At 59.3% G+C, this 121,896-nt stretch overlaps 3 protein-coding genes and 2 long non-coding RNA genes across 9 annotated transcripts; 1 reads left to right on the forward strand and 4 right to left on the reverse strand.

Moving 5' to 3' along the window:
* Positions 1-9,739: 9,739 nt before the first annotated feature.
* Positions 9,740-11,169, reverse strand: LOC132660276 (uncharacterized). Its single transcript, XR_009601697.1, has 2 exons — positions 10,371-11,169; positions 9,740-9,981 (listed from the first exon to the last, which is right to left on the reverse strand). It is a non-coding gene; the product is annotated as an uncharacterized LOC132660276 (long non-coding RNA).
* Positions 11,170-11,240: 71 nt separating this feature from the next.
* On the reverse strand, positions 11,241-16,946 carry C9H8orf90 (chromosome 9 C8orf90 homolog). The gene is given in 3 exon segments (XM_060419956.1): positions 11,241-11,781; positions 11,783-12,138; positions 16,853-16,946. Coding segments are annotated over 3 exon segments (597 nt in total). The 5' UTR covers positions 16,920-16,946; the 3' UTR covers positions 11,241-11,607.
* A 12,963-nt stretch (positions 16,947-29,909) lies between these two features.
* LOC101118112 (maestro heat-like repeat family member 5) lies at positions 29,910-87,082 on the forward strand. Its single transcript, XM_060419957.1, is given in 29 exon segments — positions 29,910-30,081; positions 31,232-31,377; positions 32,252-32,380; positions 34,678-34,837; positions 36,301-36,353; positions 43,664-43,771; positions 44,036-44,152; positions 44,824-44,943; positions 45,927-46,073; positions 47,261-47,383; positions 48,188-48,267; positions 48,455-48,601; positions 50,067-50,238; positions 51,673-51,777; positions 53,289-53,424; positions 53,730-53,896; positions 60,598-60,747; positions 61,650-61,804; positions 72,317-72,473; positions 73,679-73,860; positions 79,658-79,798; positions 80,260-80,374; positions 81,065-81,208; positions 82,154-82,330; positions 84,168-84,323; positions 84,863-84,985; positions 85,073-85,175; positions 85,489-85,563; positions 85,797-87,082. Coding segments are annotated over 29 exon segments (3,825 nt in total). The 5' UTR covers positions 29,910-29,942; the 3' UTR covers positions 85,895-87,082.
* LOC132660277 (uncharacterized) lies at positions 52,792-55,591 on the reverse strand. The gene is made up of 2 exons (XR_009601698.1): positions 54,035-55,591; positions 52,792-53,121 (listed from the first exon to the last, which is right to left on the reverse strand). It is a non-coding gene; the product is annotated as an uncharacterized LOC132660277 (long non-coding RNA).
* Positions 87,083-88,282: 1,200 nt separating the features above from the next.
* PTP4A3 (protein tyrosine phosphatase 4A3) lies at positions 88,283-120,204 on the reverse strand. 5 transcript variants are annotated; one of them, XM_042254021.2, is made up of 6 exons: positions 120,129-120,204; positions 94,781-95,716; positions 92,529-92,621; positions 91,237-91,367; positions 90,627-90,701; positions 88,283-88,927 (listed from the first exon to the last, which is right to left on the reverse strand). In XM_042254021.2, the coding sequence occupies exons 2-6, from the start codon at positions 94,883-94,885 to the stop codon at positions 88,810-88,812; spliced, it is 522 nt and encodes a 173-aa protein (XP_042109955.1). In that variant the 5' UTR covers positions 94,886-95,716; positions 120,129-120,204; the 3' UTR covers positions 88,283-88,809. The 5 variants fall into 5 exon arrangements, with proteins under 5 accessions (XP_042109955.1, XP_042109958.1, XP_042109957.1 ...); XM_042254024.2 differs by lacking the exon at positions 120,129-120,204 and adding an exon at positions 110,483-110,555; XM_042254023.1 differs by lacking the exon at positions 120,129-120,204 and adding an exon at positions 104,146-104,177.
* Between the last annotated feature and the right edge of the window lie 1,692 nt (positions 120,205-121,896).

Raw genomic sequence — 121,896 nt, forward strand, 5'->3', positions numbered from 1 at the left:
TGGCAGCCCCCATCACCACCCAGGAGCATCTGCCCCTGTGCCCCAGGGACCTAGGCTCCTGGAAGGTAGGTCAGCCTCTCGTCCACAGTGTGTCACCAGGACCCGAACCATCAGCTCTTAGCAGGTCTCAATGAATGTCCACAGAAGGCCCAAGCCCACCACCCTGCACTAGGTTAGACTGCGGCCTGCCTGGACAGGACCCTCAGTTTGACCCCAGGCCGGCCTCTCCAGTGCTCCTGGGTTCAGGTCTTCATGGGCCTGGCTGACCTGAGCAGGGACCCAGCCTTGAGACTCTAGACCAGCTTACTCATGCATTCAGAAGACTTGTGATAAAAGTCTCCTGCCTTCCAGGCTCAGAGCCCAGATCCAGGACTACAAATGGACAAGAGGCATCGTCCCTTCTTCAGGGGTCCAGGGATCCATGAGGACAGAGCGAAGCAAGCAGTGTGCCCTGGATTCCCAGCCCGGTCAACCTGCAGGGCCAGGAGGAGAGCGGGTTTGGAGAAGGCAGAGGTGAGCCGGTGATGAGCTCAGTGTGGGACTCACTGACCGAGAAGGGGAGGTTTTGAGGTGGGAACAGGGCCCCCTGCCTGGCAGCACTGAGGATGAATCAGGGAGGGAGAAGGGGGAGGAGGGGACTTCCTGGAGCCTTAAGCCTTCCAGCGGAGACACCAGCAAAGGCAGCGAGGGCGTCGGGGTCTAAGGGCCCAGTCTGTGAACATGCTCTGTGTTCTGCGCATGTCTGGGATCAGGGCTCAGACCACGATCAAGGTTAAAGCTCAGTTAGTGCCCAGGATGTGGACTCAGCCGGAGATCACGGTGGGCGTTCAATGTGTGGCTAGGATCAGGGCTAAGCCTATGGTTGGGGAGTAGGGCTCAGTGAGTGGCCAGGATTCAGCTCAGTGTTCAGCCAGGGATCAGCGCTCATTCTCTGCCCGGGTCAGGGCTCGGAAGTGAAGGTCAGCAAGGGCGGCGCAGTACCAAATCCCTGCCAAACTCTGGCGTGTGTGAGCCGTCACAGCCGTGTCTGCGAAGGGGGATCCACAGAGTCTGGCTGTCACTTCTCATGGAAAACCACACTTGTTTTGCCTGATTTTTCTTTTTTCTCCCTTCCCCTACCCTCAGCCCAGCCAGGCAGCAGAGGAAGGTGTAATTAAAAATCAGGTTTGTTAACACGAACACGACGTACATAATATTTAAAACATCCAAGAGCCTTTAACTCGCTACCGACATGCATTTGCTCATTAAGCAGGAATTTTTTTTTATGGCGACAACACTGCAAATAGCTCTTATTAAAATGCTCAAAACACCATCTGGTCCTTCGCTGAGACTCCAAAGCGTTGCGGAGGTGGCCCCACACGCCTGGAGACCTGGAGATTCCCAGCAGGGATGGGGGCAGGACCAGTTCCAGGTCCCAGAGTTCTCTGGGGTCCCAGTCGGCAGTCTCAGATCCCTGCCTCTCTTGGTCCCACACCACTCTCGTCTCACAGAGGCTCGGCAGCCGGGAGACCTCGCCCAGATGGCGCAGCTAGTAAGGGACACAGCTGGGTGTGAGCCTGAGTCTCTCTGAGGCCGGGGCTCTGCGCGGGAGGCAGGAGGTGAGGAAGGAGCTGGGCCACCCCAGCAGCACGTGGACCAGGGGCAGGGGAGGATGGAGGCGGAAAAGCTGGGCCGTCATCATCAGGCTGCAAGGGATTTAAGAAGGGACACGACCGCCTGGGGCCTGAGGCCACTTGACCATGGGCTGATTGTCCACACCGGGTGCCCCAGCACGGAGAGGGCTGCCGGGCCTCTGGAGTGGCCCTGGGGCTCTGGGATCTGGGCCATGCCTGGCGGGCTCTGCTGGGTGCCCGGGCAGGAGGTTTTGCATTTTCATCCTACCTGGCGGCTGTCTGGCTCCAGAATGGCTGGGGCCGGGGCACCGTTGCCAGGAGAGCCGAGCATTGCAGGTCCCGCTAGGGGGCCACCCGCGTCCCAGCACGCCAGCTGGAGGAGGAGCAGAGAGCCAGGTGAAACCAGCCCAGGCGGGAGCGGGGCTGGCTGCCCGCCCTCTCACCCTTGGGGCCAGCCCCTGCGGCCCTCCTTGGCCTGCTCCCTCCTCCCTCTGCCCTGCCCAGCCCACCCCTCCAGCCTCTGTCAGCCACTAGGCCAGCTCCCGGCTCCAGGCCCCATGCCAGACTTACAGACGTGAGAGCCACTCCCGAGCTTACCCCCAGGACTCAGCCTTCAGGTGGTGTCCGGGGGGTGCAGGCCACCGCCTCCCCGCCCACACCCACAGCAGACATTGCCAAGCCACCAGGGCACACGTCTGGCTGCACTGAGCACTTGCTTCAGGATCTCAACACGTCAGCAGAGCAGGCCTGCACCCATGGGCAGCATCAGCCACAGTGAGGAACCTGCCTGCAATCCCCCCAGGGACGGGACATGGGTCAACGTTGAGGGCAGAGGGGCTCCGACCTGGGCCTGAGGTTCTAGTCCAATGTAGGAAACCTCAGAGCATTTGTTTCGGCCTCACGCACGCGGACACGCAGCACCCAGCCTTGCCAGGAGCAGACAGCCATGGCGGAGCAGATCACTCAGAGTGACAACAGTCCCAGGGATCCCAACCTGGACTTCAGGAGGATCCACGGAGGCTTCCTGGAGGAGGTGTGCAAAGTGAGCAAGTGCAACGGGGAGACCACCTGTGCCCGAGAGGTGGACAGGACAGAGGTGCTGGGTGCCCAGTGGGGGTGTGGGGGTGAGAGACGAGTCACCGACCCCCCAGGGCCCTCAGTAGACGGGGCCCAGGAGGACAACAGCTGCCCTTCGCCTTTGAGCCTTGGTGGGCTCCGAGTTGCTCACCCAGGAGCACAGGCTCAGAGTGGGGAAGATAGACCTGGGTGGGGCTGGTGAGAGGTTCTGGGACCAGCCAGGAGGGAAGGGGGAGACAGGGGAGGGGAGGATGCAGGAAGGGCCACAGAGCCTGTGTCCTGGCCCCCAGCCCCCAGCCCCTCCAAGCAGCAACTTGCGTACCTTCAAGGGGGTCTTATGGACACAGTCCCAGCTGGGCTCGTTCTCAGCTCAGGAACCTCAGGAGAGCCCTTTAAGCCCTCACAGTCTCAGTGTCCTCATCAATAAAATGGGCCTAAAATCACAGAGCTCAGAGAGTTTGGGGGGTGGGTAGAGGGAGTAGGGGGGCTTCAGGAACTTTGAAGATCTCTGTGTTATTTGTGTACAACGACCACAGACACTCAGACAAAAGCCTGCATACACACGGATGCATCTGCACACACACACACACAAGCACGCACACGGGCCCACATCTGCACACACACACACGGGCACAGACACGCGGGTACGTGCGCATTCAGCCTGTGCCCACCTGTTCTCACGCCCCAGTCTTCACAGGTGTGGCCTCAGGCAGGATTAACAAACATCAGACACTGTACTCTAAGAAAATACCGATCAAATATTTCAGTTAATAAGCTGATTTCAGGCCCAATAAGAATGAAAACACACAAACAACGTTCGACACGTGAGACGTGCAGAAAGCCCTCGGTGCATCCTCTGGGTCCGGGGAGGTGAGCCCCTGGAGCCCACAGCTGAGGCCCACCCCTCTCCTCCCAGATACACCGCCCAGCCCAACCTCCCCAGTAGTGAACCTGGAACAGGCCGGTCCTGGTGGGCAAGCTCCGAGCTGGGCCTGGGGGGTCAGCGACCAGGGATCTCCCTCCTCTGCTCCCTCCCCAAGCAAGAAGTGGCAGTTTTTAGAAAGTGTCAACTTATTCCCAGCTGTTGTTGCCAAAAAGGGAAAAAAAAAAAAATCTCTCTTTGGTTTCAAGGAAACTCACAACAACTTCAGAAAACCGCGTGAACATGATGGATGCGTTCATTCCCCTGAATATTCAGCAGAGGCCAGAGGCCCGCGTTTGTCACACGCGGTTTGGAGCCACTGGAAGTGGGCCGGGCGGGCCAGGGCCCTCGTTGGGGCCTGGCGTTGTTCCCCCGGGGCCAACGCCAGGCTTCCTGGAAGGCAGCGTCTATTCTCCCTCTCCATTCCCAGGAATAATGGCTCTTGACATAAACGACTCCCGCTAGCAATTAGCGGTGATTAATGTGGAACTCGCTGCAGATGTGGAGGAAGTTTGCCTGGAGGGGGTGGGCGAAGATGGCATATTCATGGGTTTGTGACAAACGCGTGTGGAATGGGAGGCGGGGGCTCCTGAAGGCTTCTTCCAGTGCTCTCGGGCCTGGGAACCAACGGAGGCCAGTGTGTCCAGGGACTGATGACCGGGCTGGGGTCAGAGGATGCAGGCCCCTTCCAGGAACGCTCGCCCACCACAGACCCAGGTGCCTAGGGCTCCAGGCAGGAGCCCTCAGTGGCCAGGAGAGGCCAGCCGTCCTGCAGCCAGAGCCCAGCTAAGCTCGGACGCACGTCCACCCTTTCCTCCAGTTACAAGCTGACCCCACACAGTGCACCATCCCTCTGTCCCACAGACGAGGAGACCAGGGACCAGAGAGGTCAGCGAGCTTGGCTGGCCTCGGCTCAGGGCCATCAGGGGAAGCACAGACACTGAACCAGGAGCCTGCTGGTTGCTCTGCCCGCCATGGTGGCAGACCTGAGTCTCCCCAGCTGGGAGACTGGGGGACGATGGGTCTGGCCTGGTCTGGGGCTGGAATGCTCTGGTCTGGGGCGGGCCCTGCCCTCTCTCCTTGGGCCACAGGAGCCGGCAGAATGACCTGAACCTAAATGTCAGAACACCCTGCAAACTTCTGGCCCCCCTGCCCTCATTAACACCACCCCTCCGCCCCGGCCTGTCCCCAGGATCCCCATTAACTCCATCACGGCGGGAGAGAAGGGATGCTGGCGGTCAGCTCCTCTTCTTAATTTAATTTCAGGGCTCGTTAGCATTCAGTAATTAAAGGCCATGAGAACACTCAACACCCCGGCAACAGCCCAGCACTGGGGCCTCAAACAGGCCTCAGCATCTCCTGCTGGAGACAGTCCCTGCCCCACAGAGATAAACCAGCCTCAGGCCAAGTGACAGAGTGCCCATTTCACAGATGAGAAGCCTGAGGGCATACCAAGCCAAGGGACTCCAAGTGCTCCAAGTGCACACTTCCTCGGGCATTCAAACATCTCAGCCAGCACCAGGCAGGTCCTCCTCCTGTGCTGAGCCTGGGTCCCCAACACAGCCATCTGTCTGAGTCCTCCACCAAGCTGAGGCTGCTGCCACCATTGGGGTCCCCCAGGCTCCCCAGACGGCCTCCTCTCCAGCCTCCCTATCCCAGAGGATAGAAGCTCCAGCTTTCCCTCTGTCCCCGCCCAAACTTTGGGCCTCCCTGACACCTCTCCTTCTCTAACCTTCAGGAAATTGTGCTGGAGCCGCACCCCTCTCCCAGGCTCCTCTCGGATTTCCAGCGCGGCTCATCTGAATTACTGCAACTTCCTCCAGCTCTCATGGGCTTCCCTGGTGCCTCAGATGATAAAGAACCCACCTGAAATGCGGGAGACCTGGGTTCAGTATCTGAGTCGGGAAGATCCCCTGGAGGAGGGGATGGCATGGCAACCCACTCCAGTGTTCTTGCCTGGAGAATCCCATGGAGAGAGGGGCCTGGCGAGTCGGACACACTGGGCGATTAACGCTTCCACTTTTCAGTGCCTCTGTGGGACCCGCCCCCAAAGCTATTTTCAACCCATTGCAGCAAAGTGATCCTTCTAGACCAGTACTTCTCAACCTTTCTTTCACTTTCTGCCCCTCAGCACCTAAGGAGTCTTTCGAGACATGTTTTCCTAGTTTGCCCCCCCATGAAATTTTAAGACCACAGATGAACTGCGCAGCTCTGTGTGCGTACTTTATGCGTCGCTGTGCTTCAAACCTAACAAGTAAGATTTCTTCACTGAAATCTTAAGGACCAGATTAAGAACCACCCCCCAAGAACCAGATTTTCCCCTTGGGGGTGAAATCAACACCACCCCTATGAATGCATGCTTTAAAGAATTAATGAGATGCTGCCATTGCTCAGCCAAAGTTCTGTTAATTCTGTCCTGACCCCACACAAGAAGCCGGTGTCCTTCACCTCCTGGGCTCCCCTCCTCAGAGTCTGCCCCCCACCCCCCTTCCCTGGGGGCTCTGATCTAGTGCCTTCCTCCCCCACCTGCCTGACACCCCTCAAGCCTCTCGGCAGCCCTGGATGGCAGCACTCCCAGCCCCATACGCCCAGGGCAGGTGGCAGAGCAGACAGCCCATCTGAGAAGGAGCAACAACAGCTCAGGACCTCCACGGAAAGCAGCAGAGGCGACTGAGGAAGGGCTGGGAGGACAGCAGTCCCTGAAGGAGCGCAGCGGACCGCGAGGGTGGCCCACGCCCTTCCCCTGCCACGGGCCCCACAGAACCTGCCTCCACGAGGCCTGCTCACAGCTCCCTCGTCTCGTTCTACAGGGTCTGGGGCCAGTGACCTAGGCAGTCACACTCCAGGCCTGGTTTAACGCTCCGCTGTCATCATCTTGCCATTTTCCTGATTTTGAACAAGGGCCCCGGGTCTCATTGGCTCTGGGCCTGCACAGTCTCGCCTGCAGAGGCTGCATCGGTCAGGAGGCGCTAGACCGTGCTGCGGAGGTGGGGCAACGATGGGCGATTTCTCACGCTTGCTGCAGGTGCCTCCAGGATGTAGGACGGTGGAGGAGGCACTGTCTCCGGAGCCGCGGGTCACGGGGCAGTGGAAGGAAGGACTCTATGAGGGTCTTGTCCCGGCAGGAAGGCTTCTGGTCCTAAGAGACGCATGTCACGATGACCAGGACTCGCTGGCCGGCACTAGTCACAGCCCCCACCTAAACACAGGGGGCTGAGGGAGCAGCCCCCACACAGGGAAATTCCAGAGGCAAGAGCAGAACACACTGGGTGAAGTGCATACACCAGGGACCGCAGGGAGCCGCTCGGCCAGCCCACGGCCCCGCTCCTGAGCCAGGGCCAAGGCGGCCCTGACCTGGGCTGGGAGCTCTTCATCCCGCTGGCTCCCGCCAGCCTCCACCCGGCCCCCTTCATTGTCATTCCAGGCTGAGCACAGGCCGCATCTAAGGGGGAGGGACGCAAAGTGGTCCTCGCAGCAACTCAGTTAATCCTCCATCGGAAAATTCTAACACGATCAATTTGGGGAGCCCGCCGACATCGCAACACAGTAATTAGGAACAAGTTTCAACTCCCAGCTTCCTTTGAAGATTGTAATTGCAATTAATTAAACATTCTCACTGTTCCTCAGAGTCTGTTCCCGAGGAAACTGGAGCAGACGCAGGGGGTGGAAGGACCCTGACCCCTGTTCCCAGCAGTGCAGGGATCAAACGGAAGCCCTCTCCTTGGAATATGGAAGGACATGGCGTCTCCAGTCTCCCTGGGAATGCTGTGTTGGCTAAGTTAGAGGGAACCTGCCTCGGGTTCTGAGCTGACACCCTGACTCCTGTCCTCCCCCAGGGACCCCCAGGATGCCCAGCCTCCCTGCTCAGCAAGTTGAGAGCCCCTGGCCACAATCATAACATTCAGAGCAGCCCCCACAAGCAGGTTCTAGGGACAGAGGTCCCTCGTGACCACTGACAGGTCACACCCTGCCCCGCGTGGTGCTGCGCCAGCGGTGATGTGAATGAGCTGGCGAGGCTGCCGGTGCCCCGAGGGAGGGATGTGAAGAGGTGTGCGCCGGGCTCCAGGGTGGAGAGGCAGGACAGAGGAGGAGCAGCCACCCGGGGTTAAGACAAGGGGACAAGGCTAGCTGAAAGAGAGTGCACAGTCCCAGTGGAAACAGCTGGCCTCTGTGGGGTGTCACTGCATGCCAGGCCGAGCCAGGGGCCTGAACAGTGAGCTGTCCCACCTCACCCCCAGCGGCCTGCCTCGAAGCACCGTGACCGTTGCCCCCACCTACCACTGAGGACCTGAGACCCTGAAGAAGAGGACCCAGCTTTCTAGCAGAGGTACGTTGTCTCCCGGAGCCTGGAAGGCAGCCACTGCTCACCCCAGCAAGCACCAGGGCCCAATGTCACAGCAGTCAGCCCCTGACACAGCACCCACAATATTCAGTGCAGACCACCAGGCTTGGTTCTTAGAATACAGCGGAATCTTCTGGCAATTCAGAGGGGGTGAAAGGGTCTGCAACATTCAAAAGAAGGTGTTTCTCTCCAATTTTCAAAAATAATTGGAAGCATCATTTTTAAGATTTTATCCCCTCAGCCTAAGACTCGAAAGCCAGTCCAGGATAAAACAGTGAGGCCAGAAGGCACAGGCACAGCACCTGGGAGATCACGCCCAGGGAAAGCTAGGGCAGAGGGGCACCAGTGGGCTTTGGGCACCCTAGCAGCCAGAGCAAAAAGGCCCAGGGAGGGCTCCATAGTGCTGTCTGTGAGAAAGGCAGCAGGAGGCCCTGCGTCTGGGAGGGGCTGCCCAGACACTCATCCAAGGGGCAATGAGCAGAGGTCCTGGGTCTCCCAAGGCCCCACCCACGGGTTTCTTGATGCAGGAAGTCTTCCCACACTGAGTGGGTGGTCAGGAGACAAATCAGATGATCACCCTTGCTTCACATGAAAGAGTAGAGGTCCCGCTGTGGCCATTTCTGACCCAAGCTTCTCTCCAGTAGCAGCATACTTAATTGGAAGAGAAAATTCGTGATTTAGCAAAAAAAACGTCCGCCCAAGGACCACACCCCAGGGCTCACACCTCCTGGCTGTGATGGACATGGGAGCCATCTCCCCAACATCCCTTCCATTCCCCTCAAGCTGATCCACCATGCTGTTCCTGGCCTTATTCTTAGAATCCAGTGAGGGTAACCCCACCCCTGGTCATAGGGATTGGTTCAGGAAACATATGCCTAGGTCAGTCAGTACAGGATACTGTCTGATTTAGGACTAGACACGTGACCGTACTGGACCAGTAGGCCATTCAGGGAAGCTTCCTGGGGCTTGAGATGGATCCTTTCTCCCATGAGAGCTCTGGGAAGTCAGTGGCCTCTCTCCTTGTCAGTGGCCAGGCAGACTGAAAAGTCAGGAGGTGCATCAGGCATGGTGCCAGCATTAAGGAAGCTAGTCTGAGGGCTAGACCAACCTTGAGCTCCTGGATCAAACTACCTGAATCTCAGTTTATTTCTGGATCTTCCGGTTACATGAACCATTCTTTTTAACTTTCTGCCATTTAAGCCCGTTGAAGCCAGGCCTTGTGTGGCCATAATGTGGAGTTCTAGTAACATGCCGGCTTATGCTCTTGTTCCTTCCCCTCTCTAGGCCCCAGGGCCCTCTTCCACCCACTGACCTCATGGAACCACAGGGAGAATGAAAAGACGCAGCATCCATGAAAGGGCTTTGGGACCCTAGAGTCTTGTGGGGAAGATTCTAGAGCCTGCCCCATAAGGGGAAGGCTATTCATCAATGAGAGCCTCTTCTTGCTCATTGTGCTATGGCCTTGCGCCCCCTGCTTCCAGTCCTGTGACCTTTGAAGCTTTTATTTTTAATTGCTCAGCCTTTGCACAGTCTGTCCCCTCTGCCTGGAGCCCCCTCCCCAAATGTTCAAGTGACGGGTCCTCCTCACTCCTTTCAATCTCAAATGTCACCTCCTCCGAGAGGCCCTCATGACCACTGTGTTTGAAATGGGATCTGTCCTTACTCATTTTCTTCATAGTACTTGCTGCTGTTTGTAATTTTTTTAATCATGTTTGTTTCTTTAGTAGTTTACTTATTTGGTTATTATCTTTCTCCCCTAGGTCAGTACTTCTCAAACTAGTGGTGGTAAACAGCCACGTTTTTATTTCCAACATGCCATAGACAAATACTTCCGTGTGTGCGTGCTCAATCACCCAGTAGTGTCTGACTGTAGCCCACCAGGCTCCTCCGTCCATGGGATTCTTCGGGCAAGAACACTGGAGTGGGTTGCCATGCCCTCCTCCAGGGGAACTTCTGGACCCAGGGATTGAACCCGCATCTCTGATGTCTCCTGCATTGGCAGGCGGGTTCTTCACCTCTAGTGCCACCTGGGAAGCCCCGATACTTCCATAAACTACATTAAAAATACATTTCTAGAAAATTTTCTATTTAAGGAATATACTAAATATAAAGTCCAAATTCTTATCACACTTTACACTTATAAAGCTACTCTGGCACCTTATAAAAGTTTCTAAACAGCTCCTCCCCACGTATGCTGTTTTGGGGTGAAGTGCAGGCTCGGTCCCCTCACCACAAGGGAGGCAGAGCTTAAACACTGGCTTCCCCATCCCAGAGGCAGGATGGCGGTGCGGCGGTCCCCACGCTGCCTCCCAGGGCTCTCAGAGGGACTTCCATCCACCTGCAGGCCTACCTAGCTACACAGCACACCCCTCACTGGCTTCCTTCCCTTCTCTGTCTCACCTCCTCACTCCCCTACCTGTTTCCAAGGGTCACCTCCTGCATCGGTCACCTGCACCCAAATCCATGTTTAGGGCCTGCTTCTGGGGAAACCCGAACAATTAGTATTCAACATAGGGATATTGATAGAATCCCTACCCCATCAGGATTCACACACATGAGGATTGCGGTATAACCACCATACATCTCTATAAAATTGGAGAGATGGTCCACAAGTATAAAGGAATCTGGAACAGGGTCAGAGGTCTTGAAGGGGGAAGCTGAGGACCCCTCTTGCAGAGCCTGAGCCCCTGTCCTCCAGAGCTGAGCATTTCTTGTCACTGGTTCTCCTGCACACCAAGCAAGACTTTGGAAAAACCATCTCTGCCCACCACCAGGAAGCTATAAATAACTCCTGGATTAGAAGAAAGGGGGGAAAAAATGCTCCGATTCCATCTGTACTTGAGTAAGAAGGTGCCCTCAGCCCCCTGCCTCGTGCTCGCCTGGGATCCAAGCCCCCAAAAAGAGGAAGGCTGGGCCTTGGCTGCAGGTGGGAGGAGAAGGTCACCCGGGTCCTGCGTCCAGCAGCTCTGCCCGGCACCAGGAGCCCACGATAGACTGGCCTCTGCCAGAGCTTCTCACCTGCAGAGGGAGACACCCAGGATGAGGCCAGGTCACCAACGGCCTCAGCCGATCCCTCGACACATAAGAGGGGTGGGGGTGGGTGTGGGGGCAGGAGGACCCTCTTCTCTGCAGAGCCGGCACAGAGGGCGGGTAGGAAAGCAGCGGCCTGGGGACTGGGCTCCCGGTGTGATGCTTGTGTCCTGCACCTGTTTCCCCATCACATCCTCCCCGCCCCTCCCCCGCCCTGCGCTCCGACTCCTGTGTCCCTTCCCTCCCATCTCTCCATCCAGGCCCCATCCCCGACCCTGATGCCCCTCTGCCCCAGAAGACAGGACCCCTGCTGAACTTGCAGCGACACGGGAAACAAATCGCAGCTGCTCCCGGGAGCGCTGGGACCCAGGGTCCTCACCTGCAGCATGGGGGTGCTAATGCCCACCAAGAGGCTGGGTCCCAGAGGGCCATCCACCCCCACTATCCCAGGTCCTCTCCCCCGCGCAGCCGCTCCCGGGCTGGCCAGCCCATCCTGGCTGTCCGACTTCCCGCCTTGATTCGTTATCCACGTGGGACAAAGTGGACATCCACACCACCGCGGACCCGACCCCGGGGATCTGCCTGGCACCAGATGTCCGCCCAGGTGTGTCTGGCAAACAGCCTCAGGGCGGGAGAAACAGAAGCTCTGCACACTTTATTGACAAGCTCGGGGCCGCGCTAGCCCAGCCGAGGGGCGCCCCCGCCGGGGGAGGCGGCCTCGGGCCCCGGGAAGGCGCTTCCCGCGGCGGCGGGCACGGGCGCCAGCAGCACCAGGCCGGGCCGGGGGCCGGCGCCCGCGTGTGCGTAGCTCAGCGCCAGCTGCTCCAGGCGCCGCTTGCGCAGCGCCGCCTGCGCCGTGCTGTGCAGGGGCCGCAGCAGCGCGGGGGGCAGCGCGCCAGGGCCCCGCAGCAGGAAGTCGAAGCCCGTGCGGTCGTGCGGGTCGTAGAAGAGCGGCCCACGGGCCGGGTCGGGCCCCGGCGGCCAGGCGAACGGGAAGGGCAGCGTGAAGTCCTCGGTGAGCACGCGGATGGCAAAGTCGTCCTCCTTGCCCAGCGCGCGATAGGCGCGCCCGATGCCGCGGAAGTGCGCCTCCCACAGCTGCGCGTCCCCGCCGTAGATGTCCGGGAACGGGGGCTCCTGGGGCGCGGCGGGGCCTGCAGGCAGGGATCGCGTAGCGGTGGGGGATAAGCGACTCCCACAGCCACCCGCGCTGAGCCAGAGAGGCCAAGGCGGGCCACGTGGAGACAGAGAGGGAAGGGGTACCGGAGAGGGAGGCTAATTTCCAAGGACAGCGCTAAGGAGCTGTGAGAGGCAGAAAGGCCCGGAGGGGTGTGTTAGAATATAGGCACTACATACTGCTACTGCTGCTGCTAAGTCGCTCCAGTCATGTCCGACTCTGTGTGACCCCATAGATGGCAGCCCACCAGGCTCCCCCGTCCCTGGGATTCTCCAGGCAAGAACACTGGAGTGGGTTGCGGTTTCCTTGGGCGGAAAGTTCCAGAAGGGGAGGAGTCTGGATAGCTTGACGGGGACCACGCAGAGCCTGCTGTGGACCTGGAGTCATCCCCAGAGAGCAAGGGCGACCTGATGACTCTTAGTGGAAAGTGGATCCTGGGCCTGGGCAGAGGATGAACCGCCGGGGAGGCGGAGTGGGGACAGAGCCAGGTGAGGGTGAATTCGAAAGAGGACTCAGCAAGGCAAGCACGGAGGGGCCAGAGCTGGCCTTGTGTCAGCAGGTGGAGGGAGGGGGGAGCCCTGCCTGGGCAACAGGGATCTGGGACCCAGGGCGCCGACCAGCTTGACCATCTTCACTGGGGAGAAGGATCCGGCTGGAAGCTGGGCTGGTGCTGTGTCCATGGGACACCGTCCTCCCCCTTCACTCCAGGACCACATTTCAGGAGAAATGGGGACATGTCTGATGACTGACTCACACATGGATTCCCAGGAGACGGGGGTCTGGTGAAATCCAGGGACCCGCTCTCAGATATCACCTGTGTTGCACCCGTGAGGCCCATCCATCCATGGCCCCAGGCAGCAGCCCAAGCCGCCACTCCAAGCCCACACCTTCTGTGAGCTGCTAGGAGAGACCCTTCCCCCCCTGCCCCTTTGCTGCACTTCAGCAAAGTGCTTAGCTCTGGGGGTCCTGAACTCAACAATGCAACCATGGGCCCTCCCTGGGTATAGATAAGCCTCTGGGGACACAGGACCAACTGGGCAGCCTCCTTGGAGACAAGGCAAGACTCGGGGGGGAGGGCCTGGGAGGAGGCATTGGATGAACCCATACAAGGCTCTGACCGTGAGTTCTCAGGTCCTCCCCCACACCCTTGTGAGGGGCAACAGCACTCAGAATGTTTTCCTGGTGAGAAGGCAGACACAGAGAGACCCGCCCTGAACTGACGGCCGTAGATGCGCTCCACCGTGCCACACCCTCCTGCTAGGAGCCCCTGGACGATGACTCTCCTCCCCTTGTAAGTACCCTGAGGCATCTACTGTGTGCCAGGCTCCGCCACAGCTGTGTACAACACACACTCGGCTTCTCCCAGGCCAGGGACGGGAGCCAGCAGACCTGGGTCAGAGGTCCTTCCTTCACCTGGGAGAGCCTGGTCTGCGTTCTGGATTCCCTGAGCCTCAGTTTCCCCATCTGAAGAATGGAAACAGTCGAGCCTGTTCTGCCATCCTTGTGGATGAGAAGGTCATGAACCTTTGTGAACCTCTTTGTCAGTGGGAAGTGCCTTCCTAGCTCAGCACCAAAGCGGTTGCTTCCAGAGCCACAGCCCCAGGTAGGAGAGGCCGTGGACCAGCTCTGAGCAGGGTGTGAGGCCAGAGGGGCCGGCTCAGGGCCCACTGCACTCAGCACCTTGGACAGGTCCGAGGCAGCCCTGCAGGAGCCTCAGGTTCCGATGGGCAGCATGGTGGTGCCCCCTCCCCGGCAGCCTGTCCTGTCCACCGGGACACCTCCTCCCTGGAGGCCTCCAGGGTGAGAGCCCGGAGGCACGGCACTGCAGTGGTGCCCACACCACTGGCCCGGCCTCACACTTAGTACCAACAGGCGGGTGGGCTGTGGGCAGAAGCTTTGGGGTTTGCTATGCACCCGGGGTGAGGAGAGTTGTGGAGAAGAGGGGAGGGCCCCGGGAGGGCAGGAGAGGATGACCACCCCGACTGGCATTTAGCCAGGTGGATCTGGTGGTTGCGGAGCAGACAGGTGAGGGGTAAGGGCCGCCACGCAGACCACAAGGCAGCCAGGGCGGCAATCCAGGCAGAGGGGCTGGGGCTCAGCAGAGAGAAGTGCTCGTCTACAGGTGTCTTGAGGGTGGAGCCCACAGGCTCTGCCGACGGAGGGGCTGGTGGGGGAAGGGAAGGGAAGCAAAGGGAAGACACGCGGTTTCTGGCCTGAGCCGCTGGAGGAAAGGAAGCCCCACGTACTGAGAGGAGCAACTTGGGGCTAGGGGCTCGAGAGTCTAATTCTGGACCGGCGATGCCTTCAGACAGACCGGGGAAGAGGTGCAGAGCTTGGGCTTGAGTCTGGGCTTGAGGTAGAGTGGCGCCAGGCTGAAGACAGACAGACCAACTCCTGGGAGATGATGGCATTTAAAGCCTGGTGGTCCGGTAGTTAGGACCCATGCTCTCACTGCCGCAGAACTGGATGTGATCATGCAAATAGAGAGGGAAGAAGCCTGAGAAGCCGGCCTGGGCAGGTCAGGGAGAGGAGGTGGAGCGGCAGTGATGCGAGAGGAGAAGGGGAGCCTGGGGCTCTGGGAGTGAGCGGGGAGGGGGTCCTGAGCCCCGAGCTGCCCCTTCGAATACACTGCATGTAAGTCTCTTAGTCGTGTCCAACTCGGTGCCACCCCAATGGACCGTTGCCCACCAGGCTCCTCTGTCCATGGGATTCTCCAGGCAAGAATACTGGAGTGGGTTGCCATGCCCTCCTCCAGGGGATCTTCACAATCCAGAGATCAAACCCACGTTTCCTATGTCTCCTGCATTGGCAGGTGCGTTCTTTACCACTGGCACCACTTGGGAAGCCCCTGAGCTGCCGATGGGTCATGTCAAAGGGCGCCTGAGAACTGACCTCAGGTTCAGCAGCATGGAGGTCACCCCCAACCCTGACCAGAGCTGCTGTGGCCAAGCCCAGGAAGGAGGGACTGGGTCCGTTGCATTCCAGAGCAAACGGGAGGGAAAGACCGGGAGGCAGCACGTATAAATAACCTTTTCCAGGATTTTTGCTAAAAATGGGGAGCAGAGAAATAGGGCGGTAGCTACAAGGGAAGTGGGGTCAGGAGACAGGATGTGTAGCTGCGTGCTTTTATGTCAGTGAGAAAGATCTCGTAAAGAGAAAATGTCAGGCTGCAGGAGAGGAGGCTGGAGAGGTGCTGGAGTGACGGCCGCGGGCAGGAGGCCAGGCTGGGCCTCGGCTGGGAGGGGGTGCTTCATGCAGGGGGCAGGCGGGGGAGCACGGGGCCCGCGGGCCCAGGTGCAGGTGGGCGCCCGCCGTGCCCAGAGCCTGTGGGGGTCCTCTTTCTCCGTGAGAGCAGGAGCAAGGCCAGCAGCTGAGTGTGCAGAGGGAAGGGGGGTGGGCGCTGGGAGTGGGGGTGCGAGGCGGTCGCTGGGAGAGAGGTGGGGCTGGACGGGAGGAGGGATGCCGTGGAACCCTGGTGCGGAGCCCCCCCTGCAGCCAGGAATGTAATGGGAGCGTCAGCCTGGTTGCGTTGATCCCCAGCTCCGCTCAAGCTCAGCTGTGCGGGTGCCCGCAAGGAGCAGGCAGAGAGCTGGGGCGGGGGGGTGCCATCAGATGAGAGGGCCCAGGGCAGGAGGGTGTGGTGCAGGTGTGATGCTCACTGCGGAGCTGGATGGGGGCGTGAGCGGGGACAGGGCGGGGAGGAGGCAGGACCGGCTGCAAACAGTGGACTACGGTTCTGCCCGCAGAGTGCTGGAGTCCTGGTCCCCAGATCGCGGTCAGCACCGGGCTACAGTTTGGATGCTGGCAAGGCACGACCACCACATGGGTGGCTGAGGGACACGTTTCTCAGAGAGGCATCTGGGGGGCTGAGGGGCCAGGAGAAGGGAGAGATCGCCCCTGCCATGGCAGCAGAGGTGGAGAGAGGGTCAGCGTCCAGGCCCCAAATCCACGGGGTGGGGGGAGGCTAAGAGCCCTCCCCATGTGGGCAGTGGGTGGGTACCTCCTTTAGTTACTGCCGACCACGTGGCATGTGGGGTCTAGTTCCCTGACCAGGGATAGAACGCACGCCCCCTGCATTGGGAGCACAGACTCTTAGCCCCTGGTCCACCAGGGAAGTCCAAGAGTTTGTACTTCTGAGGACCTGGGACTCGCCCTGGGCTTTTAGGGAGGTGGGGGAGGGGCCGGAGAATGAACTGCAAGGGCTTCGAGGAGTAAGGAGGACCCTGGCCCACGTCCCAGCTCAGGGTCCATGGGCTGCAGGACAACAGGAAGGAGAACTGTCAGGGGATGAGGTGCTCGCCTGCCCTGCCCTGCCCTGCCCTGCCCTGCTCTGCTGTGTGACCCTGGGGAAAGCCCCCAGGAAGAGGTGGGGTGCCCTGCCCTGCCCTGCTGTGTGACCCTGGGGAAACCACCCCCCCAGGAAGAGGTGGGGTGCCCTGCCCTGCTCTGCTGTGTGACCCTGGGGAAACCACCCCCCCCAGGAAGAGGTGGGGTGCCCTGCCCTGCTGTGTGACCCTGGGGAAACCACCCCCCCCAGGAAGAGGTGGGGTGCCCTGCCCTGCTGTGTGACCCCGGGGAAACCGCCCCCTCCAGGAAGAGGTGGGGGTGCTGCCTTCTCTCCCACATTCTCAGAGCCCGGCTGCCATGAGCACCCCCTTCTCCTCTATTCCGACCCCCTCCGCGTGTCTCACCTGGAGTGGCTACAGGACACGGGGGCAGACCTGCCGGGCTGGGGTCCCCAGAACAGGGGGAAGCCATGTCAGCAGTCTGGGGTCAGGCTTGTTTACCTGGCTGCCCAGGAGACTGGGGGAGGGGCCTTCTGGGGAGGAGAGAACCTTGCATTTAAAGTGACCCCACCCGGAAGTGCCCTGGGGCTCAGGGGAGGGTCAGCAGGCACGGGGGCCTCTCCCCTGACCCCCCACGCCTCACCTGGCCCTTCTCAGGAGCCATGGGGAACCCCACCCTGGTGCTTGGAGACCTCCATCCTCACCCCAGTGACCCGCCCGGGCTAATCCCTCCCTACTGACTCTGAACCTTGGAGCCCGGCAAGGGGCTGGACAGCCTCCAGCTCTCCTCTGGAAGCCCTGGGGAGTGTGTTTTAGATCCACTAACAAAACGACGGGGGCCGCACAGGACACAGAGAATACCCCTGTGTTCCTCAAGTTGGCGAGAGAGGAGTGCACGGCTCCCTCCTGTTTACTCCCGTGTGAGCCCACAGCCCAGCTCCTGACCCACGACGGCCAGGTGCTCTGGGCACAGGCACCTGGGGACCGTTTCCTCCATCAGGGAGCCCTGGGTCCCGAGTGCCGGTGGCGGCCCTGAGAAGCGGGGCCCAGATGGCACTAGTGGTAAAGAGTGGCAAAGGGTCCTCCTGCCAGTGCAGGGGACGCAAGAGACGTGGGCTGGAGCCCTGGGTGCGGAAGAGCCCCTGGAGTAGGAACTGGCAACCTGCTCTGGCGTTCTTGCCTGGGAAATCCCATGGACAGGGGAGCCTGGTGGGCTACAGTCCATGAGGTCACAAGGAGTCTGGCACAGCTGAGCACACACACAGAGCCCCGCCTCCCACCCACCGGTGCTTCTGGAGCCCCTGGCCAGGAAGGCGCGGCCTGGGACGTGGGGGTGGCCCGGTGGGCGGGAGCACGGCCAGCCCTTGGGCCTCAAAGGCAGCCGAGGGATGCCTGTGTCTCACAGACCGGCCGGCTTCCCAAGGTCCCGTGCTGCAGCCACACGGGCCACCGGACGCCAGCTGTCAGGGCAGACGTCGTACCAGCTCAGCCCTGCCCGGTGACCCTGGGCGGCCGCTTGCTATCCGCACAGTGGGGACAACACAGGAGAAAAACCAGACGCTGACATTCTACAAATGATCACTGAACACTGCGGACGAGACAGGCCTGTTAATAGCCACTCAAGCCCTGCGTAATAGGGTAACTGCCAAACCGTGGTAACAGAGAGCAACTTCAATAAGGTGGTGCAGTCCAACCGTCCAGGCCCACCTGCAGCCATCCAGCCCGTCCAGGGCCCCAGGGCAGGCCAGGCTCCTTCCAGCTGTGACTCCGCCCCTGGAGGCGAGGTCTCATCCACCGTCATTCCCATCTCCTCAACCAGGAAGAGGGTGGAGGACCCTCTCCGGCCAGCAGTTTCCCTGGTAGCTCAGCTGGTAAAGATTCCTCCTTCAACGCGAGACCCTGGTTTGATTCCTGGGTCGGGAAGATCCCCTGGAGAAAGGATAGGCTACTACCCACTCCCACTCCAGTAGCCTCGGGCTTTCCCTGGTGGCTCAGATGGTAAAGAATCTGCCTGCAGTGCAGGGGACCTGGGTTGGGAAGATCCCATGGAGGAGGGCATGGCAACCCACTCCAGTATTCTTGCCTGGAGAAGCCCATAGACAGAGGAACCTGGGGTTCTGCAGGCAGAACCTGGCGACCATGGGGTCGCAAACAGTCGGATACGACTAAGCGACTAAGCACAGAAACTGTACACTTCACTTCTCAAGTGCCCGGGAGAGAATGAAGTCACCTGGTTGCTCCTGGCTGCAACGGAGGCTGGGGAATGTAGTCGCAGCTGGGCAGCCGGGCGCTCAGCGTTCAAAGGGATAGCTGCTGGCCGGCCTGCCTCCCTGTTTAGGACAGACCCAGCGCGCAGTAGTCCCCCTGAAGCACGTTGTACTGTTTGCTAGTGCTGCTGTGAAAATCACCACAACGTCAGTGGTTTAAGATAGCATCACAGGGATGCTACCCCCACGGCTCCCGGGGGGAACCGGCCCCTCCCTCTCCCTGCTCCTGGGGGCTGCCAGCATCCCTTGGCACCCACCCCCCCAACACCCACCCCCGCCCCTGTGGGCACATGGCCTCCTCCTGTTCTGTCTGTGATAAAACTCCCCCTACCCCTCTCCATAACTATGCATGTGGTTGCTTTAAGGGACCACCCAGATAATCCGGATAATCTCCTCATCGGAGGATTCTTAACTTAATCACAGCCACAAAGCCCTTTTTCTTTGCCATATAAGGTAACAATTACAGGTTCCAAGGACTGGAACATAGCTCTCTTTGGAAGGCCATTATTCAGCCTAGCTCCAGGCCCTAAGGAACAGGGCCTGTTCCTGAGCCCCAGAGGCTCCCGGAGATGACCACTTAACCTGAATCACCCTGAATCACCCTGAATCACCCAGGGCTGGGAACTGAGGGGGTTGGCATGGAGAGGGGAAGAAAGAAGCGGCCTGCGTAGCAGGACAGGAGCTGGGCTGCTGGGCCCTGGGTCAGGCTCCCGGGACAGGAAGAGCCCAGCGCTTGGGAGTGGGGCAAACCCATAGTTCCCCAGCCCCCACCTCGGGGAGCTCACAGCCTAACTGCGCAGAGGGTAAAGGTCAAGTCCATGAAACAGACACCGGTCGGGATGAGGATGAGAGAGGAAACTGTCAGGGACCCGTGGGGTGGCAGCGGCAGGGGTAACCCCCGGAGACCATCCCGTGGTCAAGGTCAGCCTCTTGGAGAAATGACAGTGACGCTGAGTCAAGACGGATGTCACGTGGAGGGAGGGAAGGAGGGTCTGAGGACGGGCCCCTGCAGACACCCTAGGGCAGCAACGAGCACAGTACCCCGGAGCTGAGAAGCTGCCCGGAGGGGCCAGGCAGCTGCTGAACGGTGAGTCAAGGGAGGGACGCCGAGGGATACCGGGGGCCTTCTGCAGCCTGGGGTCCCCACCCAAGCGTTTCTGCCTCCTCCATCTCCACGGTCACCTCCCTTCTCAGCAGCTTGGCGCCACCCCCCCCCCACCCCCCTCCTCGCCGGTTCCTCCACTGCACAGAGGGAAGGGCAGAGTTAGGGGGCCAGGCTGAGCGTGGCGTGGGCACAGGCTGCTGGCTGTGGGCAAGGGCACCCGTCGAGGAGGAGGGGCGGGCAGGCCCCCGCAGCCCAGGCTCCCCACATAATCCCCTCCTGGCGCTGCACCGCCTCTTGGTTATTTTTAAAATCTCATTTTCAAAAAGTGGAGAAGAAAACCTCTTTCTTTGGCCTTTTTCCCCCCTTTTTTTTTTCTGTGAAAGATTAGGAGAGAGGTGTGGAGGGAGGAGGGAGCCTGGAAGAGCGGGAGGCACCTCTGGCAGCACGCCCACTTGGGCGCCAGGGCCTCTGCTGACTGCCCCCCAACCCTGGCAGCCCTGGAGACATGAGGCGGGACCCCTCCTTGGGCAGCCAGATCTCAGCTGCTGCCTTCGCCCAGTGGGCACGTTGTCGGAGCTGACTTTACACTGGAGCACAGCAGGGTGGGGGCTCCGGGTGTCCACGCTCATGGGGTGCAGGGCCTGTGGGGAGAGAGGGCAACAGAGATCCGCCCCTGGGCTGGGAGGCTGGGGAGGGGCAGGAACTGCCTGGAGCAGGGCCGGGTGGAGGGCAGGGAGGGTTCTAGAGGCAAGGACTGCACACATGGGCAGAGCCCAGTGAGCCTGGGTGGCTGGCAGGACATGGGCTGACCTCAGGGACCAGGGAGCCCGAGGGCCCGTCAGGCCCAGGACTGGACTCCCAGCTCTGCTCCTGAGGCTGGGCCAGCTGTCTGCCAGCCTGCTAAGTCGCTCCCAGTTCTAATCCTATGGACTGAAACCCACCAGGCTCCTCTGTCCATGGGATTCTCCAGGCAAGGAGACCGGAGCGGGTTGCCATTTCCTCCTCCAGGGGATCTTCCCGACCCAGGGATCAAACCCGCATCTCCTACACTGCAGGTGGATTCTTTGCCCCTGAGTCGCCTGGGGAGCCCTGAGCCTGCTATGTGGTGGCTTAAACACCTCGGGAGGGTGTCAGGCGGTCTGATGGAGCCACTGTGCTCCTGGGAACCCATCCTCAGGGGCGAGAATTTGTCTGCTGGTCACCTCCCATCAGAACCTCAGCCGGCACCACTCCACCTCCCAGAACTCGAGTTCCTGTTGAACCAACCCCTTCAGGGAGAATAAATGCTCTGGGAGCCCAGAGAAGTCAGGAGTGGTGTCTCAGAGGAGGTGACTTGGGCTGGGGTCCCCAAGGGCGAATAGGAAAGTGCGGGATTTTCTTTAGGAAAGCAGGGGTGTGGAGGGGAGGAAGTGACACCAGGTGAAGACCAGATTCTTGTGCGTGCGGTTATGGCTGCAGGTGCAGGGATGGGCCGTGTAGGGGGAGAGACCGGGCTCAGCTCTTGATGCAGTGGGGATTTATAGCCAAGGAGCAGGACGGAGTGGGTGGGGGCAGTCAGTGGATGGAAAATAACTAGCAGGAGGTATCAGGAGTAGGGAGAGTCTAGCTAGATCCACCTACCAGGGTTCTCAGTGGAGGCAGGCCAGGTGCTCACACCTCACCTGGGAGAGAGCAGAGGATGAGGACCCTGAACAGAGGCAGGGGGCGCAGGGCAGGGGACAAGGAAGGGGGGGGGGTTGTTCTTGCTAGAACTGCACTTTATGAGGAAGAGTAAGGATGGGCCCAGGAGAAGTTTCCGGAGCCTGGCTAAAGTTTGGTCTAGCAAAGACTCTTTGTCAAGGGCATTCCAGGAGGAAGGCATTGCAGAGCCTCAGAGGGCTGGCCTGGCTGTGGCTGGGACCTGAGGGGGTTGGCATGGAGGGGGGCAGAAAGAAGCAGTCTGGGAAGCAGGGTAGGGGCTGGGCTGCCGGGCCCTGGGTCAGGCCGGTCCTCTCTGGGGCAGTAGCAGCAGCCTCCTCCCCTAAGGGTCCAGGCTGGAGCCCGCGAGCCGGAGTATGCCAGGGGCCTGGGCGGTGGGATGCTGAGGCCCTCTCCCCCTGACTTGCCATCTGCGCTCAGAAGGGCTGTGGCCTCAGGCGAGCCCATCTCTGCGGGAACACCCCACCGGCCCGCCCCTCGGGTCCCCCGCCTGGAGTCCTGCCTGGGCCCGCAGCGCCATCTGCCGGCGGGACGGAAAGGCTCGGGCGAAACTGGCCCAAGGCCCCTGGGGACGGACGGGTATAACCCTAACCCTAACCCTAACCCTGCTGAGTCGCTAAGAGTCGGACACAACTGAGCGACTTCACTTTCACTAACCTTGCGGAGGTGGGTGCGTGATGGTCCACAGGCCTCGTGCTCACCCTGGCGTGAGCTGGGAGGGCCTGGTTTTGAAGCTGGCTTCAGCATTGGCTGCTGGGTGACCTCCAGCCAGGTCCTGACCCTCTCTGAGCATCATCCCGATCGCAGGGAGGTGAGCACACCCAGCCTCCAGATCACTGTGAAAAGTGGCCCTGAGGCTGGGAGCACACACGCGGCAGAGGTGGTCCCCCCGGCGCTGAAGGTGCTCCCCAGTTCCTGAGAGGTTCATGGGGAAAGCAGGCGGGCGGCATGACCCAGCCGCAGACCTGCAGCCCTGACATCTCACCATTTTCAAACGTGGTGAAGGGTAGCACGAGATGGACAAGGATCAGACCCCAGGTCACAGTGTCCCCTGGGGCTGGCACCTGTCCCCACAGGAGGCTCATCCACTCCCACCCTAACATCCAGCCCCCCTTGGACCCTGCAGGAACAGGAGTGTCCCCCCCCACCACAAGCAGTTCATCCATTGTCCATCTGGGGCTTGCTGGAAAGTTCTTCTGTGGAAAACCTGCCTCCCTGTAATCCAGGTACATTCCAAGAGCCCAGAAAGTCCATGGAGAAGTTCTGGGGCCAGGACCCAGGAACCGACCCCCCACCCCGGCTCATCCCCTGGGGGCCAGCCTCTCTCTGTACCCTGCTTTCTCCTCCCTTCTGCCTGGAGCCCTAAGGAGGGGTGGGCAGCTATAGAGAACCCCAACCCGATGCTTCCCTCTTGGCCCCAATTCCAAATTCCTAAGGGGAGGAACTGGTTGGCCCACCTTGCCCGGTCAGCCTGGTCAGTGTCCAACAATGGTTCACCAAAAAAGAAAGAAACCAAAGGCCCTGATTGCAGCATTGCCCACGACCGTGGTGTAAAGCCTCCCACCATGGCTGGTCCGCTGCTGCCCCTGTGATGGACGGCACACAGAGTCTGGCAGAGGCGCGCGATACCGCCCCATATACAGACAGAGACACATAGATAACCTCTAGGACACAGGTCAGAGTAAAATGTATGCAACAAGCAAGAAGTGACGAGCTTGGGGCACGTGTTACCTCTGTTTTCATTAGCGTCCCTTCCACTGTAGGCTGCTATGGTGGTATTCAACAGGTAACCTCAACATTGCTGCGCATTTAAGCACTAATCACACAAGTCTGTAGGCCACCAGACAGAGTGGCTATAGGAGGCCACCCTGGAGGCGTGGGGGCCCAGCCCTGAGAAGGGTCACTGTCAACAGCTGTTCTGGGAGCTTTGTGGGATCCAGTCTCCCAGGGACCCTCCGTCATGATTCATGGACCCAGTTTTCAACAGTCCCTTTCACAGTGCTGGAGGATGGGAGAGGGCGAACCGGGCTACGAACAAGACTGACCCACATGCCCCCATCAGAGTGAGCTGAGCCAAAGGCTTGGGGGAAACCCCATCCCCCAGCTACCTGGATGAGCAGGACCCTGCCCGCCCCTCACTCTCAGCCTCAGGCTCCTCCCCACACAGGGTGCATTTCCAGGAGCCCCATCTCATGGGACATCCTGAAATTAAGCTGCAGTTAGCCCTGGTGCAGCTGCCCACCGAGTCAGACAGCCATGCTGTGTTGGGCACCCATCTCCTACCAAGTCCCTTTCAGGGAAAAGTGATTTAAGTCTCAGAACCAGCTGGGGAGGGGGCATCATCAGCCCCTGTTTCTAGAGGTCACAGCCTCGGAAAGGTCATCTGCCTGGCAGAGCCAGAGTGGTGGGGCTGACCCCTGGAGCAGCTGCAACGCCCTGAAGGCCTCGGCGGTAGGCGGTTGCTGTCTGTTGACTCTGGTTTCCTGTACGTGGCCAGGGTCCCATACGTGTGTGTCTCCAGGACACAGGGGCTGCGGGCACAGCACAGCTGCGAGGACGCCTTGAGATCAGGGCCGGCTGGGCTGGGGGTGGGCACCCACCAGCAGGTCCAGACACCAACCGTCCGCTGCCTGGGGCCTCCTCGCCCCTCCACACAGGAGGACCCTGGGGCCTCCGGCAGCAGACTCTGCTGACAAGGGTCCCTGTTGGGAGCCCTGGTCTGTCTTCAGGACCCAGCTCCCCTGTAGCCATGCAATTGGACCAGGGGACCACAAGCAGGCAGCCAGCCGCGGACCCTCCCAGAGGGCTTCCCCTGGGAGGCCATTCAGTCCCAGCTCTGCCTGCTTCCGGCACGGAGCACACAGTAAGTTATCCGTCACTGTGGAACAGCAGGCTCGGGGACTTAAGACTCCACGCGTTTACTGCCTTGCAGCCTCTTGGGTCGGGAATCCAGGCGGGCTTTAGCTGGGCCTCCTGCCTCGGGGGGTCTCCAGGGTGCAGCATGGTGTCAGCTGGATCCACAGGTGTCCGGAAGGAGACAACTAAGAACCAGAGGTGGAGGGGCACGCCGAGGACATGGGTGTACACACACGTGCACACACACACACGGGCTGTGCCCAGGACACAGTGCTCGATTCCACAGCCCTGTCTTTGGCAAGGTGCCGTGGGTGCTGCAAGCATTGTGACCTCAGGGGTGAGGTCAGGGCTGGCTGGGGCGGGGGAGGGAGAGCCCAGAGATAGAGCTGCTCAGCCAGGCATGAGGAGGGAGTGGGCAGCACCTCCAGACTGCACCCCAACATGGACTCGCAGCATCCAGAAAAGCCACACAGCCATGCGAGCACAGACAGGACCTCCTCAGCCAGGTCCCAGAACCCCAGGTCAGCCCAGCGCCGGGCAGGGGCCCCCCGCCAGGCAGGGCAGCAAGGGGCGGGCCCCAGGGCCTGGGCCCAGGAAGGAGGGGTCCTGCAGCGTGCTGGCAGCCTCCTGGAGTGGGAGTTGGGGGTGGACTCCCACCTGGCAGCCCTCAACGTGCTGGAGAGAAGGCTGGGGGCGGCAGGGCAGGGCAGGGCAATGGGGTGCAGGGAGAGGGGGGGCTCGAGTCCCAGCACGGCCTTTGCCATTACACTGCCTGTGGCTGCCGATACTTGTGGGGACCAGCGGTGTGAGATGGAGTGGACGGATGGACAGACAGTGGGCACACTGTCCCTCTGCTGCCCGGAAACTCAACCTCGTCGAGAGGGCGCAGCAGCCTGTTTCCTAACAGATTTGAGGGATATGCACAAAGGGAAGGTCCTCTGTGGCCTTTGGCCGGGGGTCCCCCACGCCCCAGGTGGGCGCAAGGGCAGCTCCGTCTCCTGAGTCCAGCGGCAGGTCGGAAGCTGGCGGGCAGCCTCCCTCTCTGGGTCCCCAGCCCCCCAGACCCACGGTGTGCTGCATGGGGACTGGGGCACGTCAGCTCTCCAGACTGTCCCTGGGGGGGGTTCCCAGGTGAGGTTCTGGCCTGTGCTTCCGTGGTCGTGTCTGTCCCCGAGGGAGCTGCCTGACCCACCTCAGAACGCAGCTCTTCTGTTCCACACCGTCGCTTCTGCCCACGTGCTCAGGCCGGTCTCCCCTCTGCCGCATCTCGTTTCCCGTCCAGGGCAAGAAAGCACTCCCCCTGCAGCTGTCTGCTAACTGCGTTCCTATTCTCCTGTCTTTTAAATACACTCAGTCCTGGTCGCCGTGGGACTGGGAGGCAGGTTTGGAGTGAGACACAGATCTTGCTTGTGGCTGTGGTCAACCCTGACCGACCAAGCCCCCTCCAGGGTGCAGGAGGGGCCAGGCTCAGTGTGAAAGGCTGAGCCCTCCAGGAGCAGCATGGGGGTGGCTGGTTTTCTGAAAGGCCGTAGGAAGGAGGGGGCTTCCCAGGCGGCCCTGGTGGGTAAAGAACCCACCTGCCGATGGAGGAGACTTAAGAGATTCAGGCTCGATCCCTGGGTCAGGAAGATCTCCTGGAGGAGGGCATGGCAACCCACTCCAGTGTTCTTGCCTGGAGAATCCCATGGACAGAGGAGCCTGGAGGGCTGCAATCAAGAGGGTCACAGGGAGTCAGACACAACTGAGAGATCGAGTACGCACGTAGGAAGGGGGGCCTTCCAGGAGGGGCCGTGTGTGTACTGAGCCCCAGTGCACACCCCTGGGATGCAAACTGTGGAGTCAGAGCCGGTCTGAACAGACACTGTCCTGCAGAGGCTGGGTCCTGGGATGGGTCGCTGAGCCTCTGTGTCTCAGCACCTCGTGGGGTTGCTGCGAGGACACGGCAGACAGGATCAAGCTCCTGACACAAGTCCGTCCTCGTTGGCAGTGGCGGGGGCTCTGGTGAGGTAGGTGGTGGGGTGAAGTACAGCCCGGGAGAACCCCCTGCTGACCACACAGTCACTGGTCCCCAGAGAGGCAGAGGTGGGGAGGGGCAGAGGGAACTCAGGCTGGACATGGCCAGGGAAGGGACAGGCCCCCACGCTCCAGGCGGGAAGGCCAACTGGGAGGGGAGCTGAAGGTAGCAGCTCCAGGTAGACGGGAGGACGGTCCCGCTGTCCAAGACTGACCTTGGCTCCTCCCAGGAGCACACCCCCAGCAGCATCCACTCAGTCAGTCAGTCACTGGGCCTTTGCCCAGGGCCTTCCCTGGGACGTGCGGGGGACCCAGAGACAGGCAGCACACCTCCAGGGGGACTGGGAAGGAAAAGGCCCAGGGGTTGGTCAGTGGAGCCGCCAGGGTTCCTGTGAGTTCAGGGGGAGCCAGGGAGGGCCATCAGTCATCAGGGAGCCGGAGGACACACCCCCTACTCTAGGACGCGCTGACCACGGCGAGCAGGCTGAAGGCGACTTCACGTGGCCCCCACACGGGGTCAAGGAGGACGGGGAGGGGGAGGACACATGCCCTGGGCAGACAGGAGAGCGGAGGCCCAAGGTCAGCCGGAAGGGCTCGGGCAGCTGGGCCGGTGCAGAGGCTGCAGAGGACAGACCGCCAGGATCCCAGTGAGCTGGAAGGGCTGGACCCAGAAGAGCCCGGCGGGGCTGATGGCTGCTCTGGACACGTCACTCCACCGTTCTTTCCACAAACATTTGCTGAGTCCCTGCGAGGAGTGCCAGGCCCGGTTCCAGGTGTTGGGGACACAGCTGGAAATGAGACATGAAGAGCCCTGTCTCCTGGCTTGCATTCCGGTGGGGGAGACAGCAATAAACACTGGACAGGGCCCAGAGGATTATACAGGGCTACAAGATGGAAAGGGCCGTGGGAGGAAATCGGCGGGTTAGGGAGTGGAGAGTGCGGGGCGAGGGCCAGATTTTAAAGAAGCTCATCGAGAAAAACGCAACTGAGCAAAGAAGTGAAGGGGGGCAAGGGGCTGAGCCAAGCAGCACTCTGGAGGGAGGGTTTCGCCAAAAAGGAATAGCTAGTGAAAGGTCCTGAGGTAGAAGTGTGCCCGGCGGGTTCAGAAGTAGCAGGAGCCCTCTGCACCTGAGGTGGGTGGAGTGGGCAAGAAAAAGCCAGAAAAAGGGACTTCCCTGGTGCTCCAGAAGTTAAGACTCCGAGCTTCCACTGCACAGGGCATGGGCTCAGTCCCTGGTTGAGGAAATAAGATCCTGAATGTCCCCGAAGATCCTGCATCCCACAGGGCATGGCCAAAAAGTAAACAAATATTTATGAAAAAAGGAATAGAAGGAAATGAGATGAGGGATCATTTTTGTTATTTCTTTTGTTCTTGTTTTTTTTTTTTTTAGCTATGTTGTTGTTCAGTAGCTAAAATATTTCTTTCTTATTTAAATGCAGTAAAATTCACCCTTGTTAGTGTCCAGTTCTACAAATTTTTTCTTTTCAATTAATTTAATTTTCTGGGGGCCATGCTGCACGGCATGTGGGATCTTAGTTCCCTGACCAGGGATCAAACCTGCGCCCCCTGCAGTGGAAGCTGCAAGTCCCAACTGCTGGACAGCCAGGGAAGCCCCAGTTCTAGATTGGGACTCATCCAGTGGTGTATCCACTACCACACAAAAGCTATGAAACAGTTCCATCTCCCCCTGCAAATTCCCCGTGCCCCTTTTCATAATCAATCCTCCAGGAACCCCGCTATCCCCAGAAGCCACTGGTCTGTTTTCTGTCTGTATAGCTTCACCTTTTCAGAATGTCACAAAAATGGGACAAGGCAGCGTTGCTTTGGGGGTCTGGTTTTTTGCACACAGCGTAACGCGTGTAAACCTCCTCCACGTGGCCTCCTTCGTCAGTCATCCCTCTCGTTACTGCTGAGTAGAATTTCTGTGGGTACTGAAATAAAGTGCAGTTTTTTTGTGCATTCACCAGTCGAAGGACATTCAGATTTTTTCTGTTTGGGGTTATTATAAAGCCACGGTAAACGTCTGTGTACAGATTTTTGTGTGACATTGTCATTTCAGTTCGGTAAATGCCTAGGAGTAGAACAGCTGAGTTGGATGGTAAATGTAGGTTTCACCTTCTCAGGAAGTACCAAACTACCCTCCGCGCTGGCTGTGCCATTCTGCATTTCCGCGGGCAACGATGGAAGCTCTAGTTACTCTGCCTTCCCACCAGCACTTGGTATTTTCCAGTTTTTCTTTGCTCCATTCCAGTAGGTGTGTATTGAGATCCCACTGTGGTTTTAATTTGTTTCCCCCGTGGGGAATGGTGTGGAGCAGTTTTTATGGGCTTATTTGCCATCTGCTTTTCTCCTTTAGTGGAATGTCATTTGAATCTTTTCACCTGTATTTTCTTAGGTTGTTTGTGTTTTGTTCATAAGGAATTTATATATTTCAGGCCTAGTCTTTTATCACGTATGTGATTTGAACATTATTCCTCCAGGCCCAAAGCTTATCTTTTCATGTGTTGTAGCTGTCTTTCAAAAGGCAGAAATTCTTCATTTTGGTGAGCTCATTTACCAGTTTTTTATTTTATGGATGGTACCTTTGGTGTCGCACACGGGACTGCTTGGTGCAACTCAGGATCACAGAGATTTGCTCCTACATGTTCTTCTAGAAGTTTTAGAATCGTAGGTTTCACTTTAAGTCTGTGATCAATTTTGAGTTAATTAATGTTTGTAGTGAGATATAAATTGGGGTTTATTTTTCACATGCGCTTATCCAGGTATTGCAGCAGCATTTATTGAATAGACCATCCTTTCTTAATTGAATTGCTTTTGCACCTTTACCATATTACACGTGGGTCTTTTTCTAGACTCTGTAGTTTGCTCCATTTGGTTATATTTCTGTGCTTTCGTCAATACCGCACTGCGTTGATTACTATAACTTTATAATAAACCTCCAAATCAGCAGTATCAGTGCCCCAATTCTTCTCTCGAAATTGTTTGGCTATCTTCATTCTTTCACTTTTCCTTATAAATTTTAGAAACAATTTGTTGGCTACTACCAAAAAAAAAAGTGCTTCTGGGATTTTGATGAAAATTGCATTGACTATTTAGATAAATTTAGAGAAAATAGACAATAATATTGAGCCTTCAATCTGTGAGCATGGCATGTCGCTCCATTATTAAAGTCTTTGTTTCTTTCAACAGTATTTTATATTTTACAGTATATAGATCTTACAATTATTTGATAATTTATACCTAAATATCTCGTGATTTTTAGTGCTATTGTTTATAGTATGTTTTGATTTTAATTCCCAGTTCATTGCTAGTACACAGAGACATGACTGATTTTTGTATGCTGACTTTATATTTGCCAATTTGCCGAATTCACTTTTTAGTTCTGGTAGGGTGTCTTTTAGATTCTTTGGAATTTTCTATTTAGATAATACCATCTTCTCGGCCTCTACAGCACCTCCCTCCGTAACAGGGCCATTCAGATGCATACACCCAAGGCCTCTTTTCCCTTTCAGAATCTCCTCCCACATCTCTGAATTCACAAAGAACCAGTCCTACATGACGGGACCTCAGAATTCTGCCCATGGGGACAGACAGAGGCACCCCACCACCATCCTGCTCTGCAGGTCACAGAGCAGCCAGGCCGCCCTGATGCCCAAGGAGCACAGGACGTTCATCGAGGAAGCCTACAACGCAGGTGACCCCCGGCCCCGGGACTCGGTTCCAGCAGACCCCATCAGTCCCTCCACCTGAGGAAGTCCTGAGGATGAGGGCCAGAGCAAGCCCGCCCTCTAGGACCTTGGGGTGTCTACAGGCGTGGATCTGGTGCAGCTTTCAGCAGGGCCTCCCGCGCATCCTCTCTGGCCTCTTCGCACCTCCTGAGACACCATCGGAAGCCCAAAATGCCCTCTCTCAGCCCTTCCCTCCACCCTCCTCCAACACCTTTCACACCCTGGAGCCTCAGCTCACACCTGGCCCTCTCACTGGAATGCTTCTCCCCTCCTTCAAAGGATGGCCTGCCTTCATCCTTATAGGCAACGCTGAAATGCCACCCTCTCTGGGAAGCCAGTCCTGACTGCCTCTCTGTCTTAGGATTTATCACCCCTCCACTCACTGTGTGCCCAGGGCCTTTCAGACAACTTCCCCACAGAACTCAAGTCCGCTGATACTGGGTAGGGCTCTCCTGGGCCGGAGGCTCCTTCAGAACAGAGCCAGGCCCTGACTCCCCTTGAGCCGCACACAGTCTTACAATAAATGAACACCACTGAAGGTTGGGTGACTGGATGGAGGATGAAGGGGTGAGGAAAGAACAGATGGAGGGATGGAGGGATGAATGCTTAATTTATCAACAGATAAACTAAGGGTGGGTGGATGGGTAGATGAATTTTTAAATGGGTGAATAGTGAGTAGATGGATGGATAGATGGATTTAGGAATGGAAGGTCGGATGGACCAAAGGTGGATAGATGGATAAATTTATTAATGGATGGACTGATGAGTGAGCATAAGGGTGAGCAGGCAGGTGCGTGGACCGGTGGATTGATGGATAGAAAGACATGGATAAATGTATGGGTGGATGGACAGATCGACAGACACATGGATGATAGATGAATGGGTAAATGGATGGGTGAAAAGAAGAATCGAGTACCGCACGAGCGAGCGAGGATGCATTCCCTGCTTGCCTTCTTGCTTCCGATCTTCCCGTGAACCTCAGAAGGACGGGCAGAGCGGTTAGGAGCCCCAGCCCTCCCCGCCCGCCCCAGCCCCAGCCCCAGCCCCAGCCCCGCCCTCCCCTGCGGGTGCACCGTGGCCCCCACTGCGCACCCACCCACACGCCTTCTTCCTCAGCCATCTGCTTCAAGCTGCTCCGGGACCTCAGCGGTTCAGACTCCCTCCACCTGAGGTACATCATCAAGAAAATCAAGAGCATGGCGTACGGGGCCCCCAACCTGGTGCTAGAAACCATCCACGACTACTTTGTAAACAACCAGCAGGTGAGGGCTGTTCGGGCCCTTCAGGCCAGGCATGGAGAGGGGAGGGCAGGGCTAGACCCAAAGCAGATTCAGACCTTGGTTCCTCCAGACAGCAGAGCCATGAATTGAGGCCAGTCAGTCTCCCCATTGGAGAAGGCAATGGCACCCCACTCCAGTACTCTTGCCTGGAAAATCCCATGGAAGGAGCAGCCTGGTGGGCTGCAGTCCATGGGGTTGCGAAGAGTCGGACACGACTGAGCGGCTTCACTTTCACTTTTCACTTTCATGCATTGGAGAAGGAAATGGCAACCCACTCCAGTGTTCTTGCCTGGAGAATCTCAGGGACAGGGGAGCCTGGTGGGCTGCCGTCTATGGGGTCACACAGAGTTGGACACGGCTGAAGTAACTTAGCAGCAGCAGTCTCCCCATGTGTCCAGCGAGCCAGCAGCGGGTGGGTGGAAAGTAGACCAACATGTGTGGACCATCCTCTGAACAGGCTCTCGATAAACTATCATGATTCTCAGAGATGAGAACGCTGAAACTTAGAGGAGGGAAGTGATTTGCCTAAAGTCACAGAGGAGGGATGGTTGGGTGGATGACTAGGGGAAAGCTCTATCTGGATTTTTTAATGAATGGACGAACTGGTAGAATGCTCTTCAGACCCCCTGGCAGTTCCCTGAGGATGGGGACAAGTGTTTACTCATCTGTCTCTGCAGAACCTAGCTCAGGGCTGTTCACAAAGGTGTTGCTGCATGGATGGCCAAGTGCATCCACTATGCTATCTCCTCGCTGGCCTCTTTAGGCGCGCCTCCCCCCCCCCACTGTTCCCATGGCGACTCCCCACTTAATCAGACCCAACTCGTCCCTGAGCCTGTGTCCACCCTGCCGCCCGCAGATCTCCACCCGGCACAAGTTCCGGCTCTTCCACGTCCTAGGGGCAGTCATTGGAGCCAGTGAGTCCCTGGAGGAGGCCTGGGAGAAGTCCTTCATGCAGCTGGCCCTGGAGAACATGACCAAGTCCACGGTGAGTCTCCCCCCACCACCCAGCAAATAGGCCATTCCACAAAGGCTTCTGGGGTGCAGGCAGCTGCTCCAGGGACCCAAAGAATGCTGGGAATGCCCAGCCTTGTGGCTGACCAAGCGATTCTGCCCATTTTCTCATTTTCTTACCACCAGCCCCTTCAGAGGGACAGCCTCATGCACCCACTTTACAGCAGAGAAAGGTGAGTCTCAGAGAGTTCTTGGCAGTCTGTGCATCCCACCCATTCCCCAGGCAGTGCCTCAGCCCTTGGCTGCCTGCCTCTGGGTCCCCGCCTATTGAAGACCACAGGTTTGGACCTGGGCTGCACATCCCCCAGCAGGTGGGGACAGGCGCTTCTCCGGGTGCACAAGCTGGTCCAGGACTCACAGGGAGAGCAAGTGCCTCCTGGCGCCTCCATCCTGCACGATGCCTAGCACGTGCCTGGCTCTGGGTCCAATTTAGCCTCTGTGCTGGGCTGTCCTGCATCCTTTCAGTCCAGCTGCTTGGGTCCTTTGCTTCTGGAAGACGCTTCCCTGATTCCCCAGGACATCGTCCCCTGTGTTGCTCTGTACTAGGCTTCAGGAACGCCTGACTCTCAGACCCACCCAGAGCTCTCCATAGTTCCTCATACTCTCACCCCACCTCTTTTTCCATCTCTCTGTCCTTCATTCTCCTCTCTGAGGAGCCATCATCTTCCAGATCTTTGACTGCATTTTCTATGTATATCCATGAGCCTTTAACTTTCGAGAGATCTTGGTCTTTGTCCTCAGAAAGTTCCCATTTCATCCTGTTAATAGCTTCACAGATGCAGTGTCTTCTCTTATCTCTCAGGATATTAAAGGGACTGTTTTGCTTCAAGTTTTCTCTCTCTGTTTGGCCTCTGTTTCCTCTGAGTAGCTTTTCTCTGGGTTTCATCAGGTTTGTGGTTTTGGCTATGGTTTTGGTCCCTCCTGCATCCGTGGCCTTCTCTATGTGGCCATCTGCCTGTGCTTAAGAGCTGTTGAGGTGCTCTGGGCACACAGGTGGGTGGTGAGGTTGGGGGTCCACTGCAGAGTTATGAGGTGAGCCCTCTACTGTCCTCTGCGTTTCCCCTGTCCCCATATCAGCACCTCAGTGACATTCCTCTCGGGCCATCCAGATCTCCCAGGGAAGCCCTGATATGGGGCGCAGCCCCGTGCAGCAGAGTGGAGAACCTGACCCAGGAAGCGTCTGTCCTCTGCACTTGCAGGCCTGGCCTCCCCGCCCAGAGACCCTCAGCCTGGCCTCCAGAGACCCTGCGGGTGTGCAGGGTTGGGGGAGGGATCTGGGCACTTGACTACTTCGCACACACTCCGCCCTCTCCCGGCCTCCCTGGCTGTAAGCATCTGGGAGACACACCCCCCAGGATTTCTACCAGATCACGTGTGGTGTCAGTGGAGGCCGGTTCTCAGCTTGCCCTACCGCCAGCTTAGCACTCAGCCCAGTTACCTCAACCAGAGGGGTGGGCTATCGCCCTCAGTAAAAATCTCCTAAATGTAGAGTACTTGAGGTCCTTTCCTGAAAGAGCAAAATCAGATTCAACCCACCATCTTAACAAGAAGCCCTCATAGTCACCCTTTCAACAAATCATAAATGATGTAACGATTTCATATGATGACTCAGACAGCCCTGAGAAAAGCCCTGGGTGTGCAATACAGTGCCAGACGGTCTGAGGCTGCCCCCCGAGTAGAGCGTGGTAGGCCTGGCTGGGGTGCAGGGAGGGAGAGGCGGCTGGCCAGCTGGGCCTCTGCCCCCAAGACACCGACACTGACTCTTCAGGCCGGAGATCTCGGGACAGAAGCAGAGACTCTGTTTCTGAATCCCTGGCTGTGGGATTCTAAGACTCCAAGGCTGTGATGTTGTCCTGAGCTCCCAGGAGTTCCGGAAAGAGGTGACATCGAGTAGAGCCTTCAGGATGCGTGTCCAGAGTGTAGGCATTGGAGCGAGCTTTCAAAATGGACTAGCGTTTGGATAGACAGGGCGAGTGGGCAGTGTTCCAGGCGGGAGACACAGCATATGTGCAAAGGCTCAGCAGCAGGGACAATGACAATGGGTTTCTGGACCAGGAAGAGGCCCAGGGATGTGGACATTCACATGTGATCCTGAGTCCAGGGGATAAGCCTCACCTTCACCCGCCCACTCTGCGTGTCGGGCTTCCTCAGCCGGTTTTCCATCCAAAACCTGGGTTGACAGTAGCTGTCTTGCCCACCAAACCAGACCCCGTGTGTGAGATGTCAAGGCTCCATCTGACCACCCACTCTTCCTTTCCGCCCCCCACCCAGGAGCTGGAGGAGGCCTACCAGGACGCGGCCAGCAACGTGCTGGTGGCCATCTGCAGGCACTCGTGGCAGGTGGTGGCCCAGCACCTGGAGACCGAGGTCCTGTCGGGCGTCTTCCCGCACCGCAGTCTCTTCTACGTGATGGGCATCATGACCTCTGACGGTATGTCCTGCCCTCGGGGCCTGGACCCGGCCACTGTCTGTCCGCAGGCCAGCAGGGGGCAGGGCAGGCCATGCAGAGAGCAGGAGGGGGCCGCCAGGGCTGCTGACCGCAGGACACACTCGGGACCGAGCATCAGCTGCACAAGCCAGATGGCCACAGGCTGTGGCCGGACACCCCCACGGCCCATCTGTGCTGCCCGTCCCGATGAGGCCACGCTCCTGCCCTCGGCATTTCAGCCGCCCGCCTGGACACAACCAGGGCGGAGTGAGGAGGCCCCAGGAGGAAGGCCTGCACTGCCGCGTGGTCCGTGGTCCTCTCCGTTGGTTCCCGGCAGACAGCCAGGCCGAGCTCACAGACTGTGCGACAGGCCTGGGCGCCCAGCTGCACGTCGCAGGCCCGGGAGGTCCATATCTCTGTGCCTCCCCTGTGGCTGCTGCCTCTGAGCCACAGGAAGGGCCACTTGGATAGTGGGGGGTCTCTGAGGACCCCTGGGGAGGACTCACGGGGGGAGGTCTTACCAGGATGAGGCTCAGCTAACACTCTGAGTTCCTGTCGTGCGCCCAGCTCTGCCATCAGGAGCTCACAGCCTCACCAGGGAGGCAAACTCCACCTCTCATCAGTCCCTCACTCATTCATTCACAAGCATGAGCTGAACTCACTGCTGCCCAGCTGGGGAGGTACTTCTGCCTGGTGGCCATCAGGGAGGACTTCCCAGAGGAGGCAGCCAACTCTGAGCCATGCCTTGCACGCCATGAGTAGGGGTTTGAGGAGGAACTGGTGTGAGTACACCTCCGGACCTTGGGGAGGAGCTAGTCAACAGCCTCAGTGAGGGTGGGGGCAGGGGGTTGGGGTCGGGGGGAGAAATGGGTTGGCGGGTCTGCTGTCTCCAGGGCGACCCTTGCTTGGGAAGAAGGCTGGGAGGAGACAGGCCCCAGCTTGGCGCGGCTTGCCAAGCCACCTCCCCTGGAGCTGACAGGCTGGGCGGAGGTCCCTCTGTGCCTCGGGTCAACTCTGAGACTCCCCCAGAGCAATCCCCGGTGTGGCCCCTCTTTCCGAGGTTGGGTTTCCAAAGCTCCCTAAAGGCTTTCCAGCCCCACAGTGTGCCCCTCTCTGGGCCTTGTTTTCCCACCGTTGAGGAGATCCAAGGACATCCCAAGGGGCTATGCCCAGCAGGAACCCTCTATACCACTGTCAGTGAGCCTGAGGCCCAGAGAGGGAAGTTGACCCACCTGAGGTCACACAGCATGGATGGCAGGACCACGACTCCAGCCCAGCGCTCTGGACCCCCAGGTCCAGCTCACCATCCTCGGAGCTCACCCCTCAGGGAGCCAGACAAACACAGGACAATGTAGTCCTGACTCAATCATGACCAAGGGATGGGGGACATGGAGCCCAAGACCCAGCCCTGGCCGTGGACCCAGGACCTGGCCTCCAGTGACCACCACCTCCACTCTCTCCCCCAGAGAATCTCTTCAAGGAGAAAGAGAAGGCTGGCTGGGAAGAGCAGTTGGCCAAGGTAGGGAGGGAGCCCAGCCACGGGGGCCTTCTGCGGGGATGATGGGGGGCGAGGGTGGGCACCCGCTCAGCCCTGGGAGGGCGGAGGAGGCTCAGGACGGGAGGCGGAGGGCGGGCAAGGCTGGCACCGAGGAGCAGCAGGGTCCCTGGGAGGCAGGATGTGAACCTGTCTCTAGACTCCTGGCATAGAGCCAGTGCCCAACGCACATAAGGCCCTTCCCGCCCGTCCTGGGGTCTGGGTCCATGGCTGAGGGGCCCAGGGAGGATGCGGAGGTCAGACGGGAGAGCAGAGGGGCAAGGAGGAGGGCGGTGGGGCTGAAGTTGTCACAGTGCGGACGGGTGTCACGCTCCAACCACGCACCACATGGCCAGGAGAGGGGACTCCGGGCCCTGGCAGGCCTGGATTCAAGTCCAGATTCAGCCAACCACAGCTGTGCGTCCTGGGTGACCTACTTTGCCTCTCTGTACCTTATTTCCTCCTCTATCAAATGGGGGTGAAAGTACCACCTCCAATGCTTGCTGTGAAATGACAGGCAATAATCTACACCATGTCTGGCTCTGTGCATGGCAGACAGGAAGCCCTCACTCACTGCATTAGTTATTATTATCATATAGTAGCAGCAGAATGGTTGTAATTAAATAGCATTTAGTGGAAATAACACCACCAGCAGCAGCAATACAGGTAATTAATAGAAAAATAAGACAGAAAATCACTAAGTACATAGAAGACTTCAACAACATAATTAACCAAATTGATCTAATTGACGTTCTTTTCAAATATAAATGGAACATTCACCAAGACAGATCGTTTACTGGGCCATACATCAGGTTTCAATAAATTTAAAAGGACTGAAATCAAACAGAGTACATTCTCTGCCCAGAACGTCAATTAGAGATCAATACCAAAAATATATCTGGAGAAATTCCAAATATTTGGATATTAGACAACACTCTTCTAAATAACCCACAAGCCATAGAAGAGATCACAAGGAAAATTAGAAAATATTTTGAAATGAATGGTAAAGAAAGCACAATATGAAAATTTGAAAATTTGTGGGGCTCAACAAAAAACAATGCTTAGAAGAAAATCATATTTGTAATGCCCATATTAGGAAAGAAAAAAGATAAAATCTACTATCTAAACTCTATTTTAAGGAGCCATCCCCCAAAGTGCAAATTAAGCCCAAAATAGAAGAAAGAAAATAATAAAAAGTAGAGGAAAAATCAAAAATTTTTAAATGGACAATAGAGAGTGAATAAAATCAAAAGTGGGTTTTTCAAAAATATTAATAAAATGATAAGCTCTTTGATAAGCTGATCAAGAAAATAAGTATTCATTATCAGTAAAGATGGAATATCACTGAACAACCTTTAAACATGGAAGAGTAATAAAATATGATTCCAATAAATTAGGCAATTTAGGGTGAATAAATTCCCTAGAAAACACAAACCACAAAATTGACAAGAGAAGAAACAGAGGATCCGAGTAGCCCTGGATAAAAGAAACTGGAGTCATATTTTATAAACCTTCCCACAGGCTTCGCTGGTTAATTCTATCACAAGTTAAAGTGTCAGTCGCTCAGTCATGTCTGACTCTTTGGGACCCCACGGACAGTAGCCTGCCAGGCTCCTCTGTCCACGGGATTCTCCAGGCAAGAATACTGGAGTGGGTTGCCATTCCCTTCTCCAAAGCATCTTCCCAACCCAGGGATTCAACCTGGGTCTCCTGCTTTGCTGACAGATTCTCTACCATCCGAGTCACCAGGGAAGCTCATCACAAGTTAATGCAGAAATAATACCAATTCTGTCCAAATTCTCTCAGAAAACAGAGGAGAAGGAGCACTCTGGAAACCATCCGATGAGGCCAGCACAACTCCAACACCAAACCCGGAAGAAGACATTACAAGAAAGCTGCAGACCAATATCTTTTATGAGGATGAACTCAAAAATATTTAGCAAAAGACTAGCAAGAAAAACCTGCCCTTTTGTCCACCCGCCTGGAATCTCTCACATCCCAGAGACCTTGTCAATAGGTGTGATTCTCGAAACCGCTGACGCCTGATAATGAAAGTCCACCTGTCACCCTCTCTGAAGGTTCAGAGGTGGGTCAGAGTTCCAACCGTCGATCCAGCATTGGTTCTCCGGGCAACTCGCCCTCATCCTGGGTGGAGAGCCAGGGGCTCTAGAGAAGTGGAACCAGGCTTCTTGTGAACAACAAAAGACACCGTTACTGCTCTCCTCACTTAGGAAAGGGTCTCAGAAGCTCTGTGCCAGAAGAAGATGGAGACCACGTGTATATTTTTATTGTAAGTCCCAGGATCACATTGAGGAAGGCTCTTCACAGAGCAGGAGGAGGAGGAAACAAGCGTCTGTGGAAGTCCTGCCACTCGCGCACCTAATGATGAGTGAGTGACACCTTCCCACTAAGATCAGAATGAGGCAAAGAGGCCCACAGTCTCCACTCCTGGTCAACAATGCACTGAAGTCCTAACCGGGGCAGTAAGGTAAGAGACAGGCAAAAACAGACAGATGGATTACAATAGAAAATGAGAAACTGTCTTTCTTTGCAGACAACATAATTGCATACACAGAAAATCTCACAGATTTTTAAATTCTGGAACTATTAATTACTAATAATTGAATTCAGCAAGATCTCAGGATATAGAATCAATATGCAAATGTCAGCTGAATTTCTGTGTACTAACAATAAACAATCGGAAAATAAACTTCTAAAAACCTATGATGCGGTCACATTAAAAACATGAAAGACTCAGACAAATTTAACAAACATATGGGCAAGATCTTTACAAAACACTGCGAAAAGAAATTAAATAAAACCTAAATAAATGCAGATAAATGATCATGGATAACAAGAGTCAATAATGTTAAGATGTCAATTCTAAAAATTGATTTGTGTATTGCCAGTATGATGCCAACCAACTTCATTATAGAATTAAAATCCATCATTTAAAATTTTATATGGAAATTACAAAAGACCTGGAATAGCCAGAACAATCTTGAAAAAGAGCATAATTATAAGAATTACACTAGCTGACTTCAAGATTTCCTATATAGCTACAATCAACAAGATAGAATTGACAGAGATAGAATAGAAACGCCAACATAAAATCACACTTACGTGATCGATTAATTTTTTTTTTAATGGTACCAAAGCAATTCAATTGGGAAAGTCTTTTGAACAGATGGTTCTGCAACAATCACCTATCTGAGGGGTTAAAAGGAACTTTAATGCCTGCCTCGAACCATTCACAAAAGTTAATTTGAGATGGGCCCAAGGCCTAAATATTAAAAAACAAAAAAACTTCTTGAGGGAAACACAGGAGACAATCTTACGTTTATCTTGGGGCAGGTAAATATTTCTTGGAGCCCAGAAATCACTCAGCATAAAAATATTTTTAAATGGATAAATTGGATTCCATCTGAATTAAAGCTTCTGCTCATCCCACAATACTATGAGGAAAGTGGAAAAAGGGAAATCAGAGACAAGAAGAAAATATTCACGAGGCATATCTCTGACAAGGGATTGTATCCAGAATAAGTGAAGAACTCCTCCAAAACTCTGGGAGAAAAGACAAACAGCCCAACTGCAAAAGTGAACAGAAGATTTAAGTAGGCATGTCACAGAGGAAAGCAGATGAATGACCAAAAGCCAAAGACACAACGGTCAGCATCTTGAATCCTCAGGGAAATGTCAGTTACCATCCGGGAGCAGCTTCCACCCACCCACGGACAGACTTCAAAGGAGAAAGAAAGGCTCGGCCAAATGCTGGTAGGGAAGTGCCCACTGCAGATGGGACAGGGAAACCTGCTTGGAAAACTGACATTTTCTTATACAGTTAGGACTCGGGAGTTCCACTTTTAGGTACTAACCCCAGAAGCAGGAAACACTCGTATACAAAATTACACGCAGAAGCATGTTCCCAGCAGCCTTATTCCTAAGAGCCTCAGACTAGGAACAACCTGTACCGGGCAGACTCATCCCCTCCCAAAGACCTGAAATCAATTACTTACTCACCCACCTGAGGAAACTGGAGAAAGTTTTAGAGCGAGTTACACTGAAGCTGAGCGGCAGAAATGAAATAACAAACGTCAGAGCAGAAACAGAGGGGTCACCTTGAACAAGCGTGCAGCAACACGGCGAATCTCAAACACACGCTGAGGGAAAAAAAAACACCAGACACGGGGCTTCCCCGGTGGGTCCGGTGGTTAAGAATTGCCTTGCAGTGCAAGGGACATTGGTTTGATCCCTGGTCTGGGCAGATTCCACATGCCCAGGAGCAACTAATCCCAAGTGCCACAATTACTGAGACTCCTCTCTGGAGCCGGCGGGCCGTAGCTATGGAATGAAGCCCACGCTTCTAGAGCCCAAGCCCCACAAGCAGAGAAGCCTCTGCGGTGATAAGCCCACACGCCGCAATGAAGAGGAGCCCTCAGCTAGAGAGAGCCCGCGCGCAGCAGTGACGAAACGTGAATCGACACGTCTCTGTAAGAAATATCAGACACAGGAAAAGCACACACCGCACGATTCCAGCCGTGCGAAATTCTAGAAGAGGCAAAATTAACCTTATGGCGGGCGAACTAAATCAAGCCGGTCTTGTGGGGATGGAGATTAAGTGGGAGTGAGCATGAGAGAGCTTTCTGGGGCAGTCAGAAGTGGTCCAGATATTGACGGGGTGAGACATTACTTTGCCGACAAAGGTCCGTCTAGTCAAAGCTATGGTTTTTCCAGTAGTCATGTATGGATGTGAGAGTTGGACCATAAACAAAGCTGAGCGCCAAAGAATTGATGCTTATGAACTGTGGTGTTGAAGAAGACTCCTGAGAGTCCTTTGGACTGCAAGGAGAGCCAACAAGTCCATCCTAAAGGAGATCAGTCCTGGATATTCATGGGAAGGACTGATGCTGAAGCTGAAGCTTCAGTACTTTGGCCACCTGATGCAAAGAACTGACTCATTGGAAAAGACCCTGATGCTGGGCAAGATTGAATGCAGGAGGAGAAGGGTGTGACAGAGGATGAGATGGTTGGATGGCATCACCTACTCGATGGACATAACTTTGAATAAGCTCCAGGAGTTGGTGATGGACAGGGAGGCTTGGCGTGCTGCAGTCCACAGGGTCACAAAGAGTTGGACACAACTGAGCGACTGAACTGAACTGAGACAGACATACGTTTGTCAAAATTCATTGCACTGATGATACATGTGTCTCACTGTAAGTTAAATAGACCTCAATATTAAAATATTTAAAGCTTTAAAGAAAATTTTGGAAACATTCAAATTTCAAAATATTTCAAAATATAAAAAGAAATATGGGGCCCACCTTATATATTCTGTAAACATTCTTAGCAGAGTCTAGGACTGATGCAGAATCAGATAGATGACTGTCTCTACTATGGAAACGTGCAGAATTCACACTAATTCCCATAAATAGTGTTGTAGCAGTTTGGGCTCTGCTTTGGCCACCAATTGCCGGTACATCCCACCATGAAAAAAAGAGACACTGAAGGTTTGGAGGAGGGGACAGAAGACCCTGGTGCTTCCAGGAGGCTGGGGTTCCCTGGACATTCAGCAGACACCTGTCCAGTGGGCGTATGGGAGAGCCACCCAGGTCCTGCTGCACCCCAACAAATGGACCAGGTGTGGTGCATGACTGGGGCAGACAGGCTCCTCTGGATTCTGCCCTGGTGTGCGTGCATGCTAAATTGCTTCAGTCATGTACCTGACTCTCTGCGACCCTATGGACTGTAGCCCACCAACCTCCTCTGTCCATGGGATTCTCCAGGCAAGAAAGAGTAGGTTCCCATGCCCTTCTCCAGGGGATCTTCCCAACCCAGGGATCAAGTCCGCATCTCATCCTTCCTGCATTGGCGGGCTGGTTCTTTACCACCAGCACCATCTGGAAAGCCTTGGAGGAGTGGCCCATGTGCAGTGAACGCATTAGCCACTCAGTTGCGTCCCACTCTTTGCGACCCCATGGACTGTAGCCCGCCAGGCTCCTCTGTCCATAGGAATTTCCAGGCAAGAGTACTGGAGTGGGTAGTCATTCCCTTCTCTAGATCTTCCCCACCCAGGGATAGAGCTCAGGTCTCCTGCATTGTAGGCAGATTCTTTACCATCTGAGCCACAAGGGAAGCCCTAGGCTAGAGCAGTTTCCATTTCCAGGTCCAAGGGTGCATCACCAGACGGGGTGCCGACAGTCCTGCCTGCAGAGGGTGCCCTTGTCTCCAAGTTGGCCCTGCTAGTGCTCCTTTAGGGTAGATCCCCAGAAACAGAATTAATTGGGGAAATGGATGCATTTCCATAAATATAAACTATAAATTTTAGTTAACATTGCCCAAACCTTCACTTTAATGTGATCCAATCACCTCCAAAATGTGGTGCTTTTACTATTTCTCAATCTTGGCCAAAATGATACATCATCCTAATTTCCATTTCTTAAATATTAGTAAGGTTGAGTTTATATATCTCCATTTTTAAGTGGATTGTCATCTTTTTCTTATTGGTTTTAAAAAGTGCTCTTTATCAATGATATTAACTCTTGGCAACAGATCATAGAAAGAAAAAAAAAACTACTGTGTCTTTCAACTTAATTTATGGTGATTTGGCTAAACAAACTTCTTGAAATGTTTATCTTCACATTTACCAATCCTTTTTTCTTTTAAGGTATTTGGGTTGGGAGCATAATTAAAAGGAGTCTCTCCATCAGAAAAAAATCTTAGTATCAAAATCTTAGACAACTTATACTGTGGAAACCAGGAACACTGAAAACAGAGGGGCTGTGTATTTATCATCATAACTGATGCATTGTTAGGGCTTTTAGGACTTGTTGTTTAAGAGAGACTTCTCATTCATTTGATCATTGGTTCATTCATTCCTTCATTCAAAAATACTAACAGAGCGTCAACTACTTGTCGGGCACTGTAAGGGGCTGGCGAGACAGCCATGGGCAAACAAGACCAACCTTGCCCCCCAGGCACCCACTCGCCGGTGCAGCCACCTTGAGGGGACACGCCACTGGGCCTCTATGACAGCCGAGCCCCGGCCCAGCCCTGGGGACATGGTTTCCAGCCCCTCCTTGAGAAACTCCAGGGAGGAGCATCTTGAAGAATAGGTTTCTCGTCCCCAAGGGCAAGCAAACAAGTCAGAGAGTGGGCCCTGGAGCCTCAGGAGAGGGAAGCACGGAGGAGGATGGCGGAGTCGGGACCCTGAGCAGGTGGGGGCGGGCCAGGCTGGGGAGACTCATAGGGTAGGGACAGAGACCCTCTGTCCGCCCACCCCCGTCTGCTCACAGATGGCCATCAAGTCGGTGCCGTTTCTGAACACGGAAGGGTGGTCCAAGGAGCTTCTGGGGGCACTCACCAGGCCCGACCGGACACAGCAGGAGCAGCCCCCGGAGAAGGTGGGCCACTCCCACCCCTGGTGCCCACTGCACAGGCCCCCCCACGCCCAGAGCAAGCCCCAGGCCCCCGAAAGAAACAGAGGGCGGGGGCCAGGCGGTAGGACTTGCAGCCACACCCTTGACGCTTCACCACCAGGCCAGGGATTGCTGGTCACAAAGCAGAGTGGGGAGGGGGCCTGCACCAAGGAAGTGGCAGGCTGCCCAGTGGACAGGGGTCCAGAGAGGGGGTTCAGGCTCAAGACAGGGAGCTGAACGCTTCCCCAGGCCTTCCTGTTCATCTACTATGGGCTGATGCTTCAAGCCGAAGAGAACGGCACCAACGTCAGGACACACCTGAAAACCCTGCTGGAAACGTCCCATCAGTGGCCCAAGCAGAGGGAGGTAAGGCTGTGGCGGCCACTCAGCCAACTGCCTGGCCCTGACCACAGGGTTAGCCTGAGCCTGGCCACACTCCAAGCCCTGACCTGAGCCCTGACCCTGGTCCCACTCTGAGCCCTGACCCTGGCCCCCTGAGCCCTGACCCTGGTCCCACTCTGAGCCCTGACCCTGGCCCCCTGAGCCCTGACCCTGGCCCCACTCTGAGCCCTGACCCTGGTCACTCTGAGCCCTGACCTGGTCCCACAAGGAGCCCTGACCCCGGTCCCACTCTGAGCCCTGACCCTGGTCCCACACGGAGCCCTGACCCCAGGCCCACTCCAAGCCCTGACCCCGGTCCCACTCCGAGCCCATCACAGCTGTGCCCTCTTCTTGTCACCTGGACCCCCATTCCCCGCTCTGGCGCAGGGCTTGAGACCTGGGGGTGGGGAGGCAGCGGTAGCAGGGCTCCACAGTCACCTTTCCCCCACCCTACCCTCACCTCCAGCCCTCATAAAGAGACACCCCACAAGGCTTGGCTCAGATGTGTGTGTCCTCCCAGGCTGGTGGGAGGCAGGTGCCCTGTGCCCTCGGACAAATTCCCTCCCTCCCTGGGCCTCAGTTTCCACACACCCAGGTGAGAAGTAGGCCAGATCCTACCAGCCCACATCAGTGACCCCTGCCACCCGCCCCCACAGGGCATCGCGCTCACTGTGGGGCTGGCCGCCGCCCGCCACCTGGACCACGTCTGGGCTGTCCTGGAGCAGTTTGGCCGGAGCACGCCCATCAAGTGGAGCCTGAACAGCTTCTCCCCCAAGGTGCTGGCTCTCTGGTGGCCGGAGTCCTGGACTGCTGACAGGGATGCTGAGCCTCCGTGGGGTGGGGGTTCCTGGGGCCGATTAGGGGAAAAAGCTGTGGGCCGCGGCCCCCGGCCTCCAGCCCACCTCTGCAGCAGCGGCATGGCCCCCGCACCACAATTTTCCCCTCCTCGATGGTGCTCCCTCTTTCCCACTGGGCTGCAGGGAGCTCAGCTGTGAAGCCAACACGGCAGGGGCTCCGGGACAGCTCCCACGTGGCTGCCTGCCCGCCGCATGGCGGTCAGTGGCTCTTTGACCCTGGGCCTTGTGCAAAGCAGGAGACAAGGGCCCGAGGCCAGCCCTGGGGAGCTCCCAAGGCGCAAGCAGTGGCAGCGACCGCAGGAGGCGAGCCAGGATAGGACAGAGGGGGGACGAGTGAGAACCAGGACCACGGCCGAGGTCCTGCCTCCTCCTCGCAGTGCCGCACCTGGCGGGTGGTAGAGCAGCGGCTGGGACCCGAGGCTCAGACCCTCAGAGAGGGTCTAGTCACTGGTGGGCTGCAGGATCATAGTGTCCTCAGGGGACATCGAGGGGCCCCACTCTCTGGGTCTCACCTGGAGCCAACACGCCAGGTGCCCCATCACTGTCTCTCTAGGTCCAGACAGGCCCCCTGCAGCCTGAGGGGGGACAGAAGAGGGCCAGGTCCTGGGCCCCCGGGGAGGGGCCACCCCAAGTCCAGAAGGGTGAGGGGCTTAGACTCCAGCCCATTCTGACAGAGACAAGCAACCCCGGGTACACATCTGAGTGACCCCACGAGACCCAGCCCACCGCCCCTAGGGAGACAACCCCATCTCCCCTATTTCCTTGTGATATAAACTGCGGTCCGCCCTGCCTCCAGGACCCTGCTAGTGCCTGGGGTACCTCCCATCACCACACCCCCAGGGGAAGGCTCAGCAGGGCCCCCATGTGCCTGACCTGCCCCTCCTCCACCCCACTGTGCCCAGAACTCGGGGGACCTGCAGTGGAAGTGGGCGAGCAGCACCATCCTCCTCGCCTACGGCCAGATGGCGGACAAGGCCAAGGCCCAGATCCTTCCATGGGTGGACAACATCCTGTCCCGGATGGTCTTCTTCTTCCACTACAGCTCCTGGGTACGACCCCCAGCCCACCCCAGAGCCCACCAGAGCAGGGTCAGGATTAGACCTCCCAGGGCCCGGGAGCCCACCAGAGCGGGGTCAGGATTAGACCTCCCAGGACCCCAGAGCCCACCAGAGCGGGGTCAGGATTAGACCTCCCAGGGCCCAGGAGAGCCCACCAGAGCGGGGTCAGGATTAGACCTCCCAGGGCCCCAGAGCCCACCAGAGCAGGGTCAGGATTAGACCTCCCAGGACCCCAGAGCCCACCAGAGTGGGGTCAGGATTAGACCTCCCAGGACCCCAGAGCCCACCAGAGCGGGGTCAGGATTAGACCTCCCAGGGCCCCGGAGCCCACCAGAGCGGGGTCAGGATTAGACTCCCAGGACCCCGGAGCCCACCAGAGCGGGGTCAGGATTAGACTCCCAGGACCCCGGAGCCCACCAGAGCGGGGTCAGGATTAGACCTCCCAGGACCCCAGAGCCCACCAGAGCGGGGTCAGGATTAGACCTCCCAGGGCCCCAGAGCCCACCAGAGCGGGGTCAGGATTAGACCTCCCAGGGCCCGGGAGCCCACCAGAGCGGGGTCAGGATTAGACCTCCCAGGGCCCGGGAGCCCACCAGAGCAGGGTCAGGATTAGACCTCCCAGGGCCCCAGAGCCCACCAGAGCGGGGTCAGGATTAGACTCCCAGGGCCCTGGAGCCCACCTCCCCACCCCACCCCAACGTGGGCCTGGCCTCGTCCTCATGCTTCCCACCTAATGCTTCATGGGTTTTCGTGAGGATCCCAGCCCTCTGCCTCCCCCCGAAAGCAAGCCCTGGGTTCTCACTTGGGGGAACTGGATGCCCCATGATGACAGTCCCCTGACCCTGCACCCTGGGAACAATGAGGGGCCAGGGAGCCCTGTGAGGCCACTGCACACTTGATCCTTTGGGCCTGGGGTAGCCACATATCATGAGAAGCTGGACACTGGGCTTCTTATGGGCACCTCCTGATGCTTAAGCATCATCAATTATTCACATCATTAAACAAAATCACATGGGTCCCCCCCATTCCGGGGCTTATGCAGCCCCAGCCGGAGGTCCCTGCTGTCCCCCCATCAGCAGAGGCCCTGCTGCCACATGTGACGGTGGCCCTCCTGCTCTCCCACCCCTCTGGTACTCCCACTCCCCGACCTGGCCCCTTGCTCCACTGTCTGACCCCAGGACGAGACCCTGAAGCAGAGCTTCCTCACGGCCATACTCATGCTGGTGGGGGCCATCAGCCGCAACGAGGGTGCCCAAAGCTACGAGTTCTTGCAGGTGTCCGAGCTCCTCGAGTGTCTGATGGTGAGTGCAAGGTCCTTGGGCAGGGGAAGGGCTTCCCGGGGATGGACCAGGCACCCCCCTCAAACAGCAGCACTCACAAGAGACACCAGTGGAAGAGATGGGCCAGCTGGACTTCTAGAGCATGGGCAAGCCCCTCACAGGTTTTCACACCTAGAAGCACATCCACGGCCCTCACGTGACTCACTCCCTACAGTGACCCTGAGCTGGCCGAGGACAGCCACCACACAGCTGATGTGGCTGAGACCCGGGAAGGCCAGCACCATCCATTCTGCCAATACTGACCTAGCTTGCACCACTAGTTACTATGGGTTTGGGCCTCGCAGAACCTGTGGGATAGTGGAGGAAACTCACAAGTGATAAATAATGATGCAGTAGCAATAACAAAAATAACAGTCTCACTTTCTGAGCCCCTCCTGTGACCCAGACACACTGCTTTGCACGCCTTGCTTCCCACCTAACACAAGGGCAACGGCATCATGTTACTTGTGAATACACGAAGCTCAGAGCAGTTTGGAGGTGTGTCCAGGGTCATGCGAGCTCGCGTGTGGGTAGCTAGGATTCAGGTATAATCCATCTGATTCTAAAGTCTATGCTCTAATTGTCTAAGGTGGCCAGGGGGATGTGTTTGGGGGGGGGGGGGTCAGATCACAGAGGCCCTCCTGTGAGGATCCAGAGCAGAAGCAGAATCCTGCAGGTTAGAGGGGTGCTGGGCACCCAGACTTTTAGATGGGAAGGAGACTTGGTGTCAGAAGTGGGACAGGCCAAGGTATGTGGAAAGATTCAGCCTTCACCTGGGATTTGCAGCTTCTGATGGAGAAGGAGCCCCAGGACACGCTGTGCACCCCGACTCGCCAGCAGACCATTCACATCATCTCCAGTCTCTGGTAGGCTCCCCAGCCCCACACAGTGCTTTGCTCAGCATTCACCATCAGCCTCACAGCTCAGGCTTGGCACCCCTCAGGACAACGAGGTGGGAGACATCAGGCGTCAAGGCCCTCCTGGGCAGGGCTAGGGACCTGAGCCAGCGCAGGCCTTATGGAGGCCCCCGCCCTCCCCGCCTTGTCCCCACAGTAAGCTGAGGCCACCGCTGGACTTGGAGAAGAAATCTCGGCTTCTGTCCATCAGCCTCCGCAGCGTGATGTCCCTGCCGCTGCTGGAGGTCCTGGAGAAACACACCTGCCTCTTTCTGGAGCCGCCCAACATACAGGTGCAAGCCTGGCACCTCCACCCCTTCTGGAGGGGGGCCCCCGGGGAAGAATGTCCAGTCCTGCATACTGCCCTAGGGTTAGGAGGGGGAGGCTGAGGCACCCGCCTCCCACCGTAGGCCAGGGCTGGGGTTTTTTTTAACTGTTCTGAGCCCACCTGTAAAAAGGGGATGATGATCCAAGAGCTAGTGGTCCTTAGTACTGAGGCTGAAAGGAAACCCTGGGTGTCCCACGTGAGGGGCAAAGCAGCGCTCTGTACATAGAATGGGTGGCCTCCCTGCCTCTTGCCGGCACTGAGAGCGTGCAGCTCAGTGTCACCCACGCCGCTACTGCAGCTGGTCTGGTCCTACCCGCGCTAGTGGCTGCAAGAAGGAGCTCTGATGTGAGCTCCACGCCCCTGGCCGGCCGCCCACCCTCTCAAGTTCTGTGCAAGGGAAGCCGCACTGCGGGGAGATGCCGGCCATTGCGGGCAGCCGCCACCGGGGGGCGCGTGCAGCCTCACGCGGCCCCGCCCCCGCCAGGCGTCCCGCCCACTGCAAAGGGCAGGCAGCCCGTGCTGAGCACCCGCCGGGCGCCAGGCCCACCCAGCATCTGTGTTAGCTCAGCTTCCCAGCAGCGACCAGAGAGCAGGGAACTAGCTCAGAGAAGTGGAGGTGTCGGGAGGGAGAGGCAGGGCTAATCTCCACCCCTTGCCCTGGACCGGGCTCTTCAGGCCAGCTCACCAGGCGGAGTCCAGGATGCAGCCAGCAGACAGGCAGCTTGGGTGTGAGTGACAGTGAGGGGCCTCCTAGACCCAGGGTGACACCACTGCAGCGGCTCTCCAGAAGGGGGACGTCTGCCTAGACTCCAACCCTGTGGGAGTCCAGGGTGCCTGGGTTACCACGTGATGACCCCACGGCCGGACCCTGAGGGAGTGCAGCCCGGAGCCAGGCGCGGGGCTGGTGCTTCCTGTTCGTTCTCACCCTGTGTCCACGTCCAACCTGACAGGGGTCTGGCTCCAGCACAGCTCTCAGGTGACAAAGGTAGGCTCAGCGAGCTGAAGTGGCCCCCAGGGAGCTGACGGCCCGCGCCCCAGGGCTCTCCTCCAGCGGATACTCCCTGTGGCCCTTCCCTCCCTGGGCAAGCCTGACTCGCCAAGCAGCCAAGATTGAGGGTCTCCTGTGTTTGCAGGACCAATGCAAAAGGAAAACAAGGGGCCTTTGTTTAAACCGTTTTTGAGAATTTCAAGAGGGCAAAGGCAAAGCATTCAAGTAGACACGAGAGCCTTCCGAGCCAGGTCTTGAGTGGGTTACACGCTCGTGAATCTTCTCAGCCACCGAGAGTCCTTTGCCCTGGGGCAGGCCCCAGACCACCCATGCTCCACGGCTGCCCATTGGGGGTCCTAGGGGCCCCTTCCTGGGCATGATGTGAGCTCGCTAGTGTGCAGCCCATCCTGGGGAGTGTGCAGGAAGCAGGCAATGGGAGGCTGATGCACATAGGCCCCCCAGGAGGCCTCAACTGTCCCTCTGGCCCTGGGGCTCAGCTGCCCCCTGACCTGCTCCCCGCCCCGCACAGACACTCTACAAGGAGACCGTGGGGGCCCTGGAGCAGATGCTGCAGACCTTCATCATGCAGAACCCCACAGCCGAGGAGCTGCACTTCCTGCTGTCGGTGAGGGCACGGGGCAGTGCGGGGAGGGGACAGGGGGCAGAGGACGCAGGGCCTGAGCCAGGCATGGGACTGGTCTAGACGAGGGCTGTCCATCTCTGGGGATCACTGCAGTTTAGGACAAGTGGGGCGGGCAGGTGCAGTGAGCACAGCCTGGTGGCAAGTGGGCCAGGTAGGCCACAGCAAAGCGAGTCGGTGAGGGAAGAGGCCGTGGCCCTGCCCCAGAGGGACCTACCCTCCTTCCCACTGAGAGAACTGCCCCTGCAGCAGGTTCCCAGCTTTGAGGGCGTCTCCCAAGCCTATCACCCCCACTCTGCCACTGCCCAACAGAGTCCTTCCCTGATGGGAGGGAAAGAAGCCAACAGAGTCAGGGGAGGCCCAGACAGGGGAGGCTGCCTCTGCTGGGAGGGTGGAGGTCAGGGCCAGCAGGCCTCTGCAGAGGAGGGGCGGAGAGGGCCACGGGGCAGACGGCACACAGGAGCAAAGCTGAGCAACCCCGGAAAGCATACTGGGCCAGAATGGAGGGAGGTTCTGCATGGCTGGAGCCTGGGGTGGGCGCAGAGGTGGGGGCAGTGGGTCAGAGTGCGGTTAGGTCAGCAGGGGCCAGGCCATCTCAGGCTGGGGGCCCAGTGGAGCTGAGGGGAGCCGCTGCAGCAGGGACTGCCTATCTGGGGTGCACAGATGGAAGTCGGGGTGGAGTGTGTGAGCCCTGCCAGGAGAAAACGTTGTCACAGGACACAACTGAGTCACAGAATCTCCCAGCACTTCATCCTCACGCAGCATCAGATCATCCATCCCCGTAACAAAGAGGCTCAAATGCAGCTTAAGAGGTGTTCAACCTGTCTCAGTATGCATTTGTATTTCTTTGTAACTCTGTGCCTTTATGGTGTGCACAGAAAAGCATTGTTCTGGAAAATACACATTGCAGAGAAACAGGTTAAGAACTTGGCGCCTCAAAAGACTTTCAGCAGGAGGGGCGTGTCAGCTACAAGAGAAAGAATTAACACCTTCTCTTGCTTGGTGGTTCAGACGGTAAATTGTCTGTCTACAATGCGAGAGACCTGGGTTCGATCCCTGGGTTGGGAAGATTCCCTGGAGAAGGAAATGGCAACCCACTCCAGTACTCTTGCCTTGAAAATCCCATGGACGGAGGAGCTTGGTGCAGGCTACTGTCCATGAGGTCGCAAAGAGTCGGCACGACTGAGCGACTTCACTTTCACTTTCACCTGGGAGAGGCCGAGGCAGTGAAAAGAGAGGAGGAAGCCTGGATAGGGGGAGTGGTAGACGCGAGGGGGTGGGACTGGGAGGGGCCTGAGCCGAGGGTGTGGCCTGGCCTTGAGTGGGTGTGGCTTAGGGTGTGGTCTGTGCTGGGGGCGGGGCCTGTAGGGAGCTGGGGTCCCAAGCGGGCATTCCCCTCCTTGCCCCCACCACTTACAGCACCTGTATGTCTGGCTGGAGTCGGAGAAGGCCCACGAGCGGCAGCGGGCTGTCCACAGCTGCATGGCCCTCCTCAAATTCCTGAGCCACAACCTCTACCTGGACGTGAGTACCGTCTCTCTGGCCCCAGGCCCACACCCACCAAGCCGCCCTTCTCCCCAAGCCTGCCAAGGCGCATGGGGTCCCTACCCCCAGGACAGGAAGGATCCCCGAGTCCCCTGTGGCCTGGCCAGGCCCTCGTCCTCCTCACACACAAGGAAACAGCCGGGGTTAGGGGTTGGGGGGCCCCAGCTGAAGGCTGAACCCAGGCTCCCTGAAGCCTGACCCAGGACACTGGGCTTTTGCCAACGCAGCTTGAAGCCTCAGGCAGGCTGTCCACCCTGAGCCTGTCCCTCAGGGAAATGGGAGGAAAGGAGTTCTCCTGGGAGGGACACCGTGGGCGTCAGATGGAGACTGTGAGAATGCCGCCCTGCCCCAGACTAGGGCAGGCAGCTCTGTGCAGAGCAGCCACTGTCCCTCTGCCCTCGTCCAACACCATCTCCATCGTTTCACGGATCACAGCTTAACCACCATCTGTCACTAAGGCCCTTGGGTTGAGTGAACATCAGCACGCGTTCAGGGAGTGAGTGGTTCTGCATTTATCAGCCAAAATCAGCATCGATTCCTCAGGGAGACTCACAGGGAGATGAGGAAATTACTTCCTCGGCCTGGTGCCCAATGGGCGTGCCTTTCTGATGAAGGTGGACAGTCAGGCGGGCGGCTGGGAAACAGCCACATTCTGCCAAAGGCAAGCTTCCAATGTTCAGACCCCTCCAGCACTCCTTTGGTGAGGAGGACCCCTCTGCAGGGGTTCAAAGGGTCTTCCGTTTACTCAAAATCAACTTCTGCAACATAAGACTGGGTCTGGGAGAGGCAAGTCAGGCACTTGCCTAGGGCACACTTGTGGAGGCGCCAAAACATTCTGCAATCAAGATAAATATTTTAGTAGGATGTTTTAAACAATCAAATCAGCAAACGGCGGCCCTTGGGCTGGCCACCTGTTGTTGTGAATAAAGCTTTATTGGAACCAGGGCTGGGATTAGGGTGAGGTGAGTGAGGCAAGGTCATGGACATGCAGGCTCAGATCCTGTCTTTATTTAAAATTTTGAAACTTTTTCATGACAGATTTTTTAGCATTCATTTTGATTTTGATAAATATTGCATTAAGATAGTTTTCTCTTGTGTCCTGAGCTTTTTTTGGCATCCCCTAACATTTTGTCTGGGGAGCTTCCCCAGTGGCTCAGTGGTAAAGAATCCGCCTGCCAATGTAGGAGACACAGGTTTGATCCTTGGGTTTGATCCCACAGGTTTGATCCTCTGTCCCTGGAGAAGGAAATGGCAACTCACTTCTGTATTCTTGCCTGGGAAATCCCAGGGACAGAAGAGCCTGGTGGACTCCAGTCCATGGGGCTGCAAAAGAGTTGGACACAACTGAGCAACTGAACAGAAATGTTTTGTCCAGACCTGAATCCCAGTCCTGCATAGAGTTTGAGGGGATCCTTTCTGACGCCAGCCATGCTGGGGTGAGTGTGTGGCTGCTAGGATAGCATAAGTGGTTCTCTGCACTCTTACTACAGCCCAAAGAGGACTTCAAACGAATTGGGCAGCTGGTGGGCATGCTGGGGATTCTGTGCCAGGACCCAGACAAGACTACCCAGTGCTCCAGCCTGGAAGGGGTGGACCATCTCTACAAGCTCCTCATGCACCAGAGAGGTGAGCCTCTGAGGGTCCCCACAGAGGACCCGCTCCCACCACAGCCACAGCCTCAGCCCAACCCATGCCAGCACTCCTGAGCGCAACTCCCCCCAGACCTCCCCCAGACCCAGCCTCTAACCTCAGCCGTCAGCACAGTCATGGCTTTGTCCTGCCCTGCAGACCCACTGACTCCCCACCCTAAACTTGGACCCAGGCATGACCCTGACTTCAGATGACCCCACTCCACCCACTGCAGGTCCCGCCCTAGACCCCAAGCCTGCCTTTGCCCACCCTCACCCCTGCCCCATCCCACCCCTGACCAGGAGGAGAAGCTTCACAGGAGCACGCGCCGGCCCCCCAGGAGCCTCCCCAGGCCAGCAAGGAAGGAGCCCTGCTCTGGAGCGGCGGGGACCAGGAGGCTGCTCCGCCCAGCCCCCGGGAGGTGGCACTCTTGAAGGACCACCAGCCCAGCAGCTCCCAAGTCATCAAGGTCAAAGCCTTTAGAATCCTGGGCAGATCTGGGTGGGGGGATGTGGCCATGCTCTGCTCCGACCCCTACCACTACCCCTCTGCCGGAGCTCCCCCTGGGGCCAGGGTGTGAGTATTAAAACTGAGGCCGGGATCTCACCTGCATCTCTGGTGATTAACTAGAGCTTTGGAGGACCATGTCTCCTGGGAAGGAGGAGTTGGGGGAGGAGGGGCTGGAGATAGACGCTGGAGTCAGCAGCGCAGGCTTGAGTCTCAGCTCTGTCTCTCACGGCTGTGCAATCTTGAACAAGCTCCTTCTGTCTGAGTCTCAGTCTTCCTCGTGAAATGGGCAGAGTGATGCCAACGAAGTTCCAGCCGCCAGGAATTCCTAATAGACGGCGCTGGCTGGCTAGCTCCCGAGGTGGGCATCCTCTGAGGCACCAAACAGTGTCCTTCTCGGTGACCCTCTGCAGATACAGCCTCGACTTCCTCACTTTCCAGAGGTTTCTCCCCATCCTCTGAGAGCCAAACCCTCCTCCTTTGAAGGCATAGCATGTCTCCCCTCTTCTGATGTCATCTGACCTCCTGCAGCCAGGCCCTCCTTAGTCAGTGGCCTGGGGTGTCCAGCAGCTCCCCAGCTCCCTTTCGTCATCTCAGTGAGATCCCGAGTCTCTGGGACCGTCCGTATCTGTGTGAACCTTGCCTTTTCTGAAGATGAGCGAGGCTGGGACCCCAGGTGTGGGCTGGATGCTGGCATTGGCTGGACCAGCCGAGTTTCCTAGAGCCTTATGTTTGGAGTGGTCAGTTCATGATGTCTCCCCTATGGCGGCCCCTCTTGCTGTTGAACCCATGACTAATGAAGACCCCTGTACGGGGTGTGTCTGTCGGTCTCCCCATTAGACCTCCAGGCCAGAAGTGGAGTCCCACCTGGGCCCAGCACAGGCTCTGGTGGTAGAACCAGGCTTCAGTAAACACCCATTCAGTGGAGTCAGGCTGAACCAAATGATGAAGTGGCAGTACCTGGCTAGTAGGTGCCCAGTGAGCTTTGAATCCAGCCCTGTCTGACTCCAGAACTGTGCTCTCTGCAGCTGCAGTGGCTGTCAGCCCACTGAGGCCAATCCGGAAAAGTTCAGTAGGGAAAAACCTAAAGCCCTAGAGCCATCATTGTCCAGGGCCAGGATGGGGAAACCAGGCAGGGCTTCTGTTTACACCTGAGGACCTGGACTAGGGGAGGAGGAGACAGGGCTGGAGGGAGGGTTCCCAGGGCCAGCTCAGAGGCATCCAGGAGTTAAGGGGTCCTGGAGCACTGGGGCTCTCAGGTGGACGGAGTGACTAGGCATGTAGAGTCCAGGACCTGAAAAGAGCAGTGTGCCCCACTCTGCACGGTCCCCAGCACACAGGGATGGGGCACTCGGCTCAGCTTCTCCTTGAACAGGAAGCAGTGATGGACAGAGCACCAAAAGGGGAGAGGATGGGAGGGTCTGCTGATCAAGGCATGATGGTTCTGAGAAGGTTTGGGGTGGAGAACAGACCTGGGTTCTTGTCCCAAGTCTGTCCTGCATTCCCCATGTGGTCTTGTAAACACTATAACTTCATCACTACCATGAGCCATCTCCACCTCCGACAGCATTCCTGTCACTACCGTCACTACCACCACCACCATCCCCATCAACAGCACCAGCACCACCACCACCATCACTAACAGCACCATCACCATCACTAACAGCACCACCACCATCACCATCACTAACAGCACCACCACCATCACCACCACCACGATCACCACCATCACTAACACCACCACCACCACCACCACCACCATCACCACCATCACCATCACCACCATCACTAACAGCACCACCACCATCATCACCACCACCATCACCACCATCACTACCATCACCACCACCACCATCACCACCGTCACTAACACCACCACCACCACCACCACCATCACTAACAGCACCACCATCACCATCACCACCACCATCACTAACACCACCACCACCACCACCATCACCACCATCACCATCACTAACAGCACCACCACCATCACTAACAGCACCACCACCACCATCACCACCATCACCATCACTAACAGCACCACCATCACCATCACCACCACCATCACTAACAGCACCACCACCATCATCACCACCATCACCACCACCACCACCACCACCACCATCACTAACAGCACCACCACCATCACCATCACCACCATCACTAACACCACCACCACCACCATCACTAACAGCACCACCATCACCATCACCACCACCACCATCACCACCACCACCATCACTAACAGCACCACCACCATCACCATCACCACCACCACCACCACCATCACTAACAGCACCACCATCACCACCACCATCACTAACAGCACCACCATCACCATCACCACCACCACCACCACCACCACCACCACCACCACCACCACCACCACCACCACCACCATCACTAACAGCACCACCACCACCATCACCACCACCACGATCACCACCATCACTAACACCACCACCACCACCACCACCATCACCACCATCACCATCACTAACAGCACCACCATCACCATCACCACCACCATCACTAACAGCACCACCACCATCACCATCACCACCACCACCACCACCATCACTAACAGCACCACCATCACCATCACCACCATCACCATCACCACCACCACCACCACCATCACTAACAGCACCACCACCACCACCACCACCACCACCACCATCACCATCACCACCACCACCACCATCACTAACAGCACCACCATCACCATCACCACCACCACCATCACCATCACCACCACCACCACCACCACCATCACTAACAGCACCACCATCACCATCACCACCACCATCACTAACAGCACCACCACCACCACCATCACTAACAGCACCACCATCACCATCACCACCACCATCACTAACAGCACCACCACCACCATCATCACCATCACCACCACCACCACCATCACTAACAGCACCACCACCACCACCACCACCACCACCATCACCACCACCACCACCATCACTAACAGCACCACCATCACCATCACCACCACCACCACCATCACTAACAGCACCACCGTCACCACCATCACTAACAGCACCACCATCACCACCACCACCACCATCACTAACAGCACCACCACCACCACCATCACTAACAGCACCACCACCATCACCACCACCATGATCACCACCATCACCACCACCACCACCACCACCACCATCACCACCATCACCATCACCATCATCACCATCACCATCACCACCACCACCACCATCACTAACAGCACCACCATCACCATCACTAACAGCACCACCACCACCATCATCACCATCACCATCACCACCACCACCACCACCATCATCACCATCACCATCACCATCACTAACAGCACCGCCATCACCATCACTAACAGCACCACCACCACCATCATCACCATCACCATCACCACCACCACCACCATCACTAACAGCACCACCACCACCACCACCATCACCACCATCACCACCATCACTAACACCACCACCATCACCATCACCATCACTAACACCACCACCACCACCACCACCATCACTAACAGCACCACCACCACCACCACCATCACCACCATCACTAACAGCACCACCACCATGACTAACACCACCACCATAACCACAGAACCATCATCAGTGCCACCTCCAGCTCACATTTTTTCATGCCCTGGGCTAAAATAAGATATTCACAAGTACTTAGCAAACCTAAGATTGTAGTATTCTGGGATTCTGAGAGTCTAACTATCATTCCAGATTGAATTTCTTCAAAAACATTCTAATACTAGAACTTTAACTAAAATTTACCATTTTAGCAAACAATTTTAAATGCAATCTTAAAACAAATGATCTAACCAGATTTATATAGTAGTCTAATATTCTAACACAAAAAGTTACTTTTAGCTACAAATATGCCTGTATGCAGGTTAAGAAGCAACAGTTAGAACCGGACATGGAACAACAGACTGGTTCCAAATTGGGAAAGGAGTATGTCAAGGCTGTATATTGTCACCTTTCTTACTTAATTAACTTATATGCAGAGTACATCATGTGAAATGCCGGACTGGATGAAGCATAAGCTGGAATCAAGATTTCAGGAAGAAGTATCAATAATGATATGCAGATGACACCTCCCTTATGGCAGAAAGTGAAGAGGAACTAAAGAGCCTCTTGATGAAAGTGAAAGAGGAGAGTGGAAAAGCTGGCTTAAAGCTCAACATTCAGAAAATGAAGATCATGGCATCCGGTCCCATTGCTTCATGGCAAATAGATGGGGAAACAATGGAAATAGTGACAGACTTCATTTTCTTGGGCTCCAAAATCACTGCAGATGGTGACTGCAGCCATGAAATTAAAAGATGCTTGCTCCTTGGAAGAAAAGCTGTGACCAACCTAGACAGCGTATTAAAAGCAGAGACATTACTTTACTGACAAAGGTCCGTATAGTCAAAGCTATGGTTTTTCCAGTGGTCGTGTATGCACATGAGAGTTGGACCATAAAGAAAGCTGAAAGTGAAAGTGAAGTCGCTCAGTCGTGTCCGACTCTTTGCGACCCCATGTACCATGCTCCTCCGTCCATGGGATTTTCCAGGCAAGAGTACTGGAGTGGGTTGCCATTTCCTTCTCCAGAGGATCTTCCTGACCCAGGGATCGAACCCGGGTCTCCTGCATTGTAGGCAGATACTTTACCATCTGAGCCACCAGGGAAGTCCCTAAAGAAAGCTGAGGGCTAAACAGTTAATGCTTTTGAACTGTGGTGTTGGAGAAGACTTTGAGAGTCCCTGGAACAGCAAGGAGATCAAACCAATCAATCCTAAAGGAAATCAGTCCTGAATATTCATTGGAAGGACTGATGCTGAAGCTCCAAGACTTTGGCCACGTGATGCGAAGAATCGACTCACTAGAAAAGATCCTGCTGCTGGGAAAGATTGAGGGCAGGAGGGAAAGATTGAGGGCAGGAGGAGAAGGGAACGACAGAGAATGAGATGTTTGGATGGCATCACCGACTCAATGGACATGAATTTGAGCAAGCTCTGGGAGTTGGTGATGGACAGGGAAGCCTGGCATGCTGCAGTCCATGGGGTCACAAAGAGTCAGAGATGACTGAGAGACTGAACTGAACTGAACAAATATGCCATTAAAATTATCCTCACCTTCTAATCAATAACTGGTAAACTAACATTCTCACCAACACTTTACCAAAATTTTAGAACAGTAAGAGTCTGTTAATAATAAGTATTCTAACATTCATATATTTTTATATCTAATGTACATGCAAACATCCTAACAGACTTTCAGACATCTCAACAAATACCCTGACATGCCCAGGAACAGTTTACCATCCGACCATCTCCGCAAGCATTAATGTCCAGTCAGCCTTCCCAAGTATGACTCCACCACCAGCATTCTGTCTTCCTTTGGTTTCCAGTTGCTCAGAGTCAGAGCTTTCCCATGGAACTTTCTGGAAGGATGAAGTGTCTGTATCTGCACTATACAGGTGGCCACTGTCCCTGTGTGATGACTGAGCTCTTGAAATGTAGCAGTGTAGGGAGTTCCCTGGCGGTCCAGAGGTCAGAGCGCAGCGCTTTCTCTGCTGGGCCCAGGCTCAGTCCCCGGTCAGGGAACTAAGATCCCTCAAGCCAAGCAAGTACAGACAAAGTAAAAAAAAAAAAAAAAAAAAAAGTGGCTGGTGCAGCTGACGAACTGGATTTTAAATTTTGCTTCATTTTCTTTTATGGGCTCACCATGTAGCTTGAGCTACGTAGGATTAGTTCCCAATCCTACACCCTAGGCGGGGAGCGTGCAGAGTCGTAACCACTGGATCACCAGGGATTCCCTGAATTTTTCGTAATTAAATTTAAACAGCTTGGTATGGCTGGTGGCTACCATATTGAGCAGCACTGCTCTAAGTCTTTCCAGAAGGTTCCACCTGGGCAGTCTCCCTCTTGGAGACTGTGGTCTGAGGCTGTGGAGCAGGGATCCCACCCCCAACCTTGCATTCCCCAAGAGTACCCTCATCCCCCCAGAGTGGCTCAGGGTCTGGGGTGGGAGGTGACACCCACCCCCCTGGACATCCCCTCCCAGGAGAATGTGGGCAGCAAGCAGAGTCGGACTCCCCAGCAAGCCCTGCTAGGGCATGGGAGCCCTGGGTTCTGGACCCAGCCTGGCCCTGCCTAGCCCTCCCAGGCGCCGTGAATGAGAACAGCTCACCTGCCTTCCCAGGCCTGGGGCTTAGTGAAGGTGACCCTGAAGATCCTTCGAAGATCTGAAGTTGAGTTGCTCTTGGTTAAAACTCTGTGAGAAGGGGAGTGGGGACAGATGAGGTGAGGACTGGCCAGAGGAAGGGCAGGGTCGAGGCTGGCCAGGTCGGGTGTGTCCCAGAACAGCCCTGAGGTCTGAGAGAGGAAGGGCGCCGTGCCCCCGCCCCTCTGCTGGTCATCACACCCTCTCTTCCTGCCCCTGGGCTGTGGCTGGCTCAGAGAGACTTGCAGGAGAGCACACTGCCAGACGGGTGCCCTTGCTGGGGCCCCAGAGGGGTGGGGCTCAGGCACCTGCAGTGCTTAGAGACTTGGGGAGCCTGGAGCATTGAGATGGGGTACGAGTGCAGCCAATCAGGCGGGCACCCAGCGCCAGGGACCACGGTGACGGCGCCTCCCTCCCACCGCTACAGGAGATCATGAAGCATCTCACGATGGCAGAGCTGACCGACCTTATCTGGACGGCCGTCGATGGCCTGGGCTCCACCAGCCCCTTCCGCGTGCAGGCGGCCGCCGACATGCTGCTCACTGCCATCCAGGAGCACGGGGCCAAGCTGGAGACTGTGAGGGCAGTGGGGCCCCTGTGGAGGGCCCACCAGGATGGGGCAGGGGGCAGGGGGCAGGGGGGCAGGCCCAGCATCGGCACCCAGGGGCTAGAGCCGCGGGTCCCAGGTGGCGTCCCCAAGCTTGGGCCTGAGGGGGAGACGCAGACCCCACCCTCTGATGGGTGAGTAAATGCAGGACGGAATGGCCCACACAGGTGTCCCAGGGCCCTGGGGGGTGTTTGCAGGGTCTGGGGCAGACATGGGCTGATGGAGCAGCGATAGGATGGGAGTGGGGTGGGAGAGGAAAGCCCAGCCCAGACCCTCCAGGAGCTCTGGATCTGACTACAGACTGAGGAGGAGGAGCAACGCAGGGCCCTGGGGGGACTCCCAGGTAGAGGATGACTGATGCCTCAGGGGGGTGCTCTTGGAGACAAGCATGAATGAATGAGTAATGAGACCCAAAAGTGCAAGGGGAGGGGCCTGCCAGACATCAGAGCAGCAGGTACCAGAGTGATGGCAGGACACGACATCGTCTGAACAGAAGGCAGACACCCCGTGTCCCCCCAGCCCCAAGACCGGGGCCAGATGCTCTAGCCCCTGGGTGTGTCTGAACCTTCAGTGACTGGGCAATGTTTGGACAGACTTGGACGACCCCAAATGCTGTGCAGATGGTGCTCTCCCCCTGTCAGCCCAGGGGTCCCCTTCTGACTCGTGTCCAGGGCAGAGAAGAGCCTCCCCCGTCAGACCTCCCTCTTAGAGCCCCCAGGGCAGGGCTGTGCATCCCCCTCAGGAGAGCACTCTACCTGAAGGGGCTCCACGCCCATCGGGGCAGCTCCTGCCTCCCTGTTCAGGCTGCCCGGGGCGGGGCCTGGCCCCCTGCCCAGACCAGCCCTCTCCCCATACTCTTCCTCCCCGCACAGGTTGCCAGCCTGGGCCGGGCCATCCACCTGCAGCTCTGCTCCATCCGCATCCCCCAAGCCAAGGAAAATGCCCTGCAGGCCATCACCCTGCTGGCCCGGAACCACACCTCCGAGCTGGTGGCCGCCTTCCTGGACTTCTCCATTCCGCTGGACAGGTGCCCAGCCCTCCTTCCCTCCCCGCCCCAGTGCCCACTGCCCATCCTCCCCCAGGCAGAGGGCAGGATCTCTGCACCCTGCCTGCCCTCCTGCTTGCCCATGAACAGGGCTGGGAGCCCCGCGGGAGCACTTGTCTGTTCATTTACTGTGCCCCTCCTGGGGCCACCCCTGGGGAGGCACCACGCACTGTCCCTTCTCTCGGTGACCCCATAAAACACCCTGCCCAGCCACCACCACCCATCACCTGGTGGAGAGGGGCCCGGGATCCTGGGTGCTCCCGGCAAGACCCCTGTCAACACCAAACCCTCTCCCCGCTTCCTGCTCCTCCAGGGACCCTCACCCTGCCCCCGCCCCCCAGTGGCACCACAGTCCCCAGGCCCCTGAGCCTGGAAACAGTACTTTAGCTCTAAAATCCCAGTTCTGAATCCCAGGTTTTCAGTCTATACCACCTGCTTACCCAGCCACCACGCACCTGCCCTGGGTCACTCCTGGAACCTTGAGGTTGTAGCTCCTGGTCACCAACACCCTCTCACTCGCTCCCACTGCCTTGATCTTGGGGACACCAACATCTTTGGCTTACCCTGATGCCTCAACACCTGGACCTCCTCTCCCATCTCCCTCAGCCTCCCCCTCCCACAGTCGTAGCCTCGGCTCAGCCACCTTCGGTTTCAAGCATCTGTCCCCTGCCCTGACCCCCTCCTGCCTCACTCTGGATGGTACCCACCCCCGACCAGTGAGCCTCTACCCTCCGGGACTCCACGTACACTGCCTTGCTCACCTCCTCACAGCCCCTCCCCTGTCCTCACCTCCCTCCTTGCCAGCATAGAACCTACCTTCTGGTGTCAAAGTAACCCCCTGAACACACCCCAAGCCCCTTGGCCCCTTTGTCACACCCAGCTTGCAAAACTCAGCTGGCTCCGCCTACTTCGTGCCCGCACCTGTGCAGCCACATGCGGAAAGGAGCGTGCCGCCACCCCCTGAATTCCCAGCCACACGTCTCCACGGAGCCCTCGGGGCGGCCCAGAAGCCACATTTCCCCACCCCTCCCCTCCCCTCGGCCCCCAGCACCTCTGCCCCCGCCTCACACTTGGCCACCGACCTTGCGTCCATACCCCTGAAAAATCGGAAGCTGCCAGAAGAGAACTGTCACAGGCTCCCGACACCCAGGACCCTGTTTCCAGGAAGATTTCTAATCTTCATATGGAAGGGATTTTTTGCTTTTATTAGCAATGTCTAGTGTTATTGCACTGTGATCAGAGAAAGCCATCAGATATTTCTGGTTTATGTAATTTACTGATCTTTTAAACAATTTTTGTGACTATTCTGTGGGCGCTTGAAAGGGTGTTTGCTCTTTTTCCTACTCTCAGGTGTAGGACTTGCTATGAAGCTTCACTTTGTCGATCTGTTGTTTAGCTGTCTTCTGCCTCCTTGCTTGTGTCTGTGTGATCTGCCTTGTACTGAGAGTGGTGTGTTAGCGTGTCCTGTTATTAATATGTCTCGGTCTGTGTCTCCTTCCCTCGCCTGTGGTTTTTGTTAATACTGCGTAAGGTTGTCATGCTATTTGGTGTATACATATTCATAAGTGTTGTGTCTCCTTTATGGGTTGTGCCTTTCAGCATTAAAAAGTGCCCTGCCTCGTCACATGCGATGCTTGAAGGGCTTGAATTCCATTTTGTTATCAGAATCACGTCCCCCACTTTCCCATTTTCCCCCATTTGCCCAGTATTCATTTGTCCGCGCTTTCATTCAACCTTTCAGGACCCATTCGTTTTAGGTGTCTTCCTATATACAGCGCATAGTTCGGTCTTGACCTGTGATCAAATTGGAAATCTTTCTATTTTAATAGATGAGTTAAGTCCATTCGCACTTGTCGATGCGACTGATGTGTCAGACCTCAGTTCTGTCATAATATTTTGTAATTGCATGTGTTTTATTTGGCACATATTTTTCTATGGCATGGGTATTCTTTGATCTTTGGCTCTTTTCTTTATTTAGGAAGAGTTGTATTTTTGTTCCGGCTGTTACCTTTGTACTCCTAACCTATTTTATTGTCCTTCCTCCCTTGTTTTCTTAACTTTTTAACATCTGGTTTACCCATTTTTGCTGATACCCTTAAACTCCCACCCATGCCCCCATGGAACAACCAGTGAGATTATTCATCCCTATCCAGCCGTGTTTTCATGTGCACAGTTCTTTGTCAACATTTGCACTGTACTCCTCCCACGCTGGTTTTTAGTGAGTACACACACTCACCCCAAGTCCCTTTGCCAAAGATTCTAGGTCATCCCTTATCTTGACTAAGTTAATGCTCTGACAGTTTCCTCAAGAAGGCTCGTGGGTTCAGAATGCCCTGGCTTCTTTTATGTTGAAAGTTGTTTACTTGAAAGGTGGCTTGGCTGAATATAAAAGCCTTGGTTCACACTTTCTTTTATTAACTTTTGTTTTTTGGTGTGTGGTGGTGGTGGTGGTTTTTTTTTTTTTTTTTTTTTGGCCACACCATGCAGAATGCGGGATCCTAGGTCTTGCAAGGATTGAACCCAAGCCCCCTGCTTTGGGAGCATGGAGTCTTCACCACTGGGCCACCGGGGAAGTCTCTAAGTGATTTTTTTTTTTTAGTTCTGCTCAGTTGTTGCCTTGCTTTGTTTTTGAAAAGCCTCATGACAGTTGTTTGGTTTGGCTTGGTTTGGTTGTCTTTGTAAGTTATCTTTTAGCCTGGAGACTTTGAAAATTGTTTTATCTTTGAAATTCAACAATTTTACTAAGAAATGTCAAGATTAGACCATTCTGTGTTCATTTTCCCAGGTACCTGATAAGTCTTTTGGGCATGTAGATTTAAGTCTCTAACGTTTCTAGAAAGTTCTCTAGGTTGTAGTTTTTCTCTTCCGGTTTATTGAGACATAATTGGACATACAGCACTGGTTAAGTTTAAGGTGTACAGGATAATGATTTGACTTACATATATCATGAAATGATTACCACAATAATTTAGTGAACATTCATCATCTCATATAGATACAAAATAAAAAGATAAATTATTTTTCCTTGTGATGAGAACTCTTAGATCTCCTTTCTTCGTAACTTCTGCATATAACATGCAGCGGTGTTAGTTAATCATGTTGTGCGTGGCACCCCTAGTCTTCTTTATCTTATAACTGGAAGTCCTTTTGACCACCTTCATCTAATTCCCTCATCCCCACCCCTCGCCTCTGGTAACCACAAATCTGGTCTCTCTATGAGTTTGTTTGTTTTGAAGTATACTGCTACTGCTAAGTCGCTTCAGTCGTGTCCGACCCTGTGTGACCCCATAGACAGCAGCCCACCAGGCTCCCCCGCCCCTGGGATTCTCCAGGCAAGAACACTGGAGTGGGTTGCCATCTCCTTCTCCAATGCATGAGAGTGAGAAGTGAAAGTGAAGTCGCTCAGTGGTGTCCAACCCTCAGCGACCCCATGGACTGCAGCCCACCAGGCTCTTCCATCCATGGGATTTTCCAGGCAAGAGTGCTGGAGTGGGGGGCCATCGCCTTCTCCTTGAAGTATAACTGACCTACAACACGGTGCTAGTTCCTGATGCCCGACATGGTGATCCTGTGTTTCTATACATTTCATAATGCTGTCAGCATGCAAAGGTATTACCTGATCACTGGCTGTATTCCCCACCCTTACATTCCATCCCCATGACTTATTTTGTAGCTGAAAGTTTGTACCTCTTGGTCTCCCTTGCCCACTTCTCCCTTGGTTATAATTTTAAATATTGGTTCCATCCCATTGTTTTTTTTCCTTTTTCAGAGGCTCCAGAGATTCACATGTCTTCCATTTGAATGTCTTCCATTTCCACTTCTTTCTCTGTGGCCCTTAGCGCTTCTCTTAAACTCATCTTTATTGTCTTGGTGATCTTTCTACTCTTCCTCAATGTTCCTTTCTAAATTTTCACTTGAGTTGTATCTCTCTTGAGCACTTTACAATTTTTTTTCACTTCTGAGTTCAGTCAGCTCTTTTTTTCCTTCCTTATTAGAGGCTGTTCTTGGTCCTTTTTGAATTTATAATTCAAGGTGGTTTTCCATGTCTTTAAATGCTTGCTTGAGTACATTGACCTGCAGGAGAGGTGTCGTCTTACACTTTTTTTCTGCGTCATGACTGTTTATCAGGGGAGGAATTTTCTTGTTGGATCTGTGTTTTCTGTTTTCCAGGGAAGGGTTGCAATGACTCTGTGAATCTGTTAATTTTTCTCCTGTTTATATACAACACTATTGGAGTGTTTTGTAGGATTTCAAGTTCAATGGCACCCTCTTCTGTCAGCATAACAAAGACCAGATAACTTAGCAGATTTTTAGTTTTGGTGAGAGGTGGGAGGGTTGTGTGTCTTCCGCTTTCGAGGGTGCTCTTTTCTCTCGTGCAGGTCCTTGAATTTTTCCTATTTCACACCTCTACCTTTCACTAACCAATTTCAAAGGGTACGTCTGTCTTTTCTGCCCTTTCTCTCCTCCCCGAAGCTGTGTGTCTCGGAGGCTGCCCTTCAGATGAGCATCCTTTTCGGTCCCTTGCCTGGGATCCATGCTTTGGTTTCCTTGTTCTCCTTCTTTTTGTTGTTTCATAGTCTCAGACTTAAGATGGACCTCGTCTTCCTGAAGGTAATTCAGATCAGCTCCGAGCCCTGTTAGCAGCTCCCGTCTCTTCTCCTCTCTGGGGTTTCTCTCCCCCGCCTTTGTCTGCCGCAGAGCTTTGTGGAGGAGCAGGGGCGAGTGAGAGGCGCTGCAGGCGGGGCTGGCATAGCCCTCTCCCGCTCGCAGCGTCCCTCAAGGCACTCCGTGGTGTGGTGTAGCTTTGCTTTTCCTCTTGCTGCGTGGTTTCTCGAGGACATTTTGAGAGGTGAGGGGACCCCGGCAGCCACCGTCGTTCTCAGCTGCTCAGGTCTATAGGTCAGTTTTCCCCATACTGGAATTTATATCTTGTTTCCTCAGTGCTAAGAAGCACAGTTTTCATACGTCAGCATCTATGCAGTGCGAGCACGTTTTACACTGATGGCACCTTCACCTGGGCTGACGGGGGTGGAGGGGTTCTCAGTCACCTGGGGGCACTCTCAGCCGGAGACCAGTGCAAATTTTAAAGTCCTTGCTGGAGGGTTTTTGGGGGGCCCACACTGGTGGTGTGAATTCAGAGCCCTGTGTAGGTTTTGTGTTTCAGATTCTCAGGCGCACCCTCCTTCTTCCCTTCACAGGCTGAGCAAGCACTGGATCGTCTCGCTGTTTCTTCCTGTAGGACAGGCTTTTTATCTTCTCTTGTTTTATCCCGTTTACCTTGTACACACAGCCCATGGGGTCCAGCCTTTATGATGGGGTCCCTATTAGACTCCCATCTTGGATAGCTTCCCTTTCTTAGGAGCACATGAAATAACTGTGGTGTGTCCTTAAAGTATCAACAGAATTGTGTGATTCGTGCCCCTCCAGTATTCTTTTGTTGTCTGGTTTCTCCCCGCCTCAACATTTTGTGTTTAAGATTCATCCCGTTATGTTACACATAGTTGGAGTTCATTCACTTTGAGTTGCCGTGTCTTGTCCCATCTTGGTAAACACCAGTTACCCTTGTTAGTGTGGACGGACATTTGAGTTTGGGTCTGTGCTTAACACTGCCGTGAAGCTGCACATACGTGTGTCCTGAGACACACCCACACTCAATTTCCTTGTGCGGGCATGTCACTCACCTAACATGATACAAAATACTCCCAACATGCTTAAACCACCTCTCACACCCACCGTATTTTTATATATGTAGTTCCTGTTACTCCACGTCTTCACTGACACTTAACATCAATCTTTTAGCCAACCATCTAAATTTTAGTCGATCTAAAATTGGGTGGTATTAATCATGCTGCTGCTGCTGCTGCTCAGTCGCTTCAGTCGTGTCCGACTCTATGCGACCCCAGAGACAGCAGCCCACTAGGCTCCCCCATCACTGGTATTAATCATATTTCCATGTTAATTTTCATTCTGCTGATTAAGTAATGAGGTTGTACATCTTTTCATGCAATTTTTGGCCGTTGGGGCATCTTCTTTGGGGTGCCTGTTCAAGTATCCTCCAGATATTTTTGTTGGGTTGTCCCTCTTTTTCTTATCAATTTCTAGGGATTCTTTATGTAATCTGGATACAAGGTCTCTCTTGATTATTATATTACATGTCTTCTCCCCTTTGCAGCTTTCCTGTCTCTCCCTCACTCGGTCCTTTCATGAAGAGGAGTTCCCAGGTCGCTCATTTATTCTCAACATTACCTTATAAAAGTCCTAGAGTGTGGGAACTTCCCTGGTGATCCAGTGGTTAAGACTGCTCTCCCAATTCAGGGGGCCCTCAATCCCTCTTCAAGGAACTAACATCCCACATGTCACATGGCCAGGCAAAAAAAAGGCCCTAGACTTTGCCTTTCTCATTCAGCCCGCCGACTGCCCAGCTGAGGGCCGTGTGCAGGGCCCTGCCCTCAGGCTCTCTGCCTGGCACTGCTGCCTGGGCCAGGCAAGCACCCAAGGTTCTCATTCCTACAGCTTTAGAACGATTCACCTCCCTGATCCAGAAAGCCTCGCCCTCCTCCTGCTCCTCCTCCTCCTCCTCCTGCGAGGCTGTCCTGGCCATTCGTGGCCCTTTGCCTTTCTCTGTACACTTCAGAATCATCACCAAGCCTCCTCGTTTTCTTTTTCCTCATTCACCCTTGGGCAGCTAGTTTTCTTGGATTGGCCCTCAGAGCTGGACTGGGAGTAACCCTTGCTTTGTCACGCTCACCCACCCTGGCTCTCAGCGTGGCCAGCTTTCTTTAACTTAGTTCTTTACTTAGAACAGGGATTCTTCTTGGTAATCAAATGCTCACCTGGGAGGCCATCATCCAGACAAAAGCCGGGGCCCTGGTTATGAGCTGCACCTAAGGGCCAGGCTGCCCACCCTCACTGGCTCCATCCCCTGCTCACCGACCCAAGGGTCTCCATTCTTTTTCTTTCATTTTATATAGTGTGTTTGCATCCAAACATATTCCTAAAACATTCTATTTGCAGTTTCTATAATTTATATAAACAGCATCATGATGCATATAGTCTTTGCAGACTTTTTCCACTGGCCTGATATTAATGTAGAGTTTTAGGTCTAGATTCTCTATCTAACCTAAATCTAATAACATCAGTTCTTCTTTCTTTAAGATTGTATTGTCTCTTTCCACTTTTTTTTTAATAGACTTTTTTTGGAGCTGTTTTAGATTTACAGAAAAATTGAGCTGAAGTTGCAAAGTTCCCATCTACTTCCCTCTCCTGCCAACCTCTTCTCTTGGTAACATCTTGCCTCAGTGTGGTAGGCTTATTACACTTGATAAACCAATATTGATATATTATCATTAACAAGTCTATAGTTTACGTTACAGTCCGCTCTTGGGGATGTACATTCTATGGGACAAATGTGCAATGACGGGTATTGACTATTACAGTATCAAACAGAATAGCTTCGTGGCCCCAAAGCCCCTGTGCTCTGTCTGTTCATCCCTCCCTCCCTCTAAACCCCTGGCAACCTCTGATCTTTTGAGTGTCTCCATGGTTTTGCCTTTTCCAGAACGTCATAGAGCTGGAATCATCCTGTGTAGCCTTTTTAGGTTAGCTTCTGTCACTTTCTGATAAGCTTTCAGGTTCTTCTATGTCTTCATGTCAACCACTCTCACCCCCTAGGAACTCTTTCTTTGTTAGTTCTTTTGTGTTGGGGGCGGGAGTGTGAAACGATCCCCACAGTAAGTCTAGTCAGCAGTCATCCTCATTCCTAGTTACAGATCTTTGTCCTTGTGACAAGAACGTGTAAAGTGGCAAAAGTTGGAGAGATGCAATACAGTGTTAACAGCTACAGTCGCCCTGCACTATGCTATGTCCCTGTGATTCATTTCCCCATTTCGCCTACCTCCGACTCCTCACCTCTAGCAACCCCCAACCTGTTCTCTGTAGAGAGGAGCTTGGGTTTTGTTTCTTTGGGTTGGATTTTGGTTTCATTTAGATTCCATGTATAAGCAAGATCACGTGGTATTTGTCTTCCTGTCTCTGATTTATTTCACTGAACATAATACCCTCAAGGCTGATACGTGTTATCTCAAATGGCAAGAGTTCCTTCTCTCTTATGGCTGAATGATATTTCATTTTATGCACACACATACACATACACGTATACATAGGGCTTCCCAGGAGGCTCAGTGGAAAAGAGTCTGCCTGTCAATGCAGCAGACATGGGTTCAATCCCTGGTCAGGGAAGATCCCCTGGAGAAGGAAACAGCAACCCTCTCCGGTATTACTGCCTGGGAAATCCCATGGCCGAGGAGCTTGGCAGGCTACAGTCCAGGGGGTTGCAAAAGAGTTGGACATGACTTAGCAACTAAACAACAGCATGTATGTGCCTGCTGATGGGCAATTATGTCTTCTCCATATCTTGGCAATTATAAATATTCTGAAGGAGATCAGCCCTGGGATTTCTTTTGGAAGGACTGATGCTAAAGCTGAAACTCCAGTCCTTTGGCCACCTCATGTGAAGAGTTGACTCATTGGAAAAGACTCTGATGCTGGGAGGGATGGGGGGCAGGAGGAAAAGGGGACGACCGAGGATGAGATGGCTGGATGGCATCACCGACTCAAGGGATGTGAGTTTGCGTGAACTCTGGGAGTTGGTGATGGACAGGGAGGCCTGGCGTGCTGCAGTTCATGGGGTCGCAAAGAGTTGCACACGACTGAGCGACTGAACTGAACTAAACGGATGAACATGGCGGCTCACATATCTTTTCAAATTAGTGTTTTCATATTCTATTCATATAAATTCCCATAAGTGAAGCCATGGGGTGGTCCAATTTTTAGTGTTTTGATTAATCTTCATACTATTTTCCATAATGGCTGCACCAATTTACATTTCCACCAATAGAGTATGAGGGTTCTATCTTCTCCACATCCGGGCCAGCACTCATTATTCCCCGTCGTTTTGATAACAGGTGTGAGCTGACAGCTCATTGTGGCTTTGAGTCCCATCTCCTTGATGATGAGAGACGCAGAGCGTCTTTTCATGGACCCGTTGGCCATCCGTATACCTTCTTTGGAAAAGTGTCTGTTCAAATCCTCTGCCCGTTTTTTAATTGGACGGCGTGGGGAGCTTTTGTTTATTTTTGATGTTGAGTTGTGTGTGTTTCATATGTGTTGGATATTAAAACCCATTTTCACAAGCATGATTTGCAAATATGTTTCCCATTTACTGTGCTGCCTTTCGTCTTGTTGATGGTTTCCTTTGTTGTGCAGAAGCGTTTCAGTTTGACGCAGTCTCGCTTGTTGATGCTTGCTTTTGTTCCCTCTGCTTTTGGTGTCAGATCCAAAAACTGATTGCCAAGACTGATGTCAAGAGCTTCCCGCCTATGTTTTCTTCTAGGCGTTATACAGTTTCGGGTCTTACATTCAAGTCGTTAATCATCTAGAGTTAATTTTTGTATTTGGGGTAAGATAGAGGTCCAATTTTATTATTTTGCATGAGGCTGCCCAGTTTTCCCAACACCATTTGTTGAAAAGACTGCCTTTCCCCATTGTATGTCCTTGGTTGCTTTGTCGTAAATGAGTTGAGCACGTCTGCGTGGGCTTATTTCTGGGCTGGGAACACTTCCTTAACGTGGCTTCCAGGCCCACACTTGCCTGACCCTCCCTACACCTCCCCAGCTACTACTGCTCAGCCTCCTGGCTCCTTCCTCCTGTCCCCTGACCTCTTAGCTCAGGGATTGAAGGGCTGACCTCAGGCCTCATCTTCACTTATAATCCTTCCCTGACGGCCACACCCCAAGACCAGGCGGAAAGACCATGGGACTAGACACGCCTGACCTCCAATACCAGCTCCTAGTTATGAGGCAGGGCCCTGATCAGGGCACACCTTATCTCTAGTCCTTAGTTTCCTCACATGCAAAATGGGTACAAGGACTCTGCAAAGCCCTACACACGCCAGTGACGGCCGCTAAGTTGGCCCAGGTCAGGCCCCAGGGAGCTGGTGGTCCCCAGCAAACCCAGGCCTAGAAGGAAACGGCCACTGTATGGCAAGCCGTAAAGGCTGAGCGGGAACAGGCCCTGTGAGGAGGCCCAGAGGCAGGAGAGGAGGGAAGGCAGAGATGCTGGAGGTCAGAGGGTAATAGCTTTGGGTACCAACTAGACTTGTCCTGAGTGTACTTAGGCATCATGGAGGGTGACAGAGTCTGCCACTGGGATGAGAGGGGCCTGAAAGGGGGAAGACCCAGGACCACGGGCCAGGGCAGCCAGCCCCACCTCTGCTGCAGCCCCCGGGCCACACACACCGCTGTCCAGGGCCCAGCCCTCACGCCCCTTCCCCATCTCACCCACCCATCCTGCCAGGGTTCAGCTCAGGACCAGCCTGGCTTCCTCCCAGGCACCCCACTGCAGGCACTGAGGCCCTGGGCACGGTGGCTGCTGCTGTGACCCAGGCTGGGCAGGCCGGAGTCTCAGCGCTGCCCTCACACCACCCTTTGCCTGCAGCCACGCCTTCCGGTTGTGGAGGGCCCTGGGTGCCGAGCAACCCGTGAGCCACCTGGTGCTGGCCATGCTGCTGGGCTGGCTGCAGAAGCGGCCCCTGCCCACGAGGACCAGCGGCGGCAGCCCCCAGCCCAAGAAGGCCTACCTGCGCTCCCTGGCCGTGAGTCTCTGCCCCCACCACCCCAGATGCCCTCCCAGCTGCCTTCTCGAGTGGGTGCAGTCACACGTGGGTGTGAGGCACCCACTGCGTGTGCCAGGCCCCGGGGAGGGGGAGCCCCATACTCAGGCTGTGAAAGCCCTGTTCTGCCCAGCCTGGCCTGGACAAGGGGGCCTCCGAGGTGGCCCCAGCTGGGAGCTGACCCTGGGTCCAGGCCCAGCTCCCCACTTCCCAACCGAGGGCCCTGGACCCCTCCAGCCAGGTGTAGGCAGTGAGGAAGGGCATGGAGAGATTCGTGAATCTGCCCCCATACTAGGGTTCTGGAAGAATCTTACAGGCGGCCTCCAGCGGCTCCCACCCTCCTGTAGAAGTCCACACCCACTCCCCACCTGCCCCCCAGCTTTCCCCACAAGCCCAGACCCTGCTTGCACAGTCCCCGGAGCAGTAGGCTCGTTTCCTAACCTGCTTCACCTGGGCTGGACTCTGTGGGGCTGCGGCTGTGCCCCAGCCCTGTTTGACCCAGGGCTGAGAACCCACTCGCACCCCCTAGCCCCCTGAACAGTGGACAGAGCCTCCTAGGCAAGCTGCTGCCCCCAGCCAAGGGGTGTGATGGCCACACTCGGTGCCCAGGAAAACCCACCCTGTCTCCATGTCAGCCCTCCATCAGCCCGGCCCCTCGACACCCCCAGACCTGGACCCTCCCTGTTGGAAACCAGACTCAGCTTGGGGTCAGCAGGGTGGCCTTCCTGGGTCCTGCCCTCCTCTTGTCATCCCCCCCACCTTGAGAACATTCTGGATCCAAGTCCCCTCTCCAGGTGTGGGAGACCCTGGGGCTGCTGTCTGGTAGCTCCCCCTTCGTGTGTTCCCCACCCAGCATTCATTCACGGGCATGTGCCAGGCCCTGTGTTGGGGGCATTGCAGGGAGCACAGCCCACGGGGCGGAGGGGCCAGGCAGGAGGCAGTAACTGAGGACAGAGGGCAGAGCAGACGGGGATGGTGGGCTGGAGGACCCGCCTGCAGGGCCGGCAATGGGAGGGGGCAGGCAGGGAGCATGCAGGGTCCAGAGAGCGGGCCGCGCCCCCGGGAGGTACGTCCCAAGCAGGAACTTGGCTGTGGTCCCGGAGACAGCAGGCAGACACAGGGAGGCGAGGTCGGCAGTGGGTTTTGTGGGAAGGCTGGCCCCTCCGCATCCCCTGCCACCCCTGCAGGCCATGAACACACTTCACGAGCTGCAGTTCGCCCGCGAGTTCAAGCAGGCCATGCAGGAGGCCTTTCCCGAGCTGCTCCTGGCCCTCCTATCCCAGACGCACTACCTCCTGGAGCTGAACCTGCCCGAGGAGCCCCAGCCCGGCAAGGAGGCCCAGGAGACAGCCCTGTTCAGCCCCCAGAGGTAAGTCCTGGGCCCCAGAGAGGCAGTGCATGGGCTTCCCAGGGCTGAAGGACAGAGCTCCACAGCCGGGCAGCTTAGAGCCGCAGGCGGGTATTCTCGCGCGGTGCCAGAGGCTGGCGCTCCAGATCCAAGGTTGGCAGGGCCGCGCTCCTCCAAAACCTGCAGGGGAGGTTCCTTCCCGCCTCCTGGGTGCTCCTGGCTTGTGGACGGCCCCCTCCGGTTTCTGCCTCCGGCTTCACCGTGTGTCTCTGTGTCTCGATTTCTCTCTTGAGAACGTCAGTCCTGGTGAACTAGGGCCACCCTACTGACCTCATTGTAACTTGATGCCATCTGCAAAGACCCAAATGAGGTCGTTTTCCCAGGTACCCAGTGTCAGGACTTGGGTGGTTTCAGGGGACACAGTTGGATCCCCAACAGATGTGATTCCAAACATAGCTGCCTTCAGCAGTCAGCGTGGAGGGCAGGTGGGTGTCCCACTTCCTTGGACTGCAGGTGCCTGGCAGCCAAGACGCCCGGTGACAGCTGGCCCACAGGGACTCCAGGGGCCCGCACGGTGCACCATATCTTACCCAAATGTGGTCCCTGCAAGGATTCTGAGAGATGAATGTTGTCTTCCCCTTTGACAGATGAGGAAACAGGCTCAGAGCGAGCCAGAGGCTTCCCCAAGCCACACAGGGTGTCTGTGCACTGCTGACCTAGAACTCGTAGAATGGCAGAGGTGTCTGCCCAGCGGCCACTGGGCCCTGCGGGCAGATGCCCCCCAGGAGCTGTTGCACAGGGTGCTCAACCCTGACACCTTTGGGCTCTGATGTCGCGGACAGTTGTCAGCCTCCCCACGCCCGCACCTTGACCAGTGTGGACAGGACTCGTGTGGGAGGGTCTGCTCCCCACCCCTCACTTGGGTGGTGCCACTGGCTGGCCGCCTGGCCTTCCCCTGCACAAGGGCGCATCTCGAGAAATCCATTAAGCGAGTCTTTAAAAACCGCTGGGGCCAACTCTTTTCATTTGTTTGTATTACGATGTGCTTCACACAATTTGTCAGTTTGAACAGCTCTCCCCAAGGCACATCACTGAAAAAAAAAATGTCACTTCTCTCATATTGCTTCTGAATTCGAATGTGCATAAAGTTCTTTTTTATTCAAATCAACCATGCAAAATGCATGAATCTTCCCTAATAAGCTAATAAAACGTTCTCCTCCCTGAAATAGGAGGGTCAGGAGAAAGCTCTGATGAACCGCCTCCATCCATCAGCTTCTCTCCTCTGCCCCCATGGGGCCAGCCTCCACCTGTTTCTCCCCTGGCCCCCCTTGCTGCCCTCCACCCCAAGTCAGATCAGGCCTCACCTGTGCTTGGAACCCTCCTTTCCTCTTCCCCTTCTTTTAACTCCGAGAAGGGCCGAATCCTTCTGGTGGTCCAGTGGCCCTGCATCTGGCTCCCCATTGCCTCCAGAACCTCATTTCCTGCCACACACCTTCATCCTCTACATGCACCCTCTGCTCCAGCCTCAGCGTCTTCCTGCCATTCCTCGCCCCCAAGCTCCTGCCTCAGGGCCCTTGCACTTGCTGTGTCCTCTTCCTGGGACGTTCTTCCTGACAGCCTCACCTCCTGTGGCTGCCAGCTGCCTTCTGTACAACAGCGGTCCTGCTCCCCATTGTTATGTTCTCCCATCTACAGCTGTCATCTGTGCCCCGTATGATGGAGGCTCTGGGGAGCAGTGACATCTGTCTGTCTCATGCAGGGCTCTCCCCCAGAGAGCAAGGGTGTCTGTCATCTCACTGGGGGGCCAAGGGCCTTCTGCTCAGACCCAGCTGTACCAAGATGCTCCCGCACCATCAGCCCTCCCCCTCCACCTCTCGGGTCTTGGCTTCTCTCTGGGCCGATTCTTCCAAAGAGCAGGGTGGGGGCCCAGCAACCACAGAACAGACCAGCACCCTGGGCTCAGTCCCTCGGCCTTGATGGGCCCAGCTTAGCTCACACACTCACCCCTGAACCAATCGCCTTGGCTGCAGGGGCAGGTGGGGCTCGTACTAAGCAGGTCTGGGTCCACACCCTCCCTGGAGCTAGGATGGGACCTGGGCCCCCTTCCCAAGAGGATAGCTGCAATACTGGTACCATCCCCAGGGACCCGAGAGTGGGGCAGGCCAGTCAGCAGCGATGCTGGTCAGCCATCAAGGACGGTGAGGAGGTCTGCAGCTGCTCCCAGGCCTCAGAGGGCGGGAGAGGCCTCAGAGTGTAGGCGGAGCACTGCAGTCCCAAGTCTGACGCCAGGAGGATGCAGAGGATCGAGGGAGCCGGGTGCCGAGGAGGAATCTGGGTGCAGCTGTTGAGAGGCCCACTGTCCTGTGGTTGCCCCTGAGAGCATGGTGAGGAAGGGTTGCAGCCATACCTGTTTCAGCCATGCAAGACTCAAGGCAGTCAAGCTAGTCCTGGGCCTCTGAGATTCCTGGCATAGGATGCCAGCTGAGCTAGGCTGGCCCCTGGAACCAACAAGCGAGGGTTTGGTTCCACTTCCTTCCAGGGCACAAGCACCCATTCCAGCCCTGACTGTGGGACCCTCCCCTTCCTGTGCGTCTCTGATGAACAGAACCCCTTTCTGGTAGAGACGTTTCCTGCTTTGTTCAGTTCTCAGCCAGCTCCTTCTCAAGTCGATGTCCATCCTGCCCTACGAAGGACTTCTCATCCCTCTTGTTCCATCCATTATGGGCTGAGTCTCTTTAACTCTAATGGAGCATCTCATTTCTCCTCATTCCAAAGACATGCCCATCAACCACTTAGAGGTATAAGCCAACAGATTTCCCTTTTTGCCTGGCTGCCAGGAAGCTCGTAAATAAAGTTCAGTTCAGTTCAGTCGCTCAGACGTGTCCGACCCTTTGCGACTCTGTGGAGTGCAGCAGGCCAGGCTTCCCCGTCCATCGCCAACTCCCGGAGCTTGCTCAAACTCATGTCCATCAAGTCGGTGATGCCATCCAACCATCTCATCCTCGTCATCCCCTTCTCCTCTTGCCTTCAATCTTTCCCAGCATCAGGGTCTTTTCCAATGAGTCAGTTCTTCGCATCAGGTGGCCAAAGTATTGGAGCTTCAGCTTCAGCATCAGTCCTTCCAATGAATATTCAGGACTGAATTCCTTTAGAATTGACTGGTTTGCTCTCCTTGCAGTCCAAGGGACTCTCTTGAGAGTATGTAAAGTTACTGTTGAGGAATCTCTCACTGTGGCACAGGGTGCTTCCTTTTGTTTCTTCCTGATTAGTCTTCAACTTAAAGCGTTAAGTTTAATTTAAAGCTCTTTTATTTAAAACTGTATTCTCGGTCCTAGGTTTTAGCAGTTGACAAGTGACAAATCAGCAATGAATAATGACATGCTGTGTGCCGCCTGGATCTGAGATCTAAGATCTCCTCCTAACCCTGCTGTGAGCGCTCCGAGCTGCTCGCTCGTCTCACGGCCTTGGTTTCTTATTCTGTGGGAGGGGCTGGTCCCTCGCTAGGTGTTGGGAGGGTCAGGAGCAGCAGAGGACTGGGCAGCCTCTATGCTAGGGCGACCCTGGGCAAGCGGCCGACATTCTGGGCCTCAGTTGAGGGTTGGAAGTCAGGACCCCAGCCCACCCGTCTTCTCTTGGATTTGTCTAGTTGGGATGCTGTGGTTTCAGGCCCTAGGGGCTCCCTGATTCCTCAGACTCATGGTGAGTTGTGATGTCACAGGGAGTGAGCCAGGATCCCTGAGCATGGAGGGATGGATGGGGAGGTGCTATGCCCCAGCCTGGAGTCCCCACAGTCCTGCTCGGACCCGCCATCTTCCCTGCCCTCAGCCTTGGCCGCCCTCCCACTCTGAGGTCGAAAAGAGGAAAAGATTAACAGACCATGGATCATTCGGTCGATACTTGCTAAGTGTACCGGAGGCCCCACTCTTACTAATGAATACAGACGGCGCGTGCTGTGTCCCTGACCGTGCTGTCAGCAGAGAGGCATCCATGCGCTCAGGAGCTCAGCTCCGTGAAAATGCAGACAGGGTCTGGTGACGGCCCGGTGACGATGCCTGGAGAGGGCCCCGAGGAGAGGCAGAGTCTCGCAGGGGAAGACACAGGGGCGCCCCTGCCTGTGGGTCCCTGAGGACCCGCTCTGCGCACAGACCTGAAAGACAGTGAGAGGTCCCCGTGTGGGGAAGGAAGGGCAGACAGCCTTCCAGGCAGGGGGACCCCAAAGTGGAAGGTACAGGAAGGAGGGGACCCTGAAGCGGGGGCGCCCCGGGGGCTCCACGCCGAGGGCGTGACAGGACCTGGTCAGCACTGGAGAGACGTAGAAGCATGAGGAGACCCCACACTGCCTCCAGAGGCTCGCGTCCAGCGGGGGGGCTCCAGGTGGAGAGGACGCGTCCCGGGGTGCTGACACACAGGAAGCCCCAGCTCCGGGCGGACCCCGCAGGCTCCCCACCTCCGCACCCTGCCCTCCAGCCCCCGCCTCATCTTCAGGGCTGAAGGAGGCAGGGAGGGCAGTCCTGCACGGCTGGCCTTGGACCCCAGGGGCTCTGCCATCTGCTGGTCACGGGGCTGCATGGGTTTCAGGTGACACAGGTCCTGGTGCAAGGCCAGGGGTCCTGGGCTGGGGGTCGTGGTCTTTAGGGCCCCACAAGGGAGGTCATTCACCCTGAGAATCAGCAAGGGAGCCCCAAGGACGCCCTACCAGCCGGACGCCCTGGTGCGGCTGTGGGGACACAGTGACCCCACGGTGCCCTGGGACCAGAACGTTCCAAGAGTCCTCACACAGCAGACAAAATGCCACTGCGCCCGGAGCCCCTTCTCCCAAAGCCATTGTCACTCCGGCTGAGACCAGTGACCTGGAAAACGCAGCCTCTTCTTGGTGGCACGGCTTGGGGCGAGAGGACAGGCCCACTGACATTTGTGTGGGCACCACCAGGGACTCACGGAGTGGCATTTCATCCCTTCATGTCGGGTTTTGCAAATCTGATCGGAGTGGCTCCTGGTCAGAGCTGACAGCCTCGCTCCGGGGGCCGCTCACAGGTCCAGGGGAATACACCAGGCGCAGGGTGGCTGGGCAGGGAGACAGACCACAGAGCTATTTCCGGGCCCTCGACCCTGCAGGGCCTGGGGCAGCCCTGGGCCTGTGGCTCGACAGCACCGCGCAGGTGTGGAGCCCGGAGCCTGGCTGGACTCTGCTTCTGCGGGCCCTGGCCGGGCTGAGTGCGCAAGACAGGACGCCTGGGCAGCAGAGGCCCTGACCTGCACGCGGTCTCACCCTGCTGCAGTCTGGCACACTGTCTTGAGCCCACACAAACACGCCGCCAGCAGAACCCGGTTTCCCGAATCTTCAGGGTCCTGGCACTCGCTGGGCTCCCATAATGCCATACCCCGAGCTGCCCTCCCACCCCGTCCATTCCCCCTGCATTCTCAGCCCCACATTCAAATAGCACAGTCTGTCAAGGCTCAGTCAGACCCCCTCCACCCTGCAACTTGGGGAACCACTGGTCCCCGGGTATCTCTACTTCTTTCTCCAGCCCTGTCCTCTCAGCCTCAGCCCTGAAAAGCTAGCTGCAGGCATCTCCCACTGACCACGCACCTAATCTATCTGGAGCTTCCCCCTGGAACCAGCCCCTTCCCAGGACAGCCCCTGCCCATCCTACACCCCAACATTTCTGCTGAAGGAGGGCAGAAGCGAGCTGCCCCATGGAGGCTTAGTGGTGCCAGACCCGGAGCAGAGACAGAAGCCAGGAGACACCTTTCCACCCAGGGCAGGGGGGCACTCTCCCCGGGGCCGAGGCTGCCCGGTGACCCCTCTGCTCCCCAGCAGCACGTCGCTGGAGGCGCTGAAGAGCCTGCTGTCCACCACCAGGCACTGGCAGGACTTCGCCCACATGGAGCTGCAGGGCGCCTGGGACCTCTTTGCCACCATCCACACCTACCCACAGGGCGTGTGCCTCCTCGCCAGGTAGGGGCAGGGTGGGGCCAGGGGAAGGGGCCCATTCTGGGTCATCCCTGCCCAGGAGGCTGGGCTACAGACTGCAGCGACCCCCAGGACCTGCCGTGAACACAGCCCCAAGGACTCACGCACGTGCACACTGGGCGCCAGGGTACAGACGGCGCGGGCTCACTGGCACACCCTAGGAGCCTAGAATGCAGACCTCTTGCCCGACGCCTAGCCCTCACCTTGGCCGGAGGCTCCTAGGGGACCAGGGCCAGGTCCACTCCCCTGTCCATCCCATGCTTGGCCCACGCCTGGCAGCCAGTGGGTGGCCAGCAGATACAGAAGGAGCAGGAGAAGGTCAAACAGAGGCGTGCCCACTCCGCTCAGCAACACTTCTGGCCGCCGGGCCCCTGGGTTGGGTGGTGGCGGGAGGGTGGACATGGGCTGCGCCCATGAGCCCGGCCCGCCCTTCACCCTGTGCCCAGGGCCATGGTGCAGAACCACTGCAGGCAGGTCAAGGCGCTGACCTTCCAGCTGCTGCCCAACCTGCAGAGCCGGGAGGAGCGGGAGAGGAAGGCAGCCATCATCATCTTCACAGAGGTAGGGGCTTGGGGGCCCCTCAGGGACAGCCTGCACCCTGTCTCCAGCTGAACCCACCAGGACCTCCCTTGACCAACAGATTCCTCACACCCCGCCTTCCCACTCCCAGCTCCTCGGGGCCCACGGTCAGGGGCTCCTGGTTTAGGTCCCTCTCCACCTGCATCCTGGGGGACCGTCTTTCTACTCCCCCAGCCCTGATGTCTTGGGGTCCCGCCCCTGGAACAGTGAAGCTGAAAGGGCAATGGCTGGAACCAGACAGGTACTGGGTGTACCGGGCCCTGGGGCTGAGAGCTGGGCCACGGCCAGACAGGGTGGGGACCTTTGTCATTTCCATAATGGACAAAGCCTGGTGCAACTCCACACACCACCCCTATAGTGACATCTGGCTCTCCCTGCATGGGACTGGGTCTCCAGGTGCCCCATGAGCCAGGCTGTATTGAGTATGTTGTTCCCAGCTTCCCTGTGTGACCTCAGACAAGGCCCTTTTCCCCTCTGGGCCCATTTCCCCAGCTATGCACTGAAGGATTGAAGCAGCTTGGCGTTGGGTTTAAACATTAACCAAGATACCCGGAGAGGGGCAGGTCAGCCACCCTCCCCAAGCCCCAGCCTTGGTCCTAGAGCCCGGCTCCCACAGACACAGGCCCCCTACGAGAGGCTGCCAGGCCTGACCGCCTGCCTGGGGGCCCCTAGTTCCTCTACAGCCCCACCCTGCTGGAGGTGCTCCCCAAAGAGGCCGCCCTGTCCGTGCTGGTGCGAAGCCTCAGGGACCCCAGCCCCGAGATACGCGTGCTGAGCCTACAGGGCCTAGGAAACATTCTTTTCCACCCAGAGAAGGTAAGTGGGTGCTGGGGGCGGTGACAGACCACCCATAGAGCGGCCGGGCGCACAGGGCCTCCGTGTCCTTCCCGTCAGAAATCTGCTCTGCTGGTCCAGCCCATGGTCAGACCTGCGTCCCAGCACCCAGGTGGTGCTCAGAGAGTGTTTGTGCTGTTAAATGACTCACTGGCTGAAAACAAATCTAATATTGTAGAACCAAACAGAGTTTAGGAACCCAATGAAGCTGCCGAAAACTTGTTTGAAAGTTGCAAAACCAGCCTAGCTTGCACAAGGAGTCCCTGATAAGGTCTTTGACAATAGAAACTGTTCATTTGCTGACATGTCACTTCCTGACAGTTCATCCAGACAGTTCACACTGCACCCAAGAGGAGCAGAAAGAACTTGCGGAAAAGGAGCTTAGCTTTTCCTTTTTAAAGTAATGTAAAACTGGGAAACGGTCATTGCCACTTAGAAAGTCTGGGGTCCCCACTGGGGTACCCACTTCCCTGCGACATGAGATGCCAGGGACTTAAGCGGTGCCCGCCCAACCAAATTTGTCTTGTCTGGCCCCCAAGACCCCTCTGTCCCCTGGGGAAGCCAGGAATGGGGGGCAAAGGCAGGGTAGGACAGAAGAAGGGAAAGTTGGTCTCCAGGACTTGGTGGGGGACCCTCTGGCCAGAAAGGGGACAGACAGGAAGGACCTGGCAGCTGACTGACACGGGTTAGCGCTCCCCTGACCCCAGGAGGACCCCAGGGTCTGAGAGAGGGGAAGCCTGTCCCGTCTGTCCACAATTCCCAGGGGACAGACCAGGGCTAGGAGCACGTCTCCCTGGACGGCAGAGCCAGGGTGAGATGGAGTGGGGTGGGTACAGCATGCGTGCCCAGGCATGGATGGGGGTCTGCGAAGGGGCCTCAAAGAGAGCCCCGGAACTCGTGGCCCACCGCCCCCCTCCCCCACGACAGGGAAGCCTGCTCCGTGGACAGCTGCCACCCTTCCTCAAGGGCTTCTTCCAGAGCAGCGGGCAGGTGCTGGTGAGCGTCATGGGCACAGTGTCGGACGTGCTGCACCGCCTGGGTGCACACAGCACGGAGGCCCAGGGCCTCAGCATTGCCATCAACGCCCGCTCCTTCTTCGATGATGTGAGTGCACCCGGGAGGGGTGGGCACCCCATCTCGTGCCCCTCCAGTGCCTCCCCCCACTCCCTTCCTCGAAGGCCACTGTCCCACTGGGGCAGGGAGGTGGAGGGGCAGGGCAGCTCCTCGGGTGCGTGGCGTGCGTGGCACAGGTGGGCCGGCCAGGGGCTGCTGCTGGCACTCGCCCTGCACCTTCAGCTGAATGCCACACCTTCACCTCAGCCCCAGGTGTCTTCACCCTCCTGACTCATCAGCCCTGTGGGTGATAGATTCTCCTTCAGGGCAAGTCAGAGGGACAAGCCCGCCCTCCCGAGTCAGCATCTGGGTTATCAGGATGCCACTGTAGGCATGCGAGGGATGAGTGTAGGTCCCTGAGGATGGCCTGAGACCCTCCCCAGGAGCCGGCAGAGCTGGGAAGCACAGCCCTGCCCCGAGAGGTGTGGGGGGGGGAGGCGCATCCCTGCCCCAGAGCCCCGTCAGAGGGAGAGGCCGAGTCCTGCCCCAGAGCCCTGTCTGACGGGGGAGGCGCAGCCCTGCCTGAGCCCTGTCTGAGGGGGGAGGCCGAGTCCTGCCCCAGAGCCCTGTGTGAGGGGGAAGGCGCAGCCCTGCCCCAGAGCCCTGTCTGAGGGGCGAGGCGCAGCCCTGCCCAGAGCCCTGTCTGAGGGGGGAGGCCCAGTCCTGCCCCAGAGCCTGTCTGAGGGGAGAGGCGCAGCCCTGCCCAGAGCCCTGTCTGAAGGGGGAGGCCGAGTCCTGCCCCAGAGCCCCATCTGAGCGAGGAGGCCGAGTCCTGCCCCAGAGCCCTGTCTGAGGGGGAAGGCGCAGCCCTGCCCCAGAGCCCTGTCTGAGGGGCGAGGCGCAGCCCTGCCCAGAGCCCTGTCTGAGGGGGGAGGCCAAGTCCTGCCCCAGAGCCTGTCTGAGGGGAGAGGCGCAGCCCTGCCCAGAGCCCTGTCTGAAGGGGGAGGCCGAGTCCTGCCCCAGAGCCTGTCTGAAGGGGGAGGCGCATCCCGGCCCCATAGTCCTGTCTGATGGGGGAGGCCGAGTCCTGCCTCAGAGCCCTGTGTGAGGGGGGAGGCCGAGTCCTGCCCCAGAGCCCCGTCTGAGCGAGGAGGCCGAGTCCTGCCCCAGAGCCCTGTCTGAGGGGGAAGGCGCAGCCCTGCCCCAGAGCCCTGTCTGAGGGGTGAGGCGCAGCCCTGCCCAGAGCCCTGTCTGAGGGGGGAGGCCAAGTCCTGCCCCAGAGCCTGTCTGAGGGGAGAGGCGCAGCCCTGCCCAGAGCCCTGTCTGAGGGGGGAGGCCGAGTCCTGCCCCAGAGCCTGTCTGAAGGGGGAGGCGCATCCCGGCCCCATAGTCCTGTCTGATGGGGGAGGCCGAGTCCTGCCCCAGAGCCCTGTCTGAGGGGTTAGGCCGAGTCCTACCCCAGAGCCCTGTCTGAGGGGGGAGGCCGAGTCCTGCCCCAGAGCCCTGTCTGAGGGGGGGAGGCTGAGGGGGGAGGCCGAGTCCTGCCCCAGAGCCCTGTCTGAGGGGGGAGGCTGAGGGGGGAGGCCGAGTCCTGCCCCAGAGCCCTGTCTGAGGGGGGAGGCCGAGTCCTGCCCCAGAGCCCTGTCTGAGGGGGGAGGCTGAGGGGGGAGGCCGAGTCCTGCCCCAGAGCCCTGTCTGAGGGGGGAGGCCGAGTCCTGCCCCAGAGCTGTCTGAGGGGGAAGCTCATCCCTGCCCTAGAGCCCTGTCCGAGGGGGGAGGCTGAGGTCTGTTCCTGGAGCCCCGATGAAGGGGTGCTGCTGAGGGTACTGGGCCCCACGTCCTGCCGGAGTCGAGGGGTCTGGCCGGGCTCCGAGACTCTGCCTTGCAGGAGCGGGACGAGGTCCGGGCAGCGGCCATGGCACTGTTCGGGGACCTGGTGGCGTCAGTGGCAGGCCAGCAGCTGGGCGGCCTGCGAACCCAGGTGCAGCAGACCATGGTGCCCCTGCTCCTGCACCTGAAGGACCACTGCCCCACCGTCGTCACGGTCAGTGCCCGCGACAGGCCTTCGCCTGGAGGGGCTGGGCCCCACGGTGGGCAGGGGGCTGCTGAGAGCCAGGGACACCCCCTGGGCCGCGGGGCCAGCCCCCACTGGGTTCCCGCTCCTCCCCGCGAGCACACACGTGCACTCACACACGTGCCCACGTGTGGCTGTGCGTCTGTGGTCAGGACACCGTCTGTCCTGCTCACTGCTGCGTCTCCAGCACCGGGCATGTCCTCAGGCGCAGGTGGTTCATTGAACTTGAAATATGGGCTGAGCCCTATATGTGCCAGCCGGTGCCCCACACCAGGCCATTAAGACATGCTCAGCCTTCCTGCAGCTCCCAGCCACTGGGGGGATAAACAAGCAGCCAGTTTCCAAGTGGGTGGGGACTGAACACTGCCTTCAGTCCAGGGGGCCGTGGTGCTGGCCAGGGAGGCGGGTGGGCTCAGAGTGCAGCCTGAAGGCAGCAGGAAGCAGCCGGGGAGCGCAGGCAGCTTCCTCGGGACCTCCGCCCATGCCCGGCCCTCCCTGCCGTCCCACAGCAGGCCAAGTTTGCCTTCTACCGCTGCGCCGTGCTGCTCCACTGGCGGCCACAGCACACCCTCTTCTGTACGCTGGCCTGGGAGAAGGGCCTCAGCGCCCGCCACTTCCTCTGGAGCTGCCTGGTGAGGGCCCGCAGCCGGGAGGGGATGGGAGGCTGGCTGCCAGGTCCCCACTCTGGCCCCGGCGAGTGACAGAGACGTGCTCCCCAGATGAGCCACAGCCGGGAGGAGTTCAGCATCCACTTGGCGCAGGCCCTCAGCTACCTGCACAGCCGCCACCACCACATCAAGACCTGGGCGGCACTCTTCATAGGTGAGCAGGGCGGGGGCCGGGCTCAGGAACCCCCAGGCCTGCCCTGCCTGAGCACCCCGACCCTCACCCTCACCCGTTCCTCCACTGCGGCTGGAACGTGGGTTCCGCTGGCGAGGAGAGGGGCGAGTGAGGGCATCTCGGGGTGTTCAGTTCTTTGGGCCAGGCCCTTCTGTGCTCTGGCCCTGTCTTTCCAGCAGTCCCTCGCACAGGAGAACTCCTTCCCTATGCCAGGGAGGGGGAGGGAGAGAGGGAAGGGGGGAGAGGTTCAGGAGCCCCCTCCCACTGGCCGCCATGCTCTTCATCTGTCGCGCAGGTTATACCATCTGCTACCACCCCCGGGCTGTGTCCCAGATGGTCAGTGACGTGGACACAAAGCTGCTGTTCTGCAGTAAGGGAACATCCTTACTCCATCCACCCCCATCCGTGTCAGCAGGGAGCATGGGCCCCCAAACACGGCGGGCAGGGTAGGGAAGGGGAGCACCCAGGCCTGGAAGGCCGAGGAGGTGGGGTCTGGGTGTCCAACTGCCCCCACCCCATGTGGGAAGGAGGGTGCTACTCCACCAGGGCTATGGGCAGATGGGGCGTGGCGGGTACCTCTGATTCGTCCCTCCTTTCCTGGAGCTTTTGAGGATCTCAAAAAGAGCCCCGAACCCAGCGTCCGAGACTTCGCCAGCAGGCAGGCCTCCTTCCTTCAGAAGGTGGCAGCCAGACCACGGTGACCTCCAGCTGTCATCCCACCCCCGTCCCCCTCCCCCGTGCCCACTGCACCGCGCAACCCTTTCCTGTCTGCACAGAGCTTGGCTGCATGACATTTTCCCATTTGAAAGAAAGATCTAGATTCAACAAAGAAGTGTCACACCTCTGCGCTCCCTGCCCACCATCCCATGGGCCCCCTGGAGACACTGGCAGGCCAGGAGATGGGCCTGGACTGTGTGTCCCCCAGAGACAAACTGTGAAGTCTGGGCAGGGACTCCCACTTGTGGCCACTAGGTGGCTTCCCAGTGACCAGAGCCCAAACCACGGCCTGCCGATGTCCTGGGTGCTGAGCGGGCACTCCCAAGGCATCCACGGCCCTTGGGGCTCACGGCTGAGTGGAGTCACTCACCATGGCGCCCCCGCAGGCTTCAGTCTGTCTCCGGCTTAGAGCTGGTCACTGGGAGGCTGATGGTGGGGAAGAGGTCCTTGGCTGGTCTCCCTCTGCCCAGGGGACTCGAAGTCACCCTCCACCCCCGTCTCTAGCCTCCTGAGCCCCGTCAGGGCTGGCACTTGGAGTTGGCAGCAGAACTGACCTGGCTCAGTCAGATCTTCCAGGTGGGCTTGGCCCACCCTGAATGACTGAGGCGAGGGTCTCAACACTCTGAGCCTCAGCTGTCCAATCTGTAAAATGGGTAGTAAAACCTTCCTCCAAGACCCCTTGGAAGGTTGAGTCCAAAAGAGGTCCCCAGACTCCGAGGGAGCCCCTGAAGACCCACCTGAGCTTCAGTGGGTCTTTCCCCTCCCAGCCTTGGTTTCTCCACTTGTGCAATGGCGGGGTGGGCCCTTCCCTTGCCTGAAAGAGCCTCCTTGCTGGAGTCCTCCCTAGGGCCGCCCCCAGCTGGCCACTCTCCAGCAGGAGGTCCAGCCCCGCCCAGCCTACCCCCTGCCTTTCCCCCCATGTGCCCTCCCAAGCCCTCCCCACTTGGCCCAGGCAGAGCTTCTACCCAGACAGCTCTCCCCACATCCCCCACCTTGGGACCTCCATGTGACCCGGCCCTCAAGGGCCTGCCAAACAAGGCCCCCCACCCCTCGTCAGGCTGTCCCACCATTCCCCATAGACTGTGAGCCCCTCGGGACAGGCCTGGGGTTGCACCCAGGAGGCCCCACAACTTGGATGGTGGGTTGAAAAAAATACAGCAACTGCAGACTCACTGGTGTTGTTCAATATGACCGGGGAGAGGAGTAAATGACCCTGGGCAGAGCTGGGGCCCCTACCCACCCATCTGTGAGTCTCTGAATGGCGCCACTTGAGGAGGGGCTCTGGGTGGGTTTGGCTTTTCACAGCTCTCTGTTTTGTCCGCGGGCCCCTGTGGGTGCCCCCATCCCACTTCTGCTACAACCCCTGGCTGGGAAGAGGGTTCCCTGAGCCCAGCTGGGTGGGGGGTGCCATCTCCCCTAAAAGGGAGGCTTCCCTGATTCCCCCCAGTGGGCAGTGAGCAGTCCCCCTGCCTCACCCCAGTTCATCCTGCACCTGGGAAGTCTAGTCTTAGTAAAAGCCTGGAGCTGGCTAGGCCTGGGCCCCAGAGGCTTCTGCAGCCAATGGTGACTAGATAAACCCCCGGGGGGAACCGAGACAAGTGAAGCCTGAAGTTGAGGGAGCACAGGCCTTACCAGCAGGGTGGAAGGCTCTAGACCCGGGCACACAAGAGGTGCCCTGCTAACCAGCAGCAACAGTTGACTGCCAGGCTGGCCACAGCAGGCCAGGGGCAGGAGACAGGGCCCTGAGTCCTGGTGGGGGGGACCACCATCCCACCCGGGGAAGGCGCGGCCAACCTGACCCAGGGAGGGGCCAGCCCCGAGCTCTGCAAGAGCAGAGAGCTGCTCACGGAGCAGGGCAACATCCGTGCCCTCCAGCAGGCCCAGCCCCCAACACACTCTGACCTTTCACCCCAGGAACCCCGGGGTCACCCTCCACCCCTCCAGCTTCCCCTCCCCACCCTGAGGTGAGGAGTCGGCATGTCCCTCCACCCCAAGTGGGCATCATCACCCTCTCCCTTCTCTGGGCTTCTAAGACTGAAGTGAGGACACTTAGTGGGGGGCAGGACAGGGAAGCCACCCCACCGGACACATGGCCCAGAAGAATTACCAAGTGACCCATCCTGTCCCTTACGGGGGCAATGCCAGTGACCTGGCCCCCAAAACAGCAACAGGGTAACTGGGCAGAGCCCACTCAGGCCTCAGCCCCTGCTCTGTTCAATCTGGGACAGCCCTGCCTTGAGCCAGGGAGTGCAGGGACCCCGCGTGGACGCCAGGGGGTGGCCAAGCACAGCCGGCAAGAGGGAACGCACCCCACAGCATCCCTGGGTGCCGCCAGCCCCCCAAGGCCACCCACACCCCGTTCTCCAGGCACATACAGCCACAGGGTCTGGTTTTATTGCCTTCGAGTGTCCAGAACACCTGACTGCCCCAGACCCAATAATTTAAGGTGCCAAGAACAGGTCAGGGGGAGGGGCCGCAGATGAGGGGCTGGGCCCAGTGGTTAAAAAATACACCAGCCCCCAAACAAACAGGCCAGGAAGGAGAGCTGCCCGGAGGCGGCGTGGGCAGAGCATTAACAGGACAGCCAGGGACACGGGGCGGGGGGATTGAGGGGATTAAGCCTCAGAGGGACAGTGAGGGCTGAGGGCACAGAGAGACAGACACGCGGGCAGAGACAAAAGGAAGGCTGGACCAGACAGCGGTGCGCACGCATGCACACACACACACGCACCTGGCGTGGACAGAGAGGGAGGGAGCAGACAGAAATCACCCACGAGGGGTGCGGGGGGGCGAGCTGGACGGCTGGTGGTGGGTGTGCCTGGGGGGCTGGGAGCAAAGGGCAGAGGGCAGCCGTGGCGGGAGCCCTTCTGAGCCCGCGGCCGGGCGCCCAGGTCCTGAGCTACATGATACAGCACTTGGTCTTGTGCGCGTGGGGGTCCTTGAACCGCAGTCTCTGCTTCGGCCGGTATTTTTCCAGGTAGGTGAGCTGTTTGCTGTTGATGGCTCCGCGCCGCTTCCTGGGCAGACGGGACCGGGGTGGGGGTCAGGTAGGACCCAGGCTCGGCCACCCGCCCTGCCCCAGAGCTGCAGGCCCCAGAGGCGAGAGGGGCTGGAGTGGGTCCCCGTGACCCACAGAGCCCTCCTACCTCTGGGCCTTTGCCCGGGGTGTTCCTTCCGCCAGAATCACAGTCACTGCAGCCACCGCTGCTGCCCTTCAGGTCACCTGGCTATCGCTCCTCCAGGCTGACCACCTCACCTCCCCAACCCCAAGGTCCCCACACTCCAAGGCCCGCATGTTTACCTGGGTACCACCCCCTGAAAGCAGAGCCCGCGGGGATGGAGCCTGGCATGCCGGCTGGCTGGGAGGGAGAGGAGAGGAGGCGGGAGGTGGCCCTCAGGTGCCTGGGTGTGGGGGTACCTAGCACTGCCCACCAGGCACTTCCGGAGGTCACCTGTCCCCACCGCCCATGACCTCGGACATGGCCGTGGACTGGCTCTGGTCAATGATGCATGGGCCAGGGAGGAGCAAGCCTGCGCTGCTCTGAGTCACCAGGTTGGGCCCAGCCCCCGGTCACAGGCCTCGGACTGGAACTAGGGAACCGCGGGCTCAGCGAGGTGCATGGGGCAGAGCTGACGGTGAAGGCCCGGCCCTTACCCTGGGGCCGCCTGAGATCTGTGCCAAGGCACAGAGCTGCACACAGGCTCACGGAGAGAAACCGTGCGTCTTGTGTGTGTGCACACATGCCAGGGTCCCAAGGAGGCCAGAGCTCCTGTGGGCACACACAGGGCTGGCCGCCTGCCTGGTCAACAAGCTGGCCTCCGGGAGAAAGAGACGGCTGTGCCCTGGGAACTGTCGTCGGGGGAGCAGCACAAGACGACACCCAGGCACGGACTGTGCACGAGTCTCACACACACACTCACAGTGGGCGGGCTGGGGGCTGGCTCCGGTCCTCTGTGCCCACCCCACTGCCCCTGCTGCCACCCCGGGACCCTGCTCCACCGGGGCTCCTTTCCCAGGGGCCGCGGCAGACAGCAGCCTCCTCCCCGCAAGGAGAGGCGGCTGGGAGACCCCCATGGGGGCCGAGAATGGGGTGCAGAGGGCCCAGGGGCCAGGGCTTCAGAAGGCAGTCCTGAAAGATCCTGGGGTGTCGGCTGTCCCGGCGGGGGGTTTGGGGCAGGTGGGGCAGGTGGCACTGGGGGGGTCCTTTCACTGCTGGGCTGGGTTGGATGGCTTCTGGGGGTTCCTCCGCTCCCAAGAGCTGAGGGGAGTGACACCCCGCGTCAGGAGTGCTGGAGGCTTAAAGAGGTGTCTGCCCAAGCTCCCTGTGTCAGAGATGGGTTTGGGGCAGCCTGTTACTCAGCACTGCAGGGCCTGTGCAGACTGATGTACCCTAGGCTGAAGGAGCCATGGGCCCCAGAGAGGGGACAAGCCAGGCACTCCGTGTAGCCTCTCCTCACCCTCTGCTCCCAGTCCGGGAGCAGACCACACACAGAGACCCGTCCTCAGTCGGGGCTAGGCAGCCTGGGGGGTGCGCTGGTACCACAGCAGGAGGTTGCACTGAACTGGGGAAGGCCTCAGAGGATGGCACTGGGACAGGGGTCAGGAGTGCCTCCTGTCAGGGCCCTGGGCCCCTGCAGGGTAGGGAGGGAAGGATAAGGACCCCCTGCACCCAGACCCCGAGCACCCACCAGCGCCCTTCCCCACCAGCCACTCACTGTCGGATGAACTGGATGGCGTCCTCATACTTCATCCCGCTCTCAATGAGGGCCAGCGCCACGAGGACTGGAGCCCTGGGCGGACGGCAGGGCCAGGTCACCCAGGCCCAGGCACCCATGCCCTCCCCGACGCCTTCCCCTCGGGGCCTGGGGTGGCCCAGGCTTCCCCAGTGGCGCTCCCGCCCCATGGAGGGCACAGGCTCCGCCTGCGCCTGCTGTGTGGCCCCAGGTGGGCAGGGCCACCTCTGTGCCTCAGGCTCCTCGTGTATAAACGTGTAGGTGGGAGGGCTGAAGGAGAGAGAGCAAAGTGCTGGGCTCAGGTCTGCCCGTGGATGAGAGCTTGACTTGGTTACAAATCACGTTCACGTTTCCCATGACTAGCTGGCGGGTGTGGGGTCTTTGTGTCTGGGGAGGGGCAGGGCTGTCAGCTCCTTCCCGCACAAAGTCCCAGCCACAGCAGTGGGGAGCAGGGTCAGACTTTGGGAAGGACTTCTGCCCCCCCAACCCCCGGAAGGAAGTCTCGTGATGTGGGCTCAGCACCCACACCCAACGGCAAGCCAGGCCAAGAGGTCCCCAAGTTCAAGCCAGCTGCCCTGCCCCCCTGGCTCACCGCCCCAGGCCGGCCACGCAGTGCACAGCCACGCAGCTGCCAGGGTCATCACAGAACTTGCTCTTCAGCAGGCTCAGCCAGTCCTCCACCACTTTGCCGGGCGGGGGCGCCCCGTCATCAAACGGCCAGTCCTGCAGAAGGCAGCAGCACGTGAGGACCCCAACTTGAAGGTGGGGTGAGAGCCGGGGCCCAGGCCAGCCTGCCCAGGGGCAGTCTGACAAGCAAGGAGGATATCGGGAGCCCCCCGAGGGTGACGGTCGGGGCAGAGGCCCCAGAGAGCGCCCCCCTGCAAGGCTCCTCCCCATCGTCTCCTCCAGGAAGCCTTCCCAGAACACCCTGCTCTTCTGGGGGGGCAGCTGCGGGAGCCTTACTCCCCCTCTCGTCAGTCCACGCTGTGGTTCTGGACTCACCCAGCCTGAGCTGTTCTGGGCCCACAGACCCAAGGGGCCTGGTCCATGAACATGGCTGACATAGGCCTGCCTGTTTCCCCAGCCCCCAGCACAGCGGCACAGAGCAGGTCGGGCCCAAGGCTGGAGGCAGCGCACTTCCCACGGGGCACATTCACGGGGGACCGAGGGGCCACCCCAGAATCAGCACCGCTTGGCAGCAGGGGTGCATCCACGTGTCCACCAAGGCCAGGTACCCAGGCATCTGACCCTGTTCCCAGAGTTCAGATTCAGCACCCCTGGAGGGCCCCTGGAGGCCACGGGTCTGCCCGGCAACTGCTTGTCTAACCTAAAGCCCTTCCTGCCGCAGGGGAGGCGTGGGAAACCCCTGTGCTCTGGGTTACTTTACGGCGTTCACTTGGTGCCCTTCAGGCACCCCCGCTCTAGACGGGAGGACCCCGGGTCACTCAGCGGGGAAGGGGCAGGCCTGCCCGCCCCAAGGCTCCGGCCCCTCTCACCACCTTCATCAGCATCACCTGGCTCGGGGGCCTCCCCACAGGGCAGGAACCACGGGGCCCATCCCACGGGGCCTGCTGCCTGGACGTCGGTCCCCACTACTAGGGACCAAGGAAACCGCCCCAAGGGTCCCTCCCCGCAGCCTCCGGAGAGCCTCCCCAGGGATCCGCCAGGTGCACCCAGCCCACCCCGGAGAGGCACCCGCTGCCTGGCAACAGGGCCCCAGAAGCCGAGCGAGATGGAGAGGAGCCCAGGGGCCGCGCCGACGCTCTGGAGATACAGCCTGCCCACAGACACGGCGGGGGCAACCGGGTGCACAGCAAGGCCACACACACCTGCCACCCCGCCCGGACCCGGCCACCCCCCCACCCCACCACACGCGGCCCTCACCACAACCGTGATGCCGTCCTTCTCCAGCGGGGCCTTGTCGTAGGTCACCTCACACACGCGCACCACGGTGGTGGCCCCGTACTTCTTCAGGTCCTGGCAGGGATGGAGGAGGGCGACAGGGCTGGGCAGGGGACCCCACGGCCCTCTACGGGACAGAAAGGCTGGGGCCCAGCGTGAATCGCCAGCGGCTCACGGACTTTTGGGCTCAGGGACCTGTGGGGATGGGACAGCTCTTCCTGATGCTTCTGGGGGCGAGTGTCCCTGAGCTTGCCCCACGGCAGGCAGGGTGACCCACCCACCCGCATCACCACTGAGGCGTCACAGCTGGGAGCCCAACTTCCAGCACGACCTCCCTCCTCTTGGATGCTCAGAACCCCAGAGCACTCCAGCAACTTCCAGACCAAGCTCCCGGGTCCCCAGGCAGGGCGAAGACACCAGAACCCACACATGAGCCCCTGCGTAGTCCTGCTCTGAGCAGCCCTCCCAGCCCGGACTGCAGGGACAGGTCCACCCCGGGGCTAGACCCTGCATGGGGGCCTTCAGGGTCTGAGGGGAGGGGCACCTCGGGGCGGGGAGGGTGGGCACCTGCCCAGAGGACACCCAGGAGGAAGCCCCAAGCTACCCGGGGAAAGGTCAAGGCAGTTCACAGCCAGCGCAGGGATATTTATACACCGGGGTGGGGGCGATTCGCTGCATGGGGTCCACGTGCAGCCACCCCCACCTGCTCCCGGCAGCTATTTTAGGAGCAGTGAGGAATCAGCCGCTGGACCTTGCTCATCATGCGATGAGGACACTGGACACAGAGAGGAGAGCACAGAGCTATTCTGAGAATGCGGGGAGCAGGGGGCGGGGCAGGGGCGGAGCGGGGTGGGGCAGGGGCGGGGCAGGCGGGGCGGGGCGGGGCGGGGCGGGGCAGGGGCGGGGCAGGGGCGGGGCAGGGGCGGGGCAGAGCTCTGAGCCAAAGGGGCACTGCAGATTCCTCTGGGCCTGCAGCTGAGGGTGCTGCCACCCAGACCAGGCTGGGCCCGGACCTCATGACAGACTGAGTGCTGACACCTGCCCCACTCTGAGCCCTGACCCTGGTCACACACTGAGCCCTGAGCCTGGTCCTACTCTGAACCCTGAGCCTGGTTCCACTCAGCCCTGAGCCTGGTCACACCCTGAGCCCTGACCCTGCTCACACTCTGAGCCCTGACCCTGCTCACACTCTGAGCCCTGACCCTGCTCACACTCTGAGCCCTGACCCTGCTCACACTCTGAGCCCTGACCCTGCTCACACTCTGAGCCCTGAGCCTGCTCACACTCTGACTCCCGACACTGGTCCCACACTAAGCCCTGACCCTGCTCACATTCTGAGCCCTGACCCCAATCATGGGCCATGCAGGGGGCAGCCCTCCTCCACAGGGTCCCCAGCTCAATGTCTAGAGTCCAGGCCTCCCGACGGCAGGGTGCCGACTGCCTCCCTCCATAGTCTAGCGTCTACACAGTTGCTGAAGTCCTCCTGTGCCCGGGCCCCTGTTCAACCACGAGGAGCACTCAGAGGGGCTTATATCTTGCTGCAGAGGGAACAGCTGGAGGTCTGAGGTCACAAAAGGCCCAGCACACAGTCACAGGCTCTGTAAACAGCAAGGAGCACTGCAGAGGCCAGTCTCCTCCAGGAGCCCCACGGAGAACGGCAGACTCTGCAAACATTTGGTCCCATCTGCCGGGGCCACGAGCAGCAGACAGCGCGCCTGCTGGTTCTCGGGGTACAGTGGTCACTCTCTCCCATGGCTGGCTTGGACTGCTGCCCAGCCCTTCTTCACACAGATACCTGTGCCGAGAGCTCCCAGGAGCCCCTGGAGCCCATGGGCTTCCCGTAGCCTGGGCTGGCTGTGAAGCTGGCCTTCATGCCCTGTCCCCACTCTGCCTTCTCCAGGCTGTCTAAGCAGCCGGTCCTCTCCTGGGGGAACCACCACCCTCTTCTCCTCCTACTCAGCCTCTGTACAGAGGCCAGATGGCCAGCAAAGGGCTCAGGACTGCACCAGCCACAGGGACGTCCTGAGGATGCGAGGCCTGTCTCACCTCCTACCTCTGCACCTGTCTCTGGTCAGGTGGCACGGGTCCCACTGCCCATCCCACTGACCCCCCGCAGCCCTCACACCCCAGCCCCACACACACTCTCGTGTGCCTCTCCCAGGGGGCCTGTCATCCCAAGCTCTCCTCTCACTCAGAGGCCCCCAGCCTCACCGTGAGGCGTGCCAGATGCTCACCTCGATGAAGCTGCTGAGGGTGGCGTTGGTGGGGTTGTGCGTGATGAGGAAGCGCATGTTCTTGTAGCTGACCTCCACAGGGGCCGGCCGGTTCATCCGCGCCATGGCTGCTGCCCGCAGACGGGGCTGGGGACGTGAACGCAAGAAGGGCCCACCACCCCCCAGAACCCGAGGGGCACGAGATCCCTGTGCTTGTCCAAGAGAGAGAAAATGCTTTAAAAAAAAAAAAAAAAAAACCTGCCCCCCAGACCCCGCACAAATATTGTGCAAATACTTGGGTGGGGGAGGATGCTGCCCGGATCACGGGTGGATGATTAAAAAAAGAAAACCCAACACTTTACAACACAGAACAAAAGAGCCCCCAGAAGTAAAACAGGCGAAGTCCAAGCTCCTGCCTCTCAGGGCTGGAGGATTACTAGCGGGCAAAAGCAGAAATAACAACCACGAAAAAACTCAGCAAAGAGAACTTTAAAAAGCCCAAAGTGAATCCGGCTGCCGAAGCCGTGGCCAGCGCTGCGCCTGTCACCGGGGACACCCCCCTCAGCATCGGTGGATGGCTAGAGGGCCACTCTGCTCCAAGGCCCCAGACCCCAAGGATTAAAGGCAGAACGAACTTGAAACTGAACCAATGGGGCCGCCGTGGGGTGGGGGTGACAGGCAGCGGCCGCAGGCGGACAGCGGGCAGCAGTGACACGGGGCCTCCGTCACGTTACCCCATTGGGGTAGGGCGAGTCCTGGAGCGGGGCGGGGGGCTCAGGCCACAGAGCCAGCCCCGGGCCAGGCGGCGGAGGCCATGAGCGGGCGAGGGCAATGGTGAGGCCGGAGGCACGGGGGCCTCAGCAGCGGGCACGGTGCAGATGCTGGGCGCGGCAGTACTCAGGGCTGCCCCCCGAGGGCCTCTCCATAAATCCCAGGCTGGTCAGCGGCAGGCAGCGTCTGGGGAGGGGAGAGAAGGCAATGAAAAGGGGTCCCGGTTCGTGCCCCTCCCTCACCAGGCCTCGGTTTCCCTCTCAGGAAAACCACAAATGTGCTGAACCCCAACACATGATTTCAAGGCATCTGTGGTGACAGAGCCACCCCCCAAAGCCCGGGCCCCTCCACAACGCCCCGCCCCCGCCACCAGACGGTCAGACCGTCCTCCGCGGAATTCCGGCCTCTGCGGTGTCTCTGAGCCCAGATCACTCTGGAGCAGCCCCAGTCCTGAGGGCAAGGGGCTCCAGCACAGAGGCCAAGGTGACAAAGCACAGTGGGGGTGGGGGCGGCATGGCAGCCCCCCCACAGACACGAGCCACCTTACACGCCTCTCAAGGGCTCCCCCCTGGAAACCCGAGGCTCTGGTCAGCCTCTGCCCTGGGCCGCTGTCCACCACTCACCCACAGGGCTGGCCACAGGATGGAAGCAAACAAGCCACTGCCCCCCAGGAGCTCAAAGAAGCAGGCACAGCCCACAGGAGCCCACAGGCCAGGGCCGGCTGCCAGGCGCTTGCCAAGGTGGCGACAACACGGGTGGCCGGGACTGGGGTCCCACCGTGACAGGGCCTCAAGGAGGGACATTACCGGGCCTCAGATACGGCCGTCAAGCACCTGCAAGCCTGTCTCTCCCTCTCTAGGCCCCAAAAGGCCAGGGCCAGGGGCCCCAACAGGAGCAATGAGCCCCACTCCCACCCCCATGGACAGGCTCGGAGACCTTGAGCACGTCACTAGCCTCAGTTTCCCCATCTGCAAACTGAGGGCCCAGAGAAGATGCCCCCAAGGCTTCTCCAGCACAACCCAGTGGTCAGCAGACCCCTCCATCCACTGGGCTCAGCCTGGCCCGGCCGTCAGAATCCACACCTGCTTACCGGGCAGGTCCTTCATCCACCCACCCAACACCTCTTACCTCTGCCCCGCCCAGCACCCCCTTCCCCAGCTGCCCACCAGGCCGGCTGGGCCCCTGGAGCCTCAGCCCAGGTGCAGACCGGGCCTGCAGCTGGGACCCGGACACGGCGGGGTGGGGGAGGCTGGCAGCTCCATGGCTGCTCCAGGCTCACGCTCTGCCCCTTGCCCAGTTCAGGACGGTTACGTGGGGGTCCCCAGGGAGGGGGTCAAAGGCAGGGAGAAGGGACCGCACACAATCCCAGAGCAGGCTTCCACTCGGAGTGCGGGCAAGGAAAGAGCCAGCCGCCAGGCGCCTTGAGCAGCACGCGAAAACCTGCCCTCCTGGGGCTGTGGGAGGTCCCCATGCATGCATGTTTACAGAAGGGAGGGAGGGAAGGGGCCCAGGGAAACCGCAGGACGACAGGCCTCTCCTAAGGGCCCGACCCACCACCTCCCCACCTGCTGGACACCTGGGGAGACCCCGCGGGCAAGGGCAGACGGCCTGACTCTCCTGCCAGCGTCCCTGGAGAGCCACGCCACAGTCCTGCCCATGTGAAACCTGTCACCTGCATGCAGGGGCCTGGGGTCAGGCTGGCTGGGGGCAAGGATCAGGGCCCTAGATGGAATGGGGTCAGGGTCTGGGCTGAGGCTGGACCAAGAGCACTGCCCAGCTGGGCTGGGGTCTTGCCAGACACCCTACTTGTCTCCTCAACATCTAGGGCCCTCACCCCCAGGTGAGAGGGAAACAGTGAAACCCTTCTTGCTGCCCCCAGGCTGTCCCACCGGGCTTAAACAGGCCTGCGGCCTCCCCCTGGGGCAGAGCCCCTCTTCCTAACCACACCACCCCCACCTTGAGGTCACCAAGCAAGTCCCCAGGCAGGGCTGAGCCAAGTCCACCAGCCAGTACCCCTCACGCCCACCCTCACCTCCACCCTGGGAAACAGGAGCCCTCCTGGAAGCCCGAGGCCCCTCCCTCTGCCTTCCTGCCACTGGCCCCACACCACCATCCTGGGGCCCCAGCTGCCCCGCAGCCCCGCTCGAGGCTCTAAGCTCTCTGCTATGTCCCTGACAGTCCTCCTTTCCAGAACCATTAGGAGAGGCCCCCGCCTGGCCCCTGTCCGCAGTCGAGTAAACAGGCCAGGGCGGGCTGAGGGACCTTCCAGGGCCCTGAGCAGGCCAGGCCCGGGAAGAGCTCCCCGTGAGAGTTCCCAGGCTCAAGTCCCGGTGGCACAGCTGACTGAGGAGCTGGAGTTTGACTCCAGAGGGCTTCCAGAGTGCCAGCCTCCGTGGACCCGGGATCCTGTCTGACATGGGGGAAGGCTGCAGGGCCAGGGTTCATTGGGGTCCCAAGAGAGCTAAGGAGGGGTTGCGTGGGAGCACCGTGCCCAAGACCGGCGGAAGGGCGCGGGTGGGGCGGTGGGCGGAGACCCCCTGTCCCGCAGCGCGCACCGTAGGGTGCGGGAGGGGCTCGTTCCAAGGGCACGGCTCCCTCCCGGAGCGGGGCTGGGGTCCTCCCGGGACGCCCCCCGCCCTCGCGGCCTCGGCTCACCGGCGGGCCAGAGTCCTGCCGCTGCCTCCATTCGCGCGGGACCGGATAGGGCCGGGCGCGGCGGCCGAGACTCAGTGCGCGGGGCGCGCCGGCCTCCCCGCGGACGCCCGGCGGCCGGGCTGCGGGGGGGCTATTTATAGCGCCCGGGCATCACGTGGGCGGCGTGGCCGTGACCAGCGGGCGACCCTGCTGGTAGTGACTCCCACACCTGCCGCCTAAATATAACCACAGGCCAGCCCGCACGCCGGGGCAAACAAAGAGGGCTGGGCCGGGAGAGGAAGCGGCGGAGGAAGGGGAAACGCAAGGGCGGGGGCGCTGCCCGCGCACCCCGCCTTCCTCCCGCCGTGGCCTGAACCCTCCAGCGGCTCCCCCAGCAGGGAGCGGGCGCTGCCCCAGGTCCGGAGGAGCTCAGCTGGAGCCGGGGCCCCGGCCGGGGCCCCGGCGGGGCCCTCGGTGCAAGTCAGGAGGGCGAGCTTCCTTTGGGAATGGAAAGGAGGGTGCCCCGTGGCCCAGGTGGGTCCAGAAGCTGACGCCCACAGGATGAAGGATGGTGACGGACACCTGGTCTGGCCCTGCTCAGAGAGCTGCCCAGCTCCCCAGCCTCAAACGCCAGGACCTCTCTACTTGCTGAGCACCTACTGTGTCCGTCACTGAATCCTCGACACACCCCTGGGGGTGCTGCCGTGGCTCCCTCTTCCCCAGTATGCACGTGGGGAAACAGGCAGGGGGACACTCGAGGAGGCAGCTGTCACCCAGGGAGGGTCTCCACCCCTGCTCATCCTCCAGTGCTCAGTGCAGACGCCCCCTCCCCAGGAGGCCCTCTGTGATGGGAAACCCTCCCCTGGGCCCAGGCCTGAACCCCCAGCAGGGTGCTGGCTTCACCTCCTGGAAACACCAGCTCAGGAACACACGCGCTCCCCAGACTGTGAGCCCTGAGAGCGCACAGCTGCGCACCGCAGGCAACCGTGTACCTGCCCCGGCCAGCTCAGGAGCCCACGGAAGGGGGTGGAGCAGGGTGGGTAGAGCCCCCAGCACACAGGGTCCCCAGAGGCCCTGCCTCGCTGGGAACCCGGCTCTGAGCCCAGCTCCCAGCCAGCCAGCCTGGCCCCTGCAATCATCGGTCAGCGCCGCAGGGGCGGGGTGGGAGGAACTGGCCGGGGGCCCAGCCCAGAGCAGGGCCGGGTCCCAGGCTCTCCCCACACACATACCCAGAGTGTCAGCCAGGCCCAGGGACCCACACTCCCCCACCCCTGCCAGGCGAGCAGGCAGAGGCGAGGAGAGGACAGCCGTGTGCAGAGCAGAAAGGCGAGCCGGAGCCCCGCCCCAGCCAAGCCAGGTCCCTGCCACCAGCTCAGGAGCCCCCGGGCAAGGGCTCCTCCACCCAGAACCAAGGTGGGCTCAGCCCAGGACGCCCATTCCAGTGCTCTTAGGTCCCAGCTTCCAGCAGCCTCTTCCTACAGGCCAGCTCTGGGCCCTCAGGGCCCCACCAGTATCCCATCTGGACAGCTTTCTGAGCGTCTGTCCCCTCAGACACCGTGGTGGGTGCTGCACGCCATGAGTAGAGCCCATCGGCCACACTGTATTAATAAAATAGCAGCTCAGAGGGGTCGAGGGACTCAGCCCGAGTCACACAGCCGACAAGCAGAAGAACCAAAGTCGAGCTGAGTTTTGCTGACCTCCGGAGACCCTCACCCTCTGGAGAGAGGACCCCTGGGCAAGCTGCTCTCCTGCCACGTCACGCTGCATCCCCATCCATACAAGCTAAGAGGTCCCATCAGCTTTGTGGACCTGCACCCAGGACCCAGAGCCCACCAGGCTGCTGAGGCCGCAAACTAGCACCCCTGTCCCCCCCGTCACTGGGGGTACCCGCTCTGGCCAGGCCTGGGGGGCACCTGCTGGCCTGGCATCATCCCAAGCCCTTCGGAGAAGTCTATTTTTATCAGGGCAGGAGCCATTCCTGGAATCCTCCCAGACAATCCCAAGTCCACTTGCTGCTTGGGGGCGGGGAGGGGACCCAACAGGCCGAGCCCACACCCACCCCTGGGGAGTCTCCCCAGAGCCCTCTGCTCCTGTGCCCACAGCACCGAGGGTCCGGCCCCCTCACTGACCAAGTTCAGCTGCCTGCCCTCTCTGCAGCCACAGGCCCTTCAGAGCAGTTTCCCCACCCCCCGGGGAACGTGTGTCCTAAAGGAGGGGCTCAACTCCACCCGCCTCCTCTGCACAGGGCCTGGCACTAGGAGGCCCCCCACTTGTTGTGGAAGGAACAGATGACCCAACGTCCTGGGCAGAGCTCCAGATCTGGGCACCATCCAGAAACCATCACGGGATCGCAGCCCCTGAAGTCCAGAGGAACCTCAGAGGTCACCCACGCCGTCTCATCACCAGCTTGCACACCTCTGGTGACAGGGGGTGGGGGGGTGGGGGGCTCGCTGCTCTTTGGCGTCACCTTCCATGCTGGGCAGCTCCCCGAGTTATGCATCCACTCCTTCTAGGGCCTCCTGGATGGGCCCCAGCAGGAGGCACCCTGCAGAGTAGGTGCTGTGGAGGGCAGAATTGGAGGATCGGGTGGTCAGGGGAGGCTTCCTGGAAGAACTGGCTAGGGAGGGCGACAGGCATGCAGCTCATATCTGGAAGCTCATCATCAGGGCTCAACCAGCTGCCCCGACTGTGCGACCTGGCGCTGTCCCTTGCTCTCTCCAGAGCTTGAGACCTTCTCGGTAAGTGGTGACACTGCCAGGAAGGGAAGCCACTTTCCAGTGGTGCCAGCTCCAAGCCAGTCAAGAGGTGCCCAGGCTCTGACCTGGAAGCAGAGCTGTTAGGAGCAGGCTTGAGTTTCCACCCGGGGAAGGCACCTGTTCTCTGCCAGGATCTGGGGATAAGAAGAGGGCTGCAAACACACTGCCCCCAGACGCTGCACAGGGCCGCCCTCATCACACCGGGTTTAACAGTGCCTCACGGACTTGGTGCACGCTTGCCAACCCAAGTGGCCGGCACCCACATGCCATCAGCCCCCAGCATGGCCCGGGCAGGCCGCAGTGCCACTGTGGACTCAGGAGCAGGCAGGTGGGTGTGGGCGAGGCTGCTGGGCCCTGGCCTGGCCGTCACCAGTGGTGGGCACAGGGCAGGCAGCCAGGTGAGCCAGACCAGGCACCTCGGGTCTTCTGAACCCCGTGGCCACCCCGAGTCCACCAGGCCCACCCAAAGCCTCCCTGGTCTCAATGGCACCACCAGGCAGGCACCCAGGTGAGGGGTTTGGCCTCCCCACAGCTGGGCTCCCGGGGCCCTGGCCCTCCCCACCTTGGCCTCAGCTGGCCTGGCCTCACCTTTCGGGGCCTGGGGCCTCCCCTGAAGGGCGCAGTGCGAGAGGAGAGGGCAGAGGACAGGCAGAGGGCCGACATGCCCACGGGATCTGGGGTTGAGCCTGACGCTGTCTGGGACCACCCACCCCTGGGGCCCCTGCTCCTCATTGGAAAAAGGTATGACAAGCCCTGCCCGGCCGGGACAAGGGCCCATGGGCACTAATGGCTGGAAAACGGGGCCTCTGTGGCCAGCAGGCAGCAGCTCCGACGAGGGGACAGGGCAGCAGGAGAGGCAGGGCTGCCAGGAGCCCTGCAGGTGTCACCTCTGCCCACCACAGCGTGGGCCCCCACCGGAGCCAGCCCCTCTCCCGCATGCTGGTCAGCGCTTCCTGCTGGGGGCCCACGGTGGGGGCACGTGCAGGGTCAGTGGCGCGTGGAAGAGGCGGCTCCAGCTGCCCAGGCATTCTGCCTGTGCCGCCACACGGGGACACCTGGCCGCAGCTCATCCCAGGGGCCCGCACGCGGGGGGCTGTGCTCTGGGGCTGCCTGCCTCTGCCCGATGCCCCACCGTTTGCCCGTCGCTGACCAGGACCCCCTCCCCAACCTGAGGCCTCAGCCATGGCTCTGAGCCCAGTCTGGTGCCCGGGTCCTGCCTGCAGCCTCCCCTGCTCCCACCCGGGACCTCAGGACTCCTCCAAGGGGGACAGGGGAGCCAGCACCCGTTCATCATTCATTCTCCCAATTCACAAATGTCCACTGAGCATCTTCCTCCACTGCTGCGTGCTAGGCTGAGCTTGGGAACACAAGGGAAGAAGTCACCAGTAGATGCAAAAAGCCTGCCCTGCCCTGTCCTGCCCCACCGCCACCCCGATGGGGCATCTGGCCACCCCTCTGCACCCCAACCCCCACCCTGAGAAGCCACCTCCCAGACTGCCCGGCACAGGTGGGCTGGATAATACTGTGGCTGCCCAGAGGGGCTGGGAGTGCCCCCCCAAACCCGTGCAGGTGGCATTACTGAGCCTGGGGTCACTGCAAAGAGACCTCACTCCCCCAGTGCCTCAGTTTCCCAGGCTGTCACCTGCAGGGTTAGAATGTGGCATTTTCACAGTGCCACCTGTCACTGGGCTACCAGGTCCCACCTGGACCACACAGGCCAACGGCCCAGCCGCCCCTCCCCTGGCTTACACCGGGGGAGCACCACCCCCCTACAGCTGCCCCCTGGCCTCCGGGGGTGGACACTGGTGGGTCAAGAGTGAGCAAACCTCCACAACCCCAGGTGGGGTGGGGGTCGGTGGCAGGACACACAGCCAGGCAGTGGACTGAGTTAGACAGAAAGGACGCTGGTGGGGTGGGGGACACGAGGCCTCCCAGCGGGCGTGGCCTTTGCACAGAGACTCAGGACGCACACGCACGGCACAGGTCCCCAAGAGGGGACACGCCAGACCCCCTTGAGCCCCGCAAGAACAGCACGCCCTGTCTCGCACTGCTTGCCAGTCCAGGACGTTTCCACCACCACCATCGCCCTCGCCTTCACCCTACACACCCCCCATCTGAGGAAGACTGCGTGCCCCGTTCCACACGGAGGCCAGACAGAGACACAGAGCAGAGCTGAGACATGGGTTCCTTCTCTTCGCCCCAGTGAGTCTTGGAAACCTCACGGTTGGGAGCCTGGGCCCAGGGGCATGCTAACACAGACAAGGCCTTCAGTGCAACCGTAGCAGTGGCCCAGCAGCAAGCATCAGCATCAGCAGCTCTGCGTCCTCAACTCAGAGCCCAGCAGCTCTCGGGCTCAACACAATTAGCACCAACCCCTCAGGGGGTTATTAAAACCCAAGGTAATAAGGGCTGACAGTCTAAGCTGCCACTCATCAACAGTAAACATTAACGACGGTAGTTACCGCCTGTCGAGAACCTGCGTTCTGAGGAAGCCGTAAGATAGCTGGAGTCGAAGGCCAGGAGGTCCTCACTTCCGGGCTGGGGGTTCCGCCTCCCTGATCTGTTTGGTACAAGGGGGCTGGACAAGGCCCAGCTGATCACTGTGAGGCTCAGAGTCCCAATCTGCATTAACAGCCACACCAACCACAGACGCACGTGGGTCAGGCTGTCGCCAGCCCCAGAGCACCCCCTAGGGCACCTGCTGACCGGGAGACCCCAGACAGCCCCCCTCACCCCGGCTGGCAAGGACTGCCGCCTCCTTTCACGCCCCAGCATGGTGACACCTGACCAACCATGTGGTCACTGTGTCGTGACCCTCGTCTAACAAGAGAGGACACGGGTGCAGGGGGTCTCGATCACTACTCAAGGGGCAGAAGAACCAGGCTGTACACCCCCTCACTGGCCCTGGGGCCTTGCTCTGCACTGTGACCCTGTCTCTTTGCCAACTGTGTGACCAGCGGTCCCACTCACCCTCACCCTGTACCACTGAGGCAGGGGTGCCACGCCCCGGAGGCCCAGGGCGCACAGCAATATCACAGGGCCTGGAAGGACAAGGCCCCTTCGCCCCATTGGACGGAGGAAACCACTGAGGCTCCCCACTGAGCCATAAGCATGAGCAGGAAGGCCTGGGGACCGAGAGGCCCGTGGTCTCTTGGGCTCTGCCCCCACAGTGCCCACATCCCAGGCCCCACCCACCTGAGCCTGCCGGGAGCCCCAGACACTCACTCGCTGTCCCGCGTCCTGAGTCCTGGAGGCCTGCAGAGGCCGCGCCCCCAGCCCAGCTTTATCCCAGGCCTGGCCTCCCGCCCTCCCCACGTCAAAGGCCCTGGGACCGCCCGCCGGCCCAGGAGGCGGGGGCTCAGGCAGGGGCAGCCCCGGAAGGATCCGGGCTCCCAGGGCAGTCCCGGCGGCCAAGCAGGGCGGTGGGGGTGGGTGACAGGACACAAGTCGGAGTTCACGGCGGGCACCCCAGTCTCGGGAAGAGGGCAGGAGAGCCCCTCCCCCGTGGGCCAGGCTCTGGGGCCCACTGGGGGCAGGACAGTCCCCAGGGCACTGTAACCGCTGGCAGGCAGAGCTGAAGGAGACAGGCGGGGCAGGTGGGTGGCAGCAGAGCACTGGGGAGGGGTCAGAGGCCCAGCCTGGGCCTGCGGCTGGCAGGGTGGGCTCTCTGAGACACAGCCTGGGGGCTTCCCAGGTCTTTGGCCTGCCTCCTCACTGCCTGCTGTGGGCTGGAAAGGGGCTCCCAGGGCCCTTTCCTTGCAGAGGGGAGCTCACTGCACCTCCAGAGAAACAGCCCAGCCCTCTGCAGTCTGCCCCCCACCTAAGAAGTTCCCCAGGAACCCCCGAGCCTACTCAGGGGGCAGCCAGGTTTGCCCAGAGCCCCCCTCTGAGCTCAGTGCTCAGCTCCTCCTGTCGTCCTGTTTCCTCCACAAGGAAGGGGGGAGAAAGCCAACAGGCAGGCTAGCCCACCCACCCAGGCCTGGGGCCGGCTGCAAAAGCACTAAGGAAGTGGGAACCCCCGCCGTGGGGGAAGGGCTGTTCCTGCTTCCCAGGGTCAGGGTCACTCGCCCCTCCCCCACCAGGATGTTGCCCCAGTCTTGGTGACATCAGGAGGGGTGGAACCCACAGGGCTGGGGTGGGGTGTGTATTTCAGGCTCACCCAGCCCCCAGGCCTGTACTTGGGGGCAGAGGGAGGCCATGCTCTGCTTGCACCCCTCCCGGTGCACAACGGGGGCAGTTCCTACCCTCTGCCCCACATTCGGCCGCCCGTAACCTCCCCCTCCCTGCCCCATCGCTAGGTCCCCGCTGGTCCCCACCAGCCACCACCCCAGACGGAGGCCCTTCCCCAAGGGCCTGTCACCCAGGTTCAGCCCATCGTGACTACCCAGTGCCTCGGCCAACCCCCAAAGCCCTCTTCAGCAATCCCCCAGCCCTCTGGCCCGACGCTGCCTGGGTCCCCCACACAGACATGGGGTGTCTACCGTTCTGGGCCCAGGCCTCCCACCCGCCGGGGACCTTGACATCTGTATTCACACAGGCAGCTGGGCTGATCTGGGCGGCTGGGAGCAGTGTTCTGTAGGTCCTGCCAGGCCCCCAGGCTCTCTGCTGGGAGAGCCCCCCCAGCCCCGGCAGGGGTGGGGTCTGGTTATCAGGGATGCAGAGCCCATCACGCTGGGATTCTAGACAGGAGGAACGGAACTTCAAGCCTGCCCTGCGCTTGGAGTTAGACCAGCACCCACAGCCCTGGCATACTCCTCCTGGGCCCCGTGGGGCTGGCACCGACTCCTGGCACCATGCCACCCTGTCTCCAAGGCCCCTAAAGGCCGATGCCCAGAATGGGCCTGACTCCGGGAAGGGCATGGAGTTTCACGGATCCACTTGACACCAATGGCCCCTGAGAGGCCCTTACGCTGCCCCCCCACCAGCGCAAGCCCCTGCCAGGAACACGGAGGCCCCGAGGAGGCCCCTGATCCTGGCCTCCCGAGAGCTAAGCGCTCCCCAGGCAGAGCCCCAGCCCCTCCTATTTCACGAGCACATCGCTGGGACCCTCAACAAGCAGAGGGACCTCTGGGCTCCCACGCTGGGGCCTCAGAGAACGTGGGTGGGAGACGGGGCCTCACAGACGGTCCATGTGGCCTAACAGGCATCACTGCCCAAGAGAAGGCTGCCCTTTGCCCGCCAGGATCAGCTGGAGACCCCACAGGGGTCCTCAGCCGGCAAGGGGACAAGGCCTGCACGAGTGCCCATGGCGCAGAAGTCCTCCTCCGCTGGCTGCTGGGTGCCCTGGGCCCATCTCCTCCCCTCTCTGGGCCTTCTGAGCCAGCAGCCAGGCGCAGGATGAGAAAACAGAACCGCACAGAACCCACAGAGCAGCCAGGCGGCCTGCCGGGCGGGGGCGGAGTGCGCACACGACTGGGTTCCAGCAAAGCCCACCCTGCGGGATGGATCCTGATCAAGCTGGGCGATGGCCCCCACCCCCTCTCCATGGAGAAGGGGCTATGGCTAACTCCTGGGGACAGTGAGGGGACAGGGTTCCTGAGGGTGGGCAGGAGAGTCTGAGCAGAGGAGAGGGGCTCTGAGAAGCAGCCAGCACCCAGCAGGCACTCCCCCTCCTGAGGGGGAGCAGGGTCGGCTCCCCCCAGCACCCTCAGGCAGGGCCGCCAGTCCCCTGTGCCCACCTGAACCCTCTGCACCCACCAGGGAGGTCGGGAGCTGAGCCAGCCCCTCCTCCTTCAGGACCCTGGCAGCAGCGTGCCAGGGACCTTGGGGGCCCAGGGCCGAGTGGATCTTGGAGCATCAGGGTGTGATGGTCACTTCGGTCCACCCCCACACCCAGGAGCCTGGCCAGAGCAGGACCCCCTGCCTGGCTCACTAGACAGGAGACTGCAGCCCAGCTGAACCCAGGTCCATGGGCCCCCCAGCACCCCCAGGCCACCCTCAGCCACTGCCCAGCTCACCCCTCCTCTTACCTCCCATGCACGTCCCAACCCTGGGCCCAGGGTCCAGCCCCATAAAGGAGGAGAAGGCCGGAGGCCCCTTCCACGTCCTGGCCCCACACGGGGCCCTTGTCACGGGGACCTCCCCACATTCAACCCCAAACTGGCGCTGGAAGGCACCCAGCCCCCCATCATCTGGATTAGGAAACCGAGGCTCAGGCCTCTCAGGGCAGCTCTGAGGGGCTGAGCCAGCATTCCTGGCCAGCCCAGGGTGGACACGTCTGTGTATTTTCTCCTCCAACCCCGGAGAGGAACCTGAGGCCCAACCTCAGCAGACTTTGGGGCTCCAGGAGGCCCCGTCACCCGGAGCCTGCCCAGTTCCCCCACTCCACCCCCACCATGTGCCCAGAGCGCAAGGCCACTGGGGGTCAGGCAGGCAGGAAGGGGGCGCGAGATCATGGAGGTGGCCGGGGCCCTTGGCCAAGGCCCTGGTGGACGCACGTCAGAGGGGCCTGCAGGAACCGCGGGAAAGAGCGCTGACCTGGCCTCGGAGGCCACGTCCAAAATAACCAGCCCAGCCACCCTGCAAGGACTCGGCCGGGCGCACGTAGGCCTCTCAGCCCGGGCGCTGCCAAGCTGGGTGCAGAAGGTCATGGCTATTTCTGGGCCGGCCTGGCAGCGAGACGCAGCCCCCCAGTGCCCCCAAAGAGCCGGTGCAAGGGGACAGCCAAAGCAGGGCCCAGCCACAGGATGTGCGGCCTCTACCTGGGGCAGGGGTCCTGCCGGGGGACCCCACGCTGTCCCCTTCCAAAAAGCCCACTGGCATCATCAGCATGTCAGGGTCACGCTGGTCTCATTGGGCAGTTCCGGGCCTTCTTGGCCACAAATCCCTGTGCTGGGCCCTTGGCCTCACAAAGAACCATAGCCTCCCGCAGCATGTGGGGGTTCTGCTCTCTGCTCTCCAGCAGCTCCAACCCTAAGTGCACAGGGGAGGCTTTGACTGTGGCTGGAACCCCCTGTGCCCACACGGGCACCCCCTGCCCTGCTGGGCCACAACCCCAGGAACGCCTCGTCACACACAGCCTCCAGCCTGGGGCTCCGCCTGCCTCATGCGGGTCAACACCACCACCCCCATAACTTTGCGGGTGCCAATGATCGTCTGACTGATGGGAACCTGGGGCCCAGAGAGGACGTGAGACGCTGAGGTGCAGCCTCACTCGAACCCCCAGGCCAGGCATGTTCTCCGTGGGCCAAGGGGAAGGGAACGGTTCCCTTTCATCACCCCAGACCCAGGCTTCTGTCCACAGAGTCTGCCCCTCCCGGCAGAGCACAAGCTTGGGAGCCTGCGCCGGTTCCCACCCTGGCTTCCCCACTGCAAGCTGTGTGCCACTGGGCACATCTCTCAGCCTTGCTTTGCCTCAGTTTGTTCATCTGTGAAACGGGTTCACTGGAAGCTCATTCCACATGGAGCTGCTGCTGGCTGTTCTCCTGGGTCTGGAAGGAAGCTCCCCTCCCGAGCAGCCTTGCCTGAGTCCCTGGATGCTCCCACTGTGCTGGGCACCCACGGGGGCTCTGAGAGGACTCTGGGATCCCCTGGAGGGTCCACATTCAGCGTCCTGATCCTCCCAGTGGTTTATTGGACACTTGAGAGGACTTCTTCCTGCAGGGTGACTCGGAGCCCTCATTTCTCTACACACACGGCAATCTGGAGGCGGGCAGTCAGCAGCGCATTTCCAGAATGTTTCTGAAGCCAGGCACTAGCAACGAGGCGCCTCCCAGAACCCACCTCGGCAACAGCAGGCTAGGCCAGAGGAGGGCCCCAGCCGCGAGGGTCTGAGAGCCCCTAGGCCTGGTCCCCCCTCCTGCTCGCCTGTGTGTCTGGGAGCATCTCTCTGAGCCTGGGCCCCATCTGTGAGGACGGACGATGAAGACTGCGGGCAGGGCTTTGAGGGGTGCAGCGGGCAGGCCACGCTGGCAGTCACTGCGTGGCCATCGCAGCAGGGCGAGGGCCGAGCACGCACTCCTCCCCGCCCCCGTGTCCCCACCTGGGCCATGCCACGGCGACAGTGACCCGAGGGTGGCAGGATTAGCTCCTGGATGCAGGGGTCCCCTTCCACGAGAACGGCCCAGACGCCCAGCCCGGGAGGGCAGCTGGAAGGCCCCAGCCGCGGGGAGCTCAGCGCCCCCGCCACAGCCCCACCAACCCCAGCAGCGCGGCTTCCCCAGACAGAAGGCAGCAGAGGCCAGCACCGCATGTCCGGGGCAGCCGGGTGTCAGGACCTGGGCGCCTGCACCCCCAGCTTAAGCACCTGCTCAGCTCCCAGGGAGGGAGCGGGGACCCATGGGGACAGAGGACCCGTGGGAAACCCTCCTCTCCAGGGCTGAGCCTCCTGCGGGGCTGAGGTGCCTTCCAGCTTGGGGTCTGCACCGGGCCCCAGCTCCCTTGAGGGGCTCTGGGCATGGCTGCGGGCCAGCGGGCAGCCTCAGCTACCCCATCCCTCCCTGCCCAGCGGCTGACTTCAGCCCCTCTCCCTGGACCGCACAGCACAGCTCCACAGCCTCTGGGAGGGGCTGGGGGCAGAGGCTGGGGGAGCTGGCCTGAGGGTCGCCCCCAGGGCCCAGGGGCTTGTCTCCACCTGGCAGCATCATGCCAGCCATTCCCACGGTCAGAGGAAGCAGCAGCCCACAGGCCTCCTCCCGAGAGCCAGGCCAGGACTGGGAGGGGACGCTGCCGGCCAGCACCTTGGAGGCCGGGAGGCCCCTGGCGACACCTTCTCCAGGCCGGGCACGGATGCCCAAAGTCAGACAAGCAGGTCCTGCTGTACAGCACAGGGAACTCTACTCAATATCCCGTGCTAAACCATAAAGCAAAAGAACGTGAAAAAGAATACGGATGCAGCAGGCTTCCCTTGTGGCTCAGTGGGTAAAGAATCTGCTTGCAATGTAAGAGACCCAGCTTCGATCGCTGGGTTGGGACGATCCCCTGGAGAACGGAACGGCTACCCACTCCAGTATTCTGGCCTGGAGACTTCCACGGACAGAGGAGCCTTGCGGACTACAGTCCACAGGGTTGCAGAGTCGGACATGCCCAAGTGACTAAAGAGTATATACATACGTATAAGAGCCACTTGGCTGTACAGAAAAAATTAACGCAACACAGTAAATCAATTAGACTCCAATTCAGTAAAAACGCCCAGGGCCAGATGGGCGTGAGTGCCAGGCAGCCCCTCCTCACCAGACCCAGCAAGGCCGACGTAAAAAGAAAAATATGGGCAGGGACAGACCAGGCAGGGGACACACTTCAGAGGCCACCAAGCGGGCGCCCTCTTTGCTCCATCTGACCCCTTGGCGACGCTGAGCCCCTGCGGGGACCTGGGGGGCAGAGCACAACAGGGGCTGCCCAAGTGCCCGCCCAGCTCTGTGCCCAGGCCCCTGGGGCACCCTGCCGCCTGGGCTCTGGGACCAAAGCGGGGGAGGCACCAACAGATCCCAAACAGAGAACACAGGCCCCACGCCGCAGGGGGATAGGGGTCCCAGAGCAGGGGAGGGGCCTTTGTGTGCAGGTATCGACCTGCCCCAAGGCCATCAGTCCCCTATCCACGCAGACCAGGGGCAAGGATGCCTACCTGTGCTCCCGCACCTGCTGGGCCCGGCGTCCCGACAGCGAGCAGGTGCTGCTTCACTTTCTCCTGCAAGAGTGGACCGAGCCCCTGCCTGCTGGAGCCCTGGGCCAGAGCCGGGTTAATCCTATTTGCCAGACTAACTGTGAGCCTGCTCAAGCCAGGCTGTGTAGGGCAGGGGAGCTGTTTAAATTTTTTTTTTTTTAATGGAGATAAAATTCACCTAACGTGATGTTCCCCCTTTTAGCTATCTGAAAGTGCACGCTTCGGTGTTTTTTTTAGTACACTCACAGTGTCGTGTAGTCATCACCACCACCAATTCCAGAACATTTCCATCACGCCCTAAAGGTACCCCACGCCTGTCAGCAGGCACTGCCCATCCCCCTGCCCCAGGCCTTGGCAACGGTGAATCTGCTCTCTGTCTCAGTGGATTTGCCTGTTCTGGACGTTTTACACAAACGGAGTAAATCACGTGTGGTCCTTCACATCGGGGTCCCTTCACTCCGGATAACGCCTCCCAGGCTCACCCACACTGTCAGGTAGATCAGGACGCTGAGTGACGTCCGCAGTGTGGAGAGAGGACATGTGGGTCGTTTCCAGGTCTGGTCTCACTTCACCCATGGGGACTGAGCTGCAGCACGTTGCCAGGAGCAGGGCTGCACGGGAGGGTCCGGGTGACACGGGGGCCACACGTGGCAGCGCCTGGTCAGCTCCTTCCCAGGCCCACCAGGCTGCCCAGGTCCTGGGGGGACAGAGGCCCCAGCAGCTGGCCGGGAGGGAAGGGGCCTCCAGGGTCCAGGCAGGACAGGGCTGGCCTTCAAGGAAGGGGAAGGTCGGTCAAAGCCTTTTTAGAAGTTAAAAACATAATTGTCAGACAAGTAGTGACCACGGGTCTAAGATCTATTCCATCTGTGATGGGACTGGCAGGCGGCAGTGCTGGTTCAGAGGAGAATCCCTCGATTCCAAGTGCTAAAACCAGAGAGGAGGAGAGAGACGGGAGCTGTTCGACAGGGCAATGCCACCATCCGTGCCAGACAAAGCGGCACGTCCCTGAGACTCCCCCACATCCAGGGCAGGTACAGACGTCCCAAGAGAGCTGGACAGCACCCAGCAGTCACAGAAGGGCACGCCGACCCCCTTCTGCCTTAAGAGATCCAACCGGGCAAACGGGGGCTGGCGTCTGGGCGGAGGGCACGGCCTGAGCAGAGGCCTCAAGGCAGGCAAGGGCAGGGTCCCCAGGGCGGGTGGGCTTGAGGTGGGCACTGGTCCTCGGAGTCGCCAGAGGGATGAGGGGGTCTCTGCGATCCCAGATCCAGGCAAGTCACAGAGTCAAGCGCGAGGTGAGGGTGAGGCAGTGGAAACTCCCCAGAATCCCCGGCCGGGGGCGAGAGGACTGCCACGGGCGCTGAGCTGGCAGCACCTGGGCCCAGGTAACTGAAGCCACCTGGGGTGACCAGGACTGGGGAGCATCTACCCAGAGCCAGTCCCCCGCTGGCATCCCAGGGCCCCCACGCCACCCCTACTCCCTACGTGGTGAAAGCTGAATCAGTCCTGTCCGCCTCGGCCGAATCACGCCGAGGGAAACACGGCATGCTTACGGCTGGAAGGAAGGCCCCCCGCCGCTTCCTTCCTCCTCTTCTCCGGCCTCACCTGTGTGCTGCATAGAGGCGACTCTCTGCAGCCCCACGGACTGTAGCCCACCAGCCTCCTCTGTCCATGGGATTCTCCAGGCAAGAATACTGGAGTGGTTGCCACCTCCTTCTCCAGGGGATTTTCCCGACCCGGGGATCCAACCTCGTCTCCTGTCGCCTGCACTGCAGGTGGATTCTTTACCTGAGCCCTCGAGGACTGCCCTCCTGCTATTACTGAATCACACCCCCAGACCCTGCCTCTGGCTCTCTGCGCCCACGGTGAGTCTGTCCCCGCACCATCCTGCACCACCACCAGGCCTCTGCCTGCGGGTGCCACCGCCCCAGGACTCCCTCCTGGCCCTCCTGCACCTTTGCAAGTCCCACCTCCTTGGAAGCCTGCTCACCTGCTCACAAGCTCTCACTGAGCTCCTACAGGGGCCCTGGCTGTGCTACGGACCCCAGGGCACTCTCGGGGAGCAAAGCTCAGTTCCTCGCATGACAGTGAGTTCGGCCACAGCAGCCCGGGGATGACCCTGGAGGCCAGACACCCCCAGAGCACAGCTCTAGCAACGGCAAAAGAAGAGAGGCCCTCAGCTGCCGAGGAGCCCCGGTCTCAGCTGGACCCCCAACACACTGGGAAGCCCCCATCTCTGACCCAGCTTCCACCCAGGCCCCTCACCGAAGGGCAGGGCCGTGGAGCCCCGCTTCACAGGCCATCACAGAGCACACCGCATCCAGGAAGACACAGTCTGGGGGTCCTCGGCTCAGTGTTCCCTAGCACCCCTCAAGGCTTCTCCCATTTCAGAAACCTCTCGACGAGCACCGGAGAACCCAGCCTCAGCCTCTGCCGCCTCCCAATGTCTCTTAAAGAGAGCACCCCGCGTTCTGCTGCACTCAGTGTCTCGTTCCAAGGCAGTGGGGCAAGGCCAGCACTGCTCAGACCTGGGTCAGCCACACTCCACCTCTGGGAGGTACCCACACCCCCAGGGCGGCTGCAAGGCTGGGACACAGACTAGCAGGCCTGGCATGAAGTAGGTGCTTGGGAAGAAGGGTCAGGGACCCTCCTGGGCCAGGCCCGAGGCTGCCTGTCCTAGGCCCATGGGTGCCCCTGGACCATGCGCCCTGGCCCAGGGCTGGCTGGTGGCCACGCCTCCCGGCAGCGGGTCCGGCATCCCAGATCACCCGAAGCCCTGGTTCTCACGCTCACTTCCTCGGGGTGGGAAGTGGGGGCAGGGCACGACGCGCTCACCCAGGCCCTGAAACCCCAGCCCCCTCTCTGGGAGCCTGTGCCCACAAGGACCCGGGGCCAGAGCCTTTCACTGGGAGGGGGGTGAGGGGGAAGGACGGGGAGCCAAAGGCGGGAGACGGGGAAGAGGGGGCGGGAGCAGAGCAGGAGGCCCGGCGAGGATGCCCCCTCGCCTCCCCAGGGCTGGCCAGACAGGGGCGTCTGACCCCGAGCCCACCAGGGTCCTTCTGAAAACAGGAGGCCAGGCAGGAGCAAGGCAGCCAAGAACACAGGACGCAAAGGGCCAGCGTCCGTCCTGAAGCCGGGCAGGCCTGGCAGTGTCCGTGGGAACAGGGCCCAGGCCCGGCCGGCCACACTCGGGCCAGTCAGTGGGCATTGGGGTCGCGGCAAAGGCTGGGGCAGCTGGGCATGTCCCGAGCGGCGGGAGCCCAGGCCCCAATCCTGCCCCAGCCACGTCCAGACCTGCAGGCCGATCTGGGGCTGGGGGTGTCTCGTGGGGGCCCTGGGGAAGGCTGGAGGGGCCGTGAGGGGAGAGAGAAAGGGTCGGCAAGGCACAGTCACCCCTACCCTCACCATCCACACCCCCAGACCCCGCCGGTGCTCCCCCCATCTCCTGCCTCCCCTCGGCCCCAGCATGGGGCCAGTACTGCCTGCAGCCTTCTCCCTGCCCCCTTCGCCACCTCCTCCCTGGCCCTCAGCTGGCACCAAGTGTCTTCCTCTGGGTTAGGGGCTCCTCCTCCAGCTCCCTGGACCCCCACCTCCCCTAACCGCACGCAGCCCACCCAGGGCAGAGGCCGCAGCGGCGTCGTGCACGTGTGGAGACCTTGACGTCGTGGACTGTGGCCACACTGGACCACAGGTGGGGGACAGGGGCGGCTGACAAGGTGGACAGACGGCTGGACACTCTGATGAGCAGCTCATTGTGCACTCCAGGCCGCACGCCCTGCAGGCTCTGCCCGGCTCCGTCCTCCACGCTCCCTGCCCCCCACACCCCACCCGGGGACCCCCAGCCGCTGGCTGTCCTCACAGGCCTGGGGGCCCCTCGGGACGGCCCTTCCGGTGACTTCCTGCCAGGGAAGCTGGGGGGAGGGGTAAACAAGGCCTCCAGATGGCTTCCTGCGGGCTGCCCGCGAGCGTGGGAACGGGCCAGCCCCGGGGCCATGGAGGAGGGGAGGGCTGCGCCCCGAGCAGAGCACCTTCTGCCCCCCTCCCCGGACGCCCCCTCTGACACCTCCCGACACGCGCACCTCCATCTACGGAGCGGGACAGGCCCCACCGGTGGGCCAGAAGCAGGGCCTCCTGCCCACCACGGCCCTTCCTTATCAGGCCTGCCCGCCTGCAGAAGCAGGGACCCCTGCCCCATCTGAGAGGCAGGGGACACCGAGGCCAGAGAGGAGAGGGTCCCCAGGGTGCGATGAGTCAGTGGCTGCGCAGAGGCGGGTCAGCCCCCACCTCAGCGCGCACCTGGAGGCTCCTCATCTGTAAACGGGGGGACGACAGTCCAGCTCCAGGCCCCTCAACAAGGACAGCCCAGCCCCGGCTCAGGAGGCACCGGTGACAGCACATCTGCCCCTGGACCGGGGCCCTTGGTTCTGGGAGACCGGGCAGCGACAGCCACTGCCACCCAGCTGACCGAGAGGATGAAGGCCGCGCCTGGACCCTCACCCCTCCAGCCCATAGCAGCCTCACGACGGCCACTGAGGAGATGCTCTTAACTCAGGCCCTGAGTCCCGGGGAGCCACCCTCACCCGGCTCCCCTCCAGCCGCTGTGATGACCACATCCTTCAAGCCCAGGTGGGATACCATTTCCTCTCAGAAGGCCTCCCTGATTTCCCGTCCCCACACAACCTCAAAGTCTGGGGGATGCACGCTGCAGGAAGGTGACAGCTGTCCCCTGCAGGTCCTCCTGTTCACCCGTGGTCCCTCCCAGGGTCAGGACCACCTCTCTCTGCCCTCTCCCATGCCCCACGGGGCCAGTGCAGGCTTGGCAGCCCCTCGAGGGGCACACGAAGGCAGGACTGAGTAGGGGGCCAGTAGCCTGCGCCCCCTACCCCACTACACAGCAGCCAAGCTGGTGGTGACAAGGCAAGAGGGGCGCACCTGAAGAGAGGAGTCTATCACGGGGGTGCTGATTCATAAAAGGGTCCATCCTGGCCCCCGGGTGCCACCAGGAGAGAGGCCCGCAGTCAGCGGCGAGGGAGATTCAAGTGAATAACTGCACATTATTTAGCAGCCTGTTCCTATGTAATCCAGCACAGGCCCAGCAGCCCAGTGCTCGGAGCAGTTATGAACCTCCTGGGCTGGTCTGAATTTTCATGAGGAGCCCCATCATGAGGAGCACCACCAAGTCTGTGCTGAACACTAACACGGAGCACGGTTGAGGTGATGCTCCATCCACCCCCGATGTGAGCTCCTGGGGTGGGCAGTACCGTCAAGGTAGGGCCCCAGGCCCTCTCTGCCCATGCCCTGCACAGGGTCAGGCCCAAGAGCACAACTTGACAGGCGAACGGAGGCCCCCCAGACGGCCCCTTCCGAGGTCGCAGCCTTGGAGACTTAAAGGGCTAGTCTGCCAGGCGGTCACATGGGGCAGACGCACGGTTGCAAGTGGGTCGTTTGGCTCAGGTGGCTCCAGCTAAACCGCCAAGGCCACCAGCTTTGTCTTGACCCCCATCCAGTCTGCGGTGGGGTCCAGGGTCTACTCCGAGCTCCCCATTCTCTAGACAAGAAAATTGAGGCCCAGGAAAGGCAGAGGCTGGCCCAGGGTCACCCAGAAGCCTGGCAGAGCTGGGGCCATGGCTCTGGGCTCCCTAGGGCCATGTGGAGGGGACAGCAAGGTCTTGGCGGGAAGTCCCAGGCACCCTCGGGCACCCCCTGAGCTCCTCGTGGCAATTCCCAGCAGATGCGCTGGTGGGCAGCCAGCCAGAGAGAAGTGAAGGCCAGGAGAAGGCCCAGCAGCTGACCCCGTAGGGAGATGAAAGCGGAGGGAATGTTTGGCTTGGCAGGGCCTGGGCTAGGCAAAGGAGGAGGAGGGCCACCCTAGCTTCAGCAGACGATACCCAGGGAGGCCAGCGGGCACAGCAGAAAGGCGCACGGCTGGGTGCAGGCGCAGGGCCGGCAGCAGGTAACCCGCTGCAGGGGGCCGCCGCGGAGCTCCGGGTGGGGTGGCGGGGAATCCTTCTGGCCCTCCCACGCCTCTTCCAGGAAGCCTGAGTCACAGGAGGGCCCCGGGGCCCGGAGAGCGGCCGGGAGCACCAGTCCCACGGGAAGGGGACAGGGCAGGGCCGCCCGCCTCCTCCAGCTGGGCCAGCCCCGGCTTCGGGGTCTGTGCGGCGAGTGAGGCCATGGGAACAGGCTCAGGCCGCTCCCAGGAGGGGCTAGGGGGATGGAAGAGCTGGTGACAGCGGGTCAGAGCCCCCCTTCCACAGGAGGGGAACTGAGACCCCAGAGGAGAAAAGTTGGCTTAGAGCCAGACAGTTAATGACTTGTTATCAACCAAGGAGGGCTCCAGGCAGGCAGGCCTGGGTGCCGGGGAGACCCACAACCTCGTGCATTGACCTCCTGGCTGAGCCCCGTTCCAGCACATCAGCGCCCCGCCTTGCACCAGAGACCACCCCACCACCCTGCTCTAGAACACTCCATAGCTCCCGCCGCCCCTTCCCTCAGAATCTGAGTCAGGAAATGGAACCAGGGCACAAGGCAGCCCCAACCTTCCACCTACCCGCGTCTGCCATGCTGCTTCCTGCCTGGGGGACGTGGGGGTGCACACACAGAGCACCAAGCTTCTGGGGGCGCCACCCCCCTTGACAACCTCAGATCTGATCTTGGCCCCTCATTTGCGGGTGCAGGATGGAAACCCAGGGCAATGACATCCACCCCTGGATTCATCCAGGACTCAGCCAAGGTCTGGGCAGGCACACAGTAAGTGCACAATAAAGGCGGTGGCCGGGAAGACCCAGGAGAGAGAGTGGGTTCGTGGCTCAGAGGCCTGAGAAGGGGAGACAGGGGGAGGAGCCACGTGGGGCTCAGGTCTGACCACTGGACGAGCTCCTCCTGATGTGCCTCCCGGAGGCTGCAATGGCCGAGAACAGCAGAACCCCCGGCCAGTCATCCTGGAGGAACACCACCTTCTAGAAACGAGTTCTCTGGTCTCTGCAAGGCTTGAGCCGCCTCCCTGCCCGCCGAGGCCTCTGGCACTGCGGCTTGGTGCTCACGTCCAGTGTACACACCACCTGCCTTGTGAGGGCTGGCAGGGGACTCACACTCCTAACAGAGGCCAGCGAGGGGCCAGACCCCAAGCCAGGCCAGACCAGGGCCACTAGGCCACAGGGGGGTCACTGTAACAAGTCCTGGGCCTGGCCGTGGCTTCCCCCCACCCCTGGCCTGGGCGGCCCTTCCAGATTCCCAACAGGAACTCTTTCCAGCCACCCAGGGGGACTCGCAGCACCAGGTCAGAAGTGGCGTTGGACAGAGGGGCTCCCCTTCCTGCACCACCACTGCCTGGGTCCCCTGTGACCTCGGGAAGTGAAGAGGCTCAGTGAACTTTGGCCTCTCACTGTAGGGCAGGCGGACGACGACTTCCCGTTGCTGGGGGACAGACCAGGACAGACGGAAGGGGCCTGGCACTCAGTGGGCACTGACACACCCCAGTAACCACCTTCTCCGAGGCTCGACTTCATTACCTGGAAGGGAGCCACCACCCCTGCCGCCCAGGCTCCCAGCGACAGGAGACGCTCTGGCCCTGGGGACGTGAACAGAGTCTTGTTCCAGAGAAATGGACCTGCCCTCACAGCCTCCAGCCTTCAGAGGGCCCCCGGGCCTGGAGTCCTGGCCAGGAAAACAACAGGATGGAGGGAAAACAGCAGGCCAAGCCCTGCGCCCTCCAGCCAGCCCAGCAGCACACCCCACCAGCCGCCCAAACACCCAGCCCTGAAGATCGTGTGCGTGAGAGCAGGGCCACATGTGTACCCTGGTCCTCAGTGCCTGCAGCGTGGCCCCTGGACATGTGCGTCGTGGGCATACACAGCCTCATCGGCCACTTGGTATCACTCTCCCAAGTGAGAGAAGCGTATGGTGAGGCGGGGGACCTGAGGCGGCCTTGGTGGTCCACCATGCCCAAGACAGGACAGCCACGCCAGCCCCTCCTAAGGCTGCCCTCTGCCCCTCACCAGCCCCCAGCCCAGCTCCACTTCTTCCTGGCACTGTTGCCACCTGCAGGCATGGGCACTGCCACCTGACTGCCAGCTCCACGGGGCCAGGGCCAGGTCTGCCCTGATAACAGCTTATCAAGGCCCAGCACACAGTAGGCGCTCAAGTGTTGGTGACTCTGTGAGACGGGAACGCCACCTTGTGGCTCCACCAAGGACCATCACTCAGACAACAGACCAGCGCACCATCAGCCACCCCTCAGTCCAGCACGGCGCCTGGCACAGACTGCGTGGCAAGCACTGCGGGGCTGTTGGTGGAGGCCAGCTCCCCGAGGGGATAGTGGGGGGCATTCTCTCTTCTTGAATACCTGCAGTGAGGGAGGCCTGGGTGGCTGTGGAGAGACCCCCAAGCCCACCTCCGGCCCCCTTTACTCTGCCCAGCAGCCTGTCAGGTAGGGCCACCAGCATCCACTTCACAAGGGGGAAAACAAAGGCCCTGGGGAGGGGCTGGACATGACTCTACCTCTCTGGGCCTTTATTTCCTCATCTGAGAAGCAGAGTTAATAACCTCATGGACAGATCTGAGGAGGTCACTGAGGCAAGGCGCCCACACAGAGCTGCAGAGGTGGGGTCCCCATCCAGGCAAGGCCACAGGCACCCTGTGTCCATTGACCGCCCTCTAGTCCACAGCCCTACACGGCTGCAGCCTGGGACCAAGGACCCACTGGAGTCTACACTCCACTGATGCTAACCTCCCAGGCACTACTCACCACCACCTGCTGGGCTGACCACAGAGCCCACCAGCCAGGAGGGGAGGCACAGTGCCTGCCCGCTGCCCAGGGCCAGAATGCCCAGCACACTGTGACCTCTGGCCTGGACCCCACTCACCCTCAGACCCGTGATCAGGGTCCGGCCTGTGGGGTCACCACACCCCACCTGGGTAAGGCCAGGCCCAGGGCGATAGCTGCTCTGCGGTCATGGAGCTGACATGCCACCCACCCCAACTCCACCGGCCACCAGCTAGCTGCCCTGGAGAACACAGGAGCGTGCCCCCGAGCCGCCTGGCCAAGGCTGGGACCTGCTCTAAGCTGGGGTACTGACTGGACAGATGAACCGCTGCCAGGCTACCAGCGCCCATGCGGTCTGAGAGCCGGGGCTCGCACGGGTCCCCAGCACCTGGAGCTCAACCTGGGCGCCAACCGCGGGGCCGGGAAGCCCCGTGGGGTTCGTGGCGGGCAGGGGCGCTAGAGACCAAGTGCCCCCAAACTGTGCGGAGGAGCAAACTGACAGGGGGTTGGGGGGCGGCACGCGATCCCCGGCGCTGCTTGGGGCACAGGGACTCTGGATGAGGGTCTTCCGCCCCCGGGATCGGGAGCAGGGACCAAGCCTCCCAGCCAGGCGTCCACCGCCCGCCACGGAGGGGAAGCAGCGGGCGGCGCCCCGAGCCGGCCCCCCACCCCACCCCGGGCTGAGAGCTGCACGTGGCAGACGCCGGGCCCTCACTCGCGCCGCCGAGGCCGCGGGGCGCTGGGGTCCCGGCCCCCCAGGAAGCGGCCCGCCCTCGGCCCGCGCGCCCCGCCGCGCGCCCGCACCGCGCGCGCCCCCGCCCGGGCGGGCGCGAGGAGACTGACCTGGCGGTCCGGGCGCCGGCTCCACGGGCGGAGGGCTCGGGGCGCGCGTGCGCGTGCACGAGCCTCCGGCGCGCGCAGGCGCGGCCCCGCTCCGGGCGCGCGAGGCCCTGCCCGCCGGGTCACGTGGGCGGCGCGGCCCAATGGGAGCGCTCCCCACCCGGGGGCACCCGCGGGCGCGCGGGCGCGGGCCCCAGAGCCCCGCCCGGGAGAGAAGGGGCGTGGCCGTGGGCTTTGAGCGCTGTCCGGTCTCCCTAGCAAGCCGGCTGCGGCAGGACGGCGGGGCGGTTAGGGGACCGGGGTAGACTCGACCCCGAGGTGAAGCCGAGGCCGAGAGATGGAGTCCGGCGTCCCAGGCTTTCAGGAAACTTCTGGAGTCCTGGACTTTCCCCTGTGTCATTTGGGGCTGAGCCCCACGCTCACAGGCCGGTTGCCGCGAAGACGGGGCACGGAAAAGCAGTCACCCCGCCCGAGGCTTGGGGTCAGACCGGGGCTTGAGGCCTCCAGACTGCCCCTAATGCATGCAGCGGGCTGGGACCCCCAGGAGATCTTAAGGTGCCCCCTGGGGGACTGGTGGGAGGTCCCCTTCTGGATCAGCCCTTCCTTCCTGGAGCTCACGGCTCCAGCAGTTGTGACTAACGGAGGAGACCCAGCACAGAGAAGGGAAGGAGAGGTGGGCGTGGAACCGGGCTGGAGGTCTCCTCTGGACCTCACACTCTCTCCACCGTGTCCCCCACACCAGTCCATGGACACGCAGCCCAGTCAAATGCCCAGCCTCTCCTCGCAGACCCTGGTGCTGCCTCCATTCCCCAAGAAGATGCCCTCCTACCACCCACCCACCCACCCACAACAACACCTGGACCCCAGGCCCCCAGAAAGGCAAGAGTGAGCGCCCATCTTTCTCTGCAGAGTCCTGCAGGGCGGCGCCCGGGCCACCTGACCCGGCACAGCCTCCCTCCTCTAGCCTCCCGCCCCGCCCCCATCACTGCCACAGCCTGACACCTGCGTGCAGCTCCTCCCACAGGGCAGGGTCCGCCCACCGCAGGGCCCTTGCACTTGCTGTTCTTTCTGCCTGGGAAGTCTTGGCCCCAGAGCATCCCTGGGGTGCTGTCTTTCGCATGTGGTCCCTCTCAGCTGTTGTCTCCTCTGAGAACTCAGTCTCTGCTGACGTCCCCTTCACTCAGCCCCACAGTGCCTCAAGCTCTGCCAGAAAGTCCCCCGGAGAAGCTGGTCTAGGCCTGCCATAAGAACCGCAGAGTTGGGGCTCCCTGTCCGTGGTGCCTTCAGGCAGGGAACAGCGGGAAGACCATGTTGTCAGGAGAGGCAACATCTGGCTGTATTCCAGCTGGGAAGTCCTGGGAGCCCTCCACTGCAGTGACAGCTGGCCACCCACTAAGGCAGCCCATTTCCCATAGCACTGTGGGACTTTAGGGTCCATTTCAACTATTGATTTTCCTTTTGATGTTTATCTTGACCTCACGAGAGCACCTGCATCCTGCAGGTTTCATACACTTCCCCCTCTCCTGTCCCAAGTCTCAGGGCGGGGGTTGTCCCCAGTGCCCTTTGTGTGGAGCCCTGGGTATGGTGTCCTTTGTGGGCTCCCAGGCTGGGGTCTCTCTCACTTCCATGTCCCTGGCATCAGTGTGGGACCCTGAGGAGGAGGATCCCAGAGTTCAACTCCCCAGATGTTCGCTGAACACCGGCCTCTTGCAAGGCACTTATGCCGTCTGTCCCGCCAAGCCCGCACCTCACCCTGCAGCAGAGGGACCGC

The sequence above is a fragment of the Ovis aries genome, chromosome 9 (genome assembly GCF_016772045.2).
Source record: "Ovis aries strain OAR_USU_Benz2616 breed Rambouillet chromosome 9, ARS-UI_Ramb_v3.0, whole genome shotgun sequence".
Lineage (NCBI taxonomy): Eukaryota > Metazoa > Chordata > Mammalia > Artiodactyla > Bovidae > Ovis > Ovis aries.

What these genes read in the sequence shown, in the direction of transcription:
- PTP4A3 (XM_042254021.2), bottom strand. Translation starts at nt 94,885, where the DNA reads ATGGCGCGGATGAACCGGCCGGCCCCTGTGGAGGTCAGCTACAAGAAC. An exon ending in CCCTCAGCAGCTTCATCGAG is followed by an intron (nt 92,622 to 94,780) that starts GTGAGCATCTGG and finishes CATCCCTGCCAG; the next exon opens with GACCTGAAGAAGTACGGGGC. An exon ending in AGGACGGCATCACGGTTGTG is followed by an intron (nt 91,368 to 92,528) that starts GTGAGGGCCGCG and finishes TGCCTTCTGCAG; the next exon opens with GACTGGCCGTTTGATGACGG.